The sequence below is a fragment of the Chanos chanos genome, chromosome 9, assembly GCF_902362185.1.
Source record: "Chanos chanos chromosome 9, fChaCha1.1, whole genome shotgun sequence".
Classification (NCBI taxonomy): domain Eukaryota; kingdom Metazoa; phylum Chordata; class Actinopteri; order Gonorynchiformes; family Chanidae; genus Chanos; species Chanos chanos.
Genome location: NC_044503.1, coordinates 36,667,178 through 36,811,356, shown reverse-complemented (window position 1 = coordinate 36,811,356; position 144,179 = coordinate 36,667,178). Strand labels below are relative to the sequence as shown.

Below are 144,179 nucleotides of genomic sequence, written 5' to 3'. Positions count from 1 at the left end.
AAATACCCAGATATTTTCTATCATTATGTGTTTGTGTCATGTTAAATGTGAGTGACTCACAGTGATGTGAGTGGAGGGTAAATGAACAGACTGACTGATAGTCTCATAGGTGACAGCATCTGCACGTTCATCCTACAAACAAACCACAGAGAGGAGGAAATACACTCTTTTACAACACAACAACATCATAAACATTCACAAAGAAAATGTGTTTTTTAATTTGTTTATAATTGTTATAATAAATTGATTGATTGATTGACTGATTGATTGATTGATTGATTGATTCATATTATTTTAGTTTGATGTGCTTATAACATTATTAAAATTATGATAAGTATGATGACTGCTGACTTCATAACCACACATATAATCATATACGTGTGATTATTTAATCAGCGGTCGTCGTACTAGGTAAGGAGAATGACTCACTGTGGGTGTCTGATTTCTCATTCCATTCTCTGAAATAAAATTCAACAACAATCCACAGTCATTACAGAAAAACTGTTCTGTTTGTTAGACACTAGTGACAGAAGAAAACATTAACAGGAACTATGTGATCACTATGGTGTTATTATGTATAATACTATTATTATGATAGGTATAAGACAGTCATGATCAGGTGTAGATTCAAGATTCAAGATTCAAGAGTTTTATTGTCATGTGCACAGCAAAACAGGCAGTTACACTGTACAATGAAATTCTTACTTTGCTAATCCTCCGTTACCAGACAATATATAAATAGGTAAAAAAAGTGTAAGCCAGTACATGAGAAATGCTTTGTCATCTTATTACTCTTCCGCCTTATGTAACACTCAACATGGGTAACAAGTAACACACGTAACACTTATTATAATATGAAATACTTATCACTCTTTTCATCTTTTAATAAAACTGCCAGCTTCAGAGCAGTCACTAATTACCAACCTTTTTACATGGTACTTCAGTAAATATACTGGGGTGTGTGTGTGTCAGTATACTGGTGTGTGTGTAAATATACTGGTGTATGTGTAAACATACTGGTGGGTGTGAGAGAATATACTGGTATATGTGTAAACATACTGGTGTGTGTGAGAGAATATACTGGTGTCCATGTAAATATACTGGTGTGTGTGAATATACTGGTGTATGTGTGTTGCGTTACTTGTTGTTTTATTCTTGTACTTGTCGTGTCATTGTGGTGTGTTTACCCTCTTCTCACTCACAAAAGAATACTTGTTTAGAGAAATTATAATTTGCTAATATGTCTTGTGTCTCTCTTGGGTTGGTGCAAGGGTTTCGACAGATTTTAACACTTAAACCTCTGACAGAAAAAAAACCCTAAACACTCATTAAACCATGACAGACTGCTTGATCAGTCTGAATACTCACTGACTCTTCTGTTATACAACAGCACAACAACAACCACAAGCAGGAGAACAGAGACTGTGTGATCAGTCTGAATACTCACTGACTCTTCTGTTATACAACAGCACAACAACAACCACAAGCAGGAGAACAGAGACTGCACCAGCCAGACGACACAACAAAATCTCTATCACAGACATCTCTGATGATTGGTCAACTGCAGAAATGAGAAAGAAAGAAATCAGGGTTGGGGCTGTACACATCAATTTACACTGAACATTATAAGAGAACATTCTACATTTTAAAATGTCTATAACACTACCTCACTCTTACAGTGTTATTAAACACTATAACACAACCCTACTGTTATGAAATAAAACTCTAAAAAGCAGCATCAGAGTGATTCAGATCACTGTCATCAGTGAAAGACTCTACCAGCTGTGTTTAACACTGAGGTGAGACTGGTCTTACCGGTCATGTACCTTTTTCTTAACTGGAAATGATGAGAAAAAAAAGAACTAGCAGGAGTTTTCACACAGGTTTTAAACCATCACTGTTTCTCTCTATCTGATCTGTCTTTTCTTTAAACCATCACTGTTTCTCTCTATCTGATCTGTCTTTTCTTTAAGCCATCACTGTTTCTCTCTCTCTGATCTGTCTTTTCTTTAAACCATCACTGTTTCTCTCTATCTGATCTGTCTTTTCTTTAACACTGATTATTACTCTGATTCATTTTACACATTTAAGATAAAGAACTAAGACACACTCACATCCACTGTGTATACAGCCCATTTCTCATACCAACACTATGATCTTGAGGATTACAGTGTCTTATGTCATGTGTGTGTTGTTTGTAGGCTGTAATAATGAACTGGTTTTGATGGGTCATTTCCTACCTGTCCATGTGGTCATGTAACTGACTGAGGTTTTAACTTCTCCTCTATCAGTCAGTTGACATGTCCACTTCCTGTTGTTATCGTGGTGCTGGAGCCTGACTGTCAGAGCTCTGGGGCAGTAAATTGAGGATGAGATCTTTAATCTGGAGTCTGTTAAACTGAGATCAGTTCCTGTTTCATCCACCCAGATCAGATTGAGTCCATCAGGCAGTGTTTGAGAGTTACACTCTGACCTCTCAGTGTTCAGGAGACAGTACAGAGTCACAGAGCTGCCCAACTTCATCTCAGTGTTTTGTGTTTGAGGTCGTACTACAGCAGAGATGGAAAAGACAAATGATATAAAAATGGACGTCAGAAGAGAGTCACAGTCATAGTGCTGCCCACATTGATCTCAGTCTTTGGTATGTTTGTGAGAACTACAGAAGAGATGAAAAAGACACCAATAATAGAAAATCTTACATCAGCTTTATTATCTATTTTACTTTGCACTGGAAGCAGTATGATCACGTGAATCACACAGGAAACACTCACTCTCTAGAACACGCAGAAAGACACGGGCGTCAGTTCCATATAGTCTATCTCCACTTAGAGATTGTCGACAGGTGTAGTCTCCAGCATCCTGAGGTCTGACTTTATTAATGTTCAGAGAGCAGTCAGACCCCAGACTCAGTCTGTCAGCTCTCTCTCTGTTCTCTACACTGATCTTCCCATCAGTGACCAGTTCAACAATTGCACTTCCGTTGTAGCTGAACAGCCATTCAGTTGAGGAGCAGTCAGGATTAACCATATTAAGACAGGTCAGAGTGACATCATCTCCATCTCTGGAGAACACAGTGCGGATCTGTCCACTGACACCTGGGAGAAAGTCATGACAGATAATCACTGTTTTCTGAAATCTGAACTGTAACTGAATCTAGGGCATAGACCATTTTGTTTTATTTCACTGTTTTTGTTTTCATAACTATTTTTCATTTTGACCAAATAAATGATCACTTATAGAATAAAACGTAACTTTTAAATGAAGCTGTGAAGTCAAACAAGTAGAAGTACATGAATATGAGAGAAAACATGAAGGAAATGGATTTATTGAACTATACATCTGGATTTAGTAATGAAACAAAATCAATTATTACTTTTAAAAATATATTCCAACATGATGGTTGAAGTGGTGGATATATTCTCCATCATGTCGTTTTGTTTAATCTGATAGAGTTGACACAGCGTTCCAGATCTAACCTGCTTTTCCAACATCTCAGATCAAACCTGCTCTCATGATTGGTCACATGAAAACAAAGCTGTTGTTTGTGTTATTGTGTTTGTTTATGACTGAGGGTTCTCTTGCTAAATGCATCACGTTCTGTAAACAGACACAGGGCCACTGTATCAAATCCACCACATTAACATCACGCAGATGTATTCAGGATAACTCACAGAGTCAGATAACTCACACAGTCAGACAACCCACTGTGTGTCAGTGACATAGACTCTGATTACACACAGAGCGCTGTAAGATGAGGTTGTCACCAAATGTATAAATCAAGATTGGAACGGCCCTCGTCTATACAAAAAACATCAAAAATGAGAGAGCACCACAGAAATGAAGGAGATGGACATTCAGTTTGTGTATTCTATCATGAAAATGATGTAATCACCTTTAGACAAATGCAACATCTGCAGAAAGATGATTCAGTAAAATCCACTCCCCATGACAAAATGGAAAATAGGTGTGACCATGTGTGATAAATGTCTATTAGAAATGAATCCCCACTGATGGAGTGAAAACACTTTGTCTCATTGAAAGTAGATGAGATGCTGGGAACAGAATTCAGTGTTTACATCTCCATGGTGATAGGCATGTTAATGTCTTAACCAGGGTTTACGTTAGCCAGCATCACGTGTAGTTGTCCAGCAGACGAACACATCAGCGGCCAAAATGTGCCAAATAAATAAATAAATACATTAAATAGCCTAATGTTGTGTGACCTATAAAATATGCTTCCAAGACAACTTAAATATAAACCTACATTATGCAAATGTTTGGTTTTATGGCCGCAGTGACAGTGAGTGTTTGGCCATGTGACTATAGTAGCTGCTTTCGCTCCACTCCGCATATTAAATGTCAAATCAGTTTCGGAATTCGGACCGACCACCCTATTATTTTATTTGCTTTTTGCTTTAGCCTGTTTTCACGTTATTTATTCACGTGTGTGTTTTGTGTTTTACTGCTGTTGACATGCAGGTTATTATATGGCTATTTGTCCGGTAGTTATTCTATACGGCCGGAATCCTGGGATATTAACGGCCGTGTTGGCTGTCAAAAAAAAGTCTAGCGTAAACTCTGCTCTTAACACATTTCTGAGGTGACAAACGTGCATTATCTCACTACTGCGTTTCTCATTTCCACACATTTATGAAAGATTTAAACACACAATAGAGCTCCCTCTCCCTCAGTGTTCAGGGTGTGGTCTTCAACATCAGTAACTCTACATCCTTGTTTTCTGACTTAGGATTTTAAGATGTTTCAGAATTAAATAGTGAATTTGTAGTTACACAGATATTTTCCTATAAACAATTTGTTACACAGACATTATCTAATGGACATTTCTAAGACCCAAAGCCAGTGTATTGCACCATATGGAACACAAACATTATGACATCATTATTTTCTGCAGAGGTTTGTCTTTGACAGAAGTGTCTTTTCTGTGGAGTGTGGGAGAGAGTAAATGGATTTTACTTGCTTTCCATTGGAGTCATATGTTAGTGGTTTGTCCTTCGTTCAGAAATGGTGAAAATCAGAAATGGTCTGAAAATCTCAATGTTCGACCAATGAACAGCTTTTTTCCAGCAACCGTGTCTGTAATATTTGATTTAAGCTTGTTTGTCATTCTCTGTAAATTATTGTTGATACTGCACAAGGATCACTAGATAGATAGATAGATAGATAGATAGACAGATAGACAGATAGATAGATAGACAGACAGACAGACAGACAGACAGATAGATAGATAGATAGATAGATAGATAGATAGATAGATAGATAGATAGATAGATAGATAGATAGATAGATAGATAGACAGATAGATAGAAGCTTGTGACAGATAGATGAGGAGACCTGGTGTGGTAAAGGGAAGTGGAGATACTGTGGTGATGATCTCATTCTTTCAGTCTCTATATTTATATCTTACCATGTTTCTGTGCTCTGTGTTTTTCACCACAACATCCTCACATTCACATTACTAATGGAAACATAGAGGACCCTGAATGCCAGGAACTGGTGCATATTTATATATGAGGAAATCAGCATAGAATTTTTCTTTTTTTATTTCGTTATTAGAGTTTGAAAGTATTTTACTCTTGGCTGTGATAAGTAATATCTGGCCCTCTGTTGTGAGTGTGTTAGTGGTTTGTCTAATTAACCTCTTTCACACTGCATGTGTCACAGAAACAGAGAGGAACCAAGACAGGTTCACACAGAACTTGAGATCTATGGTTTGATAGAATCAAGACCTGATATGCTGTTTCTACAATTAATTATCTTATGGTTTAAAAACTTTAAGACATTAAGTTTGAATAAAAATAGAATATACTCTTTTCATGAGGTAGGGGCAGTCCTATGGATTGGTTTATAATTTTTCAATGTTAAATGGCATTTAAAAAAAAATTTTTTTTTTTTGCTCATGAGCAAAAGAAACACAGGTGTCTCTTTCTGTGAAAATCTGTTTACCTCACAGATAGAGAAAACAGACTCAAAACAGGAAGAAAAGTTTCAGTTGTGAGAAGGATGAAACTGGAGCAAATAAATGCAGTAGATTGTCACCAAAGTGACCTGAGTGAGGATGGGGTTTGGCAGGTCAAAGGTCAATGCCAGTTATGTGAAGGGAGGAAACTGACTAAGACATCAATTCCCAGTTAGACTGTTTGCATAAAGCTGTCCACAGGAAGCAGTCTGACTTAATCTGAGTTACTTGCTGTGAGGCAAGCAGTGGAGCTGGACCCAAATGCAAACTTGATTTAAACAGTGCAGCCAACCAGTGTCTTCAAATGATAACAAACAACAATAGACAGGTTAAACACAAGGGCTTAAATACAGAAGGAGAACTAAACTGGGGAAATGTGATTGGTACAAATTAACAAGGCTGAAACGAGGTTAATAAATAGAATAAACAGGATCAGGTGAGGGGCGGAGACAGACACGGAGCAGGAGCACAAGACATTTCAAAATAAGAGTCCAAAACGATGTGCAGGCTGTGACACTTGCTCTCTTGAATTCAGCACAGGACGTTTTTTATTATTATTATTAGACTTTGAAAAGACTGTAAAACTTCTTAATTGTGGTGAATAATTTCCATTAATTTCCAGTACCCCGTTGTCAAAGTCTCAACCAAATCAACTGCTAAAACTGAAATTTTCTACAGACATAATTTGAGAAAGTGAGTGCAGTAGATATTGGCCACAGTGACATGAGTAAGGGGCGGGTGTGTGACCAAAACTCACAGGGGAGAAAAGGAACCTTCTGGTCCAGGTCAAAGGTCAGTGCCAGCTATGTGAAGGGATGAAACTGCATGACAGTTGTGGACCAGTACGAATGCAACTCCCAGTTAAACTAATTGTATGGAGCAGTCTAGTGGGACCAGTCTGAGTTAATCACTGTTTAATAGGTCAGCAGGATGACGGTATATAAATGAATATGCAGAAACATCAGGGTGAATTTATGTTCAAAAAAAACAAACAAGAGCCCAGTAGGTAGTTCTGACCTCTGTCCATTCAGAAATAACATTCAACTTCACACCATTGACAAAAATAGTGATACTACTTCACACTAAATTAATTTACCAACTAACCACACTCCATCAGTCCCAACAAACATCACCAAACACACACACACACACACACACACACACACACACACAGCATCAACAACAAACAACAAATAACCACAAAGTTCACATCATTCTTCTTTACCTGTCAGAAGAAGGAGGATTTTTATTGTCATCTCAGGTAGAGAGGTCCGTCTGTTTGCTGCCATACTGAATTTGCAGTCTCTCTCTCTGTCTGTCTCTTTCTCTCATGTGTCTACCCTGTCTGAAGTGACAAGAAGGGCTCTAGGATGCTCTCTCAAACATCTTCAGCCCTTCCTGTGTGATGTCACTTCCTCCTACCTGTGGACATGAACTATTTTTGGTGTTCAGTTGAACCACACATTGCAGAGTTTCTAATTCAGTGGTGTATGTGTCACTGACCACACTGTGTCAATGTTGGAAACATGTGTTTTATCAGGATCAACTTTTCTTTCTTTCATGTCTACAGTTGGGCGGCACGGTGGCGCAGTGGGTAGCGCTGTTGCCTCACAGCAAGAAGGTTTTGGGTTCGGTTCCCGGCCGGGTCCTTTCTGTGTGGAGTTTGCATGTTCTCCCCGTGTCTGCGTGGGTTTCCTCCGGGAGCTCTGGTTTCCTCCCACAGTCCAAAGACATGCAGGTTAGGTGAATTGGAGACACTAAATTGCCCTTAGGTATGAGTGTGTTTGTCTGTGTGTCTGCCCTGCGATGGACTGGTGACCTGTCCAGGGTGTTTCCCCGCCTTTCGCCCTATGTGCGCTGGGATAGGCTCCAGCACCCCCGCGACCCTAATCAGGATAAGCGGTTTAGAGAATGAATGAATGAATGTCTACAGTTCATAAAACAAAAGCCATTTCTCAGTCCACCACCTCACATATCAGCAGGCCCGTCCTCTGCGCGTGAATGAATTCATGAGAAATCTTTTCACCTCTTTTCCTCTCAGAAGGACATTAGTGTCTGACAAATGCAGCCTGAACCTCCACATGTGTTACAGCTCTAACTCCATAAATCATACTGGCAGCTTATGAAAGAATCATGTAGAACTGGTCTAGCACTGAAACCATGCTATTCACTGGTGACAGATCAGCTTGACCAAAGGCTGACAGAACTCCCTTCATTCACATGTCATTGATGCTCTTTTTTAAAGTAAATCCAATGAACTGTTTTTTTACCAGTGTACACACACTCCCTACTCAGAGTGTAGACTAATAAACATTGAAATGTATTAGTGTATTGTGGAAATAATGACTATTACTAGAAATGACGTGGTATCTGAGAGATTTAAATTGAATGTGTAAGAGACAATGTGGGCTGTGCAGTATGTTAGTATAATACTGTGCTGATCTAAATCTTGAGAAATAGTCAGTGCTGAGTTCTCTGGACAAATGTCTGAGTTATTTGATTGAAAAGACTGAGCAGATGAACAGTTTGACCTGCTGTTCTCCCCTCTCTCATCCAATAGAGATGAATTCCATCCATCCACCCTTCACTGCTTTATCCAGTTTCACCACTGCACATGGCAAACACATCTCCCAACTGCTGTTCAAAATCAAATAATCACATTAAACAAAATCAGTTAATAAAATCAAAATCTACCACCTGCATTCCCCATCATTTCCCCAATACTATGTCAAAAGAACACCTGTCTGTCTTACAATTTGGTATTTAGCAGACGCTTTTAGCCAAAGTGACTTACAATATGTGCATCACTTAGTAAGAACCTCATCACTTAGTAAGAACCTCTATCAAAGTATGAAAAGAAATTGCACTCAGGCGGTTTAAAAACTCTGCATTAAGAACAGCACTTCGAAAAACAATATATGTACTTCTACAACGTCTCTGACTGACTCATAACAAATTTACACCATCACAATGAGTCGGCTGCTGAACTGATGCTATGACTGCGTGATCCCTGCCAGGGCTATGCCAGGCCATGGCTAGCTGGTGAGACTGTGTTATGAGACTCATTGAGCACTTGAAATGACTCGGAGTATACAGGTATATACTCCAAGTATATAGTATCTCATTTACTAAGAATTTTAGATATTAGTTGTGGAAAATAGGCAAAGCCCGAGCCGCACTTGCAACAATATCATAGCTAACAAGCTAGCTAACATTAGCTACACGACTCCAAAGCAAGGGTTAACACGTTGCCTGATTTCTTTAAACTCCAAGACACGAACTTAACGAATAGAAAACGTCTTCAGTCCTCACATCACCAGGACTGTTATCACCTCCCTTACCACAGTTAACACCTCCCTTACCACAGTTAATACCACCTTTACCACAGTTAACACTTCCCTTATCACAGTCAGCACCTCCCTCACCACAGTTAACACCTCCCTTACCACAGTTAACACCTCCCTTATCACAGTTAACACCTCCCTTACCACAGTTAACCCCTCCCTTACCACAGTCAACACCTCCCTTACCACAGTTACCACCTCCCTTATCACAGTTAACACCTCCCTTACCACAGTTAACACCTCCCTTATCACAGTTAACACCTCCCTTATCGCAGTTAACACCTCCCTTACCACAGTTAACACCTCCCTTACCACAGTTAACACCTCCCTTATCACAGTTAACACCTCCCTTACCACAGTCAACACCTCCCTTACCACAGTCAACACCTCCCTTATCACAGTTAACACCTCCCTTATCACAGTTAACACCTCCCTTACCACAGTTAACACCTCCCTTACCACAGTCAACACCTCCCTTACCACAGTTACCACCTCCCTTACCACAGTTAACACCTCCCTTACCACAGTTAACACCTCCCTTACCACAGTTAACCCCTCCCTTACCACAGTTACCACCTCCCTTACCACAGTTACCACCTCCCTTACCACAGTTAACACCTCCCTTATCACAGTTAACACCTCCCTTATCACAGTTAACACCTCCCTTATCACAGTAACACTAAACTGCCAACTAAAAATGACAGCTCTCATATCAGTTCTCAAGAAACCAGGGTGTGATACAGCTGATCTAGTAAACTATTGACCAGTCTCTCTCTCTGTTGCCATTGCTAGTTAAAATCCTTGACCACATTGTTTCTGCCCAAAGCTACAAAGTTACATTTAACTACAAACCCATCTGAGTTTAGTTTGAGACTGGGCACAGCACGGAAACTTCCCATAGTCAGAGTTCTGAATGATCTCCTTATGTCAGCTGACTCAGGAGATATGAATAATCTTGTATTCACCATTTCATACCACAGAACATCTTTCATTTCTCATCACTGCCACTAAACCAAAAGTCAACTGTCTTCTTGAGTTTTCAGACCTGAGACAGAAATTAAAACATAAAAACTAACAAAACATGATGTGGTATAGGAACTATAAAAATATGCTGGTTCTCAGTGTTTTTTTATTTTCTGATTCATTTCTGATGACAGCAGTGTGCTTCAGATTAAAGAAGATGTCTGTAAATTAAAGATTCAGAAATGTATTATTCATGGTGGTAACAACAGTGCAGAGTTCTACAAATGTTCAAAGCTCTTTAGACAGTGAAATGATCCCTGACACAGTGAGATAAATATGGTTATAATCATATGAGTTTACAGTTAGATTTTCTCTTAATTTACACAGTCATGACCAAAGACTCACATCTCTTTCATTAACATTCATTAACATTCACATTTTTACCCAGCCACAGCTAATGACGCAGAGCTCTTATCAGAATCACGTAAAGACCTTCGGCTCATGTTATTATCAAACTATAAAAAAAAGAACAGTTATTATTGTCACAGGTGTCTTAAACAGTTTTAAAATAGGAATATTTATGTGACAGAGTGATAGAATTAGACATATTTCTGGATTTGTACTGGATTTGAGAAATGCTGGTGTCGTAATCCTGAATGGCAGAAATTCAAGCGTTATCGTGGAAACTAGACATTCAGTGTGTCGTATGTGTGATTTTTGGTCTTTCTTTAAACTGCACATACGTCATATCTATTCTATAGACCGTCACCAACTATTCTGTAACTAACCCGGTGCTAACCAGAGGTGGATGAGCTCCGACTTCCGAGTCTTGGCTCCTAAATATGGAGAGTTACTGTTACGTGCGGCGCACTGTGCGTTTTTGTTTGTGTGCGTCTTGTTTTGTTTGCGTCTCTCTCTCTCTCTCTCCCTCTCGCTCTCTCTCTCTCCACAGGTACCCAGTGGTGGAGGGCCGGCAATACCATCTGGCCTGATGTTGTGCCCCGCCCCTCTCTCTCCCGTTCGACCAACCAGGGAGGGAGTGCCCCTCGCGCTGTAGCCAACCAGACGCGGAGCGCCAACATTTAAACACCACTGGATGTGCTGTGTGGGTAGATTTTCGGTCTCGTTTTGCGTTCGCTTGTGCTATACTGTGTTCTAATTACTCGCTGTATATCGTGTTTGACTTTTGTTATTATTGACTACGGATTTGGATTACGGATTGGTTTTGGTTGCTTTCGACTGGCGCGGGGAGAAGAATAGGTAAGAAGGGGATCCCCGCGCTAGGAGTTAACTGTGTATAGGGGTTAGGTTAGAGGCGGGTGCCACTATTGTATGTTTTGTTTTGTAGGCAGTGAGTGTAGTTAGGTTTATTTTGGCTCTGCCACCTTTTTAGTTTCTCGTAGTTACGTGTGTGTTTCCGTAGGCAGTTAGGGTGGTTTCTGTTATATTTCGTTCATTCCTTTGGCGCCGTCTGTAGTTCTCTCCCCTCTCCGCGTTCAGGTGTAAATATTTCTGTATATATATATATATTCTTGTAAATATTCTTTTGGCACTTTGTAAATATCTTTAATACATTGCACTTTTTTTGTTGTACATTGCTCCCGTGTCCGTGTGTTTTTTTTCCCCTCGCACCGTCCCAATCCGACACTGGTGGTGGGTTTCCTTTATGCTACGTCCCTGCTCATACCCCTAGACCCAACTCACCATCTGGGACGTAACAGTTACAATAAAGAGAAATACACTTGTCAGTTTGTAAATGATATAATGAATCCCTGAATGCACTAAGATGTCTTATTACAGCCTTAATGGGGAAACTGTAATTCTGTAATGATTAAATATTTCACTGTTGGAAAAAAGATCCATTCCATCATTACCCCCAGCATGATTCTGTGGGTCCGATGCAATACCAGCAAAATGCACCAGAGGGCAATGCGGCGTTTATTTAATACAGATGGTCAGTCAAGTAACGTCACCCAAAAACATCCTGTGCATTTACTGTCCCCTTCTGTACTTCCACGGAGCTTAGCCATCAAAGACAAACTAAATCATGAAACTATCACACACAGTTTAGTGAGTAAAGACAACATGAGAAAAATACTGAAGGTGTCATTCACAGATAACTCATCACTGGGTTTTTAATGTGTCTTAAATCTGTTCACACATTAGATATGGATTAACATTAACCTGACGGTGTAAATAAAACTGTTTATGGCATACGGGGGCTGAATATATCTGATGTTTCTACTTGTCTTCATTTCTTCTTATTGACAACAGCATAGAAGTTACTGGGGTCTTGGTCACTGGGGTTGTCATGGTGATCCTGCTGTTGTTGTCCTGTTGTTCTTACAGTGGCGTAGGTCACTGTGTCCACAGCCTGGCTCTGAATGAACATGAGAGAAATGATTCAAATGTTTATCATGGATGGAAGTAAACATGAACAGTCTTGGTTTTCACTCACATTGTCTGTTCTGGCAGCAATTTTGCTGAGAGGAGAAACTTCAGCATAGGTCACGGTTTCCGGAATCTTCTTTTCCTTATAGTAAAGCAAAAACGAATTCATAAAAAAACATTATTGCGTTCTGTTAAATAAATGACAAGTGTTTGAGTCCAATGCGTTCACTTTTTTTCCCTAACAAAAATATCAAAAATAATACAATCTGCTTCCAGGCAATCACACCTAGTGTGAGCACACAACTGTAACCACGGTAACAAGTAAACTTGTCTATGTGAATATAGTGAAACGATGAAGGCAACAATAAAGGTGTAGAGTGTTTCATTTCACACTCACGGTGATGTCAGTAGAGGGGGCGTAAGCAGAATGATTGACAGTTTCACAGGTCACAGCATCTGCACTTTCACTCTACACACAAACCACAGAGAGGAGGAAACACAGAGTCTTACAACAGAACAACATCATCACAAACCTTTACTCTATTTAACATGTGTGTTATATTCGAAAAACAGTTTAGTGTGGTGTGTGTTTATGGTTCAAATGATGGACTTAAGGTTTCATATCTCATAGACAAATTGTTCATTATCATTGATTATAGTCTTAAAGAAAATTATTATCTCATCTTAAGATAGTGTGTGAAGCATCCTGTTAATCTGAATTTCCCAGCAGTGAGCAGTGAAGTGTAATGAATTACCTGGTGGACATTACTCGCCGTGAGTTGCTGATTTCTCTCTCCACTGCCTGGAATGTAATTAAACAACATGGTACTAGTGTTTCAGATTAGGACAGAGTCTCTCAGACGTTCATTCAGCTTGTTTAACTGTTTATCAAGACTGAGTATCACACATAACAACAGAATTACTGTTACATCTTGTTAGGGGCGGGCTCATCTCATCCCGGTCATGACCAAGATTTGGTGGAGATTTAAAAAAAAGCATAAACTGATTGTGCACATTACCGATATCTCAGTGATTCAGTTGACAGCTGGTAAGTTTTGTTCTCATATCAGTAGTAGGAGTCTGACTGGATAGAGTTCCTGACTAAAGATCGGTCATTTAGTGATGAAAAGAGATCATTATACTCACTGAGTCTAATGATGGCAAACAGCAAAACAATGAATATAACAGCAACTCCAGCACTCACAGCATAGATGACAAACTCTGATGGACAGACAGAGACAGAGGGAGACAGAGAGACAGAGACAGACGGATATGTCAGTTTCTTCAAGTTCTTTTCCCAGTGTTGTGTCATTACCTGACAAATAAAAACTTAACTATTTACTCTATATTACATAAGAGAAAAGATTGTTCAACACTGCTGCCATTCCAGCTGTCACTCTCTAGAATATTACGATTCACTTGGTGGTGCTGCTACTACCTTAAGCTTATTAAATACATCTTTATAACATTACTTTACTGTCAATAAGCATAACTTTGTAACACTTCCTTACCGTTATTAAAAACTACAACTCTATAAAATTACGATACTGTTACTAAACACAACTCTATAACACTAGTTTACAGTTATTAAACACTATAACTCTGTAAAACTATCATACTGTTATTAAACACTGTAATTATACAATGCTATCTTACTGTAATTAAACACTGTAACTCTATAATATTACCTTACTGTTGTATACCACCACTATATCATACTATATTTACATACTATAGTAAATACTGTATTTTATCTTACAGACTGTGTTTCTACAGATTCTGAGGACTGTGGAGTGTATTTAGTTTTGGTGTTGATAATTCTGGGGACTGTGAGGTGTATTTAGTTTTAGTGTTGATAATTCTGAGGACTGTGGAATGTATTTAGTTTTGGTGTTGATAATTCTGGGGAGTGTGAGGTGTATTTAGTTTTAGTGTTGATAATTCTGGGGACTGTGGAGAGTATTTAGTTTTAGTGTTGATCATTTTGGGGACTGTGAGGTGTATTTAGTTTTGGTGTTGATAATTCTGGGGACTGTGAGGTGTATTTAGTTTTAGTGTTGATAATTCTGGGGACTGTGGAGAGTATTTAGTTTTAGTGTTGATAATTCTGAGGACTGTGGAGTGTATTTAGTTTTAGTGTTGATAATTCTGAGGACTATGGAGTGTATTTAGTTTTAGTGTTGATAATTCTGAGGACTATGGAGAGTATTTAGTTTTAGTGTTGATAATTCTGGGGACTGTGGAGAGTATTTAGTTTTAGTGTTGATAATTCTGAGGACTATGGAGAGTATTTAGTTTTAGTGTTGATAATTCTGGGGACTGTGGAGAGTATTTAGTTTTGGTGTTGATAATTCTGAGGACTGTGGAATGTATTTAGTTTTAGTGTTGATAATTCTGAGGACTATGGAGTGTATTTAGTTTTAGTGTTGATAATTCTGAGGACTATGGAGAGTATTTAGTTTTAGTGTTGATAATTCTGAGGACTGTGGAGAGTATTTAGTTTTAGTGTTGATAATTCTGAGGACTATGGAGTGTATTTAGTTTTAGTGCTGATAATTCTGAGGACTATGGAGTGTATTTAGTTTTAGTGTTGATAATTCTGAGGACTATGGAGAGTATTTAGTTTTAGTGTTGATAATTCTGGGGACTGTGGAGAGTATTTAGTTTTGGTGTTGATAATTTTGAGGACTGTGGAATGTATTTAGTTTTAGTGTTGATAATTCTGGGGAGTGTGAGGTGTATTTAGTTTTAGTGTTGATAATTCTGAGGACTATGGAGTGTATTTAGTTTTAGTGTTGATAATTCTGAGCACTATGGAGAGTATTTAGTTTTAGTGTTGATAATTCTGAGGACTATGGAGAGTATTTAGTTTTAGTGTTGATAATTCTGAGGATTGTGGAGAGTATTTAGTTTTAGTGTTGATCATTCTGAGCACTATGGAGAGTATTTAGTTTTAGTGTTGATAATTCTGAGGACTATGGAGAGTATTTAGTTTTAGTGTTGATAATTCTGAGGACTGTGGACAGACTTTAGTTTTAGTGTTGATAATTCTGGGGACTGTGGAGTGTATTTACTTTTAGTGTTGATAATTCTGAGGACTGTGAGGTGTATTTAGTTTTAGTGTTGATAATTCTGAGGACTGTGGAATGTATTTAGTTTTGGTGTCGATAATCCTGGGGAGTGTGAGGTGTATTTAGTTTTAGTGTTGATAATTCTGGGGAGTGTGAGGTGTATTTAGTTTTAGTGTTGATAATTCTGAGGACTGTGAGGGGTATTTAGGTTTGGTGTTGATAATTCTGAGGACTGTGGAGAGTATTTAGTTTTAGTGTTGATAATTTTGAGGACTGTGAAGTGTATTTAGTTTTAGCGTTGATAATTCTGAGGACTGTGGAGTGTATTTAGTTTTAGTGTTGATAATTCTAGGTGATGCATGGCCTTGAACTGAAGTGTGCTCTACGGTGTCTTATGTCATGTGTGTGTTGTTTGTAGACTGTAATAATGAACTGGTTTTGATGGGTCATTTCCTACCTGTCCATGTGGTGATGTAACTGACTGAGGTTTTAACTTCTCCTCTATCAGTCAGTTGACATGTCCACTTCCTGTTGTTGTCTTGGTCCTGGAGCCTCACAGTCAGAGTGCTGGGGCAGTAATTGGAGGGTGAGATTTGTAATCTGGAGTCTGTTAAACTGAGATCAGTTCCTGCCTCATTCACCCAGATTAGATTCAGTCCATTAGACAGTGTTTGAGAGTTACACTCTGAATTCTCAGTGTACAGGAGACAGTAGAGAGTCATGGTGCTGCCTGACTTCATCTCAGTGTTTGATATATTTGAGAATACTGCAACAGAGATGAAAAATATACAAGTGATATAGAAAGGTTATATTGATTATTTTCTATGAAGAGTGATTTAAAAGTGCTGCATGTGTTTATATAATGATGATGATGAGGAGGATGATGATCTGTATTTACAATGAAAACATTATGATCACATTAATCACACAGGAAAGACTCACTCTGTAGAACATACAGATACACATGGGCATCATCTCCGTGTCTTGGTCCGGTTTCTAACAGATATTGTTGACAGGTGTAGTCTCCAGCATCCTGAGGTCTGACTTTATTAATGTTCAGAGAGCAGTCAAACCCCAGACTCAGTCTGTCAGCTCTCTCTGTGTTCTCTGTTCTGATCTTCCCATGAGAGACCAGTTCAACAGTTGCACTTCTGTTGTAACTGAATAGCCATGTAGTTGAGGAGCAGTTTGGATAAACCACATTATGACAGGGCAGAGTGACATCATCTCCATCTCTGGAGTACACAGTGATGTCCTGTCCACTGACACCTGGGAGAAAGTCATGATAGATACTGACTCTTTACTGAAATCTGAACTGTAACTGAATCTAATGCAGACAATGGTGTGCCTTATTTTACTGCTTTTATTTTACTATTTTTTATTCTGAATAAATAAATATATTAAGGAATTTTTAGTGGTAGAACCAGCTTTCACTTTTAAAGATATATTATGATAATAAGGTTCAGGTGGTCGATATTTTCTCATATTCTAATCTGTTGTTTTCTTTAATCTGACCAGATGACATAGCAGTTCAGGGGGTGTTCCAGAAAGCGGGAGCCCAGAAATAGTTAACTCAGAATAAGTTGTAAACCTCCTAATAGAAGAGCCCTATGGCTTCATTCTCCTAGCAAAAAAAAAAAACCTTGGAGAACGAAGCCATACTAACTCAGGGTTTTTCCTAAACCCGCTTTCTAGAATACCCCCCGGCTCAAATCTGCTCTCTGATCATTATTCAGTTTGCCATTGGTTAATCTCAGACATAGCATCTCTTGATTGGCTGACAGCAAACAAGATAACAACAACAAAATAACAGCAAACAGGGACACATCACTCTCTTTAATCTGCTGGAAGAAGCAGAGGCGTCTGTCTGTTTACACCGAAAACAAATTTAATCTCTCTCTCTCTCTCTCTCTCTCTCTTTCTCTCTCTCTCAGGGTCAGATAACTCACAGAGTCAGAAACCTCACAGTCAGTGCATCAGTGACATATACTCTATTTAAACACAGTGTACTGTTAGGTGGTCTTTAAATGTATAAATCAAGCGGAAAAAAAAAAACTCTTTCTTGTTTAGAGAGGCTGAGATGCTGGGGTTTAGAAATCTGTTTATGTCTCCATGGTGATGGGCATATTTATGTCTCGATGGGGACAAACATGCATTTTCTCACTTCTGCATTTCTCATTTCCACACATTTATGAAAGATTTAAACACACAGTGTTTCAAACTCCCCCTCCCTCAGTGTTCGGGGTGTGGTCTTCAACGTCAGAAATTCTATATACTTGTTTTCTGAAATACTTACTGTCCCCTGCTTGTCAGTGGAATAGCAGACAGGACAGAAAACCACACAGGCAGAGCAGTGAGACAGAGTGGGGTCTTGATGTTATTTGGGTAACACACTGGTCTGTGACAAGATGGAATCTGATTGGCTGCACCAGTATTACCACAATCACAATCCTATGCCTTGCTGTTAAGCTTTCAGTGGTAAGTGTAATGAGCTTCTTTAAAACGTCATAGAAACAGAAAGGAGCCAAGGCGATTGTGTGCAGAACTTGAGCTCTAAGGTTTGATAGAATCAGGATACGGGTGTGATGTTACCCCAGGATCAGAAAATGCTGATTGTAAAATCAAGAACCTCATGGTTTAAAAACTTTGTAAAACATAAAGTTTGAAAGAAATGCCATATACTGTCATTGTCGCAAGGTAATGTCAGTCCAATAAGATTATTTAAAACTATTAAATACCACGACTAATCAAAACTTGTTTGTGTTTTACTTGTTTTTATAAATTTGTTGCGTAACTGAACCGTGGACGAGACTAATACCGATGAGGATTTGAGGCGATTAAAAGCGGTCCAGCGTAAAATCCGAAAGATCACAAATCATCTTGTCTGAACTGAACTGTGAAAAGCAGAAAGCCCAGTATGAAGCCCTGATAAATATTTAACCTTCAACCACCACAAAATTTCACACCATAGACAGATAGTCATCTTATCTCACACTAAATCCATTTATTAACCAAGCACACTCCATCAGTCCCAGTAAGCAACACAAAATACACACGCAGACACACACACGCACACACACATATAGCAACAACAACCAATTACAAATAAATACAGACATCATTTTTCTTTACCTGTCAGGAGAAAGAGGGTTTTTACTGTCAACTCAAGTAGAGATGTCTGTCTGTTTGCAGCCATACTGAACTTTCTCCTATGAGTATCCTGTCTGAAGTGAAGAGGTGGTCTACAAAATGTTCTCTTAAATATTCTAAGCCTTTCCTGTGGTTTGTAACTTCCTCTGACCAGTGGAAAAAAGAAGTATTTATGGTTCTCTGTTGAACTATGCACTGCAGAGTGCAAGTATTGCTGATGTCAGAGTGGTGATTGTAGAGACTACAATCTACAAACTATTGTAGAGTCATATGTTTTAACGGAATCAGGTTTTCTTTATTTCAGGCCTACAGCTTATAAAACACATGTCATTTCTCAGTCAGTTACATCACATCTCAACATGTGTATGAAAATCCTCATGTACCACAACACAAGTTCCTCATTCTGGACTCAGTGTATTAAACATAGAAATGCATTTGTGTAAACAAAAGAAATAATGACAATATTTTTATAATGACGTCTTACATGAGTCATCTCTCAAACTGTTAAATTTCAATTTAAAGTAAATAAAACAAGGTGAAATATATGTTAATATTGTGTCACACCTAAATATCTAAAAAATAAACAGAGCTATAAACATATACAATACTAACTACTACAGCCTACAATGTATAATATTGATGACTATAAGCCATAAACCAGTAAGATGTGTGCTGTTTGAAATGTCATGTTTAAGTCCACATTTTTCTGTTCAGTTTTAGTGGAGAGATATTGATACCAAAAGTTGTTACGAATGTTACCATGGTTTGTACTGAGTAAGTTGATCAAATTCTAAATGACCACTATAAGCATGGTGCTGCCAGCCTTGTGCAGTACCAACAACTTCCACCAGAGGGCAATCATCAGTATTCCAGAAGTCATTCATTACTCATCACTGTCACTCAACCAGAGGTTGAGGTATTAGTGCTCTCTCATGTTTAAACTCTTAATGGCCTCAGAAGCAAATTTACAACTACTAACAAAAACACAAAGACACGAAATGCAATATAGCACGGAAGTAAAATAAAAAACAAAAAAACACTGAATCTCAGTAAAGAAAAAAAAACAGTAGCAATCATAAGTTTATCACAATAAATGTAAATAAATGTTAAAGTAAAAACAATTAGAAATTTACTGAAAAGTTCACCTTTTAAAAACCATACAGTGGATATACTGCTATTTTGCTCCTGACATGTAATACCATCAATGTGCACCAGAGAGTGCTCCAACACCTGTTTCACTGGCAATGTTTTGTAGGTCATGATATCATAATATGTTTTATGTCACACCAATAAATACTATTGAGAACAATTAACAGAAAAAGCAGAAACAACAACAAAAATCCCAACGGAGGAAAAGGGTATCTTAATTTCCCTTAGAGTTGTCAAAACTTGTTGTTAGTGACTGAAGCACAGAGGTTGCTGTTGTTCCATCCTGTTGCTGTTGTCCTGTTGCCCTGACAGTGAACAGGAGATCAAGATCTCACTGTGTCCACAGGCTGCTGTGACAGGATGGACATAACAGAAATGACTAAAATCATTCTCACTTTATGGAAATGAACAGGAGCAGTGTTGATGATAAATCATGTTGTTGTTTTATCAGGCTGTCTGTGAAACTTCAGCGTGGGTCTCCTTTTCTGTCTTTATTCCTGAATGGAAAGAAAACAGAGAAATCAGCTGTGGAGTGTGTGAAATAACCAAACCCAGAGTTTACAGAATTACAGGATAGATATTAAAGACATTCATGTCACCATACAGAATGACAACAGGAACTGAATTCGGAAATACACATTCACATATTACCAGTCATTATCAGTGATGTTCTTCAAAATAAATTGGAAAAAGTATGTTTTTTGTCGTATTAAATGTGAGTGACTCACAGTGATGTGAGTGGAGGGTAAATGAACAGACTGACTGATATTCTCATAGGTGACAGCATCTGCACTTTTTTGATCCTACAAACAAACCACAGAGAGGAGGAAGTACACTCTTTTACAACACAACAACATCACAAATATTTACAAAGAAAATGTGTTATTTTATTTATTTATAATTGTTATAATAAATTGATTGATTGGATGGTTGGTTGATTTATTGATTGGTTGATTCATTCATTCATATTATTTTAGTCTGATGTGTTTATAGCATTATTAAAATTATGATAAGTATGATGATTGCTGACTTCATAACCACACATATAATCATATCCGTGTGATTATTTAATCAGCGGTCGTCGTAGTAGATAAGGAGAATGACTCACTGTGGGTGTCTGATTTCTCATTCCATTCTCTGAAATAAAATCCAACAACAATATACAGTCATTACAGAAAAACTGTTCTGTTTGTTAGACACTAGTGGCAGAAGAAAACATTAACAGGAACTATGCGATCACTGTGTTGTTATTAAAAGGTTGGTAATTAGTGACTGCTCTGAAGCTGGCAGTTTTATCAAAAGATGAAAAGAGTGATAAGTATTTCATATAGTAATAAGTGTTACGTGTGTTACTGTCAGACCTGCTCCCAGCCAATCCGCTGTTCAGCCACGCCCACATTCTGAGTCTCCTGAGTTTTGACACACCTGCAGCACATTCACCTAAACACCACTGGGGGATTTAAGGGCTGCAGTAGCAAGCACCTCTTTGTGAGGTATTGAGCTTGCTCTACTGAACGTTGTTGAACTTTTGCTGATTGTGTCTGATAGTCTGTTCCTGTGTTTGACCCTTTGCCTGCCTTTTTGACCCTGCTCATTGTCATTTGATTTTGGATTCGTTTGTACTGATTCCTGTTGACCCTCCATTGTATTTTTGACCCTGGCTTGTGTTTCTTGACAATTCCTAAGGATTCTGATTTGGATTTTTTGAACGGTTATATTAAAGTACCAGAGCTCTGCACTTGGGTCTTCTGTCGCATTCATCACAGTTACTTGTTACCCATGTTGAGTGTCACATAAGGCGGAAGAGCGTGAGAATACACTGGTGTGTATGTATATATACTGGTGTGTTTGTAAATATACTGGTGTGTGTGTAAATACACTGGTGTATGTGTGAATATACTGGTGTATGTGTGTATATATACTGGTGTGTGTGTGTATATACTGGTGTGTGTGTAAATACACTGGTGTATGTGTGAATATACTGGTGTATGTGTAAATATACTGGTGTATGTGTAAATATACTGGTGTGTGTGTAAATATACTGGGGTATGTGTAAATATACTGGTGTATGTGTAGATATACTGGTGTGTGTGTAAATATACTGGTGTGTGTGTAAATACACTGGTGTATGTGGCAATATAGTGGTGTATGTGTAAATACACTGGTGTATGTGTAGATATACTGATGTGTGTGTATATATACTGGTGTGTGTGTAAATATACTGGTGTGTGTGTAAATACACTGGTGTGTGTGTAAATATACTGGTGTGTGTAAATACACTGGTGTGTGTGAATATACTGGTGTATGTGTGTTGCGTTACTTGTTGTTTTATTCTTGTACTTGTCGTGTCATTGTGGTGTGTTTACCCTCTTCTCACTCACAAAAGAATACTTGTTTAGAGAAATTATAATTTGCTAATATGTCTTGTGTCTCTCTTGGGTTGGTGCAAGGGTTTTGACAGATTTTAACACTTAAACCTCTGACAGAAAAAAAAAACCCCTAAACACTCATTAAACCACGACAGACTGTTTGATCAGCCTGAATACTCACTGACTCTTCTGTTATACAACAGCACAACAACAACCACAAGCAGGAGAACAGAGACTGCACCAGCCAGACGACACAACAAAACGTCTATCACAGACATCTCTGACGAATGGATAACTGCAGAAATGAGATAGGAGGAAATCAGGGTTGGGGCTGTGCACATCAATTTACACTGAACATTATAAGAGAATATTCTACATTTTAAAATGTCTGTACCACTACCTTACTCTTACAGTGTTATTAAACACTATAACACAACCCTACTGTTATGAAATAAAACTCTACAGAGCAGCATCAGAGTGATTCAGATCACTGTCATCAGTGACAGACTCTACCAGCTGTGTTTAACACTGAGGTGAGAGTGCTCTTACTGGTCATGTACCTCGCTTTGTTGGTGATACTGGAGGGAATGAGATCTTGCTTTGGGTCGTAACATCAGGTGAACTGGTGGTCACTGGGATCACTGGTGGTGGACCTGGAGGAGCTGGTAAACATTTTAAAGATCAGAGAGGAGGTTGACATTAATTTCAGTTTATGTATTCAAGTATTTACTTATAAAATGCCTCAACAACTAAGTGAATAAACAGACATATAATAACTGGATTTTTATCAAATGCTAAACCTAAATATAAATTGTACACAACATTTTCAGGCTGCATTTTCTTATGTTGATAAACTAGAATTTCAGACCTTTTTCTTAACTGTAAATTATGAGAAAAAAAAGAACAAGCAGGTTCTGAGTTATTCACACAGGCTTTAAATCATCACTGTTTCTCTCTCACTGACCTGTCTTTTCTTTAAACCATCACTGTTTCTCAATCACTGATCTGTCTTTTCTTTAAACCATCACTGTTTTTCTCTCACTGATCAATTTTCTTTAAACCATCACTGTTTCTCTCTATCTGATCTGTCTTTTCTTTAAACCATCACTGTTTCCCTCTATCTGATCTGTCTTTTCTTTAAACCATCACTGTTTCTCTCTCTCTGATCTGTCTTTTCTTTAAACCATCACTGTTTCTCTCTCACTGATCTGTCTTTTCTTTAAACCATCACTGTTTCTCTCTAACTGCTCTGTCTTTTCTTTAACAATGACTGTACTCTGGTTCATTTTACACATTTAAAATAAAAGACTAAGACACACTCACATCCACTGTGTATACAGTCCATTTCTCATACCAACACTATGATCTTGAGGATTGCAGTGTGTTATGTCATGTGTGTGTTGTTTGTGAACTTTAATAATGAAATGGTTTTAATAGGTCATTTCCTACCGGTCCATTTGGTCATGTAACTGACTGAGGTTTTAACATCATTTTCTTCTTTCAGTTGACATGTCCACTTCCTGTTGTTGTCTTGGTCCTGGAGTCTGACAGTTAGAGCTCTGGGGCAGTAATTTGAGGATGAGATCTTTAATCTGGAGTCTGTTAAACTGAGATCAGTTCCTGCTTCATTCACCCAGATTAAATTCATTCTGTTATGGAGTGTTTCACGTTTACACTCTGATCTCTCAGTGTACAGGAGACAGAAGAGAAACATAGTGCTGCCCAACTTCATCTCATTGTTTTGCAGGTTTGGGAGTACTGCAGTAGAGATCAGAAAGAGAAAAATAATATCACATTTACATCAGTTATTTTATTTATTTTACTTTCTACTGAAAGAGTTACGATCACATTAATCACACAGGAAAAACCCACTCTGTAGAACATGCAGAAATACACGGGCATCAGGTCCATGTTGTCTGTTTTCACTCAGATACTGTTTACAGGTGTAGTCTCCAGCATCCTGAGGTCTGACTTTATTAATGTTCAGAGAGCAGTCAGACCCCAAACTCAGTCTGTCAGCTCTCTCTCTGTTCTCTACACTGATCTTCCCCAGTCTGACCACATCAACAGCTGGAGATCCCATGTAGCTGAATGTCCATGCAATTGAGGAGCAGTTTGGATAAATCACATTAAGACAGGTCAGAGTGACATCATCTCCATCTCTGGAGTACACAGTGGGGATCTGTCCACTGACACCTGGGAGAAAGTCATGACAGATAATGACCATTTACTGAAATCTGAACCGTAACTGAATCCGGGATATATACCATTTTGCTTTATTTCACTGTTCTCTCATTTCTAGACTAAATAAATGATGATTTCATACATAAATAAAATGTAACTTTCAAATAAAGCTATAAAGTCAAATAAGCAGAGGTTCATAAATATGAGAGAAACCATGACGGAAACAGAAACACTGGTGTTGAAATACTATCAGTTGTTTAAAAATATGTATTTTGACATGAAGGTTGAAGTGGTGGATATATTCTGATCTTCCAATGTGTTGTTTTGTTTCATTTGACGGAGGTGGCTTTTCTTTGGACTCGCCTGTTTAAACCAGTGTGTGGTACAGAAGCAGATCTGAAGCAAGACGGTTTGCAGAACTTGAATTTACACTGGGCTTGTCTAGACTTTGTGATGGCGGGATCACACACATATCCTGATTTTAAAATGAAGAGTGGATTGTTGTATTTGATAAAAGTTATGTGATATAACATTTGAGTAAAAGTACAATTTCCTGCCATTGTTGTCATGAGGGAGAAGCAGTTTAACAGACTTTAATTATTCTCACCTTTACTTTAGAGCGTTAAATGCTGTTAATAATCAAGACACATTTGACTTTTTTATAAATCTGCAGCTACGGTTAGGGTCACTGTTTTGCAACAAACCATGGGCAAATGAAACACAAGTCTTTCTTCATCTGTGAAAATCCATTCGCCTGCTACACAAGCAAATGGGAGAAAATAGATTCAAAACAGGAAGTAAAACTGAGTCCTCACTGACGCTTTTTGTGTCAGAATGCAGCATGAAAGCAGTTAGGGATTAATATTGAATTTGAATTTATGAGACTTTATTTGATTTTTGCATTTATCATACTCTGCACCCTCATTGTGATGACTTAAGCTATTCTCACTGAAAAAGACCCACTGCAGCTTCTGATAATGATCAAGACCTCATGAATCGGTAGTGGAGCAGATTAAAATACAGAATAAACCTACGCAATGGAGACCAGAGGCCGGGTTCACGTTAAGTTCACGTCCTAGATCAACATCAACTGCAAGAAATGAAAATCCACATGGATAAAACTAGAGCAAATGAATGCAGTAGACTGTCACCAAAGTGACCTGAGTGAGGATGGAGTTTGACAAAGATTACGGGATGGAAGAGTCCTTTTGAAACAGCCTGTGGTCAAAAGAAATTGTGTGACAGATATGAAGTGCGAAGAATACTGTGAGAAGTTCCCTGCTTCACAGTCCCGGACTCTGCATATGATTGCCTTGACCTGATTGTGCATGCGCATTCTCCATCTTAGTTCTAAACCAGTTACTCAGCAGTTTATTGCTCGTGTTTCGTGTGACGCTTTGTTTCTTGCTTTCCGAGGTGTCCACTTCTGTCACGTTATTTATATTTACATATACACTGACAATGTAGGTTATCTTTCCACGTTAAAGATATATTTGGGTAAATTATCTTTCTATGACAAAGATATACTGTTTATCTGCTGGATAATTTCGCAGCAAAGGCGGTTAATTTCAGCTGTGGTTATCAATGCTAGTTAACCAGCATAGACATATCTATATTACATAGATTCCTAACTGTGAAATAATTCGTCATTAAGTGAATGTGAATGTTATTGGAACCGTGTGCATGTTCGTGTTAGTAAATGTAGTTAAAATTACGATTTGAAGCTGTAGAACTGTTGCGTTTTCAGCTTGTTTATTACGACTTCCATCTAGTGGCGTTGCCTGTAATTACACCCCCCCATTCGAGGTAACACGCGAAGTATTCATCTGTAGACCTTTCAGTGTTGATATTGTCCGTACTTGTCTGATTGTACTCTGACAATGTAAACCCTTTGTTAATTATTCATTTCTCTGTTTTCTCCATAGAAACCACACACACACTCCCATACCCAAGTCATCATTAAAACCATTAAATCTATCTGGAGAACTGCAGTTCTCTCTGACAGAGGAATGAAGCCAGTGGCTGTACAACCAGCACCGTAACGAACAACACAGTATCCTACAAATCCAACTCCAGGTTAAGACCCAGTAGATCATTTTGACTGTGATTCAACCTCCATCCATCCAGAAGCAACAGTACACCTCACAGAATTGACAGTGATGTTACCTCACCCTAAATCAATTTGCTAACACACTCCATCAGTCCCCACATACAACACAAACTACACACATACACACACACACACACACACACACACACACACACACACACGCACACACAGCACCAACAACTAATAACAAATGATAAACAATGAACCACACACAATTGACAGTGACGTTATCCCACACTAAATCAAATTATTACACTCCACCAGTCCCTACAAACAACACAAAATACACACACACACACACACACACACACACACACACACACACACACACACACACAGCATCAACAACCAATAACAAATAATAAACAATAAACCTCACACAACTGACACCACACACTTAATCAATGTATTAACTAATCACACTCTATCAGTCCCTACATACAACACAAAATACACACACACAGCATCAACAACCAATAGAAAATAATAAACAATAAACCTCACACAACTGACACCACACACTAAATCAATGTATTAACTAATCACACTCTGTCAGTCCCTACATACAACACAAAATACACACACACAGCATCAACAACCAGTGACAAAGGAGGAAACGCATGCTCACATCATCATTCTTTACCTGTCAGAAGAAGAAATGTTGTGACTGTCAGTTCAGATAGAGATGTCTGTCTGTTTGCAGCCATACTGAAGTTGATCCTTCTCTAATGGAAATTCTGTCTAAAGTGAAGAGATCTATAAGATACTCTCTTTAACATCCTACTTCCCTCGTGTGGTGTGTAACTTCCTCTGATCAGTGGATGTCAGCTATTTTTGGAATTCATTTGAACCATAGAGAGAGGAGGAGACTAATACCCCCTTCTCCACTGACACGGTGCCGGTGCCTAATTTAGCACCAGGGCTGCGCTTTTGCACCAAAAAAATACTGGTGCTGGTCCCAAAAGTTGGAACCGCAGACGTCAGTGGCTATGCAAACGTGAACCATGCGAGAACCAGTCAGTTCAGCGCGTAATGTGTTTGGTATGAAACATTCTCTAGAGAGGCAGGAGTAACAAAAATAGTCTGACCAAGACGGCGGAGGCTAAAGGCTACACGTAGCATGAAAATATGTTCATGATTAACAGATGCATGGGCAACCATTTATGCCTACATTAACATGGGTTGTTGTTTACATGTTACATGAACGTGACAGGCTTGCTGTTTTCATGAATTTTGCCCCCAGAGCGAAATGTGGTAGGGTGAAATTTGCGAGGTCAAATTCACGTAAAAGTATACGGAAATTCCCCCAACTTTCGCTATGTGACCTTCGTAGTTACTGCTGTTGTGCTGTTGTTCTTACAGCGGTGTAGGTCACTGTGGCCACAGGCTGGTTCTGAACAGACGTGAGAGAAATGATTCAAATGTTTATCATTTATGGAAGGAAACGTGTAGTCTTGGTTTTCACTAATTTAATCTTTGAAACTCACATCTGTTTTAGCAGGAATTCTGTTGAGAGGAGAAACTTCAGCGTAGCTCACTGTTTCTGGGGTATTCTGTTCCTTAATTCAAAGCAAAAACAACCATAAATCAACAGGGGTCAATGTCAAAGGTCAGGGCTTTACATTGTCAAACTCAGCGAAGACTTACATAACCAGTTCAGATACAACAGACAGGAGAGACATAACAGACTGTACAGATTAAAGATACAGTTCAGCTATAATACACTTTAAATAACACTACTATAATACACATTAAAATACACTTTAAATAATACTACTATAATACACATGAAAGGTACTGTTCAGCTATAATACACTTTAAATAATACTACTATAATACACATTAAAGGTACAGTTCAGCTATAATACACTTTAAATAATACTACTATAATACCCATTAAAGATACAGTTCAGCTATAATACACTTTAAATAATACTACTATAATACACATTAAAGATACAGTATAATGCACTTTAAATAATACTACTATAATACACATTAAAGATACAGTATAATGCACTTTAAATAATACTACTATAATGCACATTAAAGATACAGTTCAGCTATAATACACTTTAAATAATACTACTATAATACACATTAAAGATACAGTTCAGTTATAATACACTTTAAATAATACTACTATAATACACATTAAAGATACAGTTCAGTTATAATACACTTTAAATAATACTACTATAATACACATTAAAGATACAGTTCAGCTATAATACACTTTAAATAATACTACTATAATACACATTAAAGGTACAGTTCATCCATAATACACTTCAAATAATACTACTGCACTACACATTAAAGATACAGTTCAGCTATAATACACTTTAAGTAATATTACTATAATACACATTAAAGATATAGTTCAGCTATAATACACTTCAAATAATACTACTGCACTACACATTAAAGATACAGTTCAGCTATAATACACTTTAAATAATACTACTATAATACACATTAAAGATACAGTTCAGTTATAATACACTTTAGATAATACTACTATAATACACATTAAATATACAGTTCAGCTATAATACACTTTAGAGTGCGTTACCTTAAAGCAATACAGTACCACAATGGTAAGGAATGAAAAAAAGAGAGTTATTGTTCAAAATTTGAATATAATTTGTGACAATACTTGTGGAAAATATTCAGACACCTCACCGGTTTAAAATTCATGCCATTTGGAATTTAAGAAAAAATATTAAAACTGAACTCTTTGTTTCATGATTTTATTTTTTTTCTCAACGCTACTCTCAGACAACCATCTCAGTGTTTGATCATTTGTGTTACATTTAATGTGAATGTGAGGATGTTGTGGTGAAAAACACACAGCACAGAAACATGGTCAGATATAAATATAGAGACTGAAAGAATGAGATCATCACCACAGCATCTCCACTTCCCTTTACCACACCAGGTCTCCTCATCTATCTGTCACAAGCTTCTATCTATCTATCTATCTATCTATCTATCTATCTATCTATCTATCTATCTATCTATCTATCTATCTAGAGTAGTTGTATTAGCAGTAGTTGTCTTGTGGTAGTATTAGTGATAGTGATTGGGTCAGTGGTTATAAGAGTATTGATTGTGGTGACACTAGAGCAGCCAATCAGATTCCATCTTGTCATAGACCAGTGTGTTATCCAAATAACATCAGGACCCCACTCTGTCTCACTTCTCTGTCTGTGTGGTTTTCTGTCCTGTCTGTTATTCCACTCACCAGCAGGGGACAACATCAGGTCAAATGTGTCAGCATTAACTACACATCCTGGTCCACACAGTTGTCTGAAAAACAATAAACACTGCAGTGAAAAAAGAAAAAACACACATAGTCTAAACTACACAGAGCAGTTATGGTCAGGACCCAGTGCAGGAGTTAAAGGCTCTGAGGAGACCCAGTGCAGTAGCTGAGTGTTTGGACTGGGAATTTGTTTCTGTTTTGTCGGGTCTCAAATCTGCATTCAGCCAGCTGATGACTTCTACTGAAATTCATTTGGTTTGGTTTGAGATTGTCTGCTGTTTTCAGTGAATATCTGAATATATTAAGGAGACATGTAAAACCATGTCTACAAAACCATGTTTACAAATGAGACCTGTTGAGATATGCTGAAATCTCATAAATGTGTAGAAATGAGAAAAGCAGAAATACTGAAATGTATGTTTCTCAACTCAGAAATAAAAATGCCTGTCACCATGGAGACCTAAACTCCAAATTCTTATCTTATTGTCTCATCTTCTTGAAACAAGAAAAACCCTCTCACTACTTTAGTGTAAATTTATCTGTAAGAGACATATAGAGTGTCTTTGACCTGTAAACTATTACACATGGTCATAGCTGTTGTCCTTTTTGTGCTCTGTGATAAGTGTAAATGGACTGAGACCCTGTTTGATCATTGTAAATCACTCTCATACTGGAAAGGACAGAGCTTCTGGCCAAAGAATACCCCCGTTTGGTTTTTGACGATCCGTTCTTTGATTGTGCGACTGACCCGTTCAACTAGGCCTGATGACTGGGGGTGATGGGGGCAGTGAAGTGACCAATCAGTGATCATTCTTCTGTTGACTATTTAATAGATGTACATTTAATAGCAACTGAAACAGACTGTGGATCATAATGAGAGATTGAACAGATGAGAATGTATAAGATACACAATGAATGGACTCTGTGAACTCTCCTACAGTTTAGACTCTGACTGTGGACTAAATACTCCTTCATTCACACTGCTCTCTGTGGACTAAATACTCCTTCATTCTCACTGCTCTGACTGTGGACTAAATACTCCTTCATTCTTATTGCTCTGACTGTGGACTAAATACTCCTTCATTCACACTGTTCTGACTGTGAACTAAATACTCCTTCATTCACACTGCTCTGTGGACTAAATGTTCCTTCATTCTCACTGCTCGGACTGTGGACTAAATACTCCTTCGTTCACACTGCTCTGACTGTGGACTAAATACTCCTTCATTCACACTGCTCTGACTGTGGACTAAATACTCCTTCATTCACACTGCTCTGACTGTGAACTAAATACTCCTTCATTCACACTGCTCTGACTGTGGACTAAATACTCCTTCATTCACACTCCTCTGACTGTGGACTAAATACTCCTTCATTCACACTGCTCTGACTGTGGACTAAATGCTCCTTCATTCTCACTGCTCTGACTGTGGACTAAATGTTCCTTCATTCACACTGCTCTGACTGTGGACTAAATACTCCTTCATTCTCACTGCTCTGACTGTGGACTAAATGTTCCTTCATTCACACTGCTCTGACTGTGGACTAAATACTCCTTCATTCACACTGCTCTGACTGTGGACTAAATACTCCTTCATTCACACTGCTCTGACTGTGGACTAAATGCTCCTTCATTCACACTGCTCTGACTGTGGACTAAATACTCCTTCATTCACACTGCTCTGACTGTGGATTTAATGTTTTAAAATACTGTTCATTCAATCTAAAAATGGAAAGGTGGGGACAGTAAGAGAATTCATTCAGATATTTAGTTTGTTAAATTTGATTGCATGCTGTCTTCTGCTGGGTTTTATAGCCACTGTCATCTTAGTAAACGGTGATAACACTGTCATACCATGGAAAAAAGGTCATTATGTTTTATATGCAATACTTGCATACACCACAAGGTGTCAGAGGAGCCATTGTTAGACTGCATTCAGCTGTATGATGACAGTATAACTCTGAGTTGGTCTGGTCAATGCATACAGTGAGACAGGAGGAAGATCCATTCATTTCTACTAATGACATCATTTTTAGAGGAGTCTTTACATATGGACAACACAAATAGTTCACATATGAAGAGAGCTAAAAATCCATAGTCATATCTCAGAAATCATATACACAAGTCATTTACAGTCACGTGAAAAATGCACACACATTTCTAAAAGAACAGACCACTGGAGACTGAAAGACTGACATTGGAATAAACTAGATTTGATCTGACAACTCAAGTGAAAAAAATGTTTTACAGTAATATTTAACACAAAGCATGGTTTCTAAAATATATATATATATTTTTAATAATGAAATAATATCTTGCAACTTAATAATCCATGTAGCCCAAAAGTTACACAAGAGTGATACATGTTATTTTCCATAAACCGTATTACACAGACAAACTGACCATAAACCATAAACCATACACTGGCCATAAACCATATTACATACACACTGACCATAAACCATACAATACAAACACTGGCCACATGACTGAAAAAGTGCTGTCCTAAATCATTTTACACACAAGCAAATGGTGAAGCATAAAAAAAAACATGATCTTAGACACCTTATGAAATGACAATATGACCTCCACTGAATATTTTCAGAAATGACTTTTGATTCACATGAATGAGATGTGCTTTGATGAGAGCGGTGTCTATAGAGTAATATCATATTTCACATGTCTGATGACTGAACATCCCACATCAACACATGCTGACAGTTGTTCTAATTGACACATGTATAGAGGTTGCTGGGGTCTTGGCTGCCTGCACCCTGCTGCAGTTCTTCAGTCGTCCTGATGGTGGCATAAGTCACTCTTTCCACAGGCTGGTTGTGAATGGACATGATACAGATTATTAGAGAGATCATCTCTTTATGAGACAGAACCACTAGTCCAAATCCCATATGTACCCACCTTGTGTGGTTTGTTGGGTGTTTTGTTGATAATAGAAACTTCAGTGTAGGTCACAGTTCCTGTGTCTTGTTTCTGATTTAAAGAAAAAAGAAAAAAAGAGGTTAAATCAGATGTGACAAACACTGAAGACTGGAACTTGACCAGAGTTAACAATGTCTGCAGGACTAGCACCATGTTTTAAATTCATTCATTTATTTGTGTATTTATTTATTCATTTATTTATTTGTTTATTTATTCATTTGTTAACTGGATTATAGTTTATTTCTATAAATTATTGGATATGGTGTAAACAAGTAAACAACATCTTTATGATCACATTATAAATTAAATTGATAATAAAACATATTACTCTATAACATAATTATAATAATTCATATCTCACATTATTGTCAGTGGGGGACACCTGATCATAATGATTGATTGTTTCATAGGTCACAGCATCTGCACTCTCACTCTACACACAAACCACAGAGAGGAGGAAACACAGAGTCTTACAACAGAACAACGTCATCACAAACATTTACTCTCTTTAACATATGAATGTTAGAACATTATTTGAGTGAATATGTTGTTTGTACATTATTACAGTAATATTGATGTGAACAGTTGTTAACTCAGTGGAGTCTGTATGAGGAGAATCACTCACCATGGGTCTCTGAGTTCTCTCTGAAACACAATCCAACAACATTCTGCAGTCATTTCAATAGAATTACTGTGGTGTCCGATCACATTGAGTTAGTATTATTCACCATTACATAATTCACCAAAATGAACTTCTCTTCAATCAGTCTATAGTGACCCCAAAAATCACACTGAATGATCAGGGCCTTTCCATTGTGCCTTTCCATCAGTCACTAGTTTAAATATTTTTAACATTTTTCCAGTTTCAGGTGTGAGTGTGACGCCCTCTGCTGACTGATGAAAAACACTGGCTTCTCCATGCCCTCACAGCCAATGGATTTGTAAACACTGCTCTTAACAACTAGAAATCAACAAATACTAGTTGTCAAATATAGCTGCACTTTCTCTAAACTCTCTACCCTCTGGGCCAGCTTTTCTGGTCAGGCCTGGAAACCCTATCACACCCTGGTCCCAGTGGAATGTCTCCTGTGAGATGTTGCTTGCAGTTCTTGATCTAAACAGTGTTGTCAACAACAAATAAAAAACAGCTGCTCTCCTCCACCTGAGGTTAACATATTTCACCCACGCTGATATTTATGGATGATACATTTGCTGTTCTGACCAGACATAGAGAATTCTGCTGGTGGAACAGTATTGTACTCAAAACAAAGTTGTGCTCAATGTTGAACTCAGTTTATGTGAGTTCCCACCCCCCCGGAGGAGGACATCATTCAGCCAATGGATGCCTCACCAACAGACCCAAACCTGGCTGCAGTATGCAGGAAAAGTGGTGATCATAGGTTGTGTGTGGATCTAAGAGTGGTTGATAAGACCATAACTGCTTCTATTGGCCATCTCTTGTTTATGAGAAGAGATGTCAGAGAGAAATTTGGTAATCACTGATCGCAGTTTTGGAAGATTAAACCATGCTAACCCTTTCCATGTTAAGCATGTTAGAATGTTCAGTTTATGGTGCCCACCAGGCTTTCTGTGCCAGAGACACCACTGAAAATGCAACTCCAAAGTGAAAAGGACATAGAACATCTCAATGAGACCCCAAAAAACAGGGCAATTGTAGAGTCAGATGAAACACGTCCACTGAACACCACGTTGTTTTAGGATCACTCATCTAAACGACTTCATCAGTTCTTCCAGATCAGGGCCCTGGTGGGACAAGTCTACTCACTGCCCTCTCTAGCCAGCCACACTCTTGACTGTATCTTAGGGCTGCCTGCATGTTGCTGAAGGACTTTGTGGATTTATTAGGGTTGGGTGGAGAGATGTGGGTGCTATGGTCAGAAATCTTGGATTTTAGACCTGAAATGGGTTTGATGACACAGAAGTGTTGTTAGTTGTGTCTGATGCCGGAGAAAGACAGAGCTAAAACATGTTGGCTTGGTCACATTATAGAGATCAGTGAATCTCTACTGTGTCACTAGTGATGTGGTCATCTTGTTTGCATATTGTTTAGCTGTTTGTCATTTTTCATGATTATTGTTTGTGTACGCTGCAGTCATTCAGGTGAAGAACCATGTAGAAAACTTACTCATGACTTTTCTTACACTAAGTATTTCTGATCACTGGCAGGATCCTGACTGAATTAAATTCTGTATAAACGGAGCAACTCATTGTGAAATGTAAATTGTTTTATCAAACTGAGAACTCACTGGTTTTTCTGATGAGTAGCAGTAGGACTACAACAAGGAGGAGAGCAGCAAATCCAGTGGCAACACCAATAATCAGAGACTCTGAGAGAGAGAGAGAGAGAGAGAGAGAGAGAGAGAGAGAGAGAGAGAGAGACAGAGATCTTCTCAGTTGTGCATTGTTTGCAATGTAAAATAAATAGATTAAAAGACAGTTAACAGTACAACAGAATTTCATTGCTAAAAAGATAATATTGATTGGTCTCTTTCAGTAACACATTTTAGTTCAAAGAGCAGCATCAGAGTGATTCAGATCACTATCATCAGTGAAAGACTCTACCAGCTGTGTTTAACACTGAGGTGAGAGTGCTCTTACTGGTCGTGTACATCGCTATGTTAATGATACTGGGTGTGTTGAGATCTTACTTTGGGTAGTTATCACAGGTGAACTGGTGGTCACTGGGATCACTGGTGGTAGAACTTCAGGGGCTGATAAACATTTTACAGATATGGGATGAAGTTAAAATGCACTTCAGGTTATTTATTCAAGTATTTCCTGATAAAATGTTTCTCAGCAACTCAAGAAATAAAGAAACAAATATTATCTGACTGAAACTGAATGTCGCTGTCATAAACTGAACAATAATATGGAGACCTTTTAACAAAGAACAAACATTATAGTGTGAAGATGTCTAATGACTGTAACATAAAAGATGTTCAATTTGACAACTGGAAATTATAAACAGCATTCTTGGGATTAATTGTTTCTGTGGCAATTGCACGGTATGATTCTGGACTGATATTAATCTTCTGGACACTTATTAATCTGAACCTCAGTATCTGGGGATGTTGTGTTACAAACTGCTTTTTTATTACATTGGTGGATCATTAAAATCTCAGCCAATCAGGAATGAAGTCAAGCATTCATTTCTAATCATGGGAGAAGAGAGGGAGGGTCTTTAGGTGTAAAACCATTTGTTCCACCTGTTTCAGACCTGTGTTATTCTTCTTTCACACTCATCTCCTCAAACTGCAGATAAAACTCTGAGGTCTCTGCTCAGGTCCTCTGATGGGCCCTGTGAGTAATATACTACTCTAGGTCAGACCTTTCTTCATTCAAACACCCAGAAAAACAGAAAACTGACTTAGAACAAAATAATAATAAACAAGCCTGAAACCAACAGTGTTTCTCTCTGTCTGCTCTGTCTTTTCTTTAACACTGACTGTACTCTGGTTCATTTTAAACATTTAAGATAAAGAACTAAGACACACTCACATCCACTGTGTATACAGTCCATTTCTCATACCAACACTATGATCTTGAGGATTACAGTGTGTCATGTCATGTGTGTGTTGTTTGTAGACTGTAATAATGAACTGGTTTTGATGGGTCATTTCCTACCTGTCCATGTGGTGATGTAACTGACTGAGGTTTTAACTTCTCCTCTATCAGTCAGTTGACATGTCCACTTCCTGTTGTTGTCTTGGTCCTGGAGACTCACAATCAGAACACTGGGGCAGTAATTTGAGTGTGAGATGTGGGATATGGAGTCTGTTAAACTGAGATCAGTTCCTGCCTCATTCACCCAGATCAGATTCATTCCATTAAATGGTTTTTCAGGTCCACAATCTCCATGCTCAGTGTTCAGGAGACAGTAGAGATTCACAGTGCTGCCTGACTTCATTTCAGTCTTTCTTACATTTGAACGAACTATAGCAGAGATGGAAAAGACACAAATGACAAATGACACAAACTTTACATCAGTTATTTTAATGAAGGGCAATTTAAAAGTGCTGTGTGTGTTTACATGATGATGATGATGATGATGATGATGATGTGTATTTACACTGAAAGCATTATGATCACATTAATGACACAGGAAACACTCACTCTCCAGAACATGCAGATGCACACGGGCATCTTTATGTCTTGCTCCATTTTCTCTCAGAAACTGTCGACAGGTGTAGACTCCAGCATCTCTCTGTCTGACTTTAGTAATCTGGAGAGAGCAGTCAGCCCCCAGATTCAGTCTGTCAGCTCTCCGTGTGTTTTCTTCTATGATCTTCCCGTGACGGAAGATTTCAACAACTGCATTTTCCTCATATCTGAATGTCCATGTAGTTGAGAAGCAGTCAGTATTTTCCACATTATGACAGGGCAGAGTGACATCATCACTTTCTCCGGAGTATACAGTGATGTCCTGTCCACTGACACCTGGGAGAAAATCATGACAGATAATGAGTGTTTACTGAAATCTGAACCGCAACTCGATCTAGTACAGACATTGAGGTGTTTTATTGCAATATTGCACAATTTGGTGAGAAAAGAATGAAATAAAATGAGAGAAAACATGGAGTAAACAGAGCCATTGAATCCTAAGTCTAGTTTTGATAATGAAACAATATCAGTTTTCCCTTTAAAAAACATATTGTTATTTGACGGTTGAAACGGTGGATATATTCTCCTATTTTAATATGTTATTTTGTTGAATCTGACAGAGATGATACAGCGTTTCTGATTAAACTGTTGAGATGAACGGTGAGAACCCAAACGCATGACACAAACTCAGTGTTAGAATGAAGTGAGGTTGGTTTATTGTAGATTTTGAGGGTGGAGATGAGATGGAGGTTGGCGGGCGGAGGCAGAGAGCGTGAAGAGAAGCCGGCGGCTGGTGAAGTGGACAGAGCAGGTGAATGAAGACTGGGGTTGAAAGCCTGGCTGGATGAACAGACGGCAGAGACAGGACTGTGAGTCTGACTGACAGGTGAGGGCCAAGCAGGTAAATCAGGCAGGAAATGATCCTGAGATCAGAGAGACAAGGGTCAGTTCACAAATCAAACTCCAAAACACCCCAGCAGACTGAATACACAATTCAGTGGTCGAGAAGCTCTACCACACAGGCTGAGGCAGCGATCCGACGGAGAAAAGGGTGGAAATCCAGGGTGGATACACCGGTGAGTGGATGAGTAGATGACCCGCAATCTGGAGAGAGAGGGAAGTGCCACGCCCACCATGCAGACACACACACACACACACAGAGAGAAACGAAACGACAGGGAGGGGGCGCCCAGGCGACACAGGGGAGAGAGAAAACACTAGAAACATGAAGACCAGACTAAGAACACGACCGCAACCGTCACATAAACCTGCTTTTCAAATCTGTTCTCTGATCATTAATAAGAATATTGGTTATTCTCAGCCATAGACATAACATCTCTGACTGAATGAATGAAAACAGTGTCTGAACTCAAAGGTACACAAACCATTACAGGAATGTTCAAAATTTTAACTACGGTTTGTAGATCTAAAAAACTGGATGTAGTAAAAAAGATCTGTGCTACGATGGTTTTATAATGTCTCAGCCATTTACATAGACACTAATTATTAATCACTATTCATCAGTTCTTCATAAAGCACGGCAAAGCAAAGCACATACAACATTAACAACAGACAAGAAACAACTTAATGTTACCCACAATGCACAATTCAGAAGACATATCTCTAAAAGAAAAGAAAAATGTAGTTCCTCTTTTTGGCCTCATCTGTCTGCTCTGTTGTCTGTCATTTCCTCTAGCCAATAGAAAACAAAAGAAAATGTTCCTGGCAAACAGTTAAACAGCATCACTATACAACCTCTACCATATTACCATTATATAAGGACATTCAGATAAGTCACAGAGTCAAATAACTCACAGTCAGATATCTCACAGGGTTAAGCACCATACACTTTTAAAAAACTCTGAGTGTCTCTGTAAGTGTTTAAAAGCTGCTTGTGTCATAAAAGTACTTGTTTAGCAGATAATGTAATGAGGTGTTTCACTGATCCATGTGCTGAGTTACTGAAACTTTATGTGAGTCAACATTTTGAATCCACAATCAAGTATCAGCGTAGGGAAAACAGGCAAGAGTTAAATGACTGGGAGTTGGTAAACAGGACAATAACCGTAAGCAGAAACGGTCATGAAAAGTCAAACAGAACCAGTGTCAGGACAACAACAACAGCAGGAACCAAGAACCACAGTTACAGATAAGACAAAATACCCCCCCCCCCCCCAAAAAAAAAATGGTCAGCACACTCAGTGAGCTTAATGTAAGATAAATTAGTCAGTGGTAAATGATCCCTACAGAAAAATACAGTCTCCTGCAGACAAGTGTTACATATACAGCAAGACTACAAGACTATTTAATAAGACCGCTCACTAAGGGGAAAAAAAAAACTAAGTGTGATGATGTGAACAGAAATCCAACAGAAACTCTACATGTTCATTAGAGAGGAGTTTGCTCTGATGAGGTAAGAAACCTTGGTCTGATCAGCGAATGCTGAGTTGCTAGGACCAAGATTTCTGTAGTGAAAAACCTTTTCTCATTTTAGACATTTATGAAAGATTTAAACATACAGTAGAACTTCCTCACCCTTGTTGTTGTTTCCAAATACATCTTAAACGTATCATTAATAAAATAGTTTTGGTGATTTTAGTTACTCTAGTTCCAATATTTCTCTAAATGCAGAGCACAAAAGCAACAAGAAAAAAAGCCCTCTAAAAATTGTGACATAGAGGTACTTTTCACAATAACAGTCTCTACACCCAAAGCCAGTGTATTGCATCATAGATAACACATACACTGTGACACCCAAAGCCAGTGTATTGCATCATAGATAACACATACACTGTCACACCCAAAGCCAGTGTATTGCATCATAGATAACACATACACTGTGACATCATCATTTTCTGCATAAATTTGACTTTTACAGCGGTGTCTTTTCTGCAGAGACACTATGGCTGAGTGAAATGTTCACTGTTTTTACTGGGTTATGAGAAATACAAGAAAAAGGATGGAAATAAACACCCTGTTTCTTTGTTGGCGTGAGTGCGAAGAAGAGAGAGAGAGAGAGAGAGAGAGAGAGAGAGAGAGAGAGACATTTATGCAATTTTTCATGAGTTCTGAGAAAGTTTTGGAGAAAAACTAGAGACTCTTACTCAATCTTTTGTGGTTTTCATGTTCACCTCTCATGAGCTGGCATTGGTCCAGTTCAAATGACAACCCAAAACAGCTAAGAAATAATGACCGTCAAAGGCTTGGTTCACATTCCACTAAGATCTTAACTCTACATGATTCTCCCAGTTCAACTGTAACAAGTCAAAATCAACGACAACTAAACTTTAGCAAGCAAGTCAATGACAGGGCTTTCACAGAGATCATGGGACAGATTAAGACCAGTCATATATAACCATCTGTATAAATCAATAACACATTCAATCATGGAAACAGTGGAAAACTGTGGAGAACCATTGGCTGGTGAGAGTAGAACTGAATAAGATTGACCAATATCAACCCAATCAATCCAGAAACAACTTTCAACTTTACACAACTCATAAATACTGACATTACCTCTCAGCAAATCAATATATTAACTTATTACATCCCACTGGTCCAAACAAACAAGAACAAATACATCCACAGCATGGACAACAAGCAAACAACAACAATAAACAAGCTCACATTATTCTACTTTACCTGTCAGAAGAAGTAGAGTTTTGATTGACAGCTCAAGTAAAGATATTTGTCTGTTTGCTGCCATACTGAATTTGATCTCTCTCTCTCTCTCTCTCTCTCTCTCTCTGTTGTGTGTCTGAACCTTAATGTGACTGTGGTAAGTGGAGCAGAAGGTGGGGGAAGTTTGTTTAATTTGTACTGAAAGTTTAGAGGGGAGCTTGTAGTGTCGACGACGCCACCTAGGGGAATTTCACCTCCAGTAAATGACTAAAAGGTCTGACTGTCTTTTTAAACAGAAGAAGGTCACACAGGTTTGACCACACTTAAGACAAGAGACATGCTTCTACAAATAACATAAGAATTTTATTAACAGTGAACTTACAATACAGACCGGTAAGAACTTGAGCAGACCCAGACAATGTTTACACACACACACACACACACACACACACACAGACACACTGTAACCAATAGCTGCATGGACAATACTGCAGAGTGCCCAGCAGTCTACTAAACCAAGAACAAGGGGAGGCAGGATCAGGGGCGGGGCTTACCACGGCAGAACGACCAATGGAAGAGGGAAGATCCTGATTCTACACACCACACGTGAATACACAACACAATCCAATTCTCCCTGTGCTCTACAGTAAAGGAACCAGTGAAGGACCTCCACTCTACAGTAAAGGAACCAGTGAAGGACCTCCACTCTACAGTAAAGGAACCAGTGAAGGACCTCCGCTCTACAGTAAAGGAATCAGTGAAGGACCTCCACTCTACAGTAAAGGAACCAGTGAAGGACCTCCACTCTACAGTAAAGGAACCAGTGAAGGACCTCCGCTCTACAGTAAAGGAACCAGTGAAGGACCTCAACTCTACAGTAAAGGAACCAGTGAAGGACCTCCACTCTACAGTAAAGGAACCAGTGAAGGACCTCCACTCTACAGTAAAGGACCCAGTGAAGGACCTTCACTCTACAGTAAAGGAACCAGTGAAGGACCTCAACTCTACAGTAAAGGAATCAGTGAAGGACCTCCACTCTACAGTAAAGGAACCAGTGAAGGACCTCAACTCTACAGTAAAGGAACCAGTGAAGGACCTCCACTCTACAGTAAAGGACTCAGTGAAGGACCTCCACTCTACAGTAAAGGACCCAGTGAAGGACCTCAACTCTACAGTAAAGGAACCAGTGAAGGACCTCCACTCTACAGTAAAGGAACCAGGGTCACTGGGTCCTTTACTGTAGAGTGGAGGTCCTTCACTGGGTCCTTTACAAATGTAGAGACATAAAAGTGTAGAGAATTGGAGATATCATGAGATGAAACAGCAGCACCACTGGGGAGTGGAGGCTGGGAACTTGATGAGGGTCACCCACCGTCGTGGGCGCGGCCACCCTCACCAAGGCCGGGATACGAAGACGCGGCTTCCCGAACCATGAACAAAAGCGAAGCTGCCTCAAGCCGTCCCGAAAAGGAACGATTTCACTCTGTGTCCGCGACAAAGAGACGAGTCACAAGGTATTAGAAATCCGGCTGATGCACTGATTGTAAGTCGCTTTGGTAAAAAGCGTCTGCCAAATAGCTAAATTGTAAATTGTAGATTGAGTCGCTACGCTCTAAATCGCAGGGAAGACGAGGTCGTGGGGAAAATACGACGACTCATCCAGCCAGGCACTGAACCGGTCCCCAAACAGAAGCGGGGGGGGGGGTGATAAAATGTACCACCAACGAGCGTTTTCCCACCTAGATACAACAGTGAACGGCGACCGCCCAATAATTAAGGTGCCCGTTAATCAGCGGATTCAGCAGAAGACAATTAAGTGAGTAAGAGAGAGAGGACAAACTTAACCTGCTCTATGAGGAAATGCTATCTTATACATTCTTCACCTATCCTGTGTGAGCTCACTTCCTCTGACCGGTAAAAACACAAGAGTTTGTACCTTTTTTTTTCAGTTAAACCACACACTGATGTAACACCAGACAAGTTCCCCTTTCACAGATCAGCATAGTAAACATAGACATATATTAGTCTGTAATATTACATTCAGTGGTTTTATTTCTGTCACGCCCTGTGTCTTTCTGTCTGTCTCACTGGCTGTAATATCACATTCAGTGGTTTTATTTCTGTCACGCCCTGTGTCTTTCTGTCCCTCTCACTGGCTGTAATATCACATTCAGTGGTTTTATTTCTGTCATGCCCAGTGTCTTTCTGTCTCTCTCACTGGCTGTAATATTACATTCAGTGGTTTTATTTCTCTCACGCCCTGTGTCTTTCTGTCTCTCTCACTGGCTGTAATATCACATTCAGTGGTTTTATTTCTCTCACGCCCTGTGTCTTTCTGTCCCTCTCACTGGCTGTAATATTACATTCAGTGGTTTTATTTCTGTCACGCCCTGTGACTTTCTGTCCCTCTCACTCCCTCTTTGTTTTTCTAGTTCCTCTTGTTTTCTCTCCCTCTAGTGGTCAGTTGTGGTCTAAGTCTTCATGTCCTTCCTGGTTTCTTGGTTTGGTCCTTTTGGTTTGGCCCTATCAGTTCTTATCAGTTTTCACCTGTCTTTAGTTCATTAAGCCTGATTTAGTTGTGTATAATTACAGGAAGATTGTTTTTGTGTGTGTGAGTGTGAGTGTGAGTGTGAGAGAGAGAGCGAGAGAGAGAGAGAGAGAGAGACAGAGAGAGAGGGAGAGAGTGTGTGACTGTGAGTAGGCGCTTTCGCACTGGAGGAACTTTTCCATAGTTCTTAGAACTGTTGGAGAAAGTACCCCCTTTTTCGTGTGTTCGCACCGCAGGAACTTAGAACGATTATAGTTCTAAGAACTCCATTTTGAGGGGCTTTTTTAGCTCCTATTTCAGGGTAGGTACTTTCGCAGCGCAATAGGAACCTTGTGACGTAGATGTACAGCCATTGGTCCAGACGCAGGTATACGATGGTTGCAACCGCTATTTTTAAAGATCCGTACAAAATATAAAGTCTTGGAATGTATTACATTTAGTTTTTGATATTCGTGTCCAAAAATGTCTGGAATTGTAGGAGGGGAGACATGGTTCTTATGTTTTATTTTGCCGGTATTTTATATCTCCAAACAATGACCATTTCTGCAACGTCCAATGTATATTTGTACATTGAAGAGGTAGCGTACACTCCGCTTCGGTAGGTGCTTGTGTGTCCACTTGTGTGGCTGTGATCCGCATTTTAACCTAAAATAAGTATGTGTTTATCTAGCTTACGATTTGAGGGCTGCGGCGGCGAAAAGGAAAAAAAAAAAAAAACCACGATGCTACGAGCAAGCGTCAAGCACAAGCGCTATGCTAGCACCCGAAAACTAGTATTTCGCCTACCGCAGTCATTCACTGCTATTGCGGTGGTAAATGCATAAATGCAGGGGGACATTTTATTCCATTGGACAGGGTCTGTCGCCATACAGTTCTATTTTCGTTAATGAGAAGGCAGTTATGTGTCTAATGTGCACTCAATATTTCTGTCATTCAAATTCAATAAAACTGGTTAATTGTTTATACTGTAGTCTTGTTTGTCGATTTCTTTTGCCGCAGTAATGGCATTTTTTCCCCTTTTGGAGGTATTTAAAAGGTCTTAAAAGTCATTAAATTTGTACTTAAAAATTTGCAGCTATACATGGTTAGACGTAAACAACAGCTCTTAGCTGCTGCACTGTCTGCCAGCTTACGTCACTTCAGCATTCCTACTGGCGGTGCGAATGCAAAGAGAAAAAAGGCCCTAGAACGAATGTAGTTCTAGGGGAAGCTCCCCAGGGGTAGTTCCTATCAAAACAGAGAAACAGAGAACAAGGGAGAGAGAGAGAGAGTAAGAAAGTGAGGGAGAGAGAGAAAGAGAGTGAGAGTCTTTGACTTTAACAGTAAATTTATTGATACATCGGCGCCAAGACATTTTGTAATTTCATTTCATCAGTCACTCACACACACAGGCAGGAGTCTGTTTGTTATTTTAATTTGCGGTTTAAAAAACCCCTCAAATGTAAAAGATAAATAAATAAAATAAAATTACAATTAAAATTAAGATTGTCATTTTAAAACATGATAAGGTGAAAGAAAAACACAATGAAAGAAATTGTAAAACACAATAAAGGAGACACACTAAAAACACAAAGTCTAAAACCAACTCTTCCTCATGATTCAAAACACATAAAACACAATCTTGCCCCCAAACCTCAGAGAATTTACACAAGTTATGGGTCATTTTAAAATAAACATTTTCAGTTCTTAGACGTGCTGCCACCAAAGCTTTCATCATCACTTTAGGATCTGTCAATCCTGCCCCCTTCATCTTATTTCTCCTCATTACCCAAATGCTCATTTTTGTCTGACCTCATATGAAATTCAACAAACACTTTCTTTTTCTTTGGTTATAACTGTACTTTGATCCATAAATAAAGAGTTCATCCGTCAATGGCTCTCCAAAGCCCCCACACCATTCCCCCAGTACCTCCAAGAGTCCACTAAGTCTATTACATCACAAAAAAAGATGGTTAATTGTCTCCTCTGCCTGACAGAAAGGACAACCCTTCCCTACAGTGGAATCAATGTGTGTCACATGTCTGTTAGTGGCCACAGCCCCATGCACAATCCACCACTGAAGATCCGCCGTACGTTTCTCAATGGGGGGCTTGTACAGGGACCTCCAGCGCCCTCGTGGGGAAGACCCTGGTTCCACCAAACCTGAGCACTTGGATTCCTTCAGTCCACTTAGTGAGTTAAAATGTGTGACTTTGACACAAGTTTGGTCCAAAGTCTTTTTGGACGTTCCCTCAAAGTCCATTTGCTGTAGGGCTGTAAAAGAGAGTAGTGATCCCTCCCCCTCCTGATGAGAGAGAGAGAGAGAGAGAGAGAGATTGTGTGTGTAAGAGAGACAGTGTGTGTGTGGGTGTGTGTGTGTGTCCGTGAGAGAGAGAGAGAAAAGAGTGTGTGAGTGAAAGAAAGAGAGAGAGTAAGCGTGTGTGAGACAGAGTGTGTGTGTGCCAGAGAGAGAGAGAGAGAGAGAGAGAGAGAAAGAGAGAGAGAGTGTGTGTGACAGCAAGAGATAGAAAGAGAGAGAGTGTATGTCTGTGTGTGTGTGTATTTTCAAGTGGAAGTGTAAATAAATGTAAATGATACATATGAACATTGTGTGTGTGCATGTGAAAAAGAGAAAAAGAATGTGTGTGTGTGTGTGTGTGTGTGTCTAATTCAGAGTGTGTGTGTTTATTTATGTTATCTGACACAGAGACACTGAGGAGAGAGGATAAACATAAAACCCTGCATAGAGGGGTTCAGTGAATGTGCAGTGGAATGTGTGTAAGTGTGTGAGTGTGTGTGTGTCAGAGGAGACGCTGTAGAAGGACACAGTTCCAGACGACCAGTCCAGATACACTCCTACTCTGTGTGTGTGTGAGGGGTCAAAAGGTATGTCAGTTTCCTGTTTATTGTTACGGGCAGTGTAACTGTCACGACGGCACCTTAGACTCCAGGACTTTTCATTGTTTCCAAACAAACAGTCATCACTCTTTCCTTTCCTCCCGATTCCTTTATATGTCACTGATATTTCAGCACCATTATCTCCACTCCACTCAGTCTCCCAGTAACAGCGTCCAGTCAGACTCTCTCTACACATGACCTGACACCAGCCATCAAATCTCTCTGGATGATCAGGATACGACTGATTCTCTCCCACACGTGTCACCTTTCTGTTCCCCTCAGACAGAGAGAGGTGTGTGTTTACTGTGTTTGGGTCCAGTGTGAGATCACAGGCATCTACAGAGAAGAAGAGAAATTAGAGGAGAAAACATATCACACACTCTCAACTCTTTCTGTGTGTGTTACACTAAATGTGCAGTATTATATTATTATATTAGTATTATATTATTAAATATTATATTTATTTGATAATAAATCTCAGGTAAGATGGTGTCGTCTGTCTTTCTGTCTCTTGTCTTGTCTTTAGTGTGTGTTATAGAATGTCTCACTCTGTCTCTTTTTATAGTTTGGGGGGAACTGGGGGTGTAAATATGGGGTATTTTTGTGTGTGTATTTTATATTATGTTACTATAAGGAGACTGAGTGTGTATTAAATATTATATTATATTTATTTTATTTAAATCCCAGTATTATGTTGTTATAAGGAGTCTGAGTGTGTTATTGTTGCTTGATCATTGACCCAGTGTGTTTCCCTCTTGTTACCTGAACCCGTTTCTGACCAGTTTTCCACTTTATTTATTTTATTCACTCACTTTCTGTCTTTCTTTTGTTCACACACAATAAAATTATATGCAAATGTTTAAAAAATTCATATCAAGCCACATTTCATCTCATATTACTATCTCCTTTTTCATTAAATGGAGAAGATAAACAAAAGTAGTATTTTTTAGGAACTTAGATAAATGGTCTCTTTTCCATGGGTGTATGTGTGTGTGTACTCACATTTTCTTAGTCCTGGTTTGATCATGAATTCTCCACCATGGTCCACACTACAAAAACACACAACAGTCAGTGGATGAGTCACACACAAACACACACACACATACACACACACACACACACACACACAGATGCTGTACTGACTTAAGTCGACAGCGTCGATTCATCTGTGAAGTGAGACGCTTCACTCCTGAGTCTCCTGGGTGATTGTAGCTCAAATCCAGTTCTCTCAGGTATGAGGGGTTTGAACTCAGAGCTGAAGCCAGAGAAAAACAACCTTCATCTGTCACTAAACAACCAGACAACCTACAGAGAGAGAGAGAGAGACAGAGAGAGAGAGAGGGAGAGAGAGAGAGAGAGAGAGAGAGAGAGAGAGAGAGAGAGAGAGAGAGAGAAATAAACATACATACAGACAGAGAATATCAACTCGTCATCTGGTTTGTGAAGTGTGATTCACTGTAAAGGTTCCACTCTGTTTTACCATGAATGTTGACTTTGCTAAACTGTCACATTAAATAACCTCACAGACCAGTTACTAACATTAGCTGTACAGATACTGGGGGAAATTCATCTATTTTTATGATCAGTATTTTTCACACACACAACAGTACTTTAATAACTGCACTATACATCAACCTGGTCTCATTTTAATGTGAGTATAGTCATTTTAAACACTGTCTTTACGTTCCTGACTAATACTGACCTCAGTATCTCCAGTTTACAGTGTGGATTCTTCAGTCCCACACAGAGAAACTTCACTCCTGAATCCTGAAGTTCATTGTTACTCAGGTCCAGTTCTCTCAGGGGACAGTTTACTGACTGTAGAACTGAGGCTATAGATGAACAGGACTGTTCAGTGAGATTACAACCAGCAAGTCTGGAGAGAGAGAGAGAGAGAGAGAGAGAGAGAGCACAAGCATTCACTCATTTAAGAATTAAAAATTGTACTGATAGAGTTTGACAAAAAGGTGTTATATGTTGTGAAAATTTTGCTTAAATTGCTCAAACACACAGTGTGATATTTTTGGGATGAGTGCAAGTTGTAATTAACTGTGCACGTTAAACTGGAGAGATTAATGAAAATTTAAATAAGAGATAAGAGATCAAAAAGGACAACACTTATAAAACTGTCAGTCAAGTTCATATTAAAAGGACTAGCCATGTTCCACACAGAACAAAAGCGAGACAGACACCCTGTTGACTGGCCAACTCATTAGTCATGTAAAGATCAAAAGCACAGCTGGTGAATTTGATGACAAGTATGATTACTTGTACGAGAAGAAGCTCAGATTTACCACATAAAATTGAAGGCATCTTCATTTACCACTGAAAATGTTGTCCTTAATGTTGAGTTATTTGCCGTCAAATCGAAGAGAAACTTTTCAGCTCTGTGACCGTCGCCACTGCACTGAGGCTAACAGCGCGTGTAAATAACGGTATTCAGAGACTAATTACAATATCTTATTCATTCAAAACCCGTCTGAATAAATACACTAAACATTTCACTGGCGGTTTTCCACAGGTATTTAAAAAGAACACGAAACTTACTTTGTACACGAAGAGAACAAAGACACAGAGAATCCGACATTTCCCAGACACTCGACGCTCGTCGGTCTCTCTCAGATTTTACCTCAGAAAATTCACCCCTCGCTCTCCGGCCGTTAGCAAGTCTCTCGGTTTCCCACTGGCTTTGGTTGCTTAAAAACGACGGCTTAAAATAGCCTAAGAAACCGATTGCAAAGTCCTCTATGAAATTTCATAACTTCTGCTTATATAATGAGAGATTGTTCAGGTTTGCAGGTAAAATCTCTTAGACAGTTAATGATCCCAATAATGAATACAGCAAAAAGAGCCGAGATCTGACAGCTTCTCTCGCCGGATCATACTGATCACACTGACCTGTAGAAAGCCCTACTGTGGTGTATTCATAACTTTACAAACTGGGCTCTGCTTATATAAACTTGTTCTTGTCCAGCTTAACACCATCTTCTAAAAGCTTGTCACCAAAAAACATGATTTCACTAACAGCAAACTGACATTTTACTGCTGTAACCCATGTCTCTGGATCCTGTGAAGCACTTTGGTGGGTCTTTCATCGTACTTCTACAGTGTTGACCCCACAAAACAATGTCATCTACCTAAACACACACATCCCATAACACAATGTTGTCTACATAAACGCATACATATACACACGCCCCATGGCACAATATTGTCTGCATAAACACACACAAACACCACGCAACACAATGTCGTCTACATAAACACACACACACACACCCCATGGCACAATGTTTTCTACATAAACAAACACACACGCACACCCCATAACTCAATGTCATCTACATAAACACACACACATACATATACACACACTCCATGGCACAATGTTGTCTACATAAACACACACACACCACACAACACGATGTTGTCTACATAAACACACACACTGTCTATGCACTCAGTAACAGGCCCCATGGCACAGTGAAATATTTCAGGAGCAGAGGAAATTCCAAACGGCAGTCCAATAAAACACCTAATCGCCGTGTTCAATGTACAGTAAAAAATATCTGAGCTCTTTAAATGCAGTTACAACAGCCTGTTAGTCTGAATGAGCCACCAACATGACTAATAGATCTAAATGACCATTCACTCATGTGTTTTTATATTTTCATATGATTTTTTGATGTTTGCCAACTTCTCGCTGAAGATCAAACATTCCGGCGCGCCAGCAGTAGTGGTGGTGAAAGCAAACCAATCTGTCCAGGCACTATTACATTCTGTGTTCCTCCAAGACTTTTCTTTTTTTGGATTTTGAATTTGTAGCTAGCTTTGGAAAACACCAGTGCTACCAGATCTCGCAAGAGGAACGAGCAACCAGGTCTATAGAAACAAAAGAAACTCAAAAGAACCAAAGCAGGCAACGTTACCTACCACACTGTGTGAGAGAGAGGCCACTTGATCAGTATATATATACTGTGTATGTACAAATTTATTTTGCATTTCATAAGCAACCATTTCAGAAATACTGTAACCTGTAATTTTACGTTTTTCTTTTTAACTCTACAGAAGTTGAACAAAACCAAATGGCCAAAAAAAAGAGGAATGAATAAATGAATCATCAGTCATGAGGGAGCACTGGGCATCTCTAATATCCCTCCACAGTTCTTTGAACATGCATGGGGCAACGGATCTCTGTAACAGTTATAGTGGAGAGAGTCAGGAGATAGGGAGCAAACCCAAATAAACAATTACACTTTGGAAACAAGCTCAAAACACAACCCGGACTATCAATATTTCGCAATCGACTTCACAGAAAAACAAGCCAAAAGTTGCTTATAATAAGCAGACTTGGCAATTGTGGAAAACACCCACTCAAGTCACCGCAAAGACTTTGGCAAAGAGGCACCAGGCCGTGATGTAGCATATGACACATTTTAGTTGACTAAGTGTTAAAGCATTTTTTTTGTTCTGTGTACAGGCTACATATTTTTACAATTGGATAATGTAAGGATGACTTTACACCTACAACAATGATGGCAAAATATATATTAAAAAAAACGTTATTCATTCCATTTTTTTGACAAAGCCAGGGTGCCACTAGAGAGGGGCTGAAGAGCCTGATGCGGTTCGGGAGCTGTGGGTTGCCGACCCCGGTCTAAGTCCTCACAAGCTTCATCACCCAAAAGTCAGTCACACCCATCTGACCCCACATCAAACATAAGGTGATCTTCTCTCTCCTTTACTTTAACTCTGAGTCTGTATGTGCCCTTAGTTTCCATGTGTTGTCCACTGTAGGCCTTGAGCTGTACGGCCTTCCCGTGAATGTGAGGTTTTATTTTCACTGCTCTGATATCACTCTCACTAATCAAACTGCCCTTTGTCCCAGTGTCCAGCTTGAGTAGAATTAAAACTCCATTTATTTGCATTGGCATCATCCACTCATCCTTTTTAACATTGTTCACATTAGACTGTTCAGTGTGTGTCAGTTCAGGATTATCATGAGTTACAAGTTCCCACAAAGAACATGTCACTAACATTAGTCTCCTCTACTATACACACACCTTGACCCTTGTTCTGACTGACCATGGCTCCCGCCATTTCCCAAATGTTTTATTGTGTTTCAGAGTTCATTCACTCATGTGTCGTATCCTCACAGGATCAGCTAAGGTAAAGTCAGTCTCTCTTTCACAACCTGAGATCTCTCTCATTTCTACTGTCACTATAAGAATACACCTCTGTTCTACCCAATGTGTAGAAAGAACATTAGAATCAAGGTTGTTGGGAAAAAGGATATGAACCCCATCACTAACATTAGAACCATGAGTGAGAAAGACCTTCCACTCCCACCACATGCCCCAGTCTACCTCATTAAACTCCATCACTACATGGCTCTGTCAAAAACATGATGTCAGTCTAATCTACCTCATTAAACTCCATCACTACATGTCTCTGTCAAAAACATGATGTCAGTCTAATCTACCTCATTAAACTCCATCACTACATGTCTCTGTCAAAAACATGTCAGTCTAATCTACCTCATTAAACTCCATCACTACATGTCTCTGTCAAAAACATAATGTCAATGTAATCTACCTCATTAAATCCAGCACTACATGTCTCTGTCAAAAACATGATGCCAATCTAATCTACCTCTAATATACCTGCCACAAACACACACACACATACAGAACCCTCCCCCATCTATATATAAAGGATCCAAATTCTGGTAAAAAGACAGTTCCATTTAAACAAGTCAAAACTAGACTATGAAAATGAAATTAATTGTTTTTAATAAGTGCAGCAATGGTTATGAACAGGAGTACAGAAAAATACACACAACCTGTACTTTTAAGAAACTACCCACTAATATAGCTACTTAGATATCTTCTGCCTCTCTGAAAACTCTCCTGTCCTGTCTTCTGTCTCACACTGGGATACAGATCTCAGCATAGTAGTCAACATAACAAGGGATCATTTTAATCCAGACAACATGAGAAAACACACAAGAGAATCAATGTGAGAAAATATTGATTTAAGACTTATTTAACAGTTTAAGATTTTTTTAGCAACCCATGTACACACTGATTCTGAATCAGTAGGAATGTCATTATTCTGCAGATAACTGTATAAGGTTGCAATTCTGGCAATGTTAGCTTCTTGAGTGACAAAACCCATCTGCCACAGTTAGCTACTTAACAGTTAAAACTACTTTAACTGAAATACAGACAAATATATATATCAGTGCAAATAGGTTTCAAAATACCCACTCACAAAGTCTATTACATCATAATGTACATAACAGAAAAGTCCATTTTTTTCTCATTTGACTCTTCCATTTTCATATGTTCTCTCTCTTAAACTTGTTCTTCATGCCAAGATTTTATAAAAACCTTTTAACTAATAACTATGTGTTGGTATTAACAGATAAGCTATACAGCATAGGGGGAAGGACATGGGCAAATATGATTCAGAAGACAATCAACTGCAAAGACAACGAAATATTGCAATAAATCGACATAAAATCAAGAAAAGAAAAGAAAAGAAAAGAAGAAAGGGAAAGGGAGAGGAGAGGGGAGAAAGTAATCTGTATCCTATTGTTTTGTTTTACAAATTATCTTCCATATTTCCCATTGTTTAACTATACTTTAACTGAAAAACTCACACATGGCTACAAACAGATTTCTCATTTGGATGTTACATAAGCAGCCAAATCCTTGCCCTCTGAGACAGTCCTGCCAGTCCTTCTCTCTGGAAGGAAACAAGTGGGCAAGTTCTGCCACTGTAGATTAGAGCACACATGATGAACCAAAGTAACTGCACCTCTAAACTCTTATACTCACAGAGCCCGTTTGGTGTTTTTCAGTACTGGTAGAAGTCTCTTCAACCCTTCATCTGATCCTCTGTATTTCTCCAGCTCAAACTTTTCTTGAGTCTCCTCTGACATCAGCAGGACAAAGACCAGAGCTGACCACTGTGCAGATGACAGTTTCTCTGTTGAGAGACGTCCTGAGCCCAAGTAATTTTGAATTTCATTTACAAGGGAGTCATCCCTCAGTTCATTCAGACAGTAGAGGAGATTGATGCTCCTCTCTGATGAGATGTTTTCATTTAGTTTTGCCTTTAGGTAGTTGATTGTTATCTTCAAACTCTGTGGTCTGATTGCTGTTTGTGGCAGTAGTTCTTTCAGGAGTCGTTGATTGGACTCCAGTGAGAGGCCAAGAAGGAAGCGGAGGAAAAGGTCCAGGTGTCCATTCTCACTCTCTAAGGCCTTGTCTATTGCAGATTCATAGAAAGCTTCTGTGCTCTTAAACAGCCATTTAAATATGTTCACAACTGTGCTTGGATGAAGTGGATTCTTCTTGTTACGATGTGAGAGATACACATGGACCGCAGCAAGGAATTCTTGAACACTCAGATGCACAAAACTAAACGCCACTGTCTCAGAGACTCCCTGCTCTTGACTGAATATCTGTGTGCACACTCCTGAGTACACTGAACCCTCACTGACATCAATGCCACACTCTCTCAGGTCTTCCTCATAAAATATCAGATTGCCCTTCTCTAGCTGACAGAAGGCCAACTTTCCAAGCTTCACAATGATGTTTTCAGCCTTATCTTGCTTTTTCATTCGACTGATGTTCTTAGCCCCCTTTTTCTCTTTCATTTGATTTATTTGGAAGATCAGAAACTGTGTGTACATTCCTGTCAGAGTTGTAGGGAGTTCTTTACTGGTATCTTTGTCTAGCATTGGCTGAAGCACAGTGGCTGATATCCAACAGAAGACTGGTATGTGACACATGATGTGGAGGCTCCTTGATTTCTTTATGTGTGAGATCATATTTTTGGCCATATCCTGGTCCTTGTCATTGTACTTCTTAAAGTACTCTTCCTTTTGTTTATCACTGAATCCTCGTACTTCAGTCACTTGGTGAATGTAGTCTCGAGGGATCTTGTGGGCTGCTGCTGGTCTGGAGGTTATCCAGATGAGAGCAGAGGGAAGCAGATTTTCCTTGATTAGGTTTGTCATTAGTGTGCCCAATGATGTTTTCTGATTAATCTTTTTCAATTTCTCTGTCTCAGTAAAGTCAAGAGGAAAGCGACACTCATCGAGTCCATCAAAAATGAACATGACTTTACCATCACCATCTGGAAGAGATTGCAGTACAGCAGAATCTTCAAAATATACATGAAGCAACTCTATCAGGCTGTAGTTTTTATCTTTTATTGAATTCAGTTCACGAAAAAGAAGTGGAAAAATAAAATCTATGTCCTGGTTGGTCTTTCCCTCTGCCCAGTCCAGTATAAATTTATTCACTGAGACAGTTTTCCCCACTCCAGCAATTCCCATAGTCAACACTTTTCTGTTTCTTCGACTTGGATCAGATGGGACTTTGAAAATGTCACTGCATGTGATTGGAGTTTCCTCTGTGGTAAATCTCCTAGATGATGCCTCAGCCTGCATAATCTCATGTTCATGAATGACTCCTCCAGTCTCATCCTCCACTATGTAGAGATCAGTGTAGATATCATTCAGAAACTTTTTATGGCCTCTCACTGATGTTCCATCTAAAATGCGCTCATATTTCTGCTTCAGCCTGGACTTCAGTTTGATTCTGACAGCTTCATAATCTGGTAAAGGAAATGGAAGATTTCAAATTTAGAAATCAGAGTTCACTAACTCACTATCTAAGCCACTTATCCTAATTAGCATCGCAGGGGTTGCTGGAGCCTATCCCAGCGGTCATAGGGCGAAAGGTGGGGAAACACCCTGGACAGGTCGCCAGTCCACAGACAATCACACTCATACCTAGGGGCCAATTTAGTGTCTCCAATTCACCTAACCTGCATGTCTTTGGACTGTGGGAGGAAACTGGAGTTCCTGGAGGAAACCCACGCAGACACGGGGAGAACATGCAAACTCCACACAGAAAGGACTGGCCGCCCGGCCGGGAATCGAACCCAAGACCTTCTTGCTGTGAGGCAACAGCGCTACCCACTGCGCTACCGTGCCGCCCATCAGAATTCACTGACTTGCTAAATATATACGTGTCTTGAAAGTATGCGGTTATCGTTTTCATTACTCTGTGTTGCTGTGTGATTTCATTTGGTCCAGAAACTGATCAGTATAAATACCATACTTTGTTTTTGACTGTGTTTTTTTCAGTGGTGGTAGGAGGAAAGGGAGAGGGACAGTGTCTCAGAAACGTCTGATGACAACTGATCTACTCATCCAGTTTACCACCATTAAACTACCATTATCAGCTTTCTATGAGCTGATAGGACTTTGATGTGCCTTGTAATAGGAGAAACTGTATAAAACAGTGAATTGTTACACCAAGTTAATGTGTAAAATGTTAAAATAACTGAAATGAAATCAAGCAATCCAGTAAAATGAAGATTTTTCAAAACAATATAACTACTTTGAAGTCAAACTACAGAATATAATGGGACATTAGACACAGATGAGGAGTGTAGTGGTGAGATCTGACAGGGAAGATAGTTCACTGCTTGGTGATATAGGACCAGTATTTAAATGTGTGACCCAAAGACAGAATAATCTCCCTGCATCTGCGTCTGAGAAGAGCATCAAAAACTGATTTCTGCAATGACAAGTCAGTTCATAGCTGTCAAAATGCAATGTCGTTTTGTCTGAGTGAAATGAACCAAACCTTTATTCTGAGCTGAGATGTTTGTCTGGAGTGAAGTGGACTCAGCTGGAGTGACTGCACTGTTCTGAATAGACCCTTCTTCAGATTTTAGTCCCATAGTGAGGCAAAAAGAGGAAGAGAGAAAGAGAGAAACTGTGAATCATGCCATCATGATTACTGCATTTTCTTTTTCAATCTCATATATACAATTACAGTATTTCTTTTTTAAATGTGTGTATGTTTGGATAATTCAAATGAACATGATGTAAAAAATCTACTGACTGTATATGACTGGTTTTCCTCCAGTTACTCAACTTTTACTTATTTAGCGATTAAATAAGATTGTCACTACAAGTATAAGTTTCCTGGCAACCAAACAGACCAGTCCAGGGAAAATAAACAGTAAGAGAGCTGCTCTGAGAGCAGGACATGAGTCTGTAGACTACCAGCAGGATTTCTCATCCTTTGCACTCAGTTTGGAATTTTTACCACAATGAGAGATCCTCTCCTACTAGCACGGTATTTTGTAACCGACCATGAACTTGCACTGATCCACATTTAGTGCAATGAACCCATGTTATAAGGGTACCATTAACATGAGCTGCTAGGTATTTGTGGACAAAATAACACAACTCAGGCGTGTTTAATTTATTCAGAATTTGTTTGTTTGTGATACATGTATATAATGAGTGGTGAGTGGTTTGATGGTTCATAGATATAGTTTTAATTCAAAGGAAAGAGAGATAGTCTGGGATGGCAGGGTTTTCTGTAACATATTGTCTAAGATCTAAGACAGCACAGGCTGTGTGGTGTGGGATAATCTTGTCAGAACTGACACTGACAATAGCCAATGAGAGTGGAGCAGCTTGAGGGCAGATGCTGGAACATGAAAAAGTGGAAATCAAATAATTAAAAAATCAAAAACTCTCACTGTGGAGCATGAGGTCATGATTTTGGCTGAGGCAGAATTGTTAAGCATGTGATTCCCTGTCAGTGCTAAAAGTCAAAACGGAGAGTCGCTGATGATCACTCTTATTGGACAGTTTGGAAGTTCGATTTCATTTATCCAGCCAACTGAAATTTTTTTTTATCAATAATTCAAAATTCAATTCAAAATTTTTTCTTTGTGAAAAAACTTCCAGGCATCAGTTGCCAGGATCATCATCCAAAAGCTTCATGTATACATTGTAATTCCAACTTTGTGTACCTTTGAACATTAAATTTTGCCCATCAGCAGGAGCATATGCTATTGGTTGTATCCAAAGAGACACGTCAAGTGAAGCTTTCTACTCAGTAAAGAGTCTTCTTCCATTGTATCATGAGGAGATACACTGTTATCGTTTGATATGATTACACTCTGATAAAACACAGTTACTGAAGGCTGCACTGGACAAACTGAGGAAAGTATCTAAGATGTTTCAGAGAACACTACACTGCTGTGTGTTATGTGCTGAAGCCTCATTCTTCATCTCCATTAATGTTACTTGCATATATTTCCGCATTGTTCAAAAACTGCTTTATGTATTTGTTTTACTCACAGAGGGTAACACCTTAACCTCGACAATCCTAACATAAACATTTGTGTTGTAAATGTCATGTGAGCTGTATTACCTTCTCTGAGTTTACTCTTTAACTTCCCAGCCAGGTTATTCTGCTTCATCCTCCTCAGGATGAGCAGTGTGATCTCCACAGCACCTCTTGGTTCATATCTCTCCACCATCTTATCCACTGTGTCCTGCACATTAGCATTCTCCAGCTGAGGCTTTGGGATGTGAGAGACCTCTTCCACTCCATTCTCTGTAGTCAGGTACCACTGAAACCTCTTCAGTTCTGCTCTCTCCAGCTCTTCCAGAGTTTCCAGCAGGATCTGTGGAACAGCTGGCATCTTGAATCACTGGGGAGCATGTGAGGCATTAGATTAGACATTATTATAATATAGCACTCAAGAGCACATCTGCAATGCGTTTATCCAGCTCATCTAGAGTGGTTAGTAGCAACTGAGAAGTGTTCACCATCTTACATCACTGGACATGTGAGGGAACGTAAACATGGAGATTAAATAGAGAAAATAAACAGAGAGTGGTCCTGTCATGATGTTACTTAACACTTCATTTTAATTGGTCATGCATGCTCTTACAACTAAATTATTTCTATGGAAATTTGTAAACAACCCAGAAAACTATTGGATACTTTATTATTTCAGACTCTGGGGACCAGGAAGTTGGAATGAGTGAAAGACACTGTGTTACTAGCTGTACACTTTGTGTGGAACACACTGCTGGACATAGAGGACTCTGATAATGCTCAAAAGGCAAAAGCCAAATCTAATGGTCCAAAACGCCCCTGTAACCTGCACTGACCACCTCCCCTCTGCTTATAAAAGGTTCACTTATACAAGACATGCTTATACAAGACACAAAGGACAGATGGAGCTCACCTTATTCTGCCTCTGTGGTATTAGTGCTCTTCACATTTTTCATTGGGACTATTGCATGTGCTACTCAAATTATACACTCATTATACTGTGTGTATGTGGATATTATTTGACAATATGAGAACTTGTTCATCAGTTTGTCCAGTAAGTTGATAGAAATCCGTTCATTGCTATGAGAGCGGTCACTGAGGTTAGTGTATTCATGATCAGTGATGAGTTGTTCCTGCTGCACATACTGTGAGTACAAAGCAAAGTTAGGCAGACAGGATCTGAGTTAGTGTGGTCTTCTTCTCAGGCAGAGTCTGCATTATTCACCATAAAATATCAGCCAGCCCTGATGTGCCCATAGGGGGAGTGTAGGAAAAGGGGTCCGCACAGGACAATGTATATACACCAATGTATAATCCCTCAGTAAACAGCAAGTATTGCACAGGTCCTTTACTGTAAAGCAAGAGCAGAGACGTGGTTTTCAAATGTCATAAAAGTAAAGTTTACTTCAATTTGCTGTAATGGGAGAAAAGGAGCTGCAAGAGTGTTAATGCATAAGAAACAGCACTTTATTTAGATACTAAAGAATTTAATTTATTATTTAATAAGAGCATAAAAGAGGGGTCTAAGCAAGGTGTTTCTGTACCTACAACTGCCACTAGGATTACTAAGATGCCTCAAAGGTGCATCAGGAAGGAGTGGGGCAGGCCGACTGCAGAGGGGACCAATGGGGGGCTTAGCTGATTTGGGAGGGAATACTTTCCACCGCCACACATGATTGTGAAAATGCACAAGATTGTGAACATCGAACATACACTGAAAAAGAGGTGCAAAAAGGGGTTCGGTGTAAGAAAAAGCAAATCAATTAAGCATACAGTGGCAAGGGTTAATAGTAGGGAACCCGACTATGAGACTCTTCCTCCCTCAGTACAACCACCAGACACATCACTATTCACTTCTATTGGAGAGGATGGAACTAATACTGAAAGCAAGAGCAGGTGGTTTACCAAACAAGCAGGTTTACAGCAGAACACAGGCAAAGCAGTAAAACAGTAAAGCATGCAAGACAATAAACAATAAAGTAGACAAAGCAATAAACAGTAAAGCAGGCAAAGCAATAAACCCAAACAAGCAAGACAATAAACAATACAACAGACAAAACAATAAACCCAAACAAGCAAAATAATAACCAGTAAAGCAGGCAAAACAATAAACAGTAAAGCAAACAGAATCATAAACAGTAAAGCAGACAGAATAATAAACAGTAAAGCAGACAAAACAATAAACAGTTAAGCAGACAAAACAATAAACAGTAAAGCAGACAAAACAATAAACAGTTAAGCAGACAAAATAATAAACAGTAAAGCAGACAAAGCAATAAACAGTAAAGTAGACAAAACAATAAACAGTAAAGCAGACAAAACAATAAACAGTAAAGCAGACAAAGCAATAAACAGTTAAGCAGACAAAACAATAAACAGTAAAGCAGACAAAACAATAAACAGTAAAGCAGACAAAACAATAAACAGTAAAGCAGACAAAACAATAAACAGTTAAGCAGACAAAACAATAAACAGTAAAGCAGACAAAACAATAAACAGTAAAGCAGACAAAGCAATAAACAGTAAAGCAGACAAAACAATAAACAGTAAAGCAGACAGAATAATAAACAGTAAAGCAGACAGAATCATAAACAGTAAAGTAGTAAGGCAATTAAGAGGCAAAACAGTGGCTATGACTCTAGAAGACAACATAAAAGTGATTAAGATTTTATAAATCAGTCCTGATAAAATACTGAAACACTAATACAGGGGGTAAAACCATTACCTCGGTCCCGCAGGGTAGCAGGTGCTTCTCCATCGTGAGCATACATTCAATAAAACTAAATCAGAACAGCAGCTAAAACCTGATCTGGTTTGATCTAGGACATAATGAATGACTGGGTGAATGAATGAATGAATGAATGAATCCTTCATCAGCCCTATACACAGTGGGACAAAACTCATCCTCTGCATCTGACCCATCCGATACACACCCAGTAGGAGAAGTGGGCACACACACACTAGCAGTGGGCACACACACACTAGGAGCAGTGGGCACACACACTAGCAGTGGGCAGCCTTTTGCTGATGCCTTGGTCTTTTGCTGATGCCTTGGTCAAGGGCACTGACAAGAGTATTAACCTTAACACACATATCTTTGATGGTGGGAGGAAACCAGAGCACCCAGTGGAAACCCAAGCAAACATGGGGAGAACATACAAACTCCACACAGAAAGGACCTGGGACGGTCCGGATGCAAACCCAGGACCAGGACCTTCTTACTGTGATCCCCCATACTACCCCAGTAAGAAGCATACACTGATACACTGCTCGATAACAGATGTCACCCTGCCTAACAGAAGTCACATACAAACTTATTTTCATCCAGTAGGTGGCAGCACAACACAAACTGATTGTTTTATAAAGGATTTGTGTGAATATAACAAACTGTTCAGTACATCACACTCTATACATGTAGACCTGGAAACAAATATGTCCTCAAATACAATCTTAGACATGTCACCTCAGTTTAAAAAAAACATTCACCTGTTTTCTTTGATCTGTTAAAAAATATACAGGCATCTTTTGACTAGTTTGGCTCTGGACCTTTTATCCACTAAAATGTCGAGACTGTGTCAAAGTAGTATCTACACCAGTAGCTCTCGACCTTTTGTAAATGTGTTCTTTGTATTTCTGTTGTTGAAGTTTGACTTTAAACACAGAGGTTTTCTCTGCTCATGTTCATCCCTGTTCTGACACATGACAGACAGTCTGTCCAGTTCAACAAGTTTATAGAACAATGTAGACACAACTACTGACATTCCAGTCATGTGACCTGTTTACAGGAATACAGAACTATTAGTCTACTGATCAAATCTTAAAGGGATTCTTTACAAAGAGAAAATGATTTTATTTATCCTCCTCACAGATCTTGATGGGTCTTTAATCTACTTTAACTGACTCTTGTTTTACAAAAGCTTATGATGAATGACAGTCGGCCCGCCATATCTGCGGGTTTGGTATTCACGGTTTTGACCAACTGCGGTTCGAAAATATTCTAAAAATTTGCGAATATTTTCGAAAAAGTAGATTTGAAATTACTGTGCGCATTGCTACCCGCTAAACACCCACAAGACACAACATGCGCGGACTGATGCTGCTGAGTCACGGCGTACTCAAGCCCAGCCAACCCTATAGGGTTCAGCCGAATAGTCAGAAAATGATGTCCTAAGTCCTTTCCTCACCACTTTTCCTTGACCTCGATGGAAAACGTCATGAGGTTAAGGAAAGGTGGGAAGGAGAATTCATAAGGATTTTTCATAAGGAAAAGACAACCGCTGTGCTAAGGGAATCCGACTGCACTCACACAGGGTTAGTAATCTTGCGACGGCGGATATTACTGACGTAGATCTGCCGTGGTGAAACTACAATATTCCGAAGATGGACCGCTAAAAGCACATCTTAAGATACTTCGCCCCGTGCGTTCTTATCCTGTTTTTTCACGGTGTATAGACGTACACAGCCTGGTGAAAAATGTTACTTTATTACCAAGGTTGGAATTGAAATAAATTAAAAAAAGGCATATAGGCTACCAATTACAAAAGTGTCCGCTCACATTTATCGACATGAATCCCAGCATGATTGTAGGAAAATAACTGTTAAATTTATGCAAGATAGGCATAACATGTTAGACCTCCAAATCTACAATTGTACATACCATCACTCTTAAGTTTCAAACAAATTGAATTAAAAACATCATCTGGCTATAAACGTCTCATATCCCTAGTGGAAATTCCAGTAGAAAATCCTAGTAGAACACTAGTAGATATCCAGTAGAACACTAGTAGAAAACCATTTAAAAAACAATAGAAATTTTAACTGGTTTCTATTGTTTTTATAGGGAAATTGAAACACATTCAACTGGTTTCATAACTGGCTTCCACTGGAATGCCCAGTAGAAAAACCAATAGAAATTTCTACTGGAATGTATTGGTCTGGTTCCAGTTGAAAAACAACTGATAGAAACTGCTGGTCTGAAATGGTCTGTATTGGTTGAACTGGTCTCAGATGGTTTGTATTGGTTGAACTGATCTCAAGCTGTCTGTATTGGTTTTAGCTGGAGACAACTGGGTCATTGAGTTCACGTGAACTCATGTGGTACGTGAAAAGTTACAGTTGGTATTGAAATGGATTAAACTAATTTCAATTGGTGGAACCTGGAATTATAGTGAATACATTACTGCATGTAATTTATGTTTTAACAGTTTACTTCCACCATGTCCACACAGGCCCAGAACACACACACCTTTGTATAATGCAATCTATATATACACCTTGATAATAACAATTTAACAGAGAATACTGAAATACAGGCAACAAGTAAATGTATAAGGAATGCCTTTATTGTCATCGTAAATGTACAACGAGAATCAGAGTGCAGTACCAAGCAACAAAGAAGGAATTAAAATATAACTACAAAATGTAAACATAAAGAAAATATAGAAACGTAAAAATATGAATATAAAATCATTTTTAAGTGGCAGTGCAGTGCCTCGGGAAATGTTTTATTTGATTGATTTAATAGGCTATGCAGTACGTTGGAGGATGGAAATTTCTAAACATTTAAAATCCTTTATCGGTCATGTTGAGACCCATTTTTAGAAAATAAAATTGAATTTGTTTTGCAATTACTAATGCTTGTGTTCCAGTACCAAGACTAACTTTTAATCAGAAATAGTTGGAAAATAGTTCGTAAATTATTTAAGTTCATATTGTGAATTTTAACTGTTTTCTGTTAAGAATTTAAGTAAAAATGCATGAGTACAACGCGGTTTGAGCGAAATCGTCAGAAATCGTTAGAAACTGTTATATTTTGGAGAGCATATGCCGTACGTGTTTTGACCGACACTATCACTTCGTCATGTTACTTTTGTTTTTAATATTTTTTATAGGATCCGCAAATCATTAAATGAGAAAACTTTAGCCATGTAATCTTAGTGTCGCGTCAAGAATACACTTGTCACTTTCCAACGGTTAGCGTTATAAATTCAAATAATCGTTTGTTTTCGTGAACGGCCAGATGGTTCGATGCTTTAAATGCGGCTACCGCAAAGAATTGTGGGACGAAATGATCTTTCCTTTTGTAAAGGATGGTCCAGTGTACCCTATGCTAAAGGAGATAGGAAAGGAAGCACTGAAGGACCTTTCCTTAGCATTTAGAGAATTCAAACAGCTCTTATCATGGCTGCCTCTTAGATACTTCCGGGTCATTTCAATCAGTTAGGAACCTTCCCAAGCAAAAAAGACCATTCGGATGCACCCCTAGTCCCACTGTATCAGCCCTCCTGTTCGCTTTGCGCGCGCAATCATTTTTAAATACACAATTTCGCTGCCCTTAATCAGACTTGGGAAAAGTGCACACATCCTTAACTCAAGTAGAAGTACAGATATATGTGTAAAAACAGACTCCGGTAAAAGTAGAAGTATTGATTCAACTTCTTTACTCAAGTAAAAGTGAAAAAGTACAGGGTCTGAAAAGTACTTAAAGTATAAAAGTAAAAAGTAACCCATTTCTACTAGATGTTTTTGTCCACAGCTAAGTGAACCTCACGTCATATTAAAAAAATTTCGAAGACTATTAAACCATTCTGACTTCAAATAAAATAAAAAAAACAATATACTGAGAAAAAGTAACGATAACTTCGCCCTAATGCGCAACTCAGTTTCCAGTGTCAGCAACAGAACTCGAATGATCAACACTTCAGGGCTAATTAAGCCATAAACTCTTTTCTTAGAACTTCCCTCATTTCTACAGGACTACCAAAAAAAACAGTTCTCTTAAATAAGGCCATGGATGCTGCTCTGCTCTTGCTGCTCTGAATCTGCTCCATTGTTAATGTTCTCTCGTTCACTTTCATCCATGTTGCTACTAGATCTCACTGTCACTGGCATCACATTCAGTACAGGCTTCTTCACCGCGGTCGAGTCTCCTTTTCTTATGTCTGTCATGCACTGATGGACATACCAAGGGATCGTCTTGTCTGTGTGCTATTGCCCCGTGTAATTTATGCTGAAATCGGTCATGATATTGGGAAGACGTACAATGATGCAAAATAAAAAATAATCGATAATTCCCCTCAAACGCAGGAAAACTAAAGTAATGAGCCTGTTTTGAAAATGTGAGGAGTAGAAAGAACAGATATTTGTGTTAAAATGTAGGGGGTAAAATTAAAAAGTTGTCAGATAAATAAATACTCAAGTAAAGTACAGATAGCTGAAAACTCTACCTAAGTACAGTAAGTGTTTGTACTTCATTACCTCCCACCTCTGCCCTTACTTGCTAATTAGTGTTAATATGGCTCCGAAAAGGCAAAGGAACAGTGTTGTCATGGTGACATACAGTATGTTAGAATACTGTGGTCAGTATGATTTACATGGGTTTAGCAGTTCTTAGTATTACCTATAAATGGGGTTTCAAGTTATGAACACGTGTAAAGTAAAACCGCGGAGGGTCCTTGAACGGACAGTACTTTTAAATAAGCAGTAATACATACGATATTGATCTGGAAATACCCATAAATAATTGATCATTTTCTGTTGATTCTAAAATTAAACATTTTGGTCCATGGTATTTAATACGTGAAAGGGGAATAAACCCATAATTCTTATAAATAAATGATATAATACTGTAAATAATGAAATTTCGTAATGAAATAATGAAGTTTATTTAAATTGTTGTCTTACTGTCTGTTAGATGGCTCTATTGCGTTTCACGGATGTCCATTTTCATAAAGATGTGTGGTATATGTAGTATAGTCATCAAAGCTCCTCCAATATTCTAATAACTCGATACTCTGAAGAAAAGTTCGGCAAACTCAAACTCAGGTGTGAAACTGCCAAAACTCAAACTGAGAAATAATCTGACTACATCTTCCCTTTATATGGTGCAGACAAGAGTTATGTCACTTCACTGGAGAGATATGGACTAGTTCAACCTGTTTAGACTTCACTGCAAGTACAAAACATGACCAGGAATGTTTGGTTACTATAGTAGACAGTACAGTGCATGAGAAAAGAAATGAAAACACACACACACGCGCACACTCACACATGGTAAACACACATACTGTGAATTACAGAGCTCAGATTTTAATCATAGAACACATTCAAATATTAAGTAATCTCAAAGTTGCTTACACTGTCAAATACACAGGCTTTAGTGGAATATGGAGAATATTGTGAAATAAAAGTATGTAACACTGTAAACATCAGTACTGAATAATGAGAGCAGAGAAAGAGTGTGAGGAGTGTTAGTATATGACAGTGGTAGTGTAGTGAAAGAGTTTGAGGAGTGTTAGTATATGACAGTGGTAGTGTAGTGAAAGAGTGTGAGGAGGGTTAGTATATGACAGTGGTAGTGGTAGTGAAAGAGTTTGAGGAGTGTTAGTATATGACAGTGGTAGTGGCAGTGAAAGAGTTTGAGGAGTGTTAGTATATGACAGTGGTAGTGTAGTGAAAGAGTTTGAGGAGTGTTAGTATATGACAGTGGTAGTGTAGTGAAAGAGTTTGAGGAGTGTTAGTATATGACAGTGGTAGTGTAGTGTTTGAGGAGTGTTAGTATATGACAGTGGTAGTGTAGTGTTTGAGGAGTGTTAGTATATGACAGTGGTAGTGTAGTGAAAGAGTTTGAGGAGTGTTAGGATATGACAGTGTTAGTGTAGTGAAAGAGTTTGAGGAGTGTTAGTATATGACAGTGGTAGTGTAGTGAAAGAGTGTGAGGAGTGTTAGTATATGACAGTGGTAGTGTAGTGTTTGAGGAGTGTTAGTATATGACAGTGTTAGTGTAGTGAAAGAGTTTGAGGAGTGTTAGTATATGACAGTGGTAGTGTAGTGAAAGAGTGCCCATGTGACTGAGGATCCAGGATTAAGAAAAAACACAGGGCTTTAATTCTTTCACCCCTTTCATTTTTAACAGTTATTTCATTGGATCTCATTGACTAACACAGTCATTAACTTCATAATCAATCTGTGTGTTTTTCATTGTTTTTCATTAGAACTGTTTCAGTTTCAAACTCCATACACATTTCTTTTAAACATGTTCACTCGCTTCTCTGCTCTCACATGACCCATGAAAGACAGAAACACAACAGATAAAAGTGAAACTAAGAAACTGTGTAACATTCGTACACGTGTCCTGTTTACAAGAGAAAAGAATTTTCAGACTATTCATACAGAAATATTACTTTACTTTTATAATTTATAATACTACCATGTAGTGATAATTATTTATGTTTGTATTCATAAGAAATTTGATGAAAATCCTTTTCTGTATTGTTATGTTGGATATGTTAAAGCCTGCTTCCTGAAGAGAGAGAGAGAGAGAGTGAGAGAGAGAGAGAGAGAGAGAGAGAGAGAGAAGGAGGTTTAACAGCATTCCTCTGTCAGATTACTAGTGAGACATCTGATACATATTTATCATTTTCTCCATTGCTGAGGAATGTTGAGAATATGTCATCTGAAGAATACATGTACACACTGTGTGTGTGTGTGTGTGTGTGTGTGTGTGTGTGTGCGCTTGTGTATGTGCGTGCGTGTGTGTGTTTTGTATTTTTCCCTCCCTCTGTTTTAAGAACTGTGAATACATCTTATTAAATTAATTGAAGGAATTTTATGAAAAAACAGGAGCACAACTACTTATTCCAGCCTGTAGATGTGAAAGCAGACAGGGCCAGAAACATTACTGAAGCACTTGGCATTTACTAGGGATGTCCCGATCCGATCTCAAAGATCGGTATCGGGGCCGATCAAGGCATTTTTTTAACCGATCGGTATCGGCTTTATTGAGCCCTAAGCCCGATCCTTTGTTTTACGTCAGCTGTCAAACAGGTGTCTTAAACAGAGAGCATAATTTGGCACCCAGACCCAGCCAAAATGTCTGCAGTGTGGAAATATTTTAAATTGGGAAGCGAAAGCAGTGCAGAAGCCACTTGTAATGTTTGCAATGCGAGCATTGAGCGAGACGGTTTGAACAGAGTCGTGTTCAAGAGGCTACTACCCTTTGGCTACAGCACCTAAAAAACATACACTCGGCGGAATACAGTGAGTTCACTCATTAAACTCAGGCAAAGGCTGCTCCGAAGCAACACACATTTGAGGATATACATTTAAAAGGAGAGAGAAATTTCCTCGAGACAGCGACAATACCAAAAAGATTACCGAGAGGGTAACTGAATCAGTCGCTTTGGATGACCAGCCCATCGCTGTGGTAGTGAATACAGAGGTGCTTTCAAATTCGTCAAACTGAGGCTAACGCACCAGGCGTTCCAAGCTTTTAAATCTGAACGTTTTTTAGGTCAGCGTACTCCGACGACATTAATCCCCAAGGCTGCTAACAACATCCAAGGTATCATTTAAAAACTGAAACACCTAACGCTTTAGCTGTATGATGTATGCGAGTCAGCCTAATAATGCACACAGAGAGCAATGCAGTCGCTTAACCAATGCTAAGAATTGATAAGGCTAGCATACAAAATAGAGGCTTTAAGAAAAGGTATCAACTTAAATGACAGTTTGACAATTTAACCACTTGAATTACTGGAACAAAATTAAATAAAATTGAACACTAGGCCTACATATATTTTCTGAGGTGCGTTCAGACTTGGCAAACTGAGCCACAGGCCTAAGTTCCAGGCGAACGGGTTTTCTTAGAACTTTTAAATTGGAAAGGTTTTTAAGTCAGCATACTCCAACCATATTAATCCTCTGGGCTACTAATAACAAGGTATCGTTTCAAAATTCAAATACCAAACGCTTTAGCTGTATGTGAAGTATGCGAGTTATCCTAAACTACTGACCACCGAGGGCAACACAAAGGGTTGATAACGATAGCAACCGAAAAAGTGGCTTTGAGAAAAGCCTCGAACATAAAGTATATTTTCTTGTATAACTCCCATCTGGGCACACATCTCCCTTAGTCCAGCGTCCATCTCTGCTCGCCGAGAACTACCTCCTCAGACCGTTTGTGTGTGTTTGCAGTGAACTCAAAGTAAATGAAAAACTGTTTGAAAATGTTTGCGAATGTTTGCCTTTCTTTGCTAATTGGACACATCTCAGTGTTTCGCCGTCTTTTTTTTTTTATTTTTGGAGCTTTTGGAGCCACAGGATGCCTTACCCTCTCGACACTACATTTCAGACACTGCTCTACCGGAGCTTTACAACAAGGTTTACTTTATTTTGTAAAATAATAATAATAATAATAATAATAATAATAATAATAATAATAATAATAGATTTTAAAAAAAGGAACAGCTTGGAGGCTTGTAGGCAGTTTCTTGCTATTCAGTTGTGAAGCATATAGGCCTACATTAAATTGATTTTAATAACTTTAATGTAGGCCCACTTGAAATGTGCACTGCGCAACTGTATTATCTAGGAAAATACAGGTATCGGATCGGGACTCGGTATCGGCAGATACTCAATATTAAAAGACTCGGATCGGGATCGGGGGCAAAAAGAACTTGATCCTGACATCCCTAGCATTTACATCTCATTGGCTGTGCACCCATATGCAGTGGTAGAGGATCTCAGCTTCAAACATTTATTAAAAGTACTTGAGCCTCGTTACAACGCGTTCCATCCCATGCGCACGTAAACCAATCTGTGGTCTCCGCCCTTTACAGACGTGCAAAAGCGGTGATCAAGCACAAGTTGTCCCCTGCACCTGCTGTTGCACTGACAACTGATGTATGGACCTCCTGTGCTACCAAAAGCTACTTCACAGTCACTGCCCACTTCACCCATTCTGAGTGGGAAATGAGAAATCCAGTTCTACAAACACCATAAATGTGCAGTGGAATGTGTGTAAGTGTATGAGTGTGTGTGACACAAACACAGACACACTCACACTGTCTCACTCACACTCAGACTTGATGTCCCTCTCATCTAAACAGAACCACACAATGTAATGTTTGTCTGTGTCTGGGTGTGAGTGTGGGGGAGAGAGAGTGTGTGTGTGTGTTTATATGTGTCTAGGCATGGGAAAGAGAGAGAGAGAGAGAGAGAGTGAATGAGGGAAAAAGATAAGGATAATGAAAGAGGGAAGTGTGCGTGTGTGTGTGTGTGTGTGTGTGTTCAGCATCAGGAATACATTCAGTGTTTTTATATGAAATTGTCACAACCTGCACCACCATTTTGGACTTTTAGTTGGATATGTCTTTGTGCTCCCGTTCTGTGTCTGTCTCCGCCCCTCACCTGTACCTGTTTGTCTCATTATCAACCTTGTTTAGTTTCAACCAATCCTGTGTTGCCCTGTTCAGTTTTCCTCTGTATTTAAGCCCTTGTGTTTCACTTGTCCTTGGTCTATCGTTCTGTCACGCAGGTGGTGTGGTGCAGAACCCATGCGCAAGACACGATGGTTGAAGGTGGCCAACGGAAGACTTTACTTAAAATGAAGACCAAAATACAAGTACAAACTAATAACAAAACCAATAACAAAAAGGTGCAGCGTGACTGTTGTGCAAACTAACACAAACAACGATAGACAAAGTACAAGGCAAACACTAGGACTTAAATAGAAGGAGAACTGAACAGGGCAACACAGGATTGGTTGAAACTAAACAAGGTTGATAATGAGACAAACAGGTACAGGTGAGGGGCGGAGACAGACACAGAACGGGAGCACAAAGACATATCCAACTAAAAGTCCAAAATGGTGGTGCAGGTTGTGACAGAAATGATATTTTATTTCTGTCTCTCTGACATGTGCACATTTATATTATATATATACATATCTATATATCTATATCTATCTATATATATATTTTGTATATTATTATGTATATAGTTGTATATTATTATGTTACATATTATTGTTTATTATTACAGTCACAGATTTCTAATACATGAATAAAACTGACTGTATATCATACACATGCTGTGTTTGTGTTTGTGTTTGTGTCCAACTGGAATTGTAAATAAATATAATGGTAGATATGAACATTTTGTGTGTGCATGTGAAAAAGAGAAAAAGAGAGAAAGAATGTGTGTGTGTGTGTGTTTATTTATTTAATCTGACACAGAAACACTGAGCCATATACTCTAAACGCTGCATAGAGGGGTTCAGTGAATGTGGAGTGGAATGTGTGTATGTGTGTGAGTGTGTGTGTGTCAGAGGAGACGCTGTAGAAGGACACAGTTCCAGACGACCAGTCCAGATACACTCCTACTCTGTGTGTGTGTGAGGGGTCGTGAGGTAAGTCAGTGAACTGTTTATTGTGACGGGCAGTGTAACTGTTACAATACCACGACAGACTCCAGGACTTTTCATTGTTTCCAAACACACAGTCATCACTCATTCCTTTCCTCCTGATTCCTTTATATGTCACTGATATATCAGCTTCACATCCACTCCACTCAGTCTCCCAGTAACAGCGTCCAGTCAGACTCTCTCTACACATGACCTGAAGACAGTCATCAAATCTCTCTGGATGATCAGGATACGACTGATTCTTTCCCACACGTGTCAACTTTCTGTTCCCCTCAGACAGAGAGAGGTGTGTGTTTACTGTGTTTGTGTCCAGTGTGAGATCACAGGCATCTACAGAGAAGAAGAGAAATTAGAGGAGAAAACATATCACACACTCTCAACTTTGTGTGTGTGTTTATACTAAATGGAGAGTAATCTATTATTATATGAGTATTACATTATTAAATATTATATTTATTTGATAATAAATCTCAGGTAAGATGGTGTCGTCTGTCTTTCTGTCTCTCGTCCTGTCTTTAGTGTGTGTTACAGATTCTCTCACTCTGTCTCTTTTTATGGGATTTGGGGTAGTGGTTTGGGGGGAACTGGGGGTGTAAATATGCGGTATTTTTGAGCAGTGTGTGTGTGTGTGTGTATTGTTAGAAGGAGTGTGAGTGCGTTATTGCTGATGTGTGTATTACTGTTGTTTGACCCCTGACCCAGTGTGTTTCTCTCTCGTTACCTGAACCCGTTTCTGACCAGTTTTCCACTTTATTTATTTTATTCACTCACTTCCTGTCTTTCTTAAGTTTTCACACAATAAAACAATATACAAAATTAAATAAAAGTCATATTTTATCTCATATTATATTATTATGTCGCTTTTTTCATTAAATGGAATAAACAAACAAAAGTTGTATTTTTTTTTAGGAATTTAGATAAAAGGTTTCTTTCTAGGGGTGAATCAAACTCAGTGTTTGTGTTTGTGTTTGTATTTGTGTGTGTATGTGTGTGTGTGCGTGGACTCACATCTTCTTAATCCTGGTTTGATCATGAATTCTCCTCCATGGTCCACACTACAAAAACACACAACAGACAGTGGATGAGTCTCACACATAAACACACACACAGAGCGTGCACACACACACACAGACACACACACACACACACACACACACACACACACACACACACAGTGTACTGACTTAAGTCGACAGTGTTGATTCATCTGTGTGGAGAGACACTTCACTCCTGAGTCTCCTGGGTGATTGTAGCTCAGATCCAATTGTCTCAGGTCTGAGAGACTTATACTCAGAGCCGAACAACCTTCCTCTGTCACTAAACAACCAGACAACCTACAGAGAGAGAGAGAGAGAGAGAGAGAGAGAGAGATAGAGATAGAGAGAGAGACAGAAACATACAGATGGACAGAGAATATCAACTTGTCATCTGGTTTGTGAAGTGTGATTCATTGTAAAGGTTCCACTCTGTTTTACCATAAATGTTGACTTTGCTAAACTATCACATTAACTAAACTCACAGATCTGTTACTAATGTTAGCTGTAAAGATACTGGGGGAAATTCATCTACTTTTATGATCAGTATGTCTCACACACAACAGTACTTTAATAATCATACTATACATCAACCTGGTCTCATTTTAATGTGAACACAGTCATTCTAAAAACTGTATTTAAATTCCTGGCCAATACTGACCTCAGTATCTCCAGTTTACAGTGTGGATACTGCAGTCCCACACAGAGAAACTTCACTCCTGAATCCTGAAGGTCATTGTTACTCAGGTCCAGTTCTCTCAGGGGACAGTTCACTGACTGTAGAACTGAGGCTATAGATGAACAGGACTGTTCAGTGAGTTTACAGAGAGCAAGTCTGGAGAGAGGGTGAGAGAGAGAGAGAGAGAGAGAGAGAGAGAGAGAGAGAAACAAGTTTTATTCCAGTGAGGTTTAGCTGGGCAGAATTCTCCATATGAGATCAAATTCCTGTAAAGAGTTAGAACATCTTCCTGTCCTGCAATAAACAATAAACACTGTTACATCATCAGCGTCTGTCGATAAAACATTCTTAGTTTCAAGTTTTCAAGTTTGTTTAAAGCCAAATCTCACTGTTTACAGTCTCAAAGGGCTTTACATGCCCACAGGTTTACAACAAACAAAACAGGACGACACCCCCTGACTTAATCCTCATAGCTGGCAAGAAGAAACTACCACCAAAAACCCAGGTGTATCAGCCATGTTTCCTGTGGATCAAGAGGTTTGCCGTGGGGACAATGTGAGGGGGGTGGGGGGGTGTCAAGAAAACAAAGATTCATTATCTCATGTTTACGACATGAAATAAGTCGAGATCTCGAATAAAAACAAAGTTTCGTTATTTCGTGATAATGACATAAATACGCTGAGATCTCGAGAAAATGAAGAAAAACGACACATTACCACGAGAAAACGGAATCTGAATGAAATGTAAATTCAGGGGTTCTCAGGACTTCCACAGGTTGCAGTATAGTGGGCCAGTTACTGAAAGGGAAGAGAGCTGGGATAAGAGCTAAGCTAGCCCAGCTTGGACCTATGAGAGCAATTCATTATCTCATGTTTACGACATGAAATAAGTCGAGATCTCGAATAAAAACAAAGTTTCGTTATTTCGTGATAATGACATAAATACGCTGAGATCTTCACTCCTGAATCCTGAAGGTCATTGTTACTCAGGTCCAGTTCTCTCAGGGGACAGTTCACTGACTGTAGAACTGAGGCTATAGATGAACAGGACTGTTCAGTGAGTTTACAGAGAGCAAGTCTGGAGAGAGGGTGAGAGAGAGAGAGAGAGAGAGAGAGAGAGAGAAGGGGCTGCCGTTTGGAATTTCCTTCACCCCTGAAATGTTTCACTGTGCCATGGGGCATATAATTGAGTGCACAGACGGTATGTGTGTTTATGTAGACAACATTTTGCTATGGGGTGTGTGTATATGTATGTGTTTATGTAGACAACACCATTTAATATGAACTTGACTGGCAGTTTTGTAAGAGTTGTCCTTTTGGACGGCTTATTTTCATTAGTCTGTCTAATTTATGGTGTACAGTTAATTACAACTTGCTCTTGTCCCGTGCCCAAAAATATCACGCTGTCTAGGCTATATTACAATAGGCTATAGTTACTGAAAGGGAAGAGAGCTGGGATAAGAGCTAAGCTAGCCCAGCTTGGACCTATGAGAGCAAGGAGAGAGATGCATCACCCCCCCCCCCAAATGCCTGCTGTGTTAATCTACCTCGTCTTTTTTTCTTTTCCAAGGAAGATACTTAAGTTGTATTGTATTAGAGCTATATAAGGGCTTCTGCTAAATGACAATGTAATATAGCCTATTAGTGCCGTTAACAAACTGAATTCTGTAATGTGTGCACAAGGGGCGGGGCCAGAATTAGGCAAGTGACTGAATTGAATTTATTTATCTATTTTGCCGTTGCGGCAAAGATTTTAGCCGCCATGCACAAATGTTACCAGTGGAAACACTGAACAGGGTAGAAAAATGGAAGAAATCTTGAGAGGGACAACAGAGAGAGGAGACCCCTTCATAACCAGACAGGTGTGCAATAGTCTCCTGCTACTGGAAACCCCTTAAGGTCCCATCTCAGTTTCCACAGAAGAGACTCAATAGTGGGGCTGTATAACTGCCCTGACAGTGGATAACCTGCCATTTTTCAGTTCCTGACTAATACTGACCTCAGTATCTCCAGTTTACAGTGTGGATTCTTCAGTCCCACACAGAGAAACTTCACTCCTGAATCCTGAAGGTCATTGTTACTCAGGTCCAGTTCTCTCAGGGGACAGTTTACTGACTGTAGAACTGAGGCTATAGATGAACAGGACTGTTCAGTGAGTTTACAACTAGCAAGTCTGGAGAGAGAAAGAGAGAGAGAGAGAGAGAGACAGAGAGAGAGAGAGAGAGAAAGAGAGAGAGAGAGAACATAAGCATTCACTCATTTAGGAATTAAAAACTGTACTGATAAAGTTTGACAAAGAGGTGTGAAATATTGTGAAAGCTTGCTTAAATGCCTCAAACAGACAGCGTGATATTTTTGGGCACGGGACAAGAGCAAGTTGTAATTAACTGTACACCATAAATTAGACAGACTAATGAAAATAAGCCGTCCAAAAGGACAACTCTTACAAAACTGCCAGTCAAGTTCATATTAAATGGTGTTGTCTACATAAACACATACATATACACACACCCCATAGCAAAATGTTGTCTACATAAACACACATACCGTCTGTGCACTCAATTATATGCCCCATGGCACAGTGAAACATTTCAGGGGTGAAGGAAATTCCAAACGGCAGCCCCTTCCCAAAACACAGCCAAATGGTGTGTTAAATGTACAGTACTGTGTTAAATGTACACTACTGTGTTAAATGTACAGTACTGTGTTAAATGTTCACTACTTTGTTAAATGTTCACTACTTTGTGCTGTACTTTGTGTTCTTCCCTTGTAGGTGTTTGATCGTGTTTGCATTAAACTTTTGGGTCCATGCACATGTGGAGATCACCATTTTCTTTTTTGACACAGACCATTGAATTCACCCATTCTTTGGGCACTTCCACTTTCTTTATCACTCCTAAAGACGCCATTCTGTCTAACTCTTTCTTTAGACAACCTCGAAGTGGCTCTGGGACCCTCCTGAGAGCATGGACTACTGGTTGACTGTGGATGTTTGTATAGCGGTTTCGGTATCAGTTTCAGAACCGTTACACCTTTAATGTGAATGCTAGAGTACCAAACTCTTTAAAGACATCTGAAAATCTCTGCACAATTAAATTTACACTTATCATTGGAGTTGTCAATACAGTAAGCTCTTTGGACTGGGTCTGTCCTCAGAAGTCTCATCACCCAAAAGTCAGTTATGCCCATCTGGTTGGTACCACAACAAACATAAGGTGATGTTCTCTCTCCTTTACTTTAACTCTGAGTCTGTATGTGTCCTTAGTTTCTATTAGTTGTCCACTTTGAGCCTAGCTCCCATTAGACTGTCTGTCTCTCATCTCCTCATTCCACCACACAAGGAACGAAAAAAAACAAACAGAAAACAAAAACAGGGAGAGTTTCATGTCCTTGGAAAATTGTGAACATGTTCTTACACTCCCACACTCCCAGCATCCAATCAGAGAGAGAGAAGATAATATTCACACACTGATATAAATGTCTCTGTGACCTGTCTATAAGCATCAGTTTTGTATAGACTATCCAAACATTTATTTCATTTGGAAAAAAAAAACAAAACATTTATATGAATAGAATTACTGGAAAAATTAGTTGCTCCAAACAAGTTGCTCCATTCAGAATGACTGACCTCAGTATTTCCAGTTTACAATTTAGATTCTTTAGTGCAGCACAAAGCATCATCACTCCTGAATCCTGAAAACAAGTGCTTCTCAGGTCCAGTTCTCTCAGGGGGCAGTTCACTGACTTCAGAGCTGAGGCGATAGTTTCACAGGACTGCTGAGTGAGGTTATAGTCTCTGAGTCTACACAGGGAGAAGGAAAACAAAACACTGACTTTTAAAAGAATAAAATGATCCTGTAAATCACTTCTAGGGCTGGACTTCGGTGGCATTCTATCATGACATTATTAAAAATGTTCATCCAGACAACTGGTTGTTTTACTGAAATTTTGATATTATAACCATCCTTCATATTCAAATATTGAAATGTTACATTTGCAGCTGCTCTATAAACACAGCAGTTACCAGGAGGCATCCATAATATAGACAAGACTATATTATTTACTCAGTGTTAAAACATCACTGCTGATGAGTAGATAAATAACAGATAATAACAGGTGATAACAGTGAAGATGGAAAATATCATGGTTTCATGGTTTCATGGTTTCATTAGACTGATGACACAGACATGTCATGATTTTTTTCTCAATTTCATTTTGTCGATGAAGGTGAAACAATGGAAATAGTGACTTTAATGGTCAGTACAACCTGCTGTGTAATGGGAGTAAACATTTCACTCACCCATATTTCACTCTCAATCAACGAAGAAAAAATTGATAAACTACCATAAACTACTAAACATCCATGGGACTAAAGGCCATTTAGATTTTTTTTTTTTTAAAAATGTAAATGTTGTAAATAAATGACTACCTACAAATGTTTTTATTTAAGAAGCAGTGTCATTGGTGTATTTAAAAATACTATTTCATGAGCCTGTAGAAAAATGCATTGGTTTCTTCAAAATTCCATGGCACACCGGTTGAAAAACCACTGTTCTAAAGAGCGGGTGTTGTGAGGTGAAACTGAAAACTCACAGAGCTTTTCTGCAGCACCTCACAGCTGGGAGCAGTCTCCTACAACCCTCATCTGATGTGTTGTATTTCTTCAGGTCAAACTCATCCAGCACCTCCTCTGACATCAGAAACATGTAGGCCAGTGCTGTGCAGTGTGCAAGTGAGAGTTCAGTTGTGTAATTTCCAGACTTGACAAAAGCTTGAATTTCTTCATGGAGAGAGTGATCATTCATTTCAGTCAGGCAGTGCAGTAGATTGATCCATCTCTCAGGTGGGACATCATCTTTATTTAACTCTTTTATGTATTGGCTTATTTCTTTGATGCTTATTTGGTTGTTGTGTGTGTGTGTCAGCAGGCCTTGTAGGAGTTTCTGGTTGGACTCCAGTGAGATGCCATGAAGGAAGCGGACAAACAGATCGAGACGTCCATCCTTACTCTCCAAAGATTTATCTACAGCTTTCTTCAGCAACTTATCCAAGGGAACATTGTTTGGCTCTACTGTGGTCTCCTCCTGCAGAAAATACTCCAGTGCCTCCATGTTCCTATTTACATACCAGTAAAACACATAGAGAGCGGCAAAGAACTCTTGAACACTCAGATGCACAAAGCAGTAGACCTTCTTCTGATGAAGCACAGATTCCTCCTTAAAAATCTCAGTACAAATCCCAGAGTACACTGTGGCATCACTCACATCAAGGCCACATTCTCTCAGATCCTCTTCATAAAACATGATATTGCCCCTCAGCAACTGATTAAAAGCCAGCTTTGCAATTTTCAGAAAGGTCTCCTTGTTTGATTCCAGAAGATTTTTTGAGTCTGTCTCAACTTTCTCTTCATATTTCTGTTTCTCCATTTTAGTCTGAATGAGCAGGAAGTGTGTGTACATCTCAGTCAGAGTTTTAGGGATCTCTTTAACATTGTCTTGACGCAGCATTTCCTGAAGCACAGTGGCTGAAATCCAACAGAACACTGGGATGTGACACATGATGTGGAGACTCACTGATGTCTTGATGTGTGAGATGATTCTGTTGGCTTGACTCTCATCACTGACACTTTTTCTGAAGTATTCCTCTTTCTGGGAATCATTGAATCCAACTATTTCTGTCACATGACTGATAAATTGAGAGGGGATCTGACTGGCTGCTGCTGGTCTGGAGGTTATCCAGATGAGTGCAGAGGGAAGAAGATTTCCTTTGATGAGGTCTGATATCAGTATATTTACTGATGATGTTTTGGTCACATTACTCTCAGAAAAATTCAACTGAAGTCGACTCTCATCAAAACCATCAAAGATGAACAGCATTTTACAGTCATTATATTTCTTTGGATCCAAGTCTTTCAGCTCTGGGTGAAATTCTAGCAGGAGTCCATGAAGACTGAACTGTTCATCTTTAACCAAGTTCAGTTCTCTAAAAGGAAGAACCAGCATGAAATTAATGCCCCGATTGGTCCTTCCTTCTGCCCAGTCCAGAATGAACTTCTGCACAGAGACTGTTTTTCCAATTCCAGCGATGCCCTTGGTGAGCACAGTTCTGATTTCTGGATTTTGTCTGTCCCTTCCAAGTTCTTGACTAAACAAGGCTTTTTTCTGCTCTTTGGTTCTGTTGGTTGAAAAGGGTTTGAAGATGTCATTGCAGCTGATTGGTTTGTCTTGAGAATCCCGTGTTCTAGATGCTGTTTCAATCTGTAAAACCTCATGTTTCTCATTCACTCCTTCACTCTCTCCCTCTGTGATGTAAAGCTCTGTGTAAATGCTGTTGAGGAGGGTTTGGTTTTCTTTCAGTGTGACACCTTCGTATAAGCATTCAAACTTATTTTTCAGGGTGGTTTTATGACCCTCAATGATTCTCAGCAGGACATCATCTGACTCAGATATGGACGTGTCATGTTGGACATTTTGGAAGCACCCAGACTGATCCTCAGTTAGATCTGTCTCCACACTGCAGAGAGACACACAGAGAGAGAGAGAGAGAGGTGTGGTTAAAATATAAAATATCTCAGGACCTGCTGACACAGGCCACGCTGGACTGATCCTGGATCAGACCTGAGTTTCCATATTTGACAGAGAATTTCTTTGGGAGACACATGACTCCAGCAAGGCTGGCAGACTGAACCCTTCTCATCAGCATTGTAGTTGAGTTTAGGGCTCATATACAGTTGAGATGATAGTGATGAAGTGTAACAATAATGATTGACAGCTGGTGAAGAACTCCCACTACAGAGTGTTTAATCATTCAGAGAGTGGAGCTGATTGAACAGAGGGGAATGGGAGAGTTTCACTAATGGAAACTGAACAGGACAAACAAGCCTAATGTACATGTCTCTGTTTTCATTTCTAACTAATATCAGACAATATGACATTTATAAAGGAAACTAATGAGACTATTAATAATGGATATATGTGAGTGGTTATGAATAGTTGGGCTGATCAGACAGGACTCCCTCCCTTTGACTTTCTTTAAACATGACTAATGTACTGTCACTTTACACTCTGTCTGTTTTTAAACTCATACATTTAAACTAAACTGTGTTGTGTTTAGTTCTCTATTGGTCACTTTAGTCTGTGTTTTACTGATATATTTAAACTAAACTGTGTTGTGTTTAGTTCTCTACTGGTCACTTTACACTCTGTCTGTTTATAATCTGATACATTTAAACTAAACTGTGTTGTGTTTAGTTCTCTACTGGTCACTTTAGTCTGTGTTTTACTGATATATTTAAACTAAACTGTGTTTTGTCTGATGATGGACAATGAGACAGTTTTATCACTGACACACAATTTGAGACAAAAAATGAATCTTTGATCAGTGTTAATACCAATTAAAACACTAAATCATCCATATAATTGATGTTTAAATCTTTCTCCACAGTTTTGATGGTTGTCCTTGCATTGTGAACTGTGTCCTTGTTGGATGAGAATGATTTGAATGGTGTGTACTGAGTGTGTACTGAGTGTGTACTGAGGTCTGGGAGAATTGAGTAGGCAAGTCAGTGTATAATATAAAGCATATCATATGTCATAAACACTGGTCAATGTGACAGAGTGACAATAAGTAATTATCTGTTGAAAAATCATCTGAAAATCATTGAAGAGTTTACAGGTAAAGTGACTGAATCAGTGTGTGACATTTCCTATTGTTTGGTGACCATTTAATCATATCAATGTTTGGTTTCATAACAGCCAAGAACTACAACATATGAACAGCATTTTGTTTGTGTTTTAGTTTCACTCTCTTTGATTCCAAATATCTGAATGAAAATATCCACACATCTCACTGTAACCTGTGTGATCTCTCTTTAGATGTGTTTATGTACACTGATGTTATCAGCATGAATATATTATACACAGTGTTAATATAAACCTATATTATATGTTTAGTGAATACAGTATAAATACAGTCACTCACTGTGAGTCAGAGGGCACTGGTTCTCTGCTGAAGTTCATAGGTTGAGGCATGGATGTGTCACTCTTCATAGACACACAGCTGGGTACTGGAGATCCTGGTCTCTGTGTCCTGTAGTCAACAGGATCCTCCTCCTCACACTGTCCAGACTGACTCATTCTACAGACAGTGTTCTTCTCCTCTCTGTCCCCACAGTCAATCCTTTTAGTTTTCTCCATTCTCACAATGTCCAGTGAAACCTGTTCAGACAACGCAACTGTCCTGTGGACACACATGGACACACACACACACATACACAGAGTCAGAAACAGGAGTGTGTATGGAGACCAAAGATACAGTGTGTGTTGGCCATGTTGATTTGTTTGTTTCCATTCAGATTCACTCCCACCTGTCTTAAAAACTGAACTTCCCAATAAACTCCTCATCTGTCAGGCACAACAGTTACATTCTTTATGTTACTGACACAAAGTCTGTGTGTGTGTGTGTGTGTGTGTGTGTGTGTGTGTGTGTGTGTGTGTGTGTGTTTAATTAACAATACATAATTTTCTTCTTTTTTTCTGACTATCTTATCATTTCATCCTCAAGGAGCAAAAAAAATGACATAAGCATAAATAAATGCATTAATACACAAATGAATGAATAAATGAAAGATAAATGCATTTTGGTAATGAAAAGGGCTATTTCTGTATTTTTACATTTATTTATTTATTTATTTATTTACTTACTTACTTATTTATTTATTAATTTATTCATTTATTTGTTTGTTTTTTCCTGGATTTTTACATTTCTACATTTATTTATGCATCTGTTTCTACATTTATTTATTTATTCACCTCCGTATCTCTATATTTCTACATTTATTTCCGTATTTCTGTGTCTGTATGTTAATAAGGTAGGCGGTCCTAGCTCAGTCTGAAGCCGGATTGGTTATAGCAGGGTGATCTGATCTACTACTACTGCCTTGACTTGACTTCCACTCGAAGCCATTGCATAGAGTGTAGAGTGTATGCTCTGATGTTAGTTTCCCACCGGAGAATCTGCCCTCCGTCAGACTGAGTGGCAAAACATCTGGCAACATCACTGCCTTTAGTAAGGGGAAACTGCAAACCTGGGAATAAAACGAAACATCTGCTTAAAGGCACTTGGACTCGACAGTGATCCTTACAACTTACCAAAGAACAAACACATTAACATGTTGCCGCAAACTGGGTTTGCTGCAATTATATGTACCTGGTTTCCTCACTGGGGAAAATAGACAATTGCCAGTTTGTGAAAGCTTCCCATTTCTGTTCTAAACCAAGGTTTCAGTGTTTTCTGTGTCGAGTCCTCTTCCTCTTGTCATCTATTAGTCTTTACATTTCACATGGGATATATCTGTTTAGAATGTTGGGTTTAAAAGGGGTTATTCCCAAACACTGTCTTCATGTCTAAGGTTGGGAGGTGAGGCATTAGCACATCTAGACCGACTTGAATGTTGTGTAAAAACTACTGAAGTAGTCAACACTGTAGAAGAAAAGTTTCAGCAGACCATATCTTGCAGAGTATCTCTTTTATTTGTCAAGTTTTACAAACGTTTCAGTCACACAATCTTCATCAGAGCATTACAGGGACGTGTCATTCAATATGCAACACCCCCCCCCCTTTTTTTTTTTGGTTATAAAAATATGCAGTCACCCCAGAATGTGAAAGTCCTGAATACTTCACTGTGAAAATACTAAATACATTACTGTGAAAATATTACACACACTACTGTGAAACAACTAAATACATTACAAAATAAATATTTACAAAATGCACAACTTTTTCCCATTGTCTATTATTGATGAAAATCATGCCTACGATTAAAAATTCCCTTTTAGACTGACCATGTCTTTGGTATCACAGTCAAGATATCATGGATTCTTTTTTTTTAATAACATTATACATGGACTAATGTTCACTTCCTCAGTCTGAAGGTTGCTGACAGCCCACATTCGATCTGTGGTGGAGGTGAAACTGAGCAAACATGGCACGTAGTCAGGGTGTAGGGAATCATTGCTCCTTTTTCCTGAAACAGACAAAAAGTTTTACTAGTAATGTAAGCCTAATATTCATTTATTTCCAACTCTGCACAGGAAATATACATGATTTCATCACTACTTAGAACATTTGACTTGTGTACCTCTGGGGTATTCCACAAAGCAGGATTACAAAGCTGGCCTAGGAGTGTGATTCAGCCACCCACAAGGATGCTAATAATAAACAAAATTTCAACATATTTTGTAGAAACTTTTAAAGTTATCTGGCTAACTGTCTAAACTTGCTTTGTGGAGTAGCCCCTTATAAGGAAAACTGAGTTTGTCTTGGCTAGCTAACGCTCTCTAACCCTTGTTTGTAGAGCAAAAGAATCATCATGGATGTTTTTTAATAAATGCTGACAAAAACATTACAGTTACACAGAATACAAATGAAAGATGCTAAGCACTTGATTGAGGAGTAGTCAATACAGTATGTAACTTGAGGTATTATTTTACCCAAAAATCCAACATACCTCAGACAAAATGGCAACCGCAGATCCACTTTTCGGTGCCTGGGTTTCAGTTGTTTCTGTGAGTTACAGTGATCCATTTGCCTCTCTTTTCTTTAGTTTTCACAGTCTGAATAAAGATGGCTCCGGTTTCTTGTTCCATCTATTTGTGCTGTCAATCGCACAACAGCTATTCTCCATTTTAGATGTGTTGTGTGTGTGTGTGTGTGTGTGTGTGTGTGTGTGTGTGTGTGTGCGTGTGTGCATGTGTGTGTGTTTGAGGCATTCAAGCTGAATGATGACACTGCAAAGTTTAGCTAGTTTTATGAGACAATGTCTATTTCCCTTTTTTCGTTGTAAGCATGTGGCTTGACTTTGAATAGAGTCTTTTGTTGTAATAGGAAGGTATCAAACCCACAACACTGACAGCATTTGTGTTTACTGCGGGAGTTATTATGTGTGTCTCTGATCTGAAAGACTGCTGAACACAAATATAGACATTATTTTGGTTTGTTGCACCTGATATGTGGACGTCATATGGCTATTAAATATATAGTTGGCATTACATGTCAATTCATGTTAAAAGTTGCATATACTATCACTTAAATTTTATTATACAACAAGATATTAATATAATGGGACTCCTAAGCATTTCTCGTCCCCCCACTCCAAGACAAAACCTTTGCTCCACCCCTGGGGTGTGACACAAAAGACACAAAAGCGTTACATGACTCTGTAAATCGATTCAGTTATGAGTTTCACATTAGGGGTGTGATTACTTCAAGTGCGACCATTCGGTCAACAACACATTACTAGACTAATGCGACGACGTCACAGCCTAAAGCTTAATGTGTATGCTTCTTAGTGACAATAGTAGATGAATAGTTTCTTAAAATAACTTCTTATATTCTTACAAAAGAATACTTCCTTAATCCTACATAACGATTAAATAGATCATGCTGTTACCATTGTTTTAGGAACAAAGCAAATCATTACAACAATCTACATGTAATACAACAAATTTTAAACACTTACCGCAATACTTCGCAATTTTGCACTAAATAGAACTCATTTCATTCGAAGTTAATTTTCTGCTGAAAATGGCGCTGGGAGCAGAGCAACGTTTACTTTCGTTTTCTCTCTCAGGGTGCTGTCGCACTACAGCTTTTGGTGCGGACCTGAGTCCGCTTGAGCCGTTAGTTCGGTTCGTTTTGATGATGTGAAAGCTGTTTTCCGAACTCTGATGCGCACCAAGGGACCGTACCGAATCCTCCAGAAAACGTGGGTCTGGGGTACGGTTCACCGTAACTCCAGTGTGGTTCGCATTTGGTGTGAAAGTTGTCCGTTCTAAAACAAGGAAGTAAACGCTTCTGATGCAGGTGGTCACGCTGTTGGCTAACCTTGAGGGTATGCGCGTACCGTAAATTCTCAAACAAAAACACTGTCTCAGATCATTTCAGATTATAGTCAGAGGTGCCGCCTGTTTGGGCAAATAAAGGCCGGGATAAAAAAAAAAAAAAAAAAAAAAAAAAAAAACAGAGAAAGGCTTAGGTAGATTCATCATATTTCCACAGCATTATTTACATCAGTACAACAACATGCAGTAATTCTGCTCACCACTCTGTTGCTATTGGTTGAACTTTTTAACAGAAATACCACACTGATAGTGTTCTAACTCACATGGACTGTGGTCGCTGTAGGACTGTGTGTGTTAATGGCCCATTATTATTATTATTCAGGGACATCACTGCCAAAACTGTCTCCTTCCTATTTCCTATGCGTGATTTCAGTGTTTCTATGAGTTATTTAACATAACAGTTTGTCTGAATGGTACTTGGAAAAGGGAATAATTGTCTGATTTTAGATGGTGCAGGTAGCCTACATGTCTGACTTAATTACACCCAATAACCCACCTTGCACCCTGCGCTCTCAAGATTCTGGATTATTAGTTGTTCCAAGAGTTAAAAATAAGTCCGCTGGCAACCAAGCCTTTTCCTACCGCTCTCCCTTCCTCTAGAATGGTTTACCTACAGAAGTGAGGCAAACTCTGTTCATACCTTTAAAACCAGACTAAAGACTTTTATTTTCTCGAACTTATGGTTAATATAATTTTGATTTAACTTCGTTATAGACATGCAAAGCCCTTTTAAGACTATAAATAGTGATATTGGGTTCTAAATAAACTTACATTATTATTATTATTATTATTAGGGATGTCCCAATCAAGTCTTTTTGCCCCCGAGTCATTTAATATTGAGTATCTGCCGATACCGAGTCCCGATCCGATATTTGTATTTTCTTAGATAATATAGCTGCACAGTGCACAATTCAAGTGGGCCTACATTACAGTTATTAAAATCAGTTCAATGTAGGCCTATATGCTTGACAACTGAATAGCAAGGCTACCTGCAAGTCTCCAAGCCGTTCCTTTTTTATTTTATTTTACAAAATAACAAAGTAAACCTTGTTGTAAAGTTCCGGTAGAGCAGTGTCTGAAATATAGTGTCAAGAGGGTAAGGCATCCTGTGGCTTCAAAAGCTCAAAAAAAAAAAAAAAAAAGACGGCGAAAACCTGTGGTGCGTTCAATTAGCAAAGAAAGGTAAACATTCGCGAACAGTTTTTCGCTTGCTTTGAGTCACTGCGAACACACATAAACGGTCTGAGGAGGTAGATGGCGAACAGGGATGGACGACTAAGGGAGATGTGTGTCGAGTTATAAAAGAAAATATACTTTATGTTCGATTTTATTTAATCTTCTTTCAACAATTAACTTGTCTAACTGTTCGTTACGTTGATACTTTTTCTGAAAGCCTCTTTTTTGTATGCTATTATTATCAATCCTTAGCGTCAGCCAAGCGTTTGCATTGCTTTCGGTGGTCGTTAGGATAACTCGCATACATCACATACAGCTGAACCGTTAGGTATTTAAATTTTGCAAGGATACCTTGGTTGGTATTAGTAGCCTAGAGTATTAATGTGGTTGGAGTATGCTGACCTAAAAACCTTTCCAATTTAAAAGTTCAGAGAAAACCCATTTGCCTCAGTTTGCCAAATCTGAACGCACCTCTGCATTCGCTACCACAGCGATGGGCTGGTCATCCAAAGCGACTGATTCAGTTACCCTCTCGGTCATCTTTTTGGTATTGTCGCTGTTTCGAGGAAATTTCTCTCTCCTTTTAAATGTATATCCTCAAATGTGTGTTGCTTCGGAGCAGCCTTTGCCTGAGTTTAATGAGTGAACTCACTGTATTCCGCCGAGTGTATGTTTTTTAGGTGCTGTAGCCAAAGGGTAGTAGCCTCTTGAACACGACTCTGTTCCTACCGTCTCGCTCAATGCTCGCATTGCAAACATTACAAGTGGCTTCTGCACTGCTTTCGCTTCCCAATTTAAAATATTTCCACACTGCAGACATTTTGGCCGCGTCCTGCCACAAATTATGCTCTCCGTTTAAGATGCCTGTGTGACAGCTGACGTAAAACAAAGGATCGGGCTTAGGGCTCAATAAAGCCGATACCGATCGGTTAAAAAAATGCCTTGATCTTTGACATCGGATCGGGACATCCCCTATTATTATTATTATTATTATTATTATTATTATTATTACTAAGTTAACTGGATTAAGAGATGTCTTACACAGTCTAGCTCCTTATGGTTTTTCATTCCATATCATATATTTAACAAGATAGGCCGTCTTTAAAAAAAAAAAAAAAAAAAACAAGCACTCCCGCTAATCTGCCAGTCAAACTAAAGGTCTCAAATTCAAGTCCTACATACTCTCATGTGTTTTGGGATCCTGCTAGTTTAGCCACATTTTGCACAGACTCACTAAAAAGGAAGTGAAACATTCCTGGTAAAAACACCACAGTCCTGCTGGTCACATTGGGACAGGAGAAAACTGTTAATGAGAAGTGAGGTCTCTGGTCTGGAAGTGAACAATATGGGAGACCTGATGTACCATCAACACCTACAGGTCTACACACACACACACAACACTACCAGTCTCAAAACAACATTTACCAACACAAAAATCAATAAACAAATGGAAATACTTACATGAAGTGAAAGTACCACAACTGGATGCTGACATTCAATTGTTCATTGGAACAAATGCTGCAAAACACATGGAACCTTGGAAGGTGATGAACAGTAGAGGTAATGGGTCACATGCTGTTAGAAGACCTGTAGGATGGGTCATCATTGGGCTCATGCAGGAAACTACATGTGTAATGCAAGGAAGCCACTCCTGTACTGCATTTAATATTTGAATGATTTGTTGATAAAACAATATCATCAAGATTTCTCAGAACTGGCAGCCGAGGAGGAATCAGAGATGTCAGTGGAAGATAAACAATTCATGTCCATAATGGAAAGGAACTAAGAGATGGGCATTATTACTGACCTTTACCCTACAGAGAAAATGATGTAATGATGTCAAAGAACTATCAGCGGTCACAGCAGTGTGTCATGTCTCTTAAAAGACAATTTGAAAAGAACAAACAGTATCATAAGGAACACACAGCCTTTTTAGAAGGAGTGATAAAAAAGGGCCACGCAGAGATAGTGCCGTCTGAGGACCTGGAGAGGAAAAGTGGAAAGGTGTGGTACATTCCACATCATGGAGTGCACCATCCACAAAAGGCCTCCCTGAGAGAAGTGTCTGACTGCTCAGCATCCTCTCAGGGAACATCTCTGAACAGTAAAGCGATTCAGGCTCCAAACCTCACTGGTAACCTGGTGGCTGCTCTCTTGCGCTTCTGCCAAGAACCAATTCCACAAAAAGTATGTTTCATCAGGAGAGGGCAGTCTGTACAGTCTGTGGCCAGTGAAGCTGATGCTGTGATGTTGTGTGATGAGCCTGAAACAGTTTGCTCAGTGGGAGGCTTTTGTTTGCACAAATGGATCAGCAACAGTAGAACTGTCCTAATGTCCATCCCACAAGCAGACAGAGCAAAAGAGCTCCAAAACCTTGACCTGGAATCCTCTGTGTTAGGAGGCTGGGGAGTAGCCCACTTTTTGTCAGTCTGCTGCTGCGTCTCTCTCTCCTTTGGGTGTCTGTCTGTGTTTCCTGTAGGTGGAGTGTGATGTCGTGATGGTTCTGGGGGTCGGACTCTCTCTCTCTCTCTCTCTTCCAGACACGCTGGCCACTTCTTTAGTTTGATTTCTATTTATTAGTTGTTGTTGTGTTAACTAAATCTGTTAGTGATCCCCTCAATGGGTTTTGGAATTTACTTATACTCATTTTTTCTTTTTGTAAACCTTTTGACATTTGTGTTGGCAGTTGTTTGTTTTCATTGTTTTAGTTTAGGTTTAGTCAGTGTAGCAAGAAAGTGGAGGACTCACATCTTTTATCTGGAGCCAGGCAAGTTGCTTTAACATCTAGTAAGAAGGTCTGAAGTCTCTCCTTTGTTTTTCTGCTCTTTGGTTGTAACTGTCATGCTCCATTACCTTTGTTACTATTTATCATTAAACTTATACATTCTTCTCCCGTAACCGTAACAATTATGTTACACTGTCCTGTATTTTACAAGTTGAGATTGTAACAGGCGACCAAGTGCCTTCATTTCACCATGTTCACAATGATATCATCAGCTATTTGTATCACTGATATACATATGTATGTATCAGCTTCACCAAAGGCATTTCACTACTGTACAGTATGGTCTGGTAGTGATGACATCTTAATGAATTTATTTTGATGTTTTTACTATGCACAGAGAATGACTGACTGTAGATCAGAAATAAAGAGCAGACCATTTTTTATTGTGTTTAGCTTATAAACAGTCACATTCAAAATGGTGACAAAATACAAAAACAAACAAAACAAACAATGAATTTTGTAACAGAAGTTATAAAAGTATAAGAATATTTCTAAGTTTCAAAATTGCCTTATCGCTTATTTATCAATCAATTATATCAAGTAAGGGAAAAAAACCCTAAATGTGTAAAAGCATTTGGCTAACTGAGAATTTGAACTGCTAGAAAGAGGGGGATGCATTATATACACACACACACACACACACACACACACACACATACATACATACATACATACATACATACATACATACATACATACATACATATATATATATATATATATATATATATATATATATATATATATATGTGTGTGTGTGTGTGTGTGTGTGTGTGTGTGTATGTGTGTGTATATATATATATATATATATATATATATATATATATATATATAAAATTTATTTATTTATTTTTTAATACAGACATTTGGAGAATTTCCAATTGACTGTCAGACAACATGTTAAAAGGTTTTGTACTGTCTGGTATGTTTATGCTCGTGTGTTAGCATTAAAACTTGGATTATGGTTATAAGGTTAGTTAAGTCCAATTGCTGGATTTCCTGTTGACTCAGACCTGATTTCCTGATGTTTGGGTTGCGTTCGACTGGTTAAGGTTTTCAGTGGTTCAAATACTCTTTTGAAGCTCCTTAACTGAGGGACTCACTGAAAACAAAAGAAAGAGAGAAATCAATTCAACCTTCTCCTAAGAGGTTCTTTAGACGTCTGTGATAAACTGTGTGTGTCTGCTGATAGCTGGCAGTATCCTGAATAAGAATGTACTCAGGTAAGAGAGAAGCTGCAGCCTCCCATTACAATTCAACCGTTTTATTCCAGAATAGAGCAGGTTTACAAAGAGGTGCTCAGGTGTGTGAATGTGTGTGTGTGTGAGAGAGATATTGTAACAATAAGAAATACAACGGTAAAAAGAAATATACAGTAGTATTGTGCAAACAAACAACAAATGTAATAAGATACCATATAGTAGGTTGCCAAATCACACAAGTTTTAGCCACTAGGCGGAAGTCTATGAACACAAACATAACATACAACGTCGTATAACCATGTCATGTACTGGCGCGAACAGCACGGGCGATATGCTTTGGTAAACTGACTGGCGCCATAACTATGATTACTTGGAATAACCTTTGTCAGGTTGACTAAACAAATACATTACAAACAGGTGAATATGCATTCATAGAGAATACAGTTCTAGCGATTATTTTTAGCAATTAGGCATCCGCTTCCGTGCAGCAAGTTTCGCAGCTGGACTGCTGAGATATGTAAACCATACTGAAATCAACCTTAAGTCTACACAATAAAGGAAAGATGTCTACATGTTATCTAATAATTACAACTATAAACCTGTTTAAATTAAAGCGCTAGCATGTTTATCACTCACAGTATATGCACTTACATTTTCAGTGATGCCCACACAGTAAAACAACATCAGGTTTATGCTAGTTCGACAGAAGTAAGGAGCGGCTCTGCGCGTTTCGGGAGCTGACTACAGCATGAGCAGGTGCATGCGTACGAGTTTATTAGCCTAAAGCGCGACATAATCGCACTAAATCCAGCAGGGAGTTTTTCACAATGTCAGTGACATTTAAAAAGTCACAATCCCACTGGATCATTAACGGAAATAAAAACTGATGAAAGTAAGGTTTCAGTTAAGAGAGCGGTCTGGACTTCCAGTGCTACAGCATCGCTGAGGTGCTTACCTTGACTTCACTGGATCTCTCCGTTTACATTTTAAATAAAACACAGCTTCAAAGATCAGAGGCACGAACACCAAGATGGAGAAAATGGTCAGTCTGATGATCAGGTCTGAAACACACACTTTCACAAATGTTGTTCTAAGGCACATTACACATTAATTCATTTAAAGGAGACAAAGGAAAACTCATTCAAAATAGTTTCTTTACATTTTTATTTAAATTAAGTTAAATAAAGAAGATATTTACATACTCTATGCATTTATTAGAGTTAATAAAACTATTCAGTGGCATCCGCTGATTAGATGAAACTGAAAGCTTTAAAATACTGAAATTTTAAAGGTGGAGTCTGGAATGAATTCTAATAAATACTGTAATGGCTCAGAACAGAGATTTCATACCTGCTGAAGGGGATGTTCTGACTGAGGGGAAAAGAAGAAAAACAAGAGGTCTGTGAGGAGAATGAAGGTGAAACTGTAGAACAGTCTTGATTGGCTACTTTTGGGAACGTATTACTGTAGTGAGCAGCTTCACAGAGATTCAGACTGGTACGCAGTAATGGTGATAAAATGAGTTTTATGTTTGATGTCCTACCTGTCCATTTGGTAACATAGCTAACAGAAGCCATAACCTCCTCTCCTTTAGTCAGCTGGCATGTCCATGTCCTGTTGTTGTCCTCCTCCTGAAGTTTCACAGCGAGGGTGTTGGGACAACCCACTGGGCCTGAAACTGGGAAGTTAGAACCCACTGTCCAGTTCAGGTTCAGGCCAAAAGACTGGGGACTAGATCTACACCCTCCGTCATCAGGATGCAACACACAGGAGAAAATCACAACGCGACCAGAGGTCATCTCAGTGTCCTGTGTGTTAGAGCGGACTAGAGCAGAGATGAGAGATGAAAACAAAACGTGTATAAAAATAACAACTTCCATCAGTAATTTTGTATAACAATTTGCTATAAAAGTGCTTTGTATTTAGAATAACTGATATTGAAAATATTACAATAACGTTAATCGTTGAGGAAACACTCACTCTCAAGAATGCGTAGATCAACAAAGGTGCTCTCTCCACCACTTTGATAACAGGTGTATTCTCCAGCATCCTGAGGTCTGACTTTACTAATGTTCAGAGAGCAGTTAGACCCCAGACTCAGTCTGTCAACTATCTCTCTGTCCTCTATAATGATCTCCCCTTCTTCAATCAATATCATAGTAACTCTTCTAGAGTGGCCTGCATAAACCATACTGTTGAATTCAGTGCAGTAGCTGAGTGTCCATGTGGTTGAGGAGCAGTTTGGATTACCCACATCATGACAGGGCAGAGTGACATCATCTCCATGTCTGGAGTACACAGTGATGTTCTGTCCACTGACACCTGGGAGAAATGTGTGATAGTCAAAATAATCTCTTTTGTGAGTGTATTAGTTTGAGTAATTGTGTGTAATTAGTATAATTAGTGTAACTGTGTGATCAGTTTGTGTCATTGTTTAATAGATTCTATCTTACCTCTCAGCAGAAATCCACTGCTAATCAGCAGCCAAGAGGCCCAAAACATTTCCCTCTTTCTCTTCTGATGAGTCTTTGCACACTGACCCTGTTTAAGCACAGCCAGCAACACTGTGGTTACAGCATCAGCAAGTCTCATCTCACTGAACTGTTTACATACAGAACATAAGTGCAGAGTGGGTGAGAAGGTTTGACCACAGTTTGTCTTCTCCTCCCCCGAAAAAATGGTTCTTTCTCTTTTCTTTAATGGTTCTGTAAGTGACTGAGAAAAATGGTTCTTTCTCTTTTTCTTTAATAGTTCTCTAAGTTCTCTGTACTCGAGTTCAGACCAGCAAAACGAACCTCAGTGTGTTCTGGCCTCAGATCCACAGAATATAGCACTTCAAATACAGCTGCTTCACATCCAGCACTGACCAAAACATCTAAAGCATTTCACTCAGAGAGAAATACATATGTAGATGTACATTTGTCATAATATGATTTGTTCAGTTATACAGTTACATATGATGCAGTGGCAGAAATACATACAGATCAGAACATCCTCCTTACTCCTCTACCATGTTTTTTGTTTATTTGTTTGTCTGTCTTGAGTTGTTTTTGTCTTTTACACTCCTTAGAGCAATTTCTTCTGGAAAAATTAGACGTCACAGGTCATAGACAAAGTAAAGAAAAAAACCCAAAAATGTCAGGCGCACACACACACAAACACAAAACCATAAAGAGTTCACATTCAACTTTTAATAACATGTTTTTTGTCTGATTTAAGTAAAACAATATTTACCCCCATCTAATATATGCGTGACTTTTTCAGCATCTGATAAAAAATTTAGCAGTTTGTGACATTCAGTTAACATGCGGGTTTTTCACATTTAACAAATGTTCAAAAACTGTCTCTACATGTTATAAAGGCCCATGTTGTTTCGAGGGCTTGTTTTTTGTGACAAACTCCATCATGTTTCTCATAGTTTTAATCTGTGACATTCAGTCAAACTCCATCACGTTTCTCACAGTTTTAATCTGTGACATTCAGTCAAACTCCATCACGTTTCTCACAGTTTTAATCTGTGACATTCAGTCAAACTCCATCACGTTTCGCATAGTTTTAACCTGTGACATCCAGTCAAACTCCATCATTTTTCTCAGAGTTTCACCCTGTGACATTCAGTCAAACTCCATCACGTTTCCCTGAGAGAGCAAAACAGTCTAAAATGACTTTGACTTGGGATCTGTCTTTGACTTGGGAACTGTCCACTGACTCCTGGGAGAAAGATATGACAGATAACGACTGTTTACTGAAATCTGAACCGTAACTGAATCAGATACAGACAATAGTGTGTTTTTTCTGTCATTATGTTCTATTTTATCTTATTCTATGTAGACTGACTAATAATGTAACAATTTAAATGATAATCACATGAAGGTTGAAATGGTAGATATATTCTGATATTCTGATGTGTTGTTTTGTTTAATCTGATAGAGATTAGGTAGCACATCTGATCAAACCTGCTTTTGAAATATTTCTGATCAAACTATCTGCAGACACAAAAAACAATTAGAGAAAGAGGAAATATTCAGTGTTATGTTTTTAAATATAAATATATCTGTGTATGTATATATATATATATATATATATGTGTGTGTGTGTGTATAGAGAGAGAGAGAGAGAGAGAGGTTGTGTATGTAAGAGAGACAGAGAGAGAGAGAGCATGTTTATGAGAGACAGTGAGTGTTCGTGTGTGCATGTGACAAAAATAGAGAGAGAGAGAGAGAGAGAGCATGTTTATGAGAGAGAGTGAGTGTCCGTGTGTGCATGTGACAAAAATAGAGAGCAAGAGAAAGAGAGAGAGAGAGAGCATGTTTATGAGAGAGAGAGTGTTCGTGTGTGCATGTGACAAAAAGAGACAGAGAGACAGCAGGAGTGAGACAGTGCATGTGTGAGGAAGAGAGAAAGACAAAGATAAAGAGAGTGCATGTGTGTGAGAGAGAGAAAGAGAGTGAGAGAAAGAGAGAGTGTGCATGTGTGTGTGTGAAAGCGAAAGAGAGAAGGGGAGAGTGTGTGTGTGTGTGAGAGAGAGAGAGAGAGAGAGAGAGAGAGGAAGAGAGAGAGGGAGAGAGAGAGTGTGTATGAGAGAAAGAGAAAGAGATAGAGAGAGTGCGTGTGTGTGTTCAGTATCAGAAACAGTTTCAATGTTTTTATATGTAATGATATTTTATTTGTGTCTTTCTCTCTGACATGTGCATGTTTATATTGTGTTTGTAACTGAATAAAAACAAATAAACAAGACAAGAATGGACAAGAATTTCTGAAAACAAACAAACAAACATCTACAAAACTTTGTAAATTAATGAATAATTGTTTATTATTACAGTCACAGATTTCTGATACATAAATAAAACTCTGCACTTCATACACACACGTTTGTGATTGTGTGTGTGTGTGTGTGTGTGTGTGTGTGTCATATGTGGGAAACTAAAACTAAAATACATATCACAAATCCACACCTACACAGCAATTCTGTTTCAACCCCTTTATTATCACTCAGCTGTTATTTGTCTTTGAAGTTTTGTCTCAGAGCTCGAGTATAGGAAACATTATATGTGCATATGTAAATCTGAACACTTTCGTTTTGATTTGTCTATTTGTTTTGCCAACTTTAATAACACATTTTGCACCCTTTTTGGACTTTTGCGTTGTTGGGCTGTTTTGGGTAGCACTGTAAATAAACATCATTGCACTAAAGCGCCATTGCCTCGGAGCCAATTTTGTTACTGTCACCCAAGAATCCCGTCACTCCCCCTACACCCTCTCTCTCAGGAAGTCCTGCCCCGGTACTCGATGCCAAGTCGGGAAGAGCTGTCAGCAGATAGCCTCACAACGAACTTTCAGGAAGTCATGTTTTCACATCCTGTTATTAGAGGAACTCTATGGCAACAGCAACAAACTGAAGCTTCCGTTCATAATCCTTGGAAGAGGAATTCACGCCACAGAGCCGGACCGTGAAAGCCGCTGAAGTGGTCAACAGCATGTAATACAGACGTTTGTACGCGCTTCTCTGCTCGTTTCATAATGTTTAAGTGAATGAAGTTCATCTACGTTGTAGGATTTCTTTTTCCTGTGAAAATGGGGACAGGGAGAGATACTACAGTCACTCCTGTTACACTGCAGCATCCCTTCAGGAACTGAGCGTCTGTGCAGAACTTTTGTCACTCTTGTCACTGAACACGTTTGGTATTTCGGCAGACGTGCGATGTAGCTGTATCAGGAAACCACACAAATCTCCCACCCAACTTCCTGTTCTGAACTGCAAGCTGTCTGAGTTCAGTGTGACCTGATCGAACATAAGGGAACTCAGATGAGTTGTGCAGCTGTCAGACCAAGAGTTGTTTGGTGAAATGTCTCCATGTGGTGGTGGTGGGGATGTATCTCCCAGATGTGTCCAGATGTCACTCTCTCTCACTGCAACAGTAACTCACTTACTACTCAGTGTCCTCAGATCAGCCCTATGAAGAGGAGAGTGCTCCCACCTCTCCAAACTTATGAGTTATGGTCATAGTTTACCAGAACTGCTTTGTGTAAGAACAGCTTGGTCAAGCAATTGGTAATTTTTTTTTTTACCATCGAATATCATTTTTAGTCAGGTGAGGTTTACAGTAACACAGTGAATGCAGATGTGCTAAATATAACACTGTCACTCTCTCTCTCTCTCTCTCTCTCTCTCTGTTCTCTGTAAAGATGCACTGTGTGTCTTTTGGGGGCCATCTGATTTCCATTCACAGTGCTGAAGAATATGCCTTCATCCGAGAACTGATTTCTGACGAAACTAGTACAAGTCCAATTGTGTGGATAGGAGCCAATGATATATTACAGGTTAGTGTAACATACCAAAGAAACCATAGAACCGGCCCATAATGAAAGACACTGATACATTAGATGTGACAAATGGCCTTCAGCATGTCTCATTTTTCCAGGTAAGATCACAGTTCTAGAACTTGCTGAATCTTGTCAGCTGAATATTGTATTAAAACTTGATACCGCAGTTGTATGAGAGAATTGTGGATCTGAGCATGAGCGGTGAAACCTATTGGTAAACAACACGATGTTCAGTTAACGTGATTCAGGCCAATGCTTTAGTATTTGTTGTGTCGTGGTAGAACATGATTATTACTCATGGCTAAGATGACTCTACTCTGGTTCCAGTGCAAAAAAAAACACTTATACATGTCAGGCTACACCATAAGGCTTCTCAGGATCTTAATTACGTTAATGAACTGGAGACATTTGGGCAAACCTTAACCCTATCCTGCTTAAAGCACTAAAGTTTTACTGCAGAGCAAGATATTCTGTCTTGGTATTTCAACTAGTGGCCTTGGGTTCTTCTTCCTCAGTTCTTAAATGTTGAGAAATGAAAAGAAGCCCCTAACTGACCCAAACTTTTTCTTTGTTTAGGAAGGGGTATTTGAATGGGTTGATGGGACAGCATTTGATATTACAGCATGGAACAGCATAGAACCCAATAACAGTGGTGGAAATGAGGACTGTACCATTATGAATTGGGGTATGTTCCTTCCTTGTGTCACGCTGGTGGTGTGCTGCAGGACCCAAGTGCAAGGACACGATGGTTGACGGTGACGAAACGGAAGGCTTTACTTAAAATGAAGACCAAAATACAGTGCAAACTAATAACAAAAGCCGATAACAAAAAGGTGCAGCATGACAGTGCGCAAAATACACAAACAACGATAGACAAAGGACCAGGAAAACACTAGGGCTTAAATACAGAGGGAAACCAAACAGGGCAAAACAGGATTGGTTCAAATTAACAAGGTTAATAATCGGGACAAACAGGAACAGGTGAGGGGCGGAGACAGACAGAGCAGGAGCACAAAGACAGAACAAAACAAAATGGAGGTGCAGGCTGTGACACCTTGCATGACTGTCATGGGCTTCAGCTCTTTAGGTGGTGTATTTAATGGAAAATGTACTCCATTATTTGAAAGTCAACATTTTTAATTGAGTTATGATTTTGCGTTTAAGTTATGAGCTTGTGTTTAGGTTATGATCATGTGTTCAATATTAATTTATTAGTATCCAGACAGGATTTGTGCTCAGTTACTCACACTATATGTATCTGTTTTCTCTTACTCTAGTCTATGGGTCAGAAATTGGATGGAACGACTATCCCTGTTTCTTAACTGCCAACTATGTGTGTATCAGATCAACCTGAAAAACCAAGCCCTCTCCCTCAGTGTGACACCAGCAATCCACTTATAGTCTCATATATTTACACTGTCAGCTATGTGTGTGTCAGATCAACCTGAAAACTAAGCCTTCTCCATCAGTGTGACACCAGCAATCCACTTATAGTCTCATATATTTACATTGTCAACATGGAGCCTTGATGAATGGTGCCATCCCCCTTTGTTAGCAAAATGACCAAAATGCATGCCCCTTGTTAACCTGCCATCCCCCTATATACTCTAGAGCGGTGTCAGTGACCATTGGGCCATCCCCCCTGTTGGCCATTGGGCCATCCCCCCTGTTGGCCATTGGGGGATCCACTGTGTTGGCCATTGGGCCATCCCCCTGTTAAAAATGAACAAATCACCTACTGATCCTCACCCATGTGGAGGTGACTTCAGGGAAGTATAAGAGGACCATGTTACATGGTACATGTTGAATTAAATAACCACTGGACACCTGATCTTACCTCAAAGCGATGTGAAACTCAAATAGGACATTCAAAGTGAATAAAACATTTTAAATCATTGTAAACCAACTAAAGAACCAGCACAGTGACTGGGCTGGCTTGTCTACCCTTTCTAATATATCTAATAGACATGTATGAGTCCTGTGAGGCCTTTACTGTGTGTTTTGGTATCTTACATCTGGTTTCTTTCCCCTCATTTAATGAAGTGGAGCTGTTTTCTCCACCAGGAAAGGCAGGAGATGTCTGTGATTTAATGAAGTAGAGCTGTTTTCTCCACCAGGAAAGGCAGGAGATGCCTGTTGTAGGTGCAATTGCAGTCCTAACACAGGGACACCAAAAGATGTAGGTGTGATAGGATTAATAAATCAGTCTCATAAAATTTATTAACTATTAATTTGGGTGTTCAATATTTTATTAATTAAACAACCAAGATTAATAGGGTAAGCTAGCTGTAACACTGTGCTACAGTCTTAGAGAGTATTGCAGTACTAATGTATTACAATTACACTACTAAACCCATAACACTCATGAACAACCAGATTGATGAAGGTAATTGGGAGTGCTTTGATGGCAGAGGTTGGCATTCAGTGAATACTGTGGCAGGAACAGACAGGACAACAGTTTATTTCAATGATACTATTTATTAACATAATCAATCCTACTTGGCAAACCAATACTGATATGGTACAATCAATAATCAGCAGCAAATAGAATGATCAAGAGGTAAATGGTAACAAAATGGTGATGAGTCTATGTACAGGCATTCAGTGTAGAACTGAATGATTGTTAGACCAGAGATGAGTGAGTGTGTGTGTGTGTGTGTGTGTGTGTGTGTGTGTGTGTGTGTGAGTGTGAGAGAGAGAGCGCGTGCGTGTATGTAGGCGTGTGCCCAGCTGCGCACTGAAGAGAGAGGGAGGAGTTCTTTGGAGAGAGGCTGTGCGCAGGCGCACAGAACAGAAAAGGAGGAGCGAGGGAGAGACGCTGTGCGCATGTGCACAGCAAGAGCTATGCGTGGTATGAGGATTTAGTGCGCAAGTGTGTGCTAGGCACCAACTAGAGTGGGGGTGGCAACGAGAAGCGCATGTGTGCGAGAGACCAAAGAATGTCTAACTTGAGAGCTAGTCTCAAGTAAGTAGGCCCTAAACTCAGCAACTTTACCCAACCCTTAAGTCACGCTGCAATCCCAATGTTGGAGGTGTGCAATCAGAAAAAGGGAGTTAGAGAGAGAGAGAACGCATGCCAGATCTATCCTTCATAAGAAAATAATAAACGGCTAAAAAAAAACGCATCGTACATGAAATACAGCGTGTACATTAAAATCATAAAAGAATTCAAATGATAACACTTTCTTCACGTTAACTGCGTATGATCTTAATACTAAAGTATGCCCAGATGCCAGCCTTACTTTGAATAGCTCATTGCGTGGCGACCGAAGGTGCGTCTTTGGTAGTCTGATGAGCAGTGCGATTCGCAGGTCCAGGGAGAAGTTCCTTTCCTTGTCCCTTGAAGATCTTCGGGGCTCCGTTACTCGTCCGATGATCTTTAAGGGTTCTCGATTTAGTTCGTCGACGTTTAAAGAAGTAGAAAGGGATCCGGTCGCCTTTTCTTCCGTCGATTACTGTGTGCGTTACAGTGTAACTAGCCGGTAGAAGTTAAAGTTGCAACTGCGCGAGAGAAAGTAAATTCAACTTTGGTTGTACAAATGTCTCGCTTCTTTGTTATGCTGTCCTTTTCTTCGGCAGAGAAACGAGACACCCGTTGCTAGCGAGCCGCTGCTAGCCGCTGCTAGGGAGTTGCAGAATTGAAGCTGGAAAGGAGCTGAAAAAAAAAAAGGTTTGGAATTTTCCGCAGTTTTATGGCGAAAATTGCGTCATCACTGTATGGTATCTGCTGTAACCAATACCGTTACAGTGAAACCTGAGAAGATGGGTACAGATTACCCCTTCGCGCAGGGAATTATGGGTAATATGTTCTACGGCCTGACGACCCCTACACTGTGATCTAATGAGGTGGAGCTGTTTTCTCCACCAGGAAAGGAAGGAGATGCCTGTGATTTAATGAAGTGGAGCTGTTTTCTCCACCAGGAAAGGCAGGAAATTCCTGTGATTTAATGAGGTGGAGCTGTTTTCTCCACCAGGAAAGGCAGGAAATTCCTGTGATTTAATGAGGTGGAGCTGTTTTCTCCACCAGGAAAGGCAGGAGATTCCTGTGATTTTCAGACTGAAGAGTGAGATGTTCAGGGTCCACACTGAGACCTGTTAGAACTGTGCTGCATTTCACATCAAAGCTGGAGCAGACAGGGCTGTGTTACTTCCATTAAAAAAAAACCTGAAGGCTTTTAAATGTCTTTCAAATGTCTTAGTCATATTAAAGTTTCAACATATGTCTTCAGTGTAGACGTCAGTTTAAGTTGTTCCTGGTTTCTCACTGTGCTTGTGTTTATAAAACCATGACATGACTTTGAACTAACTGCAGTAAAAGTGTCTGAGGGGTAAAGACATGATGTGTTTTCACTGAACTCTCTCTTTCCTCACTCTCCTTTGACTTTTTTTTTCCTTCTTCACTTTCATGCTGTCAGCCAAGAGCCGTCCATCATGCCACACCAACAATATATACATACTGTACATACATACATACACACATACATACATACATACATACATACACACACACACATACATACATACACACATACATACATACATACATACACACATACATACACACACACACACACATACATACATACATACATACACACATACATACATACATACATACACACATACATACATACACACATACATACACACACACATACATACATACATACACACACACATACACACATACATACACACACACATACATACATACAAAGAATAGAGTCAAAGTCTAGTTAAAGAGTGTTATTATTTGTTGAATTTCTAAGTTCTTTGGATATTTGTAAAGATGTGTTTCTTTTAAGTGAAAGTTGAGGTATTCATCAAAAAAGTACAAACTTACATTTTGTGTTGGTTGATGACATGAGCCTTTTGGAAAAGTGCATGGCTTAGATTGCACAAACGTACAGGTTTGAGTGTTCGTCCATCTAAACACAGCTCTGCGTGTTCATTGTTATGACCCCTCGCTGCGCTTCTGTCACTCGCCAGGTGGAAATAGTGCCATTTTAAGCAAGTGCTCACGGGCGGGAACGCTTAACATTACAGAATCTTGAATAAAATGTTGTTATTTTCACCTGACCAGTGACAGCAGACCGAGCATAATCTCACTACTGCAGCGGTAGGGCTCTGCGAACCGGTAGTTGCTATTGTTACTGTTTTCAATGCAAGAAGTTCAGTCGAGGGGGCGGGAACCTGGCAGTTTCCTCGCCCCGCCCCGGTGCCGGCCACCGCCCGGAATTTGAGAAACGAGTTTAAATTTCAGTTAAATAGGCGGAGCAAAATGTCCAGATTACCAGAGTCCAACCAGTACTCCCTCTTAGGGCCGCCCCATCAGACCAAGACTGACAGAATTCCTTTTTTTTTGTTTTGCTTTTTAAAAAATAGCTTTGCCAAATTCGTCACTATAATCAAAAATGAAGAACATGATCTACACAAGAGTTTGAAAAGTTAGAAAAGTCTGGCATTGTTGTGTAATGTCTGAAGGCGTGTTACTTAAATTAACAGTAGTCATACCATACCATACCAATAGGAGCAGAGCATTCTGGGCCAAACCTTTAGTCTGAACCAGTAGAGACGATACAGAATATATCCGCGGTGCATATTTCTCCACCTCCTTCATACTAGATGCATATTACTTCGACTTTGGCCTTCCATCCTGTGTATGTGACATACAATAAGTTTGTCACTCGCAGTACCTAAAAGTCAACCATAGTCCTTGATTCACAATAATTATAACTAATGTTAATGAGACGCCAGCCTCCTTGAGAAATATCATTTGCTGAAGGAGAGTTTTTTATCCAGAATTAAAGTAGAGGTGACAGTTGTCTTAGCGGCGATGTTATTTATAAAGACGTGTCCCGCCAGATTCTTTGTTCGGTTATCCGCCGAGACGGAATTCTTATTGGGCCTAAGTGATCAGGGCAGTACTTTCCGGGAGTCTGAGAGAGAAAACGAAAGTAAACGTAGCTCTGTCCCCAGCGCCATTTTCAACAGAAAGTTAACTTCGCCTGAAATGAGATTTATGTAGTAAAACGTTGTGAAGTATTGGGTAAGTGTTTAAAAATTGTTGTATTACATGTAGATGATTGCAATGATGTGCCATGTTCCCAAAACAATGGTAACACTACGATCTGCTAAATCATTACATAAGGTCAGCCGATCGAAACTTCGGCCGACGAAGGCCGAAGCGCGGAACATAGGAATATGCTTTGAATCAAACACCCGTAATCGCTTAAAATATCAAAGTTGATATTTATAAAAATATTGATACTGATGTTTCAATGCTTTCCTGTCCACAAACAGGCCATTAAAGCGATGATATTGGAGTTTAAGAAATTTAAGTAATTTCTCGACCATTCGTCGGGCAGGAACAATACTTCTCGTGTCCTACTTGGATTATCTGATTAACTTGAATTTGCAGTTAGGAAGCAACATATCAACCACGAAGAAATCTATCGAAATCAGAGGAAGTATTTATATATATGATGCTATTTTAAGAAACTGTTCTTCAACTATTAAGCATACGCATTAAGCTTAAGTCTGTGACATCACCAGGCCTAGTAATGAATATGGTCGCATTAGATGTGTTTTCTAATTTGTTGCTCACCGAATGGTCGCGCTTAAAGTAATCACATCCCTAACATGAAAGTCATAGTTTTGTCACAGACATGTCACAGTTTTGTGTCGTTTGTGTCACACTCGACTAGTCCATTTGGCTCGGTTTGCGTTGTATTTAAAAAAAAGGCGTTGCGTGTCCCTGAATTTTCATGAGTTCAACCAGAGCGCCCTCTTGAGGATAAATGTGATTCGTTTCGCTGACGGAGGAATAAACAGTAACAGTAATAAACTAGTTCATCTCTTTTTTTGTTGTTATTGCTGAAATTGCTGAGGGCGGGTTGCTCTCTCTCTCTCTCTCTCTCTCTCTCTCTCTATATATATATCTATATATGTATATATATTCACAGACTTACGCTACGTATATTTTAAGTTCAGCTTCTTACATGTGTGGGTAGAAAATGGAGAAAACATAACATTTAAAGTTTATGGAAGGACACTTTTAAACTCATGAATGTAACACAGGCCTGTGGATTAATGTTAAATCTGTTTTGTTTGTTAATTAACCCCTGAATCAGTTAACAGTCAAATCAGTAATTCTTTTCCGCATCTGACTGATTCTGTGTGTAAGAGCAGAAAGAAATCAATCCAACACTGATTGTGTGTGTAAGAGCCGAAAGAGATCAATCCAACACTGATTGTGTGTGTAAGAGCAGAAAGAGATCAATCCAACACTGATTGTGTGTGTAAGAGCAGAAAGAGATCAGTGAAAACTGTCCAAAAAGGAATAAAAAAGACACAAACATTAAAGGATTATGATGAAAAAATTCTGATATAAATGACTGAAAAAATTCACAACAGTTCAACATTTTTAGAAATCTGAACATCTCAAAAAGTCAAACTTTCCCCATGTGGAGTGTTTGTGTAGACTGTCACATTCAGTTTGGATAGACATGTATCTATACACAAAACAAGGTAAACAAACTCAGTGTTTTTATTATTGAATAATAAACATATTTGACTAATATGTACTGTGTTAATGTATATGTATTTTAAAATCCACACTGTAGAGCTGTTTGACTGAGATGAAGATCTGATTATAATATTAACATTAACCATATACACATAGTAAATTATAATATTAACATTAACCATATACACATAGTAAACTATAATATTAACATTAACCATATACACATAGTAAACTATAATATTAACATTAACCATATACACATAGTAAATTATAATATTAACATTAACCACATACACATAGTAAATTATAATATTAACATTAACCACATACACATAATAAACTGTAATATTAACATTAACCATAGACACTTTGTAAACTATAATATTAACATTAACCATATACACATAGTAAACTATAATATTAACATTAACCATATGCACATAGTAAACTATAATATTAACATTAACCATATACACATAATAAACTATAATATTAACATTAACCATATACACATAGTAAACTATAATATTAACATTAACCATATACACATAGTAAACTATAATATTAACATTAACCATATGCACATAGTAAACTGTAATATTAATATTAACTGTATGCACATAGTAAACTATCACATTAACATTAACTATATACACAAACTATAATATTAACATTAATCATATACACATAGTTGATTATGGTTTGTGACGTGTCTGATTTTGTTTCTCCACAGAACTGAAGTGACGTGTTAGTTTGTGAGGAGATCAGTGTCTGTAGAGTCTACGTGAAGGAGATGAAGAGGAGAACACTGACTCTAAAATGAGTCTCATAACAGACAGTGAGGAGGGGGGCCCTGTCTCTAAAAGGAGTCGCCATGGAGACACAGAGGTGGGGGACACTGTTGACTACAGGACACAGAGAGCAGGATCTCCAGTGCCCAGCTGTGTGTCTATGAAGAGTGACAGATCCATACCTGAGCCTCTGAACTTCCATGGAGAGAGAGTGAACTTTGACCCAAGGTGAGTATGTTAATTATGGCACAGTAATAAACAATCAAAATAGATGATAAGGTTGAGTGGATTAGTGTAAGTAAAAAGATGAAATGATGGGGTTATTTTCTGAGAAACACGTGTGAGAGTTTCATGTTTCTGTCCTCAAGTTTCAACTGATGAACCAACGGTACAGTGAATCAGGTTACAAGACTCAGAATTTCACTACACCTGATGTAAAACTCCACAGATGTCTTACTGTGCAGTGCAGATTGCGTCTGAAAAAAACCTACGTCCTGTCTGTTTGTTTATTTGTTTGTATATTTGTTTGTTTTCACCTACAGACTGCAGACTCAGAGAGCAGGATCTCCAGTGCCCAGCTGTGTGTCTATGAAGAGTGACAGATCCATGCCTGAGCCTCTGCACTTCCATGGAGAGAGAGTGAACTTTGACCCAGGGTGAGTATGTTAATTATGGCACAGTAATAAACAATCAATTGTATCTCTTTTTCTCTTGGAATGAAAGATGACATATAAACACATCATGCGAGTTCTCTTCAAAGCTGGTTAAATGGCTTTTTCTCCGTTGTCTTTTCTACAAATTTTGACGACATGTTTGGAAGTTGTATCTTTTTTCTTAAAAGCAGCTTTATTAGTGAGCTATAGAGAGAGTTAGTGTGTAAATAATTCTTATTAATCTTGCATGGTTGTAGAGAAGAAGTGAAGGAGGTGATGTGTAGATAGATAAGAAGGGAGGAGCTGTCATCATGGGGAACATACCACAAGCATATATGGGATGCTTTAGGCAGCCGTGGCCTAACAGTTAGAGAAGCGGGCTTGTGAGCAAAAGGTCGCGGGCTTGTGAGCGAAAGGTCACCGGTTTGATCCCCTGGACCAGGGGAGTGAATGAACAGTACTTCCCCCTCCTTCAACATCCACGACTGAAGTGCCCTTGAGCAAGGTCACTTAACCCCCAACTGCTCCTCACTCCTGTCAGTGCTCTTGACAAAGGAGCTGGTCCCCGGGCTCTGCGGCTGCCCACTGCTCCTTGCGTGTGTGTGCTCACTGCTCCTAGTATGTGTGATTGTGTGTGTGTGTGAGTGCGCTCACTGGATGGGTTAAATCAGTGGTCTCCAAACTGTGGCCTGTAGGATAGATATTGCCTGCCCCCACATTCTGTATGGCCCCCGAAGCAACGTATGTGATATGTTGTATCTGGCCCTCTGGTTTATTTAGTTTGAGTTTCCATCATAAGGTGCATTGCGCTTGAAATTCCACATTTTTTCCTCTGCTGGCTACTCTATTTACAGGCTATTTCATCACTATGGCAACCATTTGTGCTGCACAGGCTCCTGCCGCAGTCTTGCGCCTCAAGAATACGCACGTCCATTGTAAATTCATTGTCTTATCCACCAGCAAGCACTGTACTGCAGACTGGTTAAGTGGGAATCTGTCCTGGAAGTCGTGGTGTCATGTGTGAACTTCATCTGGGTGAATGGACTGAACCACAGGAAGTTCCAAGAATTTCTTTGGGAGCTAGAGTGCGATTATGGAGACGTTTTACTACTACACGGAAATCCGCTGGCTAAGTCACGGCAGAGTCTTGAAGTGCTCGAATTAGCTGCTTCTCGAGGTCGACACTTTCCCTACATTCTCAGAATGTTCCTCACTCTGTCAAACCTCAGATATTACACAACTTACATTAAAATAGTTGATAAAATGATGATAATGGTTGGAATGCTGAAGAATTAGTTTGATTTTTTTTTTAAATTGTAGTTATCTCTTTATTATGTTTTATACACAACTCTGACAATGGAAACTAAACCCAGCTAACAATGATATATAAACAGACTGAAGTGCAGTATATCATTAGATGTAATGGTTTAATATTCAACTAAAGTAGACCTGTTGTTGTCCACGGTACTATTTAGTGTTACCGACATACTCCAGCCCTTGCAAAGAACCAGGCAGAGCGATTTGGTCCTCCCAAGACAAGGTTTGGAGAACCCTAGGTTAAATGATGGGTTAAATTCACTACCGAAATCAACAGTAATGGCAGCGCAGCCCTTAGTTCAGGTCCAGGCTCCATGATGGCGGCAGCTACTTATCATGGTCCTGAAGACACGGAATTTCATCCCACTGTGTGTATATGGCTGGGATGATGACAAAGAGAATTTTATTTCATACTGAACAGACGTTGAGTAGGTTCCATAATCCGACATTTCACTGTAACTCATTTAAAGCTCCACACACTACTCACTGTACACTGCAGATTGCATGTAAATAAACCTATGTCATCTTTTTTGTTTATTTGTTTGTTTTCACCTACAGACTGCAGACTCAGAGAGCAGGATCTCCAGTGCCCAGCTGTGTGTCTATGAAGAGTGACAGATCCATGCCTGAGCCTCTGCACTTCCATGGAGAGAGAGTGAACTTTGACCCAAGGTGAGTCTCTGTGTGATCAAGTCTGTTGTTTACTTAATAAACAGTGTTTACTTCTCACCAGTCTGACCAAAGTATTTAACATTTCACTAAGATTCAGAGGTCTGTCACGTCCACGACTGTTCAACAGGTGTTTTATGTTAATTATGATGTAATAGATGTTGTAGAGTAGGTTAAATAATAGAAGAGGAGGTTATATTATAGTGGATGTTTTATGTTAATGATGATGTAATAGGTGTTGTATAGTAGGTTAAATAATAGAAGAGGAGGTTATATTATAGTGGATGTTTTATGTTAATTATGATGTAATAGATGTTGTAGAGTAGGTTAAATAATAGAAGAGGAGGTTATATTATAGTGGATGTTTTATGTTAATGATAATGTAGTAGATGTTGTATAGTAGGTTAAATAATAGAAGAGGAGGTTATATTATAGTGGATGTTTTATGTTAATTATGATTAATAGATGTTGTATAGTAGGTTAACTAATAAAAGTGGAGGTTATATTATAGTGGATGTTTTATGTTAATGATGATGTAAAAGATGTTGTAGAGTAGGTTAAATAGTAGAAGAGGAGGTTATATTATAGTGGATGTTTTATGTTAATTATGATGTAATAGATGTTGTGGAGTAGGTTAAATAATAGAAGAGGAGGTTATATTATTGTGGATGTTTTATGTTAATGATGATGTAAAAGATGTTGTATAGTAGGTTAAATAATAGAAGAGGAGGTTATGTTATAGTGGATGTTTTATGTTAATTATAATGTAATAGATGTTGTAGAGTAGGTTAAATAATAGAAGAGGAGGTTATATTATAGTGGATGTTTTATGTTAATGATGATGTAATAGATGTTGTAGAGTAGGTTAAATAATAGAAGAGGAGGTTATATTATTGTGGATGTTTTATGTTAATGATGATGTAAAAGATGTTGTATAGTAGGTTAAATAATAGAAGAGGAGGTTATGTTATAGTGGATGTTTTATGTTAATTATAATGTAATAGATGTTGTAGAGTAGGTTAAATAATAGAAGAGGAGGTTATATTATAGTGGATGTTTTATGTTAATGATGATGTAATAGATGTTGTAGAGTAGGTTAAATAATAGAAGAGGAGGTTATATTATAGTGGATGTTTTATGTTAATGATGATGTAATAGATGTTGTAGAGTAGGTTAAATAATAGAAGAGGAGGTTATATTATAGTGGATGTTTTATGTTAATGATGATGTAAAAGATGTTGTAGAGTAGGTTAAATAATAGAAGAGGAGGTTATATTATAGTGGATGTTTTATGTTAATGATGATGTAATAGATGTTGTACAGTAGGTTAAATACTGTAACAGGAGTCATTAGGGATGGGAATGGAAAGAGAGGAAGGAAGGTAGATGGAGAAATGATAAAAAGCATAGAGACAGAGTGTTTGTAAAACATATATTGAATAGAGAGAGAGAGAAGGTGTGTAAAGTGTATATTGAATAGGGAGAGAGTGTGTGTAAAGTGTATATTGAATAGAGAGAGAGTGTGTGTAAAGTGTATATTGAATAGAGAGAGAGTGTGTGTAAAGTGTATATTGAATAGAGAGAGAGTGTGTATAGAGTATATATTGAATAGAGAGAGTGTGTGTGTAAAGTGTGTATTTAATAGAGATAGAGTGTGTGTAAAGTGTATATTGAATAGATAGAGAGTGTGTGTAAAGTGTATATTGAATAGAGAGAGAGTGTGTGTAAAGTGTATATTGAATAGGGAGAGAGTGTGTATAGAGTGTATATTGAATAGAGAGAGAGTGTGTATAAAGTGTGTATTTAATAGAGAGAGAGTGTGTGTAAAGTGTATATTGAATAGATAGAGAGTGTGTGTAAAGTATATATTGAATAGAGAGAGAGTGTGTGTAAAGTGTATATTGAATAGAGAGAGAGAGTGTATAGAGTGTATATTGAATAGAGAGAGTGTGTATAGAGTGTATATTGAATAGAGAGAGAGTGTGTGTAAAGTGTATATTGAGTAGAGAGAGAGAGTGTGTAAAGTGTATATTGAATAGATAGAGAGAGTGTGTAAAGTGTATATTGAATAGATAGAGAGTGTGTGTAAAGTGTATATTGAATAGAGAGAGTGTGTGTAGAGTGTATATTGAATAGAGAGAGTGTGTGTGTAAAGTGTGTATTTAATAGAGAGAGAGTGTGTGTAAAGTGTATATTGAATAGAGAGAGAGTGTGTGTAAAGTATATATTGAATAGAGAGAGAGTGTGTGTAGAGTGTTTATTGAATAGAGAGAGAGTGTGTGTAAAGTATATATTGAATAGAGAGAGAGTGTGTATAGAGTATATATTGAATAGAGAGAGAGTGTGTGTAAAGTATATATTGAATAGATAGAGAGTGTGTGTAAAGTATATATTGAATAGAGAGAGAGTGTGTGTAAAGTGTATATTGAATAGAGAGAGAGTGTGTAAAGTGTATATTGAATAGAGAGAGAGTGTGTGTAAAGTGTATATTGAATAGAGAGAGAGTGTGTGTAAAGTGTATATTGAATAGAGAGAGAGTGTGTATAGAGTGTATATTGAATAGAGAGAGAGTGTGTGTAAAGTGTGTATTGAATAGAGAGAGTGTGTGTGTGTAAAGTGTATATTGAATAGATAGAGAGTGTGTGTAAATTGTATATTGAATAGAGAGAGAGTGTGTGTGTAAAGTGTATATTGAATAGAGAGAGAGTGTGTATAGAGTGTATATTGAATAGACAGAGTGTGTATAGAGTGTATATTGAATAGAGAGAGAGTGTGTGTAAAGTGTATATTGAATAGAGAGAGAGTGTGTGTAGAGTGTATATTGAATAGAGAGAGAGTGTGTGTAGAGTGTATATTGAATAGAGAGAGAGTGTGTGTAAAGTGTGTATTGAATAGAGAGAGTGTGTGTGTAAAGTGTATATTGAATAGATAGAGAGTGTGTGTAAATTGTATATTGAATAGAGAGAGAGTGTGTGTGTGTAAAGTGTATATTGAATAGAGAGAGAGTGTGTGTGTAAAGTGTATATTGAATAGAGAGAGAGTGTGTGTAAAGTGTATATTGAATAGAGAGAGAGTGTGTGTAAAGTGTATATTGAATAGAGAGAGTGTGTATAGAGTGTATATTGAATAAAGAGAGAGTGTGTGTAAAGTGTGTATTGAATGAAGAGAGAGTGTGTGTAAAGTGTATATTGAATAGATAGAGAGTGTGTGTAAAGTATATATTGAATAGAGAGAGAGTGTGTGTAAAGTGTATATTGAATAGAGAGAGAGAGTGTATAGAGTGTATATTGAATAGAGAGAGTGTGTATAGAGTGTATATTGAATAGAGAGAGAGTGTGTGTAAAGTGTATATTGAGTAGAGAGAGAGAGTGTGTAAAGTGTATATTGAATAGATAGAGAGTGTGTGTAAAGTGTATATTGAATAGAGAGAGAGTGTGTGTAAAGTGTATATTGAATAGAGAGAGTGTGTGTAGAGTGTATATTGAATAGAGAGAGTGTGTGTGTAAAGTGTGTATTTAATAGAGAGAGAGTGTGTGTAAAGTGTATATTGAATAGATAGAGAATGTGTGTAAAGTATATATTGAATAGAGAGAGAGTGTGTGTAAAGTGTGTATTGAATAGAGAGAGAGTGTGTGTAAAGTGTATATTGAATAGAGAGAGTGTGTATAAAGTGTATATTGAATAGAGAGAGAGTGTGTGTAAAGTGTATATTGAGTAGAGAGAGAGAATGTGTAAAGTGTATATTGAATAAACAGAGAGTGTGTTTAAAGTGTATATTGAATAGACAGAGAGTGTGTGTAAAGTGTATATTGAATAGAGAGAGAGTGTGTGTAAAGTGTATATTGAATCGAGAGAGAGTGTGTATAGAGTGTATATTGAATAGAGAGAGAGTGTGTGTAAAGTGTATATTGAATAGAGAGAGAGTGTGTGTAAAGTGTATACTGAATAGATAGAGAGTGTGTGTAAAGTATATATTGAATAGAGAGAGAGTGTGTGTAGAGTGTATATTGAATAGAGAGAGAGAGTGTGTGTAAAGTGTATATTGAATAGAGACAGAGTGTGTGTAAAGTGTATATTGAATAGATAGAGAGTGTGTGTAAAGCATATATTGAATAGAGAGAGAGTGTGTGTAGAGTGTATATTGAATAGAGAGAGAGTGTGTGTAAAGTGTATATTGAATAGAGAGAGAGTGTGTATAGAGTGTATATTGAATAGAGAGAGAGTGTGTGTAAAGTATATATTGAATAGAGAGAGTGTGTGTAAAGTATATATTGAATAGAGAGAGAGTGTGTTTAAAGTGTATATTGAATAGAGAGAGAGTGTGTAAAGTGTATATTGAATAGAGAGAGAGTGTGTGTAAAGTGTATATTGAATAGAGAGAGAGTGTGTGTAAAGTGTATATTGAATAGAGAGAGAGTGTGTAAAGTGTATATTGAATAGAGGGAGAGAAGGTGTGTAAAGTATATATTGAATAGAGAGAGAGTGTGTATAGAGTGTATATTGAATAGAGAGAGAGTGTGTGTAAAGTGTGTATTGAATAGAGAGAGAGTGTGTGTGTGTAAAGTGTATATTGAATAGATAGAGAGTGTGTGTAAATTGTATATTGAATAGAGAGAGAGTGTGTGTGTAAAGTGTATATTGAATAGAGAGAGAGTGTGTATAGAGTGTATATTGAATAGAGAGAGTGTGTATAGAGTGTATATTGAATAGAGAGAGAGTGTGTGTAAAGTGTATATTGAATAGAGAGAGAGTGTGTGTATAGTGTATATTGAATAGAGAGAGTGTGTGTGTAGAGTGTATATTGAATAGAGAGAGAGTGTGTGTAAAGTGTGTATTGAATAGAGAGAGTGTGTGTGTAAAGTGTATATTGAATAGATAGAGAGTGTGTGTAAATTGTATATTGAATAGAGAGAGAGTGTGTGTGTGTAAAGTGTATATTGAATAGAGAGAGAGTGTGTGTGTAAAGTGTATATTGAATAGAGAGAGAGTGTGTGTAAAGTGTATATTGAATAGAGAGAGAGTGTGTGTAAAGTGTATATTGAATAGAGAGAGTGTGTATAGAGTGTATATTGAACAAAGAGAGAGTGTGTGTAAAGTGTGTATTGAATAAAGAGAGAGTGTGTGTAAAGTGTATATTGAATAGAGAGAGTGTGTATAGAGTGTATATTGAATAGAGAGAGAGTGTGTGTAAAGTGTATATTGAATAGAGAGAGAGTGTGTATAGAGTGTATATTGAATAGAGAGAGAGTGTGTGTAAAGTGTGTATTGAATAGAGAGAGAGTGTGTGTAAAGTGAATATTGAATAGACAGAGAGTGTGTGTAAAGTGAATATTGAATAGAGAGAGAGTGTGTGTAAAGTGTATATTGAATAGAGAGAGAGTGTGTATAGAGTGTATATTGAATAGAGAGAGAGTGTGTGTAAAGTGTATATTGAATAGAGAGAGTGTGTGTGTAGAGTGTATATTGAATAGATAGAGAGTGTGTGTAAAGTGTATATTGAATAGAGAGAGAGTGTGTATAGAGTGTATATTGGATAGAGAGAGAGTGTGTATAGAGTGTATATTGGATAGAGAGAGAGTGTGTGTAAAGTGTGTATTGAATAGAGAGAGAGTGTGTGTAAAGTGTATATTGAATAGAGAGAGTGTGTATTGAGTGTATATTGAATAGAGAGAGAGTGTGTGTAAAGTGTATATTGAATAGAGAGAGAGTGTGTATAGAGTGTATATTGAATAGAGAGAGAGTGTGTGTAAAGTGTGTATTGAATAGAGAGAGAACGTGTGTAAAGTCTATATTGAATAGAGAGAGAGTGTGTGTAGAGTGTATATTGAATAGAGAGAGAGTGTGTATAGAGTGTATATTGAATAGAGAGAGAGTGTGTGTAAAGTGTATATTGAATAGAGAGAGAGTGTGTGTAGAGTGTATATTGAATAGATAGAGAGTGTGTGTAAAGTGTATATTGAATAGAGAGAGAGTGTGTGTAAAGTGTGTATTGAATAGAGAGAGAGTGTGTGTAAAGTGTATATTGAATAGAGAGAGAGTGTGTGTAAAGTGTATATTGAATAGAGAGAGAGAGTGTGTATAGAGTGTATATTGAATAGAGAGAGAGTGTGTGTAAAGTGTATATTGAATAGAGAGAGAGTGTGTGTAGAGTGTATATTGAATAGATAGAGAGTGTGTGTAAAGTGTATATTGAATAGAGAGAGAGTGTGTATAGAGTGTATATTGGATAGAGAGAGAGTGTGTATAGAATGTATATTGGATAGAGAGAGAGTGTGTGTAAAGTGTGTATTGAATAGAGAGAGAGTGTGTGTAAAGTGTTTATTGAATAGAGAGAGTGTGTATTGAGTGAATATTGAATAGAGAGAGAGTGTGTGTAAAGTGTATATTGAATAGATAGAGAGTGTGTGTAAAGTATATATTGAATAGAGAGAGAGTGTGTGTAAAGTGTGTATTGAATAGAGAGAGAGTGTGTGTAAAGTGTATATTGAATAGAGAGAGAGTGTGTGTAAAGTGTATATTGAATAGAGAGAGAGTGTGTATAGAGTGTATATTGGATAGAGAGACAGTGTGTGTAAAGTGTATATTGAATAGAGAGAGTGTGTATAGAGTGTATATTGAATAGAGAGAGAGTGTGTGTAAAGTGTATATTGAATAGATAGAGAGTGTGTGTAAAGTATATATTGAATAGAGAGAGAGTGTGTGTAAAGTGTGTATTGAATAGAGAGAGAGTGTGTGTAAAGTGTATATTGAATAGAGAGAGAGTGTGTAAAGTGTATATTGAATAGACAGAGAGTGTGTGTAAAGTGTATATTGAATAGAGAGAGAGAGAGTGTGTAAAGTGTATATTGAGTAGAGAGAGAGTGTGTAAAGTCTATATTGAATAGACAGAGAGTGTGTTTAAAGTGTATATTGAATAGACAGAGAGTGTGTGTAAAGTGTATATTGAATAGAGAGAGAGTGTGTGTAAAGTGTATATTGAATAGAGAGAGAGTGTGTATAGAGTGTATATTGAATAGAGAGAGAGTGTGTGTAAAGTGTATATTGAATAGAGAGAGAGTGTGTGTAAAGTGTATATTGAATAGAAAGAGTGTGTATAGAGTGTATATTGAATAGAGAGAGAGTGTGTGTAAAGTGTATATTGAATAGAGAGAGAGTGTGTGTAAAGTGTATATTGAATAGAGAGAGAGTGTGTATAGAGTGTATATTGAATAGAGAGAGTGTGTGTGTAAAGTGTGTATTTAATAGAGAGAGAGTGTGTGTAAAGTGTATATTGAATAGATAGAGAGTGTGTGTAAAGTGTATATTGAATAGGGAGAGTGTGTGTAAAGTGTATATTGAATAGAGAGAGTGTGTGTGTAAAGTGTATATTGAATAGAGAGAGTGTGTGTGTAAAGTGTATATTGAATAGGGAGAGAAAGTGTCTGTAAAGTAAAGACCCGTCAGAGGAGAGTGTAGGGTAGACTGTGCAGAGTGATGTAAATAAGGTGAGAGTGAGAGTGGATAGACAGATGGAAAGATAAAGGGGTAGAATGAGGATGGAGAAATGATGGGAGGAATGGGACAGAAAAAAAGAAAGAACATGAATGGTTGTGTGGATAAGAGTTGCAGTATGTTCTGAGGAAATACTGACTGTAACAGTTCTAAATGTTGTTTTATAGATTTTGAACGGTTAGCGTTTAAAATAGTTATAATAGGGTTTGAACAGTTGTAGTAAAGTTTTTTGTGGATATAATAGGGTTGTAATAAGATTGTAGTAGTAGATTTGTTTGTGACTATTTGTTGTGTAACAGATAGATGATAAGGTTGAGTGGATTAGTGTAAGTAAAAAGATGAAATGATGGGGTTATTTTCTGAGAAACACGTGTGAGAGTGAACGGTACAGTGAATCAGGTTACAAGACTCAGAATTTCACTACACCTGATGTAAAACTCCACAGATGTCTTACTGTGCAGTGCAGATTGCATCTGAAAAAAACCTACGTCCTGTCTGTTTGTTTATTTGTTTGTTTATTTGTTTGTTTTCACATACAGACTGCAGACTCAGAGAGCAGGATCTCCAGTGCCCAGCTGTGTGTCTATGAAGAGTGACAGATCCATGCCTGAGCCTCTGCACTTCCATGGAGAGAGAGTGAACTTTGACCCAGGGTGAGTATGTTAATTATGGCACAGTAATAAACAATCAATTGTATCTCTTTTTCTCTTGGAATGAAAGATGACATATAAACACATCATGCGAGTTCTCTTCAAAGCTGGTTAAATGGCTTTTTCTCCGTTGTCTTTTCTACAAATTTTGACGACATGTTTGGAAGTTGTATCTTTTTTCTTAAAAGCAGCTTTATTAGTGAGCTATAGAGAGAGTTAGTGTGTAAATAATTCTTATTGTTCTTGTATGGTTGTAGAGAAGGAGTGAAGGAGGTGATGTGTAGATAGATAAGAAGGGAGGAGCTGTCATCATGGGGAACATACCACAAGCATATATGGGATGCTTTAGGCAGCCGTGGCCAAGAAGTTAGAGAAGCGGGCTTGTGAGCAAAAGGTCGCCTGTTCGATCCCCTGAAGTAAATTACATTTTCCGAATGTTCCACTCTGTCAGACCTTAGATATTACACTAGTTGCACTAAAATGGTTGATAAAATAATGACAATGACTGGAATGCTTAAGCGTAAGTTTGTTTTTGGTTTTTTAATTGTAGTTACCTATTATGTTTTATATGCAACTCTGACAATGGGCCCTGGCAATGTAAACTAAACCCAGCTAACAATGGCATACAAAATAGATTGAAATGTATCATTAGATGTAATGGGTTACTATTCAACTAAGCCAGACCTGTTGTTGTCCACGGTACTATTTACTGTTACTGACATACTCCAGCCAGGCAGAGTGATCTAGCCCTCCTAAGAAAGAGTTTGGGGAACCCTAGGTTAAATGATGGGTTAAATGCAGAGGATAAAATTCGTCATGGCAGTTAATGGGGGCAGCGCAGCTCTTAGTTCAGGTCCAGGCTCCATGATGGCGGCAGGTGCTTGTCATTGTCCTGAAGACACGGAATTTCATCCCACTGTGTGTATATGGCTGGGATGATGACAAAGAGAATTTCATTTCATACTGAACAGACGTTGAGTAGGTTCCATAATCCGACATTTCACTGTAACTCATTTAAAGCTCCACACACTACTCACTGTACACTGCAGATTGCATGTAAATAAACCTATGTCATCTTTTTTGTTTATTTGTTTGTTTTCACATACAGACTGCAGACTCAGAGAGCAGGATCTCCAGTGCCCAGCTGTGTGTCTATGAAGAGTGACAGATCCATGCCTGAGCCTCTGCACTTCCATGGAGAGAGAGTGAACTTTGACCCAGGGTGAGTCTGTGTGATCAAGTCTGTTGTTTACTTAATAAACAGTGTTTACTTCTCACCAGTCTGACCTGGTGTGTCACGTCCACGACTGTTCAACAGGTGTTTTATGTTAATTATGATGTAATAGATGTTGTAGAGTAGGTTAAATAATAGAAGTGGAGGTTATATTATAGTGGATGTTTTATGTTAATTGTGATGTAATAGATGTTGTAGAGTAGGTTAAATAATAGAAGAGGAGGTTATATTATAGTGGATGTTTTATGTTAATGATGATGTAATAGATGTTGTAGAGTAGGTTAAATAATAGAAGAGGAGGTTATATTATAGTGGATGTTTTATGTTAATTGTGATGTAATAGATGTTGTAGAGTAGGTTAAATAATAGAAGAGGAGGTTATATTATAGTGGATGTTTTATGTTAATGATGATGTAATAGATGTTGTAGAGTAGGTTAAATAATAGAAGAGGAGGTTATATTATAGTGGATGTTTTATGTTAATGATGATGTAATAGATGTTGTAGAGTAGGTTAAATACTGTAACAGGAGTCATTAGGGATGGGAATGGAAAGAGAGGAAGGAAGGTAGATGGAGAAATGATAAAAAAGCATAGAGAGAGAGTGTGTGTAAAGCATATATTGAATAGAGAGAGAGAGTGTGTGTAAAGTGTATATTGAATAGATAGAGAGTGTGTGTAAACTGTATATTGAATAGATAGAGAGTGTGTGTAAAGTGTATATTGAATAGAGAGAGTGTGTGTAAAGTGTATATTGAATAGAGAGAGAGTGTGTGTAAAGCGTATATTGAATAAAAGTGTATATTGAATAGAGAGAGAGTGTGTGTAAAGCGTATATTGAATAGAGAGAGAGTGTGTGTAAAGTGTATATTGAATAGAGAGAGAGTGTGTGTAAAGTATATATTGAATATAGAGAGAGAGTGTGTGTAAAGTGTATATTGAATAAAAGTGTATATTGAATAGAGAGAGTGTGTGTGTAAAGTGTGTATTGAACAGAGAGAGAGTGTGTGTAAAGTGTATATTGAATAGAGAGAGAGTGTGTGTAAAATATATATTGAATAGAGAGAGAGTGTGTGTAAAGTGTATATTGAATAGAAAGAGAGTGTGTGTAAAGTGTGTATTGAATAGAGAGAGAGTGTGTGTAAAGTGTGTATTGAATAGAGAGAGAGTGTGTGTAAAGTGTGTTTTGAATAGAGAGAGAGTGTGTGTAAAGTGTGTATTGAATAGAGAGAGTGTGTGTAAAGTGTGTATTGAATAGAGAGAGAGTGTGTGTAAAGTGTGTTTTGAATAGAGAGAGAGTGTGTGTAAAGTGTGTATTGAATAGAGAGAGAGTGTGTGTAAAGTGTGATTTGAATAGAGAGAGAGTGTGTGTAAAGTGTGTATTGAATAGAGAGAGAGTGTCTGTAAAGTGTGTATTGAATGGAGAGAGTGTGTGTAAAGTGTATATTGAATAGAAAGAGAGTGTGTGTAAAGTGTGTATTGAATAGAGAGAGAGTGTGTGTAAAGTGTATTTTGAATAGAGAGAGTGTGTGTATAATATATATTGAAAACAGAGAGAAAGTGTGTGTGGAAGCCTCTCTCTCTCTTTTTCTCTCTCTGTCAATGTCAGTTTAGTTTCTGCTGTACTGATTATTCTCTCACTTAAATATAACAATTTGTTCTGGGGTTTTATGTTCCTTTTTTTTTAGTAAGTTTCAGTTTGTTATATATGTATTTGCGTATTTGTGTATGTGTGTTTGTTTGTATTGATGTGTATGCATGTATGTATATCTGTGCATGTTTTTGTGTGTGCATGTGGATAGATTTTGCTTTTTTTTCTCGTTGCCTGAGTAAAATGACTGGTCCACAATAAAAGTATTGTTAATATTTTCAACTCTGTCTCTCTCTCTCTATCTTTCCCTACCTCTCTGTCTCTGTCTCTGCCCCCCTCCCCCCTCTCTCTACCTGTCTCTCTTCAGTGTGGAGACAGATCTAACTGAGGGTCAGAACGTCCAACACAACACATTCAAGTCTGAGTTACATCTTCTCCTGCTGAGAATCATTGAGGGTCATAAAACCACCCTGAAAAAGAAGTATGAATGCTTATATGAAGGTGTCGCACTGAAAGAAAACCAAACCCTCCTCAACAGCATTTACACAGAGCTCTACATCACAGAGGGAGAGAGTGAAGGAGTGAATGAGAAACATGAGATTTTACAGATTGAAGCAGCATCCAGGAAATGGGTTTCTCAAGACAAACCAATCAGCTGCAATGACATCTTCAAACCCTTGTCAACCAACAGAACTAAACAGCAGAAAAAATCTTTGTCAAGAGAGAAACCTGAAAGGGACAGGCAAAAGCCAGAAATCAGAACTGTACTCACCAAGGGCATTGCTGGAATTGGAAAAACAGTCTCTGTGCAGAAGTTCATTCTGGACTGGGCAGAAGGAAGGACCAATCAGGACATTGATTTTGTGTTGGTTCTTCCTTTTAGAGAACTGAACTTGGTTAAAGATGAACAGTTCAGTCTTCATGGACTCCTGTTAGAGTTTCACCCAGAGCTGAAAGACTTAGATCCAAAGAAATATAATGACTGTAAAATGCTGTTCATCTTTGATGGTTTAGACGAAAGTCGACTTCAGCTGAATTTTTCTGAGAGGCTGTGTGATGCGACCAAAACATCATCAGTGAATATACTGATATCAAACCTCATCAAAGGAAATCTTCTTCCATCTGCACTCATCTGGATAACCTCCAGACCAGCAGCAGCCAGTCAGATCCCCTCTAAATTCATCAGTCGCGTGACAGAAGTCCAAGGATTCAGTGATTCCCAGAAAGAGGAATACTTCAGAAAAAGAGTCAGTGATGAGAGTCAAGCCAACAGAATCATCTCACACATCAAGACATCAGTGAGTCTCCACATCATGTGTCACATCCCAGTGTTCTGTTGGATTTCAGCCACCGTGCTTCAGGAAATGCTGCGTCGAGACAATGTTAAAGAGATCCCTAAAACTCTGACTGAGATGTACACACACTTCCTGCTCATTCAGACTAAAGTGAAGAAGCAGAAATATGAAGAGAAAGTTGAGACAGACTCAAAGAATCTTCTGGAATCAAGCAAGGAGATCTTTCTGAAACTTGCAAAGCTGGCTTTTAAGCAGTTGATGAGGGGTAATGTCATGTTTTATGAAGAGGATCTGAGAGAATGTGGTGTTGATGTGAGTGAGGCCACAGTGTACTCTGGGATTTGTACTGAGATCTTCAAGGAGGAATCTGTGTTTCGTCAGAAGAAGGTCTACTGCTTTGTGCATCTGAGTGTTCAAGAGTTCTTTGCTGCTCTCTATGTGTTTTATTGCTATGTAAACAGGAACATGAAGGCACTGAAATATTTTCTGAAGAAAAAGACCAGAGGGGAGCCAAACAATGTTCTCTTGGTTGAGTTACTGAAAGGAGCTGTGGATAAATCTTTGGAGAGTAAGGATGGACATCTTGATCTGTTTGTCCGCTTCCTTCATGGCATCTCACTAGAGTCCAACCAGAGACTCCTACAAGGCCTGCTGACACACACACAGAACAACCAAATAAGCATAAACCAAATAAGCCGTTACATCAAAGAGTTAAATAAAGATGGCGTCCCACCTGAGAGATGGATCAATCTACTGCACTGCCTGACTGAAATGAATGATCACTCTCTCCATGAAGAAATTCAAGCTTTTGTCAAGTCTGAAAATTACAGAACTAAACTCTCACTTGCACACTGCACAGCACTGGCCTACATGTTTCTGATGTCAGAGGAGGTGCTGGATGAGTTTGACCTGAAGAAATACAACACATCAGATGAGGGTCGTAGGAGACTGCTCCCAGCTGTGAGGTGCTGCAGAAAAGCTCTGTGAGTTTTCAGTTTCACTTTTTTTCTGAAGATACCCACTCTTTAGTAGCTTTATTTGATGGAAAATTGTGGGAATTCTCTGGTCATGTTTTGGTATGTTTTTGTGGAATACATATAATGTAATGAATTTCATTACAATAATGATACTTTGATGAAGGTGTCGTTAAAGCTGATTTGATTAAACATATTCTGAATGGGAAACAGTGATCGGTCTGAAATAAATATCACACATTGTTATTTATCTACTCATCAAAAGTGAGGTTTTTAGCACTGAGTGAATAATATAGTGTTGTATATATTTCAGATGCCTTCTGGGAAACACTCTGTTTATTGAGCTGCTACAAATGCAATATTTCATTATTTGAATGTGGATGATGGTTACAAGATCAAAATTTCAATAAAACAACAATAAAATGTCATGATTAAAATGTCCCCGGAGTCCAACCCTAGAACTGATTTACAAGATAATTTCATTCTTTAAAAAGTCAGTGTTTTGTTTTCCTTCTCCCTGTGTAGACTCAGAGACTATAACCTCACTCAGCAGTCCTGTGAAACTATCGCCTCAGCTCTGAAGTCAGTGAACTGCCCCGTGAGAGAACTGGACCTGAGAAGCACTGGTGTTCAGGATTCAGGAGTGATGATGCTCTGTGCCTCACTAAAGAATCCAAACTGTAAACTGGAAATACTGAGGTCAGTAATTCTGAATGGAGCAACTTGTTGATCTTTCTTTTCAGTCATGCTGTAAATATCATTTTTCCAATCAAACTAAACTTTTGGACAGTCTAGACTAAACTGATGCTTATAGACAGGTCACAGAGACATTTGCATGAGTGTGTGAATATTATCTTCTCTCTCTCTGATTGGATGCTGGGAGTGTGGGAGTGTAAGAACATGTTGACAATTGAAAGGACGTTTTCCAAGGACATGAGTCTGTCCCTGTTTTTGTTTTCTGTTTGTTTCTTTTCTTTTGTGGTGGGAGAATGAGGAGATGAGAGACAGACAGTCTAATCGGAGTTTGGCTGCAGCCAATCAAATCATGTTATTTTCCAGCTATTCATTATGTGTTTGATTTTGAATTGAACATAGAGATCAATGACTTCACATTCATCCAGTCATGAGTCCAGTATGATGAGTGCACTCCTTTATATGTACTGTGATGGGTTTTCTGCTTTTGTTCTTTTTCCTCTGAGCTCTACACAGTCACTGATCCTCATAGTTAACACTGCAGTAGTGTATGAATCAGTGATAAAGTGAACACATCAAATCACATTATCTGACTTTATGAAAAAGATGAAAGCTGGGTCTGATGACAATAGTAAGACCAACAGTCAGGAACAGAGTCACTCTCCAGAGGGAACAAACAGCATCATCAACAATGGCAGGTTTCTGATATTTCTAATCTTCTCACACAGTAGACTGTAAGCGTACATTTACTAGCGTGAATAAGTTTGTTTCATTCAGGATGGTTTAGATTTAGTGTTTTGCTGTGTTTGTTACTTAGGGACAACAGAGCAATATTCCATGTTTTTTTTGTGGTCCATTATGTGACTATATCCATATATGTCAGGTGAGTGAATGAACTCTGAAACACAATAAAACATTTGGTGAAATGGTGGGAGCCATGGTCAGTGAAAGCACAGCAGTAGCCATAACGGTGTCTGGAAAAGCATAATTTGCGCATAATTTCATCGATTCCCGCACACATTTCCCGCAAACGGCAGTGCCAGTGTTGTCAACCTCAGGATCCTCACTAAGGTGAAACAGCAGTCCAACGACAAGTTTCAGGCTAACTGGCTAGAATTTAATGGTGAAATGAGCTGCCCGATTTAAAATGTATGGTTCTGTATGGGCTTATTTTGCTGTCTTTATTATGAGAGCGCACATAAAATATAAACGAGCGTGTAAAAACAGAAACTGAGGAGTGAAAAATAATGTTGTGGAATAAAGCTGGAATCATGAGCGTACACAAGTTGGTATTGAGCACAGACATGAGGGTTGCGTCGACGTTTCAATTTGCTTGCTCTCACTCTAATTTGGAGCGCTCGCCCTTGATGTATTTTTCCAGTCGGAAATACATTATGGATTAAGGCTTGGCTAGATGACACCTCTCTGTTTTTGTTGTGCTGCAGCAGTCTCTCCACTTTCCTCCTCTCTTTTGCCTCTTCAGCTCATGTTGCACGTCTTTGAGATTCTCCCTGTCTCCGTTTCTAAAGGCCTCCTTTTTCTTGTTGAGGAGTGCCTTGATGACACTGGCGATCCATGGCTTGTTATTGGTGAAGCAGTGTACAGTACAACACTGTCCCTACAGAAGTTGATGTAGTCAGTGGTGCAGTCAACCGTCCTGTTCCCCTGTGGCTTCAGCAGAACATTCCAATCTATGCACTCAAAACAGTCCTTTAGTGACTCTGGTGACCACTTCCTGACAGAACGAGTGGTTGCCGGCTGCCTCAGTACACAAGGTTTGTAACAAGGCTGGAGAAACACTAGATTGTGATCTGACCTGCCAAGTGGTGGTAGAGCTACAGCACTGTAAGCCTCCTTAACATAGGCATACAACAGACTGTGTTTTATTTTCCCTGGTAGGCCAGTCAACAAACTGTAAAGCCAGCTGAATGGGAGGTGAGAGTGGTGTGATTGAAATCCCCCAAAATTGCAATGAATGCATCAGGGTGTTGGGTCTGTATTCTCGTGACAGTCTCATGGATGACGTCACATGCCCCTGCTCGCTGTGGAATGTAAACAACAATGGCGATGACATTAGAGATCATTAATAAGGTCTCAGACCTACTGCCAAAAGCTAAATATCCTGACAGCAGATCTTCTCCTTCACTGTAATATGGACAGGGTTACACCACGCAAAGGCAAATCTTAAGAGGAACTTTGCAGAACACTACAACTTTTAACATGTAAGGTCAACTCTGCTGTACGATCAGTCAAACGGCAGAGCCGAGAAAGGAGTTCATATTGTCAAACAGCTGCTTAGCTCTGTTAAGTTCCTGAGCTTCACCTCTGGAACATGGTGTGAACTTCTGAACTTTTTGTGTTGTCCTTTTGGACGGCTTATTTACTGTTTAAATTTTCATTAGTCTCTCCAATTTTCAATATACAGTTAATTACAACGTGCGTTTGTCCTGTACCCAAAAATATCACACTGTTTGTTTGAGGAATTTAAGCAAATTTTTCACAACATTTAACACCTTTTTGTCTAACTCTATCAGTACAATTTTTAATTCTTAAATGAGTGAATGCTTGTGCTCTCTCTCTCTCTCTCTCTTGCTCTTTGTCCAGACTTGCTGGTTGTAAACTCACTGAACAGTCCTGTTCATCTATAGCCTCAGTTCTACAGTCAGTAAACTGTCCCCTGAGAGAACTGGACCTGAGTAACAATGACTTTCAGGATTCAGGAGTGAAGTTTCTCTGTGTGGGACTGAAGAATCCACACTGTAAACTGGAGATACTAAGGTCAGTATTAGTCAGGAACCGAAAATATTAAAATCAACTTCATTTTAACATAACAAATCAGATGAACACCTGATATTCCACACCTTAAAATGTTTTGAGGAAACTCATGAAAAGCTGTAAAATTAGTGTCAGTGATGTGTTTTCTGTCCTAGACTTGTGTTTAAATGGTGATTTTTCCGCACTCACAGCCATAAGGAGGAGCTTCTTTCCTGTTGTAGTCTTGTGTTTGTATTGACAGGGTATCCACTCTCAGGGTAGTTATACAGCTTCACTATTGAGTCTCTTCTGTGGAAATTGAGATGGGACCTTTAGGGGTTTCCAGTAGTAGTAGGAGACTATTGGACACTATATTGCCTGTCTGGCCATGAGGGGGTCTCCGCTCTCTCTGTGGTCCTTCTCAAGATTTCTTCCAGACCTTTATTTAATCACTCGAATTCTTCCATTTTTTTGCCCTGTTACACCTTGGCTTTTGGGGGCAGTTTTTTCTTGTCTGCGATGAGGATTAAGTCAGGGGGTGTTGTCCTGTTTTGTTGGTTGTAAACATGTGGGCATGTAAAGCCCTTTGAGACTGTAAACAGTGATACTGGGCTTTAAATAAACTTGAAAAATTGAAACTAAGCATGTTTTATCAGCAGACACTGATGGTATATCAGTGTTTATTGCAAGACAAGTAGATTTTTCCGACTCTTAACAAAAGTTTGACCTCATATGAGTTAACTGGGTTAAAACTTGTTGCGCTCTCTCTCTCTCTCTCTCTCTCTCTCTCTCTCTCTCTCTCTCTCTCTCTCTCTCTCTCTCTCTCTCCAGACTTGCTCTCTGTAAATTTACTGAACAGTCCTGTTCATCTATAGCCTCAGTTGTACAGTCAGTAAACTGTCCCCTGAGAGAACTGGACCTGAGTAACAATGACCTTCAGGATTCAGGAGTGAAGTTTCTCTGTGTGGGGCTGAATAATCCACACTGTAAACTGGAGATACTGAGGTCAGTATTAGTCAGGAACTTAAATACAATATTTAGAATGACTACATTCATATTAAAATTTCTTTCTCTCTCTCTCTCTCTGTAGGTTGTCTGGTTGTTTAGTGACAGAGGAAGGCTGTTATTCTCTGGCTTCAGCTCTGAGTTCAAACCCCTCACACCTGAGAGAACTGGATCTGAGCTACAATCACCCAGGAGACTCAGGAGTGAAGCCTCTCTCCACACAGATGAATCAACACTGTCGACTTAAGTCAGTACAGTCTGTGTGTGTGTGTGTTTGTGTGTTGTATGTGTCTGTGTGTGTGTGTGTGTATGTATGAGACTCACCCACTGTCTGTTTTGTGTTTTTGTAGTGTGGAGCATGGAGGAGAATTCAGGATCAAACCAGGATTAAGAAAATGTGAGCACACACACACACACACACACACACACACACACACACAGACATCCCAACACTGAGTTTGGCTCACCCATGGAAAAGAGACCATTTATCTAAATTCCTAAAAAATGCAACTTTTGTTTTATGAAAAAAGAGAGATAGTAAATATGACAAAATATGACTCTTTTTTAAAAATGTCTTTAATTAATTAATTTCATTGTGTGTGTTCAAAAGGAATACAGAAAGCGGGTGAATAAAATAAGTAAACAAACACACACACACACACATACAGAGTTGAGAGTGTGTGATATGTTTTCCCCTCTAATTTCTCCTCTTCTCTGTAGATGTCTGTGATCTCACACTGGACCCAAACACAGTAAACACACTCCTCTCTCTGTCTGAGGGGAACAGAAAGGTGACACATGTGAGAGAGAAACAGTCGTATCCTGATCATCCAGAGAGATTTGATAGGTGGTATCAGGTCATGTGTAGAGAGAGTCTGACTGGACGCTGTTACTGGGAGACTGAGTGGAGTGGAGATGAGGCTGCTATAGCAGTGACATATAAAGGAATCAGGAGGAAAGGAGTGAGTGATGACTGTGGGTTTGGATACAATGAAAAGTCCTGGAGTCTGGAGTGGTCTGGTAACAGATACTCTGTCCGCCACAATAATCAGAGAACTGTCATACCTCATGACCCCTCACACACACACAGAGTAGGAGTGTATCTGGACTGGTCGTCTGGAACTGTGTCCTTCTACAGCGTCTCCTCTGACACACACACACTCACACACTTACACACATTCCACTGCACATTCACTGAACCCCTCTATGCAGGGTTTACTGTTTTCTCTGGCTCCGTGTCTCTGTGTCAGATAAAATAAATAAACACACACACTCTGAAATACACACACACCCTGAAACACACATTCTTTTTCTCTTTTTCGCACACACATGCACGCACACACACAATGTTCATATATACCATTTACATTTATTTACACTTCCACTTGGACACACAAGCACATAAAAACGTGTGTGTATGAAGTGCAGTCAGAGTTTCACTGATGAATCAGAAATCAGTTACTGTAATAAACAATTATTCATAAATTTACAAAGTTTTGTAGAGATTTTTTTTTTTTTTGGCCCGCCACCACTCCCCTCTGGGTTGTATGAAAGTAAATGGAGAAGTACATGTGCGGATGTGGGAGGTATGAGGTCCGAGTGTAAGATGATCAAAGGGAGGAAGTAAAATTTGGTAAGGGTGTGTGTGTGTGTGTGTGTGTGTATGTCGGTGGAGTTAGTTAATAGGGAAGTCAAATGAGCTGATAAAAGAACCCCAAATGTTTTTGAAGTGTGAGATTTGATGCTGGGATGAAATTTGTTCCATGGATATGTAATCTTTGAGGAGGTTTAACTGCTGTGTAATGATTAATGTATTCCTAGTTTTCCAGTTCAGGAGGATTGTTTTCTTGGTGAAAGTTAAGGTGATGAGTATAGTTTTTGGGTTCTGGATTGGTGGTTTAATTACTGAGAGATCTCCGAGTAGACAGAGGGATGGTGATAGTGGAATGCTACAGCTCATAATAAGAGAAATTTTGTCAATGACTTGTTGCCAGAAATGTTGAGTTGGAGGGCATAGCCAGGTTGAGTGGAGATAATTATTTGGGATATTTAGTGAGCATTGTAAGCATGTGTCTTAGTCTTTAAGTCCCATTTGATACATCCTGTGCTGAGTGATGTGTGCTCTGTGGATTACCTTGTACTGTATTAGTTGTAGGTTGGTATTTTTTGTCATGCAGATTTGGGTCCAGAATTCAGTATCAGAGGTGAGTGATAAAGCATTTTCCCAGGCTTTGACAGGAATGGAGACTGTTGAATATGTAGTGGATAATAGTTTATGTAACTTTGAAAGAATTTTCTTCGGGTTGGTTATTTTGTTGATTTCTTCTATAAGTGGGGAACAGAGTAAATTGTTATTTGATAAATTGATTTTGGATTTTAGAACAGACTTTAATTGCAGGTACTGGAGTTCTTTCCAAACATTGTGCTTTTGGACCAGATGTAGAAAAGTAATGCAGTTGTTATCCTGGAAAAGATGGTGGAGGTGTGTGTTATCCCTTTGTTTTCACCTGTTGAAGATAAGTGGTTTACTGTTGAGTCGAAAGTCAGGGTTGTACCAAACTGGAGTATACTTGCAGGATTTCATAGTAGATATGAAGAGTTTGTTTGATTTTCCACCAGGCTATCAGAGTTGTTGAAATTACTGTATTATTAAAGCAATTATGGTGTTTTATAGTGGTGTTGAGAAATGGAAGGTCGGATATTGAAATGACCTTACATTCTGATTGTTCTATTTCTATCCATGAATTGTTCTGCTGGTTTGGGTGAATCTGATTGGTGATATACTGTAGCTGATTTGATAGGACAGTAATTTTGGAGGTTTGGGGCTTCTAAACCTCCTTGAGTTTTGTGTTTCTGTATTGTGATCAGTTTCATTCGGAGTGTTTTGTTTTTCCAATAGAATTTGCTTATTATGGGGTCTAATGAGTTTAACCATTTAGTGGTGGGCTGGGTCAGTATCACTGTGAAAAGGTCATTGATTTTTGGTAATATGATCATTTTAACAGTTGCTATTCTGCCAATTAATGAGAGAGGTAAGTCTATCTAGCGGTTTAAGTCGTCTCCTATTGTTTTTATTAATGGAGTGAAGTTTGGGTGGAATAACTCTGACAGTCTGGTGGAAATGTTAATGCCCAAATACTTAATGTTACCAGTGGGAATTGGGAGAGGTGGGTTTTGAGCTGCAGCATTCCAGTCATTGCTATATATGGGCAGGGGTGGACAGTAACGAAGTACATTTACTTGAGTACTGTACTTAAGTACATTTTTTGAGTATCTGTACTTTACTTGAGTGTTTTTTTTTTTTTTTTTGGAAACTTATGACTTTTACTCCACTACATTTGAAATAGAAATATTGTACTTTTCACTCCACTACATTTCTATGAAGGTTCTTGTTACTCGTTACTTTAACGCACAGCTTTGAAGTCAGCGGATGAATTTTCTTTTCTAAAATGCGATAGGCAATCTCGGGGGAAAAAACAATCACAGTAAACTACTCCAATGCTGTCAGTCAAGTGCGTGCTGCATTTTTTTTAACAACTGAACTTGGCAGTTTTACTGATGGCTACTACAGTGTAAGATAAAGATGATGAAGATAAAGGTTCCTCACCAGAGCAGCCATGGCCATATCTTACGTCCATGTCTGAGATTTTTGAAATCAACTGGTTTCCAAGCTAATCGCTTCCCATATGCGTACGGAAACCAGTTGGCTTGAAAACCATTTGGGGCATAACACCGGGTCCTGTGTGAATCCACTTCTGACGCATACTAATGGTTAGCTAGCGAAAATGCAGAGTTAACGTTACTGACAAAAATCCTTTCTGAAATACATGTTTTAATCTTGTCAGGTAAACACAGTAATATTTGTAAGGTCAGCGGATTCATGTATAACCCGGTCCCAATAAGACGAGGGGGGCCGGAATCAAGCGGTGACGATGGTCATCCAGCTGTTTCACGTTTCAGACAATGCTATGTAGTAGAAGTAAAATTAACCTAGCCTACAACATTATGACGTGTTTATCCTTTTAAGGCCAATCTGAGTTAACCTAGTGCCTGTTTAACTGAAGCTATACACTGTCTTTTATAGAAGAAGCATTTGGTTCAACTGTGTTTCTATAGGCTTTGTAGTATATTCCACAAGCTTTTTATTCTACAGGTTCTACAAGCAAGTCAGTGCATTCAGTAGGTTGTTTCAGAGTCATTAGACTCTGTAAATGCATTGTTGCAACAATACAACAATGCGATGACATTAAAAAGAAAATGTACTTTTGAATACTTAAGTATTTTTAAAAACAAGTACTCCAGTACTTTAACTGAAGTAAAAATTGAACTGAACAAATATTACTTGTAGTGGAGTAATATTTGACCAGGGGTATCTATACTTTTACTCAAGTAATGGAGTTGTTTACTTTGTCCACCTCTGTATATGGGTAGAATTGTTGATTTTGTCCAATTTATGGCATAGTTGGAGTTGGGAGAATGAATTAATGAGCTTGTTGGCCTCTTGTAAAGAGTTGAATGGTTCTTGTAGATAAAGCAATATATCTTCGGCATAAAGGCTAATCTTGTGATGACTGTTGGGGGTTTGGATTCCATTAATATTGTTATTTTGACGTATTGCAGCAGTGAGAGGTTTGATGAACAAGGCAAAAAACAATGGAGAGAGTGGGCATTCTTGTCTGGTTCCCCTGTGGACTGTGAAATGTTGTGATGTTAATCCATTGGTAACAGTTGTGGCCATTGGTGAACTGTACAGTATTCTTATCCACTAAATGAATGATTGTCTGAAACCAAGTCTGAGTGGTGTTGCAAGTAAGAATTTCCAGTTTGCTCTATGGAAAGCTTCATCTCATGATACTATTTCTATTTTCAATTTGTTTTGTTTTGACAAGTTAATTAGATTAAATAATCTGCGCATGTTATTTGAACTTTATGTTTTAGTTTATTTGTTTTTATTTTGTGTCAAACACAGTATAAACATGCACATGTCAGAGAGAAAGATACAAATAAAATATTACATATAAAAACATTGAAAGTGTTCCTGATGCTGAACACACACACACACACACACACTCTCTCTCTCTCTAGCTCACACACACACTCTCACTCTCTCACACACACACACACACTCTCTCTCTCTCTTACACACACAATTGCTCTCTTTCTCTCTCTCACTGTTTCTTACAGTCTCCCTTTCTCTCTTCCTCTTTCTCACACTTGCTCTCTCTCTCTCACTCACACACACAGTCTCACACAGTCACTCTCCCTGCCTCTTTCTATCACCCATACACTCTATTTCTTTCCCTCTCTCTCTCTCTCTCTCTCTCTCTCTCTCTCTCTCTCTATCAGACACGCACTCTCTCTCACACACACATGCTGGACGTCACCGATTAAAACTCTAAGAAGCCCTCAAAACAACTCAGTAGGCATTTCATGATACCAGTATGTAGTAGTCGATACCAATACCTGTGAAATTCCACAATTCTCGATACCCAATTCCATACCACGGTAAAAAAAAACCATAACAATAAATTCTATGGACTTCAACGTACACTCCTTAATTAAAAACATTTGAAGATTACAAAAACAGTGGCATGTAGCTTTCAAGTAACAAAAAGAAACAACTATTAACTTTACAAAAGTTATCAGGTATGGCTCGATGTCTGTAAGAAAACAGCAGAGGCTGCACACACAATGTATTAACACACACATATACACACATCCCTCTATATACTCCGAGTGCAAGCAGCAATAGTCCAGAAATATTCATTTAAAATGCTGTTGTTATATTTTGAGGACAGATGACACAAACTGAACTGTAAGGACGGTGAAAGCACCCGATCCGGTCTGCACATGCGCATAACTTAACCGGAAACACAGCTTATTCCTGCACAATTTGTACCGTGTGACAATTTGAGCAGAAACTGTCCACTTGATGGGCATCAAGTGCAGCAGCCGAGCGAGGGGCCTCTGGCACGGCCAGAGCGAGGACCAGAAACTAGAACATGGACATAAATCAGAACAGGGACAAGCACCAGAACAGGGACAAAAAACGGAACTGGATCAGGAACAAGGCCCAGGACTGGAGGCCCACAGGTGAGCAAAGCCTCTGTGGTGACAGGAGCAGGATTGGGACAGACTGGGACAGGATCAGGAGCAGGTATGGGAAACCCAGAAGTGTATACAGCCTCTGTGGCAACAGGAGCAGGACCTAGAACCAAAACAGGGACAGAACAGGCAGAAATAGGAGCAGGAGACCCAGGAGAGGGCTGGAGGTCGACTGGGGCACCCCACTTGGGAGCGGGCCGCTTGTCGATCGGAGTAGCGGACTCGGCAGCAGGCAAATTGGGCTCAGGCACTGGCACAGACCAGCGTGCATACTCGGGCACTGCCACGGACTTGACATCGTCCACGGCGCTGGGCAGCGGAACCTCCCTGGCGCTGAGCAGCGGGACCTCCCTGGCGCTGAGCAGCGGAACCTCCCTGGCGCTGAGCAGCGGAACCTCCCTGGCGCTGGGCAGTGGAACCTCCCTGGCGCTGGGCAGTGGAGAGACCCATTGTCTTTTAGAGCCACGCTTCTTTTTGGAAACTTAAAAAGGTGGCTCTAGGGAGTCCAGAGGACCAGAAACAGCAACAAGATCAAGACCAGGAGCTAGCTCTGGAGCCACCAGGCTGGAGAGTGTGGCAGTTTGGAGCACTGAGATGGCTGGTAGCAGCAAGGAGTTGTCACATGTTGAGTGTGCAGAAGGCGCCACCCAGGCTAGGATCGAACCACGCTTGTTCAATTCCTGGCTGCTGACTCCTCCACTGAGCCACCCTGGCAGCAGAGTATTTCCAGTTTCTCCAATCTTTGGCCCCAACGCCATGAACTGGGGGTCAAAAGTGATGAGAAACTGGTCGACAAACTCCTCAAAGCTGGCTTTGCAGAAAAAATTCTTGGTAGCACACTGGGGACGCCATCAAGCGTTCCAATGCTGGCCACTCCAGGCAACCAATGATGAAACCTGTTTGCTCCTGGTCCCCACAGATCCCCATGAAAGAAAAGTACACGAGGCATTCCTCCAGAAATACCTTGCACCTTTCAGGAGATCCATTGTAGCGTACTGGTCTCTGGTCCATCTGCCGTTCACCTGCTGCATCCAAAGGTAGGACTTGCGTTCTGTCAGGCTTGGAGGAAGAGGCTGGATGCATGTGCGGGTTACTTCATTTACATCAAACAAGGTTACAAAAACTTACAAACTGAAGAAATGGCAGACAGGAATAGAAACACCCTACGCAACAGCAAACAACACAAGACAGAGAAACAGGAAAACCAAGGAGTATTTATACAAACCTAAACGAGGCTTAATGAACTAAAGACAGGTGAAAAACTGAACAGAACTTAATGGGGCTAAACCAAAAGGAGACTAAGCTAAAGGACAAAGAGGACTGAACCAAAAAACCAAGTGCACAACAGAACCAAAACTGACCACTAGAGGGGAAAAAAAAAAAACAAAGCACAAGAACAAAGAGAAAGTGCGTGACACGTCCTGTTTTGTCTGCATGTAAAGCCCTTTGAGACTGTAAACAGCAATATTGGGCTTTAAATAAACTTGAAACTAAACGTGTTTTATCTTCAGACACTGATGATGTGACAGTGTTTACTGCAAGAGAGGAAGATGTTCTGACTCTTCACAAAAGTTTGATTTCATATGGAAAATTCTGGTCAGCTAAACCTCATTGGAGTAAAACTTGTTTCTCTCTCTCTCTCTCTCACACACACACACACACACTCTCCAGACTTGCTCTCTGTAAACTCACTGAACAGTCCTGTTCATCTATAGCCTCAGTTCTACAGTCAGTAAACTGTCCCCTGAGAGAACTGGACCTGAGTAACAATGACTTTCAGGATTCAGGAGTGAAGTTTCTCTGTGTGGGACTGAAGAATCCACACTGTAAACTGGAGACACTGAGGTCAGTATTAGTCAGGAACTTAAATGCAATATTTAGAATACCCACACTCATATTAAAATGAGATCAGGTTTATGTATAGTATGGTTATTAAAGTACTGTTGTGTATTGTCCCCAATATCTTCACAGCTAATGTTAGTAACTGGTCTGTGATAATTTAGCAAAGTCAACATCTATTGTAAAACAGAGTGGACCCTTTACAATGAATCACACCTCACAAACTGGAGTTGAGACAAATCCGATCCAGTATCGGTATCGGGTGCCGATATTGATGTAATTCACTCATCGGATATCGGACTGACGTTACCGATCCACGTACCAATCCAGATTCCATAGTCTGATGTTTTTATGAATTATAATGTAATAATGCAATTGTAAGCCCATAGCAAAAAAGCTGTAGCACTAGTTAATTAACTGATTAATTAGTTAGTAATTAAACAGTTCTACAAAGACATCCAGTAGTCCCCATATTTTTTGTCTCCTAGAATTCTATGAGTTAGACATACAGGCAGATGACTGCACCATTAGTCTGCAACTGAGTGAGAGCGTAACAGAAAAAGCAAGACAGCAACTTGTAATCATCATTTGAAACAACACCAGGAGTTCATGTTAGCCAACAACGACTCCAGGCAGCAGACGCTCACTGAGTTATTCCAGAGGCATAGTAAACACCCAGCAGACAATCCGAAGGCTAAAGGGATTACAGAAAAGCTACTCAGTTTCATCATACTCAATGATCAACCACTATCTGTCGAGGAAAATACTGGATTTCATAACCTGTTGGAACATTTAGAGCCAAGGTATAATTTGCCATCCAAGAAATATATATCAGAAACTGCTATACCTGAATACAGCCAAGTGTCATCACAGTTAGCGACGCAGTTAAAAGATGTTGAATCCATGAGTTTTACAACCGATACCTGGACCTTGGATGTGAGCCCAGTGTCTCTAATAAATCTCACTGTACAGTGGGTGAACTCAGATATATAAGCCCTACAGAGTACGGTGCTTCAGGTGAAAAGTGCAAGGGGTCACACTCCAGCAGTTCAATTGCAGCCTCCATTAAAGAGATGCTACATGACTGGAAAATCCCGCTGGCTAAAGTACATGTGATTCTGCGAGACAATGCAAGTAACATAAAGAAGGAGATGGAAGAGATGACGGTCCCTAGCTTGGTGGCTGTTTTGCTTCTTTCACAACGCAGTGTTTGTGATGCTATAACAAATGCAAGGAAGATTGTGGGGCATTTCAAACATTCGCAATTTGCACAGTCTTGCTTGGAAGACATTCAAACTGAACTGCAAGTACCCACAAATCATCTGCATCAAGACACTCAGACAAGATGGAACAGCTCTTTTCATATGCTCGCAAGCCTTCTGCAACAGAAGCGAGCCCTCTGTGCCTATGCTGCTGACCACAATCTGCCTGCAACGCTGTCAGCCAACGAGTGGGCATTATAAGAAAAAACGGCGAGAGTGCTGGAAACCTTCGAGGAGTTAACCTGGAACATCAGCTCAGCGAACTCCTCTACAGCCAATGTAATCCCAGCCATCATCCTCTTAAAATGTCTGCTTGCCCGGGAGAATAGTGCTGACAGCAGGATCAAAACAATGAAAAGTACGCTCCTGTAAGCTGTCAACAGACGATTCAGCAACATCGAAGGTGATCCCCTCTACTCATCTGCCACATTACTGGACCCTCGATACAAAGACAGGTGAGACAGATTTTTTTATTGATTCACTAATGTTGGCTATGTTTTAAATAGTAAAAACTATGTGTTGATTTCTAGTCTAATAATGGAGATTTGTAAGTGTGCAATCATTTGGAGAAATGCGTGTGTGTTTGTGTGTCTCTTTGACCTCTGACCATCTAGTGGTTGCATTTATTCATCATTACTAATATTTAATGTTTTGTGTTTGTTAGTGTTGACTGTCTTATTGTTTGTATGACAGTAAAATTGTCTAGATGTAGGTACAATTGCAATCCTAACACAGAGACACCAAAAGATGTAGGTGTGATAGGATTAATAAATCAGTCTCATATAATTTATTAACCATTAATTTGGGTGTTCAATATTCTATTAATTAAACAACTAAGATTAATGGGATACACTAGCTGTAACACTGTGCTACAGTCTTAGAGAGTATTGCAGTACTAATGTATTACAATTACACTACTAAACCATAACACTCATGAACAACCAGATTGATGAAGGTAATTGGGAGTGCTTTGATGGCAGAGGTTGGCATTCAGTGAATACTGTGGCAGAAACAGACAGGACAACAGTTTATTTCAATGATACTATTTATTAACATAATCAATGCTACTTGGCAAACTAATACTGATATGGTACAATCAATAATCAGCAGCAAATAGAATGATCAAAGGGTAAATGGTAACAAAACGGTGATGAGTCTATGTACAGGCATTCAGTGTAGGACTGAATGAGTGTTAGACCAGAGATGAGTGAGTGTGTGTGTGTGTGTATGTGTGTGTGTGTGTGTGTGTGTGTGTGTGTGTGTGAGTGTGAGAGAGAGAGAGAGAGAGAGAGCGCGCGTGCGTGTATGTGGGCGTGTGCCCAGCTGCGCACTGAAGAGAGAGGGAGGAGTTCTTTGGAGAGAGGCAGTGCGCAGGCGCACAGAAGAGAGGAGGAGGAGCGAGGGAGAGACGCTGTGCGCATGTGCACAGCAAGAGGTATGCGTGGTATGAGGATTTAGTGCGCATGCGTGTGTGCTAGGCACCAACTAGAGTGGGGGTGGCAACGAGAAGCGCATTTGTGTGAGAGACCAAAGAATGTCTAACTTGAGAGCTAGTCTCAAGTAAGTAGGCCCTAAACTCAACAGCTCTACCCAACCCTTATGTCACGCCGCAATCCCAATGTTGGAGGTGTGCAATCAGAGAAAGGGGGTTAGACAGAGAGAGAACGCATGCCAGATCTATCCTTCATGAGTTTTAACCAAAAGAAAATAACGAACGGCTAAAAACCTCATTGTACAAGAAATACAGTGTATACATTTAAATCGTTAAAGAATTCAAATAACAACATTTCCTTCATGTTAACTGTGTATGATCTTAATACTAAAGTATGCCCAGATGCCAGCCTTACTTTGAATAGTTCATTGCGTGGTGACCGAAGGTGCGTCTTTGGTAGTCTGATGAGCAGTGCGATGCGCAGTTCCAGGGAGAAGTTCCTTTCCTTGTCACTTGAAGATCTTCGGGGCTCCGTCCCTCGTCCGATGATCTTGGAGGGTTCTTGAGTTAGTTCATCGACGTTTAAAGCAATAAAAAGGGATCCAGTCGCCTTTTCTTCCGTCAGATACTGAGAGCGTTATAGTGTAATTAGCCGGTTGAAATTAAAGTTGCAATTGCGCGAGAAAAGGTACATTAAAACTTTGGCCGTACAAATATCCCGCTGCTAGCCAGCTGCTGCTAGAGCGAGCCGCTGCTAGGGAGTTGCAGAATTGAAGTGCTGGAAAGAGAAAGAGTTTGGAATTTTCCGCGGTTTTATGGCAAAAATTGCATCATCACTGTGTCTAGTATCTGGCTCCATTGCTGTATCCAATACCATTACAGTGAAATCTGAGAAGATGGATACAGATTACCCATGAGGTCAAGCAGAGAATTATGGGTAATAGGGTCTACGGGCCTGACAACCCCTACAGAGTCATATGAATCCCAAAGAAAGTATCTGACAAATATGGAAACTCAGGTCTGATCCAGCATCAGTCCAGGTGTGGCCTGTGTCAGGAGGTTCTGAGGGATTCTTTTTTTTTTAACCACCTCTCTCCATCTCTCTCTCTCTCTCTCTCTCTCTCTCTCTCTTTCTCTCTTTCTCTCTTTCTCTCTCTCTCTCTCTCTCTTTGCAGTGTGGAGACAGATCTAACTGAGGATCAGTCTGGGCGTTGCCAAAATGTCCAACACAACACGTCCATGTCTGAGTCAGATGATGTCCTGCTGAGAATCATTGAGGGTCATAAAACCACCCTGAAAAAGAAGTATGAGTGCTTATATGAAGGTGTCGCACTGAAAGAAAACCAAACCCTACTCAACAGCATTTACACAGAGCTCTACATCACAGAGGGAGAGAGTGAAGGAGTGAATGACAAACATGAGGTTCTACAGATTGAAACAGCATCCAGGAAATGGGTTTCTCAAGACAAACCAATCAGCTGCAATGACATCTTCAAACCCTTGTCAACCAACAGAACTAAAGAGGAGAAAAAAGCCTTGTCTAATCAGGAATCTGAAGGGGACAGACAAAATCCAGAAATCAGAACTGTACTTACCAAGGGCATTGCTGGAATTGGAAAAACAGTCTCTGTGCAGAAGTTCATTCTGGACTGGGCGGAGGGAAAGACCAATCAGGACATTGATTTCATGTTGGTTCTTCCATTTAGAGAACTGAACTTAGTTAAAGATGAACAGCTCAGTCCTCATGGACTCCTGTTAGAGTTTCACCCAGAACTGAAAGACTTGGATCCAAAGAAATATAATGACTGTAAAATGCTGTTTATCTTTGATGGTTTTGACGAGAGTCGACTTCAGTTGAATATTGCTGAGAAGCTGTGTGATGTGACCAAAACATCATCAGTGAACATGCTGATATCAAACCTCATCAAAGGAAGTCTTCTTCCATCTGCACTCATCTGGATAACCTCCAGACCAGCAGCAGCCAGTCAGATCCCCTCTCAGTTCATCAGTCGTGTGACAGAAGTCCAAGGATTCAGTGATTCACAAAAAGAGGAATACTTCAGAAAAAGAGTCAGTGATAAGAATCAAGCCAACAGAATCATCTCACACATCAAGACATCAGTGAGTCTCCACATCATGTGTCACATCCCAGTGTTCGGTTGGATTTCAGCCACTGTGCTTGAGGAAATGCTGTGTCAAGACAATGTTAAAGAGATCCCTAAAACTCTTACTGAGATGTACACACACTTCCTGCTCATTCAGACTAAAATGAAGAAGCAGAAATATGAGGAGAAAGTTGAGACAGACTCAAAGAATCTTCTGGAATCAAGCAAGGAGATCTTTCTGAAACTTGCAAAACTGGCTTTTAATCAGTTGCTGAGGGGCAATGTCATGTTTTATGAAGAAGATCTGAGAGAATGTGACATTGATGTGAGTGAGGCCACAGTGTACTCTGGGATTTGTACTGAGATCTTTAAGGAGGAATCTGTGATTCGTCAGAAGAAGGTCTACTGCTTTGTGCATCTGAGTGTTCAAGAGTTCTTTGCTGCTCTCTATGTGTTTTACTGCTATGTAAACAAGAACATGAAGGCACTGGACTATTTTCTGCAGCAAAATACCAAGAGCCAAACAATGTTCCCTTGGATGAGTTGCTGAAGAAAGCTGTGGATAAATCTTTGGAGAGTAAGGATGGACGTCTCGATCTGTTTGTCCGCTTCCTTCATGGCATCTCACTGGAGTCCAACCAGAAACTCCTACAAGGCCTGCTGACACACACACAGAACAACCAGGAGAGCATCAAGAAAATAAGCCATTACATCAAAGGTCTAAATAAATCTGGTGTCCCACCTGAGAGATGGATCAATCTACTGCACTGCCTGACTGAAATGAATGATCGTTCTCTCCATGAAGAAATTCAGGCTTTTGTCAAGTCTGAAAATTACACAACTAAACTCTCACTTGCACACTGCACAGCACTGGCCTACATGTTTCTGATGTCAGAGGAGGTGCTGGATGAGTTTGACCTGAAGAAATACAACACATCAGATGAGGGTCGTAGGAGACTGCTCCCAGCTGTGAGATGCTGCAGAAAAGCTCTGTGAGTTTTATGTTTCATTTTTTTTATAAAGATACTCACTCTTTAGTCCCTTTATCTAAAGGAAAATGAGGAGAATTCTCAAGTCACATTTTTGTATGCCTTTGAATTTCATTACAATAATTAATCTATATACCCAGTTACAAAGGGACAATGATACATTCATAAAAGTCTTGTTAAAGTGATCAATCTGAAAGAAACATCACACACTGTTATTTATCTACTTATCAGAAGTGATGTTTTTAACACTGAGTGAATAATATAGTTTTGTATATGTTTCCGATGCCTCCTGGGGAAATGCTGTTACAAAAATGTAATATTTTGCAGCTACAAAATGTAATGTAATGCAGCTACAAAATGTAATATTTTGATATTTGAATGTGGACGATGGTTACAAGATCAAAATGTCCATAAAACAACAATAAAATGTCATAGTAAAAATGTAAGCAGAGTCTAGCCTTAGAAATGATTAACAGGATAATTTTATCCTTTAAAAAGTCAGTGTTTTGTTTTCCTTCTCCCTGTGTAGACTCAGAGACTATAAACTCGCTCAGCAGTCCTGTGAAACTATCGCCTCAGCTCTGAAGTCCGTGAACTGCCCCCTGAGAGAACTGGACCTGAGTAACACTGGTCTTCGGGATTCAGGAGTGACGATGCTCTGTGCCGCACTAAAGAATCCAAACTGTAAACTGGAAATACTGAGGTCAGTCATTCTGAATTGAACAACTTGTTGATCATGTTTCTAGTCATTCTATTTATGTAAGTATTTTGTTCCAAACAAAATAAATATTTGGACAGTCTAGACTAAACTGATGCTGCAGGTCACAGAGACATTTGTATCAGTGTGTGAATATTATCTTCTCTCTCTCTGATTGGATGCTGGGAGTGTGGGAGTGTAAGAACATGTTCACAATGAAAGGATGTTTTCCAAGGACATGAGTCTGTCCCTGTTTTTGATTTCTGTTTGTTTCTTTTCTTTCCTTGTGTGATGGGAGAATGAGGAGATGAGAGACAGACAGTCTAATGGGAGCTAGGCTGCAGCCAATCAAATCATGTTATTTTCCAGCTATTCATTGTGTGTTTGATTTTGATTTGACCATGACCATAGAGATCAATGACTTCTCATTCATCCAGTCATGAGTCCAGTATAATGAGTGCACTCCTTTATATGTACTGTGATGGGTTTTCTGCTTTTGTTCTTTTTCCTCTGAGCTCTACACAGTTACTGATCCCCATAGTTAACACTGCAGTAGTGTATGAATCAGTAATGAAGTGAACACATCAAATCACATTATTTGACCTTATGAAAAAGATCAAAGCTGGGTCTGATGACAGTAGTAAGACCAACAGTCAGGAGCAGAGTCACTCTCCAGAGGGAACAAACAGCATCATCAACAATGGCAGGTTTCTGATATTTCTAATCTTCTCACACAGTAGACTCTAAGAGTACAGTTACTATTGTGAACAGGTTTGTTTCATTCAATAGGTTTGTTTGTTTCATGGCCTAGGTTATGGCAAATACTGTGCAAAGTGCAAAGGAAAGATCAATTTAACAAATCACTGTCTTCCCAAAGGGAAACAGAACAAGGGTCGACGTGTATGTATGGTAGAAGAGACTGATGTTAGTGACATGTTTTTTGTGGGCACTGGTAACTCATGATAATTCTGAGCAGACACACACTGACCAGTCTAATGTGAACAGTGTTAAAAAGGATGAGTGGATGATGCCATTGCAAATAAATGGAGTTTTAATTCCACTCAAGCTGGACACTGGGGCAAAGGGCAGTTTGATTAGTGAGAGTGATATCAGAGCAGTGAAAATAAAGCCTCACATTCACGGGAAGGCCGTACAGCTCAAGACCTACAGTGGACAACACATGGAAACTAAGGGCACATACAGACTCAGAGTTAAAGTAAAGGAGAGAGAAGATCACCTTATGTTTGTTGTGGTGTCAGATGGGCGTGACTGACTTTTGGGTGATTGGACTTGTGAAAACTTAGACCCAGTTAAAGGAGTTTACTGGGTTTGATACTCTAGCATTCACATATAAGATATTATTGAAGGATGATATGCAGCCAGTAGTCCATGCTCCCAGGAGGGTCCCAGAGACACTTTGAGATTGTCTAAAGAAAGAGTTAGACAGAATGGCATCTCTAGGAGTGATAAAGAAAGTGGAAGAGCCCACAGAATGGGTGTATTCAATGGTCTGTGCATGGACCCAAAAGATTTAAATGTAAATAATAAACATAACGCAAACATGATCAAATTCCTACAAGGGAAGAACACAAAGTATAGAACAAAGTACTATATATTTAACACCCCGTTTGGCTGGTCTTTTTTGGAAGAGACTGCCGTATCGGGGCATATTACTGAGTGCATAAACGGTGTGTGTGTTTATGTAGACGACATTTAGTTATGTGGTGTGTGTGTCTGTTTATGTAGACACCATTGTGCTATGGGTTGGGTGTGTGTGTGTGTTCATGTAGACGACATTGTGTTATGGTATGTGTGTGTGTGTTTAGGTAGATGGCGCTGTTCTATGGGGATCCACACTGGAGAAGCATAATGAAAGACTCACCAAAGTGCTTCTCATCCAGAGACATGGGTTACAGCTGAACAAAGCAAACTGTCAGTTTGCTGTTAGAGAAATCATGTTTTTTGGTGACAAGCTTTCAGGAGATGGTGTTAAGCTGGACAAGAACAATGTGCAAACGATCCTCAACACTATCCTCAATTGTCATAGGACAATTCAGACTGAACCTGTCTTCACAAATAGATTACCTGAGAGAACTGTTACATCATACAAGTGAATTCAAGTGGACTGAGAATCACGAGCAAGAATGGGAGAGACTGAAAACCAATCTAACTACAGAGTCAATACTCACCTTCTCTGACTCAAACAAACAAATCAAGATATCCACTGACGGTTGTCACATATGCCTCAAGCACAATGACTCAGTCGCATTTTATATTCCCTGCATTTATGCACTGTTAGCTGTGATCGACTGTAATTTGACTGTATATTTTACCGAAACACAGCAATCGACTGTAATTTGACTGATTTGTTTTGATTGATTAGCAACTTCTTAATTGCATAGTGGTTTCTCTGCTCAGAGGTAGTTTTAACCGCATGGTTTATTAGTCTGGTCACTCTGCAATGGTTGCTCCCTGCTGCAACTCATGTTTGTCACCTCTTGAAACTGAGGATGCCCACTAGGAATGCCCATCCTGCCTCGGTGTAGATCACTTTAGGGCAGCCTTGACAGCTCCATGTGTGCACTGTGCTATCCTGCCTCTCGCTGTCCGTGAGCGCAGGCTCATGAATTTCATAGTCAGTAATGACACTGTGCTTCCACCGTCCGGAACGCCAATCTCCAACCAACCTTTAAAGCGCATAGCTCCGGATTCAGCAGCCATGCATCCTCTTAAAAAAAGAACTAAGGCACGCTCCAAATCAGTGCTCAATAAAAGAGTGGATGATTTCTCCACAGCAGTTACTCGCATTGAAACATTGCTGCTCCAGCTTAAGCCCCAGCATGCTTGCCTACTATCCAGCACACCACCACTGCTACTCCAGCCACACTGCCTGTCTCTTCCCCTAGTGAAGTATTTACTGATGATGATCTGGTTTCCACTGCAGCCACTGATTCCTTGCTCACCTCAGCGGGAGACAATGAGTCCAGCGCACCACTGGGTTCCCCATTTTCTTGTACATCCCTTGAAGACACTCATCCTAGAATGTTCTCTGACGAAGGCGGGCAGAGTAAATGAGGTGGGTCTCACTCCTTACTGGCCACTATTTGCTTGGCCCTGGCACAGCGTGGCTTATAACCAGCTACCTGGAGCCGTCTGCCCTCATCCCTAAGTGTGATGCTTTTGTTGGAGTTTCAATCTGCTTTCAAAGCGGCAGCTGCCCGTTCCCATGTCACTTCCATGGCACCATGGGAAATATGGCCGATGCCCCTCAGTTTGGGCTGGATCAGATGCCCTCAGTGGATACCTGTGTTGCGTCCCTGGTTAATTCCCCACATGAAGCAGTACAACCTCAGGTGCGCTGCCCTAGCAAGTCATGCAGATGCACAGACGGTGACACTGTCAGAGCCTATAACCATGCAGCACGGACTATTCGAAGTGACAATATTATCTCTCACCTCCTATGAGCAGTAGAATCATCCCTACAACAGGTAGCTGCAGATCCAGCTGTGAGGGAGGTAGTTGAGGCAATGTTCCATGGGCTGGGCTTCATTACCCAGGAGCTTCGTATTCTGATGGCAGTTCTGGTGCATGCTCGCCGCCAAGTCTGGCTCTCCCAAACACCATTGCCAGATTCATGCAGAGGTACACTGCGGAAGCTTCCCTGTGTACCTAGCCATTTGTTTGGGCCAGCGGCTAAAGATGCCTTAACACTAGAAGCGCCAGGTGCCGGTCATTTGACCGCAGTGACGTCTTACTAGAAGCGCCGTGCTGGTTTGACCTACTTATACCTAGAAGCGCCGAGCGGCGGTCATCTGACCGCAGTGACCCAAAAAAAATTAAATCTTTGCACTCGGTCAAATTTCAGGACCCTCCTTTCATGACTTTTCCTAGATTTCTGTGTTTTATCACCCAGCATTTCAAAATCACCCCGGTACAAGCTAATTTAAAGCTATTTCGCTCCTATTTCCGTGAAATTGCCGCCAGCCTCACGTTCAGCCATGTTGTTTCCTGCCTTTCAAGGCTGTGATTCTTTTTTCTCTAAGCAGATGTCGCGAGGATTCACTCGTACTAGTTTTCTGACATGTAAGATTTGCATTAATAGCAGCATAACAGTGTGTGTGTATATATATGTATATATGTGTGTGTATGTAATATATATATATGTGTGTGTGTGTGTGTGTGTGTATATATATATATATACATAGATTGATAGATAGATATAGATAGATATGTGTGTGTGTGTGTGTGTGTTTGTGTATTTTAGGGTCTCTGCTCAGATTTTTTCTTGCCGAAAGAATTTATTTTACTGAAAAAATCTGAAGCTTACCTGTCACGTTTCAATAACGGTCTATGTTACAAATGCAAATATAATGTACACCTTAGCTGACGCAAGAATGACAGCGACCTCAGATCAGCTTCTAACGATTGAGCAGAACGAACAGTAACGACTGAGCAAAACCTCAATGTTACCCGCTAAAATGTAGGCTATATATATGTGTGTGTGTGTGTGTGTGTGTGTGTGTAGTGCCAAATGACAACAGTAACTTAATTTAATAACGTACCTAATCATGATATAACTTTGATAGTTTGCAGGCATTTTGCAAATGGCAACCCTTCGAGGACAATTGGCAGGTGATAAAAACAGATGACGTCACGGCCAGTACTGTTATTATTCACAGTAACGTTTCTGAGACATTGAGGGTTATAAGAGTTATAAATTAATATTACATAATGACCAAGTTGACCAAGTGATTCATGACGCGGTCGTTAGGAGGGGGGTTGGGATCACACCTAGGCTATTGTTGTAGGCTGTCGGTCGAATATCTCTCCACTTGAAATGGGAACCCAAACAGCGAGGTAAAACATTCCCTGCTTGAACAGGCTGTGTAAAAGGGGTTATAGCATTCCGACACATAGGATACTACACAGCTCGAAAAGTAGCCTCTTAAGTATTTACTGTAAATAAACTACAAAGCTGTCGAGTTACCAAAAAGAAGTTTTTGTTTCGTGCTGTAATTCAATTTCAATAAATGGTAAAAATTCAGCCCCTCTTATGCGACGCTATTTACTCTAAAAGCCTACACACCCGACACAGCTTTGTTTACGAAAATCCATTGCGACATACATATTTTGTAAAAACAACATTCATGCATATTTATTCATTTCAAAGCTGTGCCTATATTTTCTATTACATGTGTGGAATTAGATTTAGCTGAGACTCATGATAGATGGTGGTACGCTACTCGTGGTATGAACTAGTTTTGGCCAAATCATTCTAATTCGGGAGACTAAAAATAGACTATGGCACTCCACTGGGAGGGAGTTGGGAGGTGTTACTCGTAGTCTACTTAGCAGGCTAGGTGGTAGGCTACTCATAGCCTACTGAATGCCTTGAAAAGTCGTAGTGTTTGCTTCTATCATGGCATAGAATGATCTGTTAGTTGTGGTAGATAATTAATTTATTAAAATGCAAGTGTAAAACTTGATATGCTCAGGAGGGCTTATTATGTGGTGTATGCGATAATTTCACGGAGATAGATGGAACTGAA

At 39.1% G+C, this 144,179-nt stretch overlaps 4 protein-coding genes and 1 pseudogene across 4 annotated transcripts; 2 read left to right on the top strand and 3 right to left on the bottom strand.

Moving 5' to 3' along the window:
- Positions 1–2,229: 2,229 nt before the first annotated feature.
- LOC115821731 (CXADR-like membrane protein) lies at positions 2,230–3,513 on the bottom strand. Its single transcript, XM_030785532.1, has 3 exons — positions 3,504–3,513; positions 2,772–3,095; positions 2,230–2,549 (listed from the first exon to the last, which is right to left on the bottom strand). The coding sequence occupies exons 1-3, from the start codon at positions 3,511–3,513 to the stop codon at positions 2,230–2,232; spliced, it is 654 nt and encodes a 217-aa protein (XP_030641392.1).
- Positions 3,514–52,920: 49,407 nt separating this feature from the next.
- LOC115821315 (protein NLRC3-like) lies at positions 52,921–57,617 on the bottom strand. The gene is made up of 3 exons (XM_030785105.1): positions 57,344–57,617; positions 55,051–55,080; positions 52,921–54,713 (listed from the first exon to the last, which is right to left on the bottom strand). Exons 1-3 carry the CDS (start codon positions 57,615–57,617, stop codon positions 52,921–52,923), a joined length of 2,097 nt encoding a protein of 698 aa, XP_030640965.1.
- An 11,198-nt stretch (positions 57,618–68,815) lies between these two features.
- Positions 68,816–91,827, bottom strand: LOC115821730 (uncharacterized). The gene is made up of 12 exons (XM_030785530.1): positions 91,689–91,827; positions 91,429–91,557; positions 90,779–91,060; positions 90,586–90,606; positions 90,191–90,296; positions 83,920–84,055; positions 76,766–77,772; positions 75,801–75,974; positions 74,172–74,345; positions 73,133–73,250; positions 70,298–70,773; positions 68,816–68,996 (listed from the first exon to the last, which is right to left on the bottom strand). The coding sequence occupies exons 1-12, from the start codon at positions 91,825–91,827 to the stop codon at positions 68,816–68,818; spliced, it is 2,943 nt and encodes a 980-aa protein (XP_030641390.1).
- A 12,211-nt stretch (positions 91,828–104,038) lies between these two features.
- LOC115821729 (NACHT, LRR and PYD domains-containing protein 12-like) lies at positions 104,039–130,298 on the top strand. The gene is made up of 13 exons (XM_030785529.1): positions 104,039–104,106; positions 104,421–104,534; positions 106,407–106,520; positions 114,547–114,660; positions 115,766–115,879; positions 117,848–119,758; positions 120,275–120,448; positions 123,047–123,220; positions 124,028–124,201; positions 124,287–124,448; positions 124,552–124,598; positions 124,922–125,421; positions 130,146–130,298. The coding sequence occupies exons 1-13, from the start codon at positions 104,039–104,041 to the stop codon at positions 130,296–130,298; spliced, it is 3,819 nt and encodes a 1,272-aa protein (XP_030641389.1).
- A 6,353-nt stretch (positions 130,299–136,651) lies between these two features.
- LOC115820511 (protein NLRC3-like) lies at positions 136,652–137,928 on the top strand (annotated as a pseudogene).
- Positions 137,929–144,179: the final 6,251 nt, after the last annotated feature.

Excerpts from the sequence above, each read along its gene's own strand:
- LOC115821731 (XM_030785532.1), bottom strand. Across the intron at positions 2,550-2,771 it reads CTTTCTGCGTGTTCTAGAGA|TACGACCTCAAACACAAAAC; the intron begins GTGAGTGTTTCC and ends TCTCTGCTGTAG.
- LOC115821315 (XM_030785105.1), bottom strand. The coding sequence starts at position 57,617 with ATGCCAGCTGTTCCACAGATCCTGCTGGAAACTCTGGAAGAGCTGGAG. Across the intron at positions 55,081-57,343 it reads AAAGAGTAAACTCAGAGAAG|TGGGTAGCGCTGTTGCCTCA; the intron begins GTAATACAGCTC and ends ACGGTAGCGCAG. Across the intron at positions 54,714-55,050 it reads TGTTGCCTCACAGCAAGAAG|ATTATGAAGCTGTCAGAATC; the intron begins GTCTTGGGTTCG and ends TTCCTTTACCAG.
- LOC115821730 (XM_030785530.1), bottom strand. The coding sequence starts at position 91,827 with ATGAGACTTGCTGATGCTGTAACCACAGTGTTGCTGGCTGTGCTTAAA. Across the intron at positions 84,056-90,190 it reads AGAGATCCAGTGAAGTCAAG|GTTAGCCAACAGCGTGACCA; the intron begins GTAAGCACCTCA and ends CATACCCTCAAG. Across the intron at positions 73,251-74,171 it reads TGTAAACTGGAGATACTGAG|ACTTGCTCTCTGTAAACTCA; the intron begins GTCAGTATTAGT and ends CCCTCTCTCCAG.
- LOC115821729 (XM_030785529.1), top strand. The coding sequence starts at position 104,039 with ATGAAGAGTGACAGATCCATACCTGAGCCTCTGAACTTCCATGGAGAG. Across the intron at positions 106,521-114,546 it reads AGAGTGAACTTTGACCCAAG|ACTGCAGACTCAGAGAGCAG; the intron begins GTGAGTCTCTGT and ends TTTCACATACAG. Across the intron at positions 123,221-124,027 it reads TGTAAACTGGAGATACTAAG|ACTTGCTCTCTGTAAATTTA; the intron begins GTCAGTATTAGT and ends CTCTCTCTCCAG.